The 131,744-nt window shown below is 39.2% G+C and overlaps 3 protein-coding genes across 4 annotated transcripts; 1 reads left to right on the plus strand and 2 right to left on the minus strand.

Moving 5' to 3' along the window:
• The first annotated feature begins 4,803 nt into the window (after positions 1-4,803).
• Positions 4,804-64,644, plus strand: Kpna5 (karyopherin subunit alpha 5). 2 transcript variants are annotated; one of them, XM_040728113.1, is made up of 14 exons: positions 4,804-4,958; positions 10,872-11,005; positions 12,524-12,625; positions 12,747-12,846; positions 16,011-16,105; positions 18,864-18,995; positions 20,585-20,673; positions 26,366-26,465; positions 33,515-33,678; positions 36,601-36,679; positions 38,661-38,786; positions 39,969-40,096; positions 42,978-43,156; positions 63,575-64,644. In XM_040728113.1, the coding sequence occupies exons 1-14, from the start codon at positions 4,955-4,957 to the stop codon at positions 63,589-63,591; spliced, it is 1,449 nt and encodes a 482-aa protein (XP_040584047.1). In that variant the 5' UTR covers positions 4,804-4,954; the 3' UTR covers positions 63,592-64,644. The 2 variants fall into 2 exon arrangements, with proteins under 2 accessions (XP_040584047.1, XP_040584046.1); XM_040728112.1 differs by lacking the exon at positions 63,575-64,644 and adding an exon at positions 46,155-49,521.
• On the minus strand, positions 53,205-57,323 carry Fam162b (family with sequence similarity 162 member B). The gene is made up of 4 exons (XM_005073284.3): positions 57,146-57,323; positions 56,935-57,043; positions 54,785-54,893; positions 53,205-53,373 (listed from the first exon to the last, which is right to left on the minus strand). The coding sequence occupies exons 1-4, from the start codon at positions 57,300-57,302 to the stop codon at positions 53,275-53,277; spliced, it is 474 nt and encodes a 157-aa protein (XP_005073341.1). The 5' UTR covers positions 57,303-57,323; the 3' UTR covers positions 53,205-53,274.
• A 10,966-nt stretch (positions 64,645-75,610) lies between the features above and the next one.
• Positions 75,611-95,105, minus strand: Gprc6a (G protein-coupled receptor class C group 6 member A). Its single transcript, XM_040728221.1, has 6 exons — positions 94,722-95,105; positions 91,948-92,251; positions 90,763-91,599; positions 83,113-83,325; positions 77,725-77,848; positions 75,611-76,817 (listed from the first exon to the last, which is right to left on the minus strand). Exons 1-6 carry the CDS (start codon positions 94,913-94,915, stop codon positions 75,703-75,705), a joined length of 2,787 nt encoding a protein of 928 aa, XP_040584155.1. The 5' UTR covers positions 94,916-95,105; the 3' UTR covers positions 75,611-75,702.
• Between the last annotated feature and the right edge of the window lie 36,639 nt (positions 95,106-131,744).

Below are 131,744 nucleotides of genomic sequence, written 5' to 3' on the forward strand. Positions count from 1 at the left end.
GGTTAAAGAAAAGACAGAGACATAAGATCATATCAGGAGGGCAGTATCAGTTAATACTGAATGTGTTCAGTTTATTCATACATCATCTTAAGTAACCAACCTAAGGTGACAATAATAGTAGAAGACTTCTATTATCACGCATAAAGGGCAGATAGCAATTACTTCCCTTAATCCTAAAGATACTCCATAGCTGCAGGTACTACTCAACCTTCAGGTGCTCCATAGCTGCAAATCACCTAGTCTTCAGGATGAGTGTCAACTCGCCTGGGTCTAGGCCTATTGTTATTTAGATGGGAGCCATTAACCACTGAGGCCAGGACATCCTGTAGCCATCAAGGTAATATCTTAAAGACAATAGAGTCAAGGCTCTCTGAACTTGTGGCAGGATGGAATAGATTTCCAATATACACCCCATGAGGTAATAAAGCCATGTAGCAGAAAGCAAATTAATAAATATGTTCCTTTTAATTTATAAGGGCTAGTTAGAAACAAACACAAGCTATCAGCCAAGCTTTCATAATAAGAAGTTTCTGTGTTGTTTTTTCGTGAGCTGGCAACCCAAAGAAAAATCTGTCTACAGAAGAATGCGAGTTCTGACAACATACTGATCTTCTTGTCAAGCTCCTGACTGAGATTGTCATTATTAAGTTGACTATCTTGTCAGGCAGGTGTTCTTATTCCAATTCTAGCCATGAGTTTCTTAGTTCATCTGAGGCTCTTTGTTTTAGGTCATTAACTATTCAAGAGTCTATAGTCAAGGATCACCTGGTCATTGAGCAGAGCCAAAATCAGGTAGGATGGAATACATACATACTTGAGTCAGGATGTGTTAATCCCAAGGATTTGAGGAGAAAGGCCACTGGCCCAAATCATCAAGCCAAGTTAATTAAAGCAAGTTTTTTAATTCATGAAACAGTTGCCTCCCCCTAAGGTAAGTTTCAAGAGGTCAGCATTGGATGTGGGGAAGATAAGAGCTTTTATAGTTCTGGGGTAGGGGAGCTCTGAATGGGGGTTGGCAGACAAATAAAACAGAAAGTAATAAGGTGGTCATAATAAGCTAGTCATAATAACAGGTAGTTATAATAACCTTTTGAAACAAAGGCAGGGTTTCAAGATGCTCAAACAATTTCTGAAACAAAGACATAGTTGCTGTTTCCTGGAACAGGAAGGCAGTATAGAACCATTTGTAGTGAAGGTTACAGTTGAGGCATAGCCATATCCTTTAGAAAAAGAACTTTAATCATAAATAGGAATGAACCTAGTTTGTCTTGTTAATCCCACTGAATGAGAGTGAAGACAATTACCCAAATTCTTTGGTCAAATTATGCAAGCTTTACTTTTTGGCAGACAGGGAGGGCTATTTCTCTAAAGTGGGGTTTGAGAAAATAGCATTGAATAGAGGAGAAGGTTTATATAGCGCCAAACCTGCAAGAGTAGGGGCTTTTCAAGGATTGTTAGATTTTTCAGAGAAAGTTTGGTTATGTAGAAGCTTGACAGAACAGGTTATCAGGATGAAAGTTAAGGCATAGGATGTGGTTGTGTCAAACTCCAGAAAGTAAGTCAAGGCATGGTCAAACCCAAGTTTTGCAGAAAACAGGAAAGTATCATTTTGACCTTGTAACAAGATGGATTCTAATGTTAAGATGTGGACAGGCTAGTGGTGAGGAATACTCTTATACAATGTAAAGATTTATCACTCAAATTGGTTTAATGAAACACTGATTGGTCAGTAGCCAGGCAGGAAGTATAGGAGGGGCAACCAAACTAAGGATAATGGGAAGAAGAAGGGCAGAGTCTGGAATCACCAGACAGATGCAGAGGGAGCAGGAGATGAACATGCCATGCTAATAAAGGTACCACCATGTGACAGAGTGGTATATGGGTTAAATTAAAATGTACGAGCTAGTTAGTAATAAGCCTGAGTTATATACTGGGCATTTACAATTAATGCAAGTCCTGGTAGGCAGGAGAGAAATGTTCAATTACAGGCTGGTCTATCAGATCAGTCTTTACTATCAGATTAGTTTCAGGCCTAAGATGAAGGCAGGCTGATTCATCAGGCGGTCTCACCTTGTAGTCTTGACTGATTTGCAAGTTGCCATATAGACCCCAATGGCCTCCAACTCACAGACATCTACCTACCTCAGCCTCCCGAGTGCTGAGATTAAAGGAGTGCATCACCTCACCAGGCCTCAAAACAATATTTTAAAAGAAATACAGTATACGTATGTGAGAGACCCCAACTCAACATTTTTAGACCCCTAGCAACTAGCCCAGCACAGAGTAACTTGTTCTTCTGCCCTCTCCTGAGAAACCGGTGACCTCAAAATAAACTTAAAAGATAACACTCCCTGGTCCAGGAACTAGCTTACCACATTCCTGCTCAATGTTTAACTGTACAATGCCCAAAGAATGCTTCCTTGAGATAACCTATAACCTTCCTGTTAAGGCTTCCTTTATGGTGTTTACCTAACTTCCCCATCCTTAATGGTGTTTGCCTAACGCCCCCATTCTTTATGGTTTTTCCATTTTAAAACCCCCCAACTTCAGCTACCGGGGGTCAAACTCCTCTGCCCCTGCGAGGGTTATAAGTTTGGCTCCAGTGCACTGGTTCCCCGAATAAACCTCATGTGCTTGCATCAAGAATGGTCTCTCTTGAATTATTGGGGCGTCAGCTTATCCCAAGACTTGAGTGAGGGTCTTCCTGGATGGGGGTCTTTCATATGAAAGGGGAGGAGTTAAAACCACAATATGGGGGGGATTGGGGGAAGGGCACGGGAGGAGGGGAGGGAATGGGAGAGGGACCTGGAACTGACTTGTGAAGCAACCTCGTTTCTTATCTAAATTTAAACTGGAAAATAAAATATATAAAAAAAATAAAACCACAATATCCTCTAAGAGACAAGAAAAGTATACTTAGTTCCCTAAATTAAAAACACTAGTGTCTCTCAGGGATTAGAAACTACTATAATTAATTTTAAGTGTATCTATCATTGGGAATTTAGAGGAAGTTTTTCGGGAAATAGAAAAGAAGAGATGGGAGATCAGAAAGTACAAAATACTTTGAAAATACAAAATTAGGTAGTAAATTGAGTTCTCCTAACTAACAAGAGCTGCACAAAGGAGTAAAAAGACAAATGGTGGAGATTACTTTAGAAGGAAATAAGGTAGGGGATGATTTTGCTAAAACATCATATCTCTCTCTCTCTCTCTCTCTCTCTCTCTCTCTCTCTTTAAGCAGGAATAAGGAAAGAAGCACAATAAGAAAAGTGGAAAGAATGGAATTCTACAATAATCTCCATCTAAGTAAGGCAGGAAAGAAATCAATGTGAGGAGGAATTGAGATTAGGGTTACCAGACTAAGGTTCAAAGCTTGTGCCCTGACAACTAGATCTGCCCTACTATCCTCAATAAGTTGATTAAATAAAGCCAAATAAATAGTGAAAAGCAGGAAAGGGGGACATTGGAAAGGGAGACAAAGAGATCCAGTGCCCTCTCAAGTCCTTCTCTGGGGTCTTGACTTTCGGCTGTTAAAACACAAGGCATGAGTTACTCATGACTCAGCAGTCCAGCCAAGGTACATTCCTTTGCCCACCATTGTCTCAGTTCCAAGTCTGTCCTGCAAGCGGTTCTGACAAGTTGTGAATCTTTCTCCAAGACACAGGTTCCTCCCTGACTACCTGGTGGTCTTCAGCCATTCCTTTGCCCACCAGTAGATTTGTTGGAGAAATTTTAGTTTCTAATGGTCTGGTAGGCAACGCATATATGATTCTAAAATATTTTCTTTCTTGGCCAGACAGGCTGCTCACAGTATTAATATTTGAAAAGTCTTGTCCAGGTTCCTTTTGTTAAGCTTCCCTTCTCTGTTATACACATGGACAGTCAGAGAATCATTTTGTGTCTCTTCTTATTTATGCTTACCAGACATAACCTACTTAGTTACTCTAATGCATTGAAAACTTCTTTGTGGGAGGAATCATGCTATTTACCTAATATATTCAGAGCTTGGCATTACAAATGGGCCTCATTCTTCTACCTTCATTACTGCTTCTAGCTCTTCAGGGTGGATTATTGGGCTTGTGTGAGTTAGCTATAATTTAGAATACTTCATCTGGAGTTAATTCTTGCATCGATAGGAGATGACATGTGTTGATAACCTTCAGGTTTACATAAAATTATAAAAAAAAGGTAAATTCAAAACTTGAAACAAGCATTTGAGAGACCAAAGCAGAGATTTGTTGTAGGAAGCTATTCTTTCTGAACTACGTGATGGTCCCCCAGGGCTACACACAGCAAGACTTTGTGTCATGATTACATTTTAAGATTATTTCTTAAGCCCCCACCACAGAGACAGAGAGAGACAGAGAGACAGAGACAGAAACACACAGAGACAGAGAGAGCATGCACGAGAGAGAACATCCTAAGAAGTTTGTAAAGGTGTGTGTGACTTTCAAGAGCCTTGAGTTTTTGTTTTGCTTCTTAAAAACCGGTGTGGGCATAGATCCCCGATAGTAAATGGGATTTTGGGTATACACAATACTCTCAATATAATATTCTAGAACGCAGGGGTAGATGAATGAACGATAAAAAAAAAAAAAGCTCGCCCTTGCAGGCACAGGGAGGACTGGTGACAGTCTTGACAGCCAGGTAAAGCTTAAGGGTCAGCGTATCTGTCCCCTTGGGGGGCAAGCCAGCCCAACGCCTTCTTTCAGTGCCACCCGCCGAGCAGCCACGCCCCCTCTGCCACCAAGCTCTCCGCCACGCCCCCTCCGCAAGGGCTTCTGGGAGCCGGCCTAGGGTCTGGGGAAGGGGCGCTGGAGGCGGCCATCTTGGCTTGCTCAAACAGATCGCTGCGCGCCGCGGTCGAGGCGGAGCGTCCGTCCGCCCTGTGGCGTCGGCAGCCGCGGTCACCGCGGGAGGCTGCAAGTCGGGGCTCGGGAGGGGGACCGCGCGAATGGGTAAGTGGGAGTGACGCACGCCGGCCGCGCGAGCGCGGGGCTGGGACCTCGGGGTGCTGCCGGGGTGGGTGCGCGTCCCTGTCTCCGAGGACGGCTCCGGGGACCGCGCCCCGCGCCTCAAACGCCCGCTCCGGGAGGGCCGCGGCTGGGGGGCGTGGCCGCCGTCCGTCCGGTCTCCGTCCTGCGGGCCGTGGCTCCCCGGTAATTTCCGTAAGCGATCGTGAGTTCATCCCGGTGTGCAGCGGCTGCCACCCTAGGGGACCCCTCCGTGCTGCACCCGAGCAGGCGTCTCCAGCCTCCTGTCCCCGACGCCAGCAACCCTGGGCTCCAGGCTTCCTTCTGTCAGCCGGCCCTTCCCCGCGTCATGATGAAAACGTAACGCATCGTAGATGGAGGGATTCGGAAGCCCTGAGAGGGCGTAGCGAGATGTCAGCTCCGACATCCAAACCCGGACGTTTTCTACCCCTGGGAAAACAAGGGGAAAAGACAAGAGGAGTTTGGCTTGTCTCTCAATTTCAGTATTCAATAATGGCTAGTGTTTTGTGTGTGTGTGTTTTGTGTGTGTGTGCGTGTGTTGCTGAACGGAGGCAGGAAACTTTGCCTCACTGTGTGTATGGTCGTAGGAGCTCAGCGTTGGCACGCCTCTCTCTGAACAGGCTTGTCGTTTTTTAAAGCAGGTGGCCACGTGCAGAAAAGTGAAGGCCTCACTGACTTGAGAAATTGCATTAACAAATGTCAGGAACACAAAGACCCTTGGAAGTTCAGTTCCAGTTATGTGCCTAGCTTCAGCCAACGTGGAGTGTATATGAACTGGATAAAAATTAAGTTTATAAATGAAAAAAAAAGAAACCTTCAGTTTGGCAAATTTAAGATGTCTGCATAGCATTTCTTGTATTTCAAATAATTTTTGTGAAATTCCAGCCCTTGAGTGTCAGTCCTTAAAAACTTTGTTTTCCAGCTAAGTAAATTTCTTTTAGGTGAGATAGCACAATGAAGAGGGCAAAGATGCAGACAGTATCATTGAAGAAAAAGAAAGTAATATGTGTTCTTAGAGCTACATTTTATTTGGAGTACAAATTTGCTAATAATCTGAGAAGCATCTGGAATGCAAAAGTTTAGTGGAGAAGGGCCCAAAGTGATCCAAACAAATGTGAGAAGTAAAGATTAGAACTTCAGTTAGTTTACATTTTAAATTGATTCCTTGAAGAAAATGACTAGTTTTGTGATTTTTCACAATGGAGTAATGATTGCGATAGTAATACATGTGTAGAGATAAATACTTGCGTGGAATAGAATATTTGTTTTACTGTGTAAAGATGGGCTGCCTTTGTGTTGTAGAATAATTGTTTAGGTATATAAAGGTGCCTTGTATTTGTTTATGTTGGATTTGTTTATGCTGCACTATGTAAAGATAGACGTGTTACTGTTTCACTACCTTGTCTGCTTAAGGCACCTGATTGGTCTAATAAAGAGCTGACTGACCACAGCTAGGCAGGGGAGGGATAGGCGGGGCAGCAGAGAAAAAAGGGAGCTGGAGGGCAGCCAGGAAGCAGGAAAGCAGGATGGACAGTATGTAGACTAGTAAACGAGCCTCAGGGCAGCTCATAGATTGCTAGAAGAAATGGGCTAATATACGTTTGTTTAAATATAGCTAGAAAGAAGCCTAGTCTCTGTGTCATGATTTGGGGGCTGTCGGTGCAAGAAAGCCTGCTACAAGTGTTGGAAAGGCTGGGGAGCTAGCTGGCTAAGTATGAGGACCTTTAATCCTCAGCACCCATGTAAAAGGCCAGACGTGATGGTGTGTGTCTTTAATCCCAGCACTTGAGAAGCAGAGCTAGGCTTATCTATGGGTTCAAGGACAACTGGGTCTGTAGAGCAAGTTGTAGGCCAGCCAGAGCTACAAGTGAGATCCTGTCTTTAAAAATAAAGCAACCATGTGTCACTTTTGTGATCCCCATTGCTAGGAAGTTGAGACAGGCAGGATGACTCCTGAGAAATGAAGCCTAAGGTTGACCTCTGGTGTTGACATAGAGGAGCATAGACATACACAAATTAATAAATAGATATTGAAGATGGGTATATGTATTCCACATATATAAAAACGTGTGCTCGAAAATGTTTAAATGCCAGTAGTCTAGAAAATGCCACACGTGTAACTGAGAAAAGTTCAAAAGATTTATTTCTACAAATAGAGTATTTCAGTAACTAATGTTGAGTTATTTCAGAAGTAAGTTTTTTCTTGGTTTTCTACTTAAGCCAAAGCTGTTAGTGAAATTAGAGAGAATTTTAAAAATGGGTTTTCCTAAATTTGTTTTTACCGTTTACAATTATTTCTTCATGGGTATGTAAGTGCGGGTGCTAGAGGCACTGAGTCCTGTGGAGCTGAAGTTATGGAGATTTGTGAGCTGCAAGCAGACTGGGGTCCTCTGTAAGAGCAGTACACCCTTAGCCACTGAGCCATCTCTCCAGCTTAGTGCTCGGAATACACGAAACAGAGAACAGTACATACGTTGTTATTAATTAGCCTTCATTTAACAATTTCTAATTTTTGTTTGCAGGTTGACTTAGTTATTTTTCTGCTGCTATGATAAGACACCATGACCAAGGCAATTTTAGAAGGAAGAGTTTACTTGAGTCTTACATTTTCAGGGGGATAGAGTCCATGACCATCACGATAGGGAGCTTGGCAGCAGGCCAACAGCATGGCACTGGAGCAGTAACTGAGAATTCACAAAAATCTAGAAATAACCACAAGGCAGGAAGACAGACACTGGAAATAGTCAAAGGCTTTTGAAACCTCACAGCCTGCCTCTCCTAATCCTTCCCAATTAGTTCCATCAACTGGGGACCAAGTTTTCAAACATAGGAACCTATGATGCCCAGTCCCACTCAGACCACCACATAGGTATATATGAATTGCTGAAACACATTAGATATGTTAAAACTGGATTTTGACTAGCTATAAATGTGTCATATATTCTGAGATCATAGTTTACCACTAAGCTACGCCTCCAATCCACAAACAAACCTTTCCCTTCATTCTTGAGGCCTTAGCCCGTTATGTTCTAATTTGAACTCCATTAGTAGTGAACTCTGTTTTACTGTCTTTACCAGTGACCTCTAATTACCAAATCTGCTGTCTGGTTTGGTACTTGGCTTGTTTGCTTGATTAATCAATGAAAGAATAAAATATATTTACATGTGTATTATTAATACCAGTACAGTTCAAATACTTCTCTGGCTCCTGTTTCTTGCATTCACCCTACTCCCTTATTTTCTCTTACACTCTTCTCTGTCCTGTTTCCTTTCCTCTTGCCATTTTTTCACTGAAATGTGAATACCATGAAGAGTTTTCTTGGTCACCTTTCTTCTTGTGACTCTCCATGACATTGGATAATTGAGTCAGGACCCTTGTTCTGTGTTTTCACTAGCATTTTTAGCCATCTATAGCTTCAAACAGTCTCCTAAAGTCAGTATTCATCTATTATAGTGACTACAATTAATATCAGCAGCACGATCAAAGAGATTTCACTTGGTTTCTTTAGTTCTGCTCCATAGGATCCAGTGAGACTGTGTCAGCTGGATCTCAGGAACCATATTTGTTTCATGTTTATAACTTCATAGCCTGTCTCTTTCCCTTGAGTCCTTGGTTGAGGCACACTTTTTCTTACTGCTCCATGTTTATGCCAGGTTTCTTTCACATTTTTTTTTGTCATTTTATCTTCATATATTCTTTCTGTTTGAAATGCTTGTTCTTTTTTTCCTTTTCTATCCTTCTACAGAGAGTTAACAGTGAAGTCTTTTTGAGCTTCCTAAGGGACAGTTAATTGCTTTGTTTTACTGTGCTCTCACAGTATTTAATGCATATATTTTAGTCTACTTTATTGTTTGTACATCTAAAAACTAATTAGCATCTCATATCAGAGATGACAGATGAAAGCCTTTTCTGTTTTTTTTTTTTTTGGTTTTATGAGACAGGGTTTCTCTGTTTTGGAGGTTGTCGGTCCAGCCTGGCCTCGAACTCACAGAGATCCGCCTGCCTCTGCCTCCCGAGTGCTGGGATTAAAGGCGTGCGCCACCAACGCCCGGCTTTTTCTGTTTATTTTTGTTTGCTTTGTTTTGTTTGATTTTCAAGGCAGGGTCTCTGACTGTCATGGAACTCTCTCTGTAGAACAGACTGTCCTCAAACTCAGAGATCCATTTGCCTCTGCTCCCAAGTGCTGGGACTAAAGATGTGTACCACCATCACCTGGCAATTGATTTCATTAGTTTCTGGCCAAGCCTGGTATGTTCTTCAAACTTAACACATTGTGTATTAAGTAATCATGAAGTATCTGCCACATTAAACTTACAATTGAAATACTGCTGTAGACTACTGTTTAGTCTTCATGTGTAAACCTGGTGGAATAGGTTATAACATAAGCATCAAATATATCATGTATCAGTATAATATTGCTTTATTAAAAGGTTTTAAGTTTCTGAATGTGAAACTAATATGTATATTTCAAACATAATACTTCATATTTATACTTTAAAAATGTTTGTGTTTATGTTTTTTTGAGACAGGATTGATGGGGAAGTCCTGTGTATATGTCAATAAAGCACTGTTGGCCAATAGGGAAGCAAGATAGGTGGGAGTAGGAGTCCAGGAGGACTCTGGGTCGGAGAAACACAGGGAGTCAAGATGTAGCTGCCATAGGGGTAAGAAGTTCGGAACTATTCTCCAGTAAGAGAAATAATTAGATTAACAATTACGGGGTAAATACTTAAGTCAGAGCTAGCCAGTATAAAACAAGCAAGGCCAACAGCTTCATAATTAATACAGCGTCTTATGTGTTATTTGGGGACTACAACACAACAGAGCCCAGGCAACTGGTGGGGAAAAACCAAAACGACTGACAAGGAAAAGGCTTCACTCAACACAGGATCTCACTGTTTACCTCTCTGTGGTTTAGAACTCTCAATGTAGATCAGGGTGGCCTTGAACTGACAGAGATCCAACTGTCTCTGTCTCCCAAGTGTTGGAATTAAAGGTATGTGCCACCACACTTGACTTTGTGTTGCTATTTTAAAATTCATTTGTAATAGAACTTTAGAAATAAAATGTACCAATACTTCATTGCTACAAAAGAACTAATTATAATAGAGAACTGAAATTGATAATAGTTATAACACAATGACCATGAAGCCAGACTCCAATAAATACTTAAAGTGTGCTTATTGGTGCTAATACCATATGTTATTGAAACTGGGGTTGTATAATACTGGCTGTTTCCTGACTTTGCCAGCAGTTTTTTTTTTTTTTTTTTACCCAGACAATTCATTTCCTGACAGTGATTGAAACATGTATATCTGTCAGAAATGTTAACAAGCCACAAAGGGTGAAGCTGTTCAATCTTGGACTCTGTGAAATAAGGGTGATGAGTGGTTTTAGACCCAAATTTGTTATTCATTTAATATTGCTAATGCTTAGATATGATTTGTTCTTGACAAAATTTGTGTTCAAATTTCATTGCCAGTATAGACGCTCCTTGGGCCAGCAACTTTGTCCCCTTATCTCTTTTACAAATGCCTACTGGCTTTGCCTTTCTGCTTTGCTGCTGTGTATGAATTAGCCTGAGGCTCCATCACAAAGTGGGGCATCTACTGGCATCTTCCTGGCCTCCAGACCTGTCAGCTAAATAAACCTCTTTTTAAAGTAAGTTGCTAGGGTCTCAAGTGGTCTTTAAGGCATCAAGAAATGTGCTAAGACTAAGAAATAAATACTGAAGTATTTGGTCATTTTTTCTCTAATATCATAGAGGAATGAGAGACTGTATTTTTGGTCTGGTGTAATCTATTGAGCTTAAATTTAGTTGCCTACACTAAGCCTCATATGTTGAGAGTTATCCCTGTCTGTTTTCTTCTCCTAAGATTCAATGGCTAGTACAGGGAAGGATAACTACAGAATGAAAAGTTATAAGAACAAAGCCTTAAATCCTCAAGAGATGCGAAGGCGGAGAGAAGAAGAAGGAATACAACTTCGAAAGCAAAAAAGGGCAGAACAGGTGAGTTCTTAGATACTTAGTTTTGCTTAGTAGCAATCTGTACCTCATGTGCAGGTTTGCAGCTTAATTATCGTTGCTGCATTTTAGCAAATTTTAAATGTTAAATGTTTGAGAAAATTGATTTGCTAGCTCTATCCTTTAATTCTCTGTAAATTCATTAATTAGGATCTTGTACTGTTTTAGTTACTGACTAGAGGAGTTTTCTCTTGTGCTAATGAGCATTTTGTTACCATATTTCTTCCCACTGCTAAAAATGTTTACCCTTGAGTAGTTTAGGTCCCGTCCAGTTTGGTCCCCAGAAAACACATTGCATACATTTGTGTATTTCATAAATCAGAAGGTAGAGTCATCTTTCTATGTTTTCATTTTATGCTTTCTATATTTCCTAATATATTTCTATATTTTATAACCCCTATTTATACTTTGCGTATGCAACATAAAGAATATAAAGTCATTTAAGAGAATACTTCTCAGCACTTTTTATTCCTATGTAGATTTGGAAATATAAGTAAGCAGTCCTATAATAACAAATAATAATAAATAAATAAGTAGTCCTTAAAATAGCAAACTAAAAATGATGTATGAAAGGGATTATTCAAAAAAGTCCAAGAAGGCCTGCTTACAAATATAATAATTATGGTTTTTCCGCTCCTGTTTGCAGTAGCTTGCAGGACTTACATCAAAAGACAAACAGACAAACAAAAAAAACCTGTGGACTAAAAAACAAAAGTGTGTACAGACTGAGGAAGAGTTGTATTAATTTAGTCATCAAAGCACAAAAAGATTTTTTTGGTTGTTTTATCTTTCTGTTTTTATTAACAATGGAAATAACAAGTATAGGGCTATTTTTCCTGAGAATTTTCTCCTATTGCTTGCTTTATTTTATTTTGCTTAGACAATGTCTCATGTAGCCCAGGCTGACCTCAGATTTTCTTGTAGCTGAGGATGGTCTTTGTTCTAGATCCTCCTGCCTCTACCTAGACATGCACCACCACACCCAGTTTCCAGGGCTTGTCAATTGGCTATATCAGCTCTGTAACATGCTATTTATACGATGTGATTCACTTTTTAGATCAATATTCCCTTTTAGGATGTTTTTATTTATTTTGTGTATGTGTGTGTGTCTGTGTGAGGATATGTGCACATGAGTGCAGTTGCCCATAGAAACCAGAGGTATCAGTTGCCCTGGAGCTGAAGGTACACATACTTATAAGTTGTCAAATTGGGCACTGAGAATCCAACCATGGTACTGGGATCTAACTCTGGCCTTCTGCAAGAGCTGTATGCACTTTTAACCACTGCACCATCTCTCCACCCCGTAGTAACGATTTTCTTAGAAAAATTCTCCAGCAGTTAGTAATTGAATAAAGAAATACATGCTTTTTCAGGTCCTATAAAATGTAAATGTCTGTTTAATAGTTTGAATTATAAAAACCATTTTGTTTACTCATATGAATCCCATGACAGTTGAGTATCTTGGAAAACTGGGTATTATAAAATAATTTCTCTTTGTTGCAGTTGTTCAAACGCAGAAACGTGTCTTTGCCCAGAAACGATGACTGTATGCTAGAGAGCCCCATCCAGGACCCAGATATCAGTTCCACTGTTCCCATTCCAGAGGTACACTGTGCAAAATGTGTTTTGGATTATATTTGCCTCATGATATTTCAGAGACACATCATGTAATATGAATAATATGCATGTGAAATGTTTGCATGTTAATTTTATTTCTGTGTTTTAGGAAGACGTGATCACTGCAGATATGATTCAGATGGTTTTCTCTAGCAATGCTGAGCAGCAGCTGACGGCAACACAGAAATTCAGAAAGCTGCTGTCTAAAGGCAAGAATGACGTTCTGTGTCTGTTTGATATTACAATGTTATGGGAGAGATTATTCTTTTTTTAAAATTTTGAGACACTTATTTCCCCCCACACACTTTTTTTTTTTAACAGAGACAGGTCTTAATTTCTCTTTAAAATGTAGTTTAGCCTAGTATGGTTGTGTGCTCCTTTGTTTCCTTTTGCTGTTTTTCTTTGAGAGAGAGTCTTTGTCTAACCTTGGGTAGCCTGGAACTCACTAGGTGAGTCAAGCTCCAACTCATATAGGTAGGCTCACCTGCCTCAGCATCTGGCTTGGCTGTGTCTACCTTTAATTCCAGCATTTGAGAGGAGGAGGCAGGCAGATCTCTGAGTTGGAAGCCAACCTGGTCTACATCAGAAGTTCTAAGCCATCCAGGGCTGCATAGAGATCCTGTCCAAAAAACAAGTATTTTTAGTGTCATCTTTTAAAAAAAATATGTTGTAAAAATAAACACACTGCAGAAGAATCTAAAGAAGCATATCTAAAAATAATTTTGATACCAATAAAAAAGGCTATAATTCTTTATAGAAATATTTTTTTTAGAAACTTTTCATTTGTTCATTTTTAGAGGAGACTAGGTTTTACCATGTAGCTAAGGTTGACCCCAAACTCTCCATCTTCCTGCCTTACTTTCCCAAGTGCTGGGAGTTCAGATATACCCAATTCTTTCATTATGCACTGATCATTTGTAGTGAATATGGCCATTTATTTATCCAGTTAATATTAGTATTGTTTCATATGTATGGTGTATAGAATTGGTAATTTGAATTGGTAATTTTAAAAAGGAATTTTAAGGCTGTTAAGAATTAGCAGATGACCCCGGATCACTGGCCTCAGTTTCCTAAGAAAGGTAACGTTTTCTAGGTGAGGAGGAAATGAAAGCTTGTTGTTTGGTCAGCATAGATTCTAAGACTTTTTGTCTTTGCTCTCTTATTTACCAATAAGCAGTTATAAAGGAGGGGCCCACAGGAGCGCTCAGAGGGTAAAGATGTTGGCCACCAAACTGTGACCTGCGCTTGATGCCTGGAGCTGTGTGCTTGAAGGAGAGAACCGACTCTCCTGGAAGTTGCCCTCTGTTCTCCACACTTGCACAGTGGCATGCAGTCATTTGTGAACATGTATACACACACCACTAAAATAAGTGTAAAAACATTTAATACAAGAAAAATTACCAAAGAGATTTACTTTTTATAAATACATTTAACTTTTATATATCATTCTTCATCTTCCAGCAATTTCAGAAATACTTACATAGTCAAGAATGACCTCTTTTTTATCTCTGCACTTTAGAGTATCTTTGCAGGTGATGTTTATTTTGCCTGATTCAAGTTTTTTCATTATATTCCTTTTCAAGATTTGTTTTTGACACATGCATAGTATCATATCTAATTGATAGGATTTCTGTACATTATATTTGAGAATTTTGAAGTTCCTCTCAATTATTTTTCGACATCTTAATCATTATTGAATTTATTTTGATTCTTTGAAGTAAGAACATAGTTAGAAGGTGTTTAATCTTTCCATTTTCTGTGACATCATTATCTGAATTGAGACTGTTGTAATAAGAAGACTATTTCCTGTAATTATTCAAACTGTTGTGTTTCTATTAAACTCTATTGTGTCAAACAATCATTTTTCATTTTTCTTCATAGCTGGATTTTTTTAGCCTAGGTTAGACATAAAACAGGGGTTATAATGTTTTTTTGGTTTTTTTTTTTCAACTGATTGACATGGATTCCTTCCAGATGTATCTGGGATAGAAGACTTACTTTAATTTTACTTAACTTGTCAGTGTAGAAAACATGGGAAAGCAGCTATAAATAGAACTGTAAGCAAAAACAGCAGGAAACTTGTATTTCTTCATCACTAAATAGTATTCTGATTGTGACCACTAGACAGACTTATGTTTGTCATTGGCTGCTGCATAGCCTAGCATTAAATCCAGCATGGATTCAAGTCAGATAATAACCTTTTGCTAAAATCCCTTTGTCTGCTTCCCCATCATGGCCTCTCTTGTAAGTAAATCACAGTTACACTTCTTCAATTCCAGTTTTACAGAAATTTCCCCAAAGTTTTTCTGTTCTGTATTACATTTCATTTTCACTACTGAAGCATATATTTTACATTTTTGATTATGTTTAAATTATATAGACTTGTTTTGTTCTGTGATATTAATAACAGTTCATGGTATGTGTTAAATTAGCTGATAATTCTAGTGCACTTATTTAACTTCTTTTAGAAGGAATGGTAAAAAAAATGTTGCTTTGAACTTTGCCAGAGGAGACTGCATTTGTATTCTTATGTAACTGACAGGTCTGTGTCTGTGTTTACTTGTAGATACTGATGTAGCTACTGGTTCAGTGTCCATTTCTCACTGCCTTCTAACCACACCTCCTATGTTTTCATCTCCCATCCCATCACTTCTGTCCTCAAAAAAACCCCACAGAATTTCTGTCCTTTAAAAACAGAAAAGTTCAGAGTTTTCTGTCAGGAAAAGAAAAAAAAAGTTGAAGCTGGTAACCCTATTCCTAAAATTCTGACAGTTTGAAAGGTAGAGGGTAAAGGGGTAGAAATGTGTTTTGTAAGAAGGGGAAGGATGAACATTTTGAAAAGTTTGGACTATCATGTACAGTACTTGGAAAAAATGTACTGGATGTAATTTTGTCAGCTGTGCAAAAGTCAGAGGGAAAATGAGAATTCTGCCTCATGTGACTTGATAAACAACTTTTATTTAGTACCAGTCTGGTTGAGTATGATAGTCTATGTAGCTTGGCTATGCTTCATTAAAAAAAAAAAGTTGTAAAAACAAGTGCATCTAATAGACACACGAAAGTATGGCATGGAACATAGGTGAAAAGATTTCAGCTAAGGAAGTTTGATAAGCGGTAGTAGTGAATTTAAGTGAAATAGGTAATAGGTAAATTTCTAGGAAGAGAACAGACGACCTACAGGAACACCAACCCAGAAGCTACCGCTCTGACTTCCCTGATATGATGGACTGTAACTGACTTCTCTAAGGTTCTTTTGTCGGGATATTTTATCACAGCACAAGGAAAAGGAGCCATGATATCTTATGGCATGAAACGGGGATCAGTTTATTGTCTTTCTGTGTTTATGTAACAACCTTTCTTTTTTATATCTTAGAACCCAATCCACCAATAGATCAAGTTATACAGAAACCAGGAGTTGTACAGAGATTCGTGAAATTTCTTGAACGAAATGAAAATTGTACTTTACAAGTGAGTCTGAACTTTTCCTTCTTTATCTCCTTCTAGAAATGACGGAGTTTCTAACAGAAATGGCTCCCATGCTAACTAAGAATTCATTAAGCACTTGACAATTAAAGAAAAAACAGGTATCACTCTTGGCTGAGGCATGGCTACAGCGCTAGTTTCTGTTAGGAATTATTTTACTGAATAGTTTCCGGAAGCATAAAATCACAGCTAATATTAATGATATTCTACAGGTGTCAGCCTTTGTTAAATATTTTCTTTAGAAAACTCACACTGAAGTGTTAATCTCATTATTAAACTTCTTTCTTTCTCTCTGAGACAGGGTTTGTCAATGTAGCCCTGGCCTTAAATTCATGGAGGTCTGTCTGCCCCTGGTAATGTGACAGTTAAAGGCCTGAACCACCACATCCAACTCTGTTGGTTTTTAAATAACTGCTTAAAATGTTTTTAGCTGATTAACCAATGTTACTTTTTTTTTTTCCTAGAGAGCATTATCTCTGAGCTCTGATAATGGCTAACATCTCCCAAATCATTTGCTGCTGGTGATAATTTAGTGGAGTTTGCAAACATTTTTTTATTTTTTATTTTTGGTTTTTCAAGACAGGGTTTCTCTGTGCCTTTGGAGTCTGTCCTGGAACTAGCTCTTGTAGACCAGGCTGGTCTCAAACTCACAGAGATCTGCCTGCCTCTGCCTCCTGGCTAGTTTGCAAACATTTTGATGCTATGAAAAGAGATACTTTCTCGCTTTGATGTCTGTGTGTACACTAGAGTCAGACTTACCTTTTAGGAATTGGAAAAGACTTGCATCTAAAATGAGTGCTGCTGTCAGTAGTGAAGAACTGTTGAGACACAGTTGCTGAAATGGCAATTGGGAGTAGTGGTCCACTTGTCTGAGTAGTTTGGGAAAGGTTCCATTTTAGGCATAAGCAAAAGAATGTGTAATACATATGAAAATGAAAAAAAATGTTTAGAATTTCCAATCAGAGTCTCTGAGGAAAAGGCTACTTTATTCAGGTCAGTTATTTTGAATTTGAAGTAATACTGGTTCTAGTCTCTCCTTTATTTAAGCTGTGAGTATAAACTATTCCTCAGGTCTCTGGTATCTGTTATTATTTGGCTCTTTACTTCCAGTGAATGAAAGAAGAAATGAATGGATATAAATAAATAAATAATTGAGTGCTAACTTGAGAGCCAGGCATTATATAAGATATTGTAAGTCCACACTTAAGACACTGTTCCTGCTTGCAGAAGTTCAGCTACCTTGCAGAAGGTAAATATACCGAGATAAGAAGTAACACAGTGTGCTTAGTACTGTCGCAGAGCTAGGAAAAAAATGCTCTGGAAACCCAGAGGATGGAGCAATTGATTAGGGACGAATTAAGGTATACTTCATGAGAACATAGCAGGTGTAAACAGTGTGGTGTGTATGCAAGAGCAGGAACTCAAATCTTTATTTGGTCCCGATGAAATTCATCAGTGTAATTTGAGATAGCTCCATATTGTTAACAAAGTGGATATTAATCTGCTAGTCCAGACCATTAGTTCAAACTAGTTCCCTGTGGGACACATTGTTCTGTAGACAATTTTTGTTAGGCATGCACACATTTTAAAGCATGTGAAGTAGATATGAGGCTTTTAAAAACTGGGAAACTTCAAATGAATATACAGATGTTTTACATTTGTAACACATCAAAAGAATTGCCATTACTATCACACAATATAGTTGTGTTTATGCGCATGGTTATGTTGCACATGAGTGCCAATACCCTGAGAGGTCAGAGGCATTACATCTGGAGTTAAAGGCAACTTAAGCCGCCATATTTTGGTGCTGGGAATCAAACATGGGTCCCTGTAAGAGCATACATGCTTTTCACCACTGAGCCATCATTCCAGCTTCTGCCTTTGAAATCTTAGCTGTGCATCCATTGTTTTCCCCCAGTTCTTCAGTAGGTTTGTGACTTCACTAATGTATTCCAATCTTCACTAAGGCATTCTCTTCGGGGACATCGAGGAGAAATTTGTAAACTTGTAGTTGCTTTCTATTTCTACTTATTTCCTTATTTACAACTGATGAGGGCTATCATCTCCATTGATGTTAAATATAAATTATATCCCTGGGCTTTTTTAGTCTTTCAGCAGTTCTGTTGTATGAAAGAGTAGCAAACTTCTAGGCCCACCTCTGTTAATAATAAAACCTTCATGTTGAACAAATACCTAAGTGTCTGGCATTCTAATTTTCATGTTCTTAAATGAGGTTGGGGCAACATGACCCCTCTGGAAGCAGATAGCATTTATGATTCTTTTACTCTGTAAGTATATCTCATTTTTTGGTATTAGTTTGTATAATCTGAAGAGTCTTTTGCTTTTTTTTTTTTTTTTTTTAGGAAAACAGCCGCCATTTTGTACTTTATTTACTTCTTTTTTTTTTTTTTTTTATGTACATTGGTCTTTTGCCTGCATGAATATCTGTGTGAGGGTGAGATCTTGGAGTTACAGACAGTCATAAACTGCCATGTGGGTGCTGGGAATTGAACCTGGGTCCCCAGGAAGAGCAGTCAGTGCTCTTAACTACTGAGCCATCTCTCCAGCCCGAGTCTTTTGCTTTTTTAAATAAGGTTTTCCATCTATAAACCTATTTTCTCAATGTTTTTTTCATAATCATAAGTCAGTCTCTTTAGGTTTTGTTTTTTTGCTCTATTTCTTCCTCCTTCCCTTTTGTGACATTTCCTTTATGCTTTCATTCATTTTACTTTTCTTTCCTTAGTTTGAAGCTGCCTGGGCATTGACTAATATAGCATCTGGAACTTTTCTGCATACCAAGGTAGTGATTGAAACCGGAGCTGTTCCAATTTTCATCAAACTCCTCACTTCAGAACATGAAGATGTGCAGGAGCAGGTAAGTTTCTAACTTGTGCAGCATGTTGTATATAGAGATTTTAATTTTCTCTAGAAAATACTACTTGTAATTTTGACCTCTCTTCGTTTTTATTTAAAATACATTAATTTTTTTTCAGTCTCAGATATGAAGTGGGTAAGAATGAACTGCTCTAGCCGTAATTCCGAGGTTTTGGTGAGAATGGTCTCAGCATCTTTCTGTACATGAAAGAGCTCAGAGAGACATAAAAGGAGTGCAACCGGGGCATCGTGGGCGGCTGCCAGGCTTATGTCTGGGATGCACTGACCTTTTCTCTTCATGTATAAGGCACGTTTTATTTGAAAAATACTGCATTACATTGAATGGAATCATTTTAATAGATTTCAGTAGTCAATTTTCAAAGTTTTCTTCTAAGAAGGAAATTTTGATAATATGATGAAGTAGATCATCCAAAGAAAATCAAAGTTGGGTACTTTTGTTTTTGCTCTACATGTTCATCTGTTGATCTCCTATTCCGTTCATCATTTAGTTTCATGAAATTTTGTATCTACTTATCACTAATATTGGAAAGTTTTCTTAGTGAGGTTACTTCTCCAAAAATATGTTACCAATTATCCAGTACGAACTCATATTTTTCAGTAATTCATTATCTAGTCCTTAATTTTACATTTGCTATTTCTAGCTTACTAGTGTTAATAATATAATTGTGAACATCATTGTGTATTGTTTTTTATGCGCTTCTGGGTTATCTGGCTATTTTATTAAGGAAAAGGGACTACCCTGTCAAAGAATATAAAAATGATAATGTGTATATTAGCTTCACCAACACAGACAGAGAATACTTTTTTAAGACAGGGTGGCAGGTCTTACTATATGTATAGCCTTGGCTGACCTCAAGCACACAGAGAGCACTTGCCTCTGCCCCCTAGGTGCTGCTGGGATAGAAGGCACACATCACCACATCTGCCCTCCTCTTGATGATATTATTTCATATAGTAAGAATTGTATTTAAAGTATTTTTTCCTTGCCTTATTTTAAACTTTTTTAAAAATTTTAATCTTAGGTTTCAAGTAGAGGTTAAAAACAACAATTCATATTTTAAATTCTAAAATAAAACTTTCCCAGTTGAAAACATAATACTTTTGTTTTTCCATGAAAACTTTGCAGTGAGACTATGATAAAATGATAATTTTCATTTGTGTAAGTACTTATATAATTAAAATTTACTACCATTTACTTTTAAAATTATACTAAACATTAATTTTAAATTTTTAGTGATAATCTAATTTTCACCTCAGTTATTATTTGTACTTTGTTCATGTATTTTTCTCTCTTATTCAACAATCAGTACCATTGTAGCTAGAAGATTTCTTGGCAAAGGAGCAAATTTCTAAGAAATTTTGCTAGATATATTTTGTCTCTCTTGGTAGATCCAAAATAGACTCCTTCCACTCTTTATGATTAGTATTGGGAGTTCACTAGAGTGTAAGGGAAACTTTTTAAGTGCCCTTACCTTATGATTTAAATATTATAGCATTTCATGTAAAATTTTCCTTTCCTATGGTTTTTCACATGTTCTTGAGAACCATTGTCTCTTTTATTTTTCTCAGGCTGTTTGGGCACTTGGTAACATTGCTGGTGACAATGCAGAATGCAGGGATTTTGTTTTGAATTGTGAGATACTTCCACCTCTTTTGGAGTAAGTATTGTGTTTCAGTTTATCATAATTAAGTTAACTTTACATTTGGACAGAGTGGTATATACTCCTCCATTTCTATATAACAGTTAAATTCTCAAACAGTATTTTATTTTGTAGTTTTTACTATGATTTGCCAGGCCTAAAGTTACTAGAAAATAGGTAAAATCAGAAAAAAAATCAATTTGTACCCTTTATAAAATGCCTTTTATGAAGTCAGTAGGTGGTGGCACATGCTTTTAATCCCTGTACTTGGGAGGCAGAGACAGGATCCCTGTGAGTTCAAGGCCAGCCTGGTCTACAGACAAGTTCCAGGACAACCAGTGCTACACAGAGGAAACCTTTCTTGAAACACACACACATACACACACACACATACACACACACATACACACGGAGTCTTCTATGTTCTCTTAATCTGTACTTATTAGTAGTCATCACTTAAACTTGGTGCCTTCAGTGCTAAAATAATTCTAACAAGGACATGTACTACTTGATAATAGCATTTAGGTGGTTCCATAGCATGGCCATTTTTTAAGATTAGAAATATTACGTATATATTGTGTGTGTATTTGGGGATAGGGCATATATACATGACAGCAGTTGTCCATGAAGACCAAAGGAGGGTGTGAGATCCCTGAAACTAGAGTTATATATAGGAAGCTGTGAGCTAGGATCTACTCAGATCCTCTGCAGGAACAGCAAATGCTCTTAGCCACTGCACTGTCTTTCCAGGGCCTCATAAAATGAAATCTTTAATACTTAAACAAATTGTGTATTTATGATGTCTGCAGAATTTTTTATTTGATTTTGAAATGTCTGAAGAACAATGACCATAAGAGATTTTTCTTTGCATTCTTGAAAGTTACTTTTTACTTACAGTAACTGAGCACATGGTTTCTTCTCTGGCTGCTTTACTTAAAAGATTTATCTGTATTTATGTGTCTGTTGGGCATATGTTCATGTGAGTACAGGTGCCTGAGGACAGAAGAGGGTGTCAGAGTTTGTAGAACTGGAGTTACAGTGCTTGTGAGCTACCTGAGATGGGGCTGAGAAGTGAACTCTGGAAGAGCAGTGAGTGCTCTTAACTGCTGAGGGTATTCACCACTTGACATTTAAAAATACATTATACTAGGGGGCTGGAGAGATGGCTCAGAGGTTAAGAGCACTGACTGCTCTTCCAGAGGTCCTGAGTTCAATTCCCAGCAACCACATGGTGGCTCACAACCATCTACAATTCAATCTGGTGTCCTCTTCTGGAAAAAAACACTGTATGTATAATAAATAAATAAAAATCTTTAAAAAAAAATAAAAATACATTATACTATAATGTAAGAAAATTGTTGGAAAGAGAGATTATTTATACAAGGTAATTAACATTCACTGAAAGGATCTTTAGGTTAAATATCCATGACGAGTGTGTGTGTGTGTATGTGTATGTATATATATATATATATTAAACAAAGTATTAAAAAAACTAAACAAAGAGATGATTAGAAGAAAGAAATAACTATCACCTTTTCAGGGGAGGTATTAAATAGGCTAAATTGAAACATCTAGACTAGTTTGCAGCCCTTTGTTCTAATAAACAACAACACAGAAATGATTTCTTGGCTTGCAGGCCACTGAATTGTTAACTACAGCTTTACTACTGTGGTCTGTAGGTTTGTTGTGATGTCCTTGCCTTTGCTTTGAGGGTGACATTGTCCAGATAGACTTCAAAGTGCTTGAGAAATACTGAATTCTTCCTTAATTTTCCATAGTATTCAGTAGTGAAGCCAGAGGAAGTCACTTTTTATAAGCCCATTCTGAGTGAGTCTTTTTCCTCTTGATTGGCTTCAAGTTGTGTAAAGTTATTTTTCTTTTTGATTATTTGAAGTAAAATAATTATCGTCTTAAACGTAACAACAATTTTGTCTGGAACTTTCATTGATTTAGTTTAAAAATTATTCAAAACTCAGCTCTGTGCTTGCCTTTTAAGTTGTTATTGCCACAAGTTATATCATTATATATTGTGTTCTATTGCTACCCTTTAAGTCACAGGGAAAAGCTTCTTCCTCATTTATGTATGTCATGATCTTTAGTAATGTTCCTTATTTGTGTGGTTTTTAGCTATTCTTGATTGGCCCTTTATTTCAGCCTGGAAGATTTCCTTTAGACAATCTTGTGAAGCAAACCAACCATTGATGTCCTTCCTTGACATATCAAATTGACAAGGAGTCCCTGCTTTCTCATGAAGCTTTGACAAAGGAATGTTGATTATAGATGTGTTGGGTGACTCTTTTAACTTCATCTCTGTAAATATGTCACCACGTTACCTCTGTCCTCCTTTATAGTTAATGAGAAAACAACTGTTAACATCACCAGTGAGCCTTTGTATACATGATGAACTACTTGTCTCTTCACATCTGGTATTTTCCTCATTAGGCCTTTGAGACTTTATGTGTCCTAATGTGAATTTCTTTCAGTTTATTTTTCTTAGAGTTCTCACTTTCTTGGTTTGCTGATACAAATATTCTTTCTACTCTGTTTCTTCTTTTCATTTTATATTTCCATTATGTATATATCGGTAGGATTGATTATGTCCCATGGATATTCTCTATATTTTTGTCTTCCATTTATTTCTCAGACCACCTGTCATTTTAATTGGACTGCCTTGAGATAATGCATGGATTCTTTCTGCCCATTCAGATCTATTGAAACCCCCTAGTGAATTTTTAATTTCAAACCTATAATTTCTGTTAGTGTCCTATAATTTTCATATTGACAGTTGTCTATTTTTTATTGTTTCCTTTCATTCTTAAGATCTTTTAGTTTTTAGTATTTTTGAGCATATTTAAGATAATAAAATTAGCCGGGCGTTGGTGGCGCACGCCTTTAATCCCAGCACTCGGGAGGCAGAGGCAGGCGGATCTCTGTGAGTTCGAGGCCAACCTGGTCTACAAGAGCTAGTTCCAAGACAGCCTCCAAAGCCACAGAGAAACCCTGTCTTGAAAAACCAAATAAAAAAAAAAAAGATAATAAAATTACGGCATGTTAATTATAGTAACACTCAATGTCTGATTTTTTTTTTTTACTCTGTATGCCTCTTAATTCCTTGTTGAAAACAATATTTTGATTATAATAGAACTTGGATTATTCTCTCTGGGTTCTAATGTTCCTTATTATAGTTGGTTGTTTAAAATTTTTTTTAAGTTAACTTTGGAAAGCTTGTGTTGTTGGTTGTCGTCTCTAGTGTTTCTGTGCCTTTAACTTAATGGGGAGTATAGTTTAACATCATCTTAAATGTTAGGAGGCATAAAAAGAAGGGGGCAATTATGAAAATTAGTTTTATTCATTTTATTTTATGCATTTTTGCCTGCATGTATGCCTATGTACCATGTGTGTACTTGATGTCTGCAGAGATAAAAAAAAAAAAAAAGTAGTTGGCTCCCCTGGAACTGGAGTTAACAGCTGGTTGTGACTTACCATATAGATGCTGGGACCCAGACCTGTATCTTTGCAAGAGCAAAAAGTGCTTAGTGGCTGAGCTAATTCTCCAGTCTTCGAAGATGTTCTAAAAATTGTATGCTATCAGCCATGTGGTGCTTAACTGCACCAGATACCACAGTGACTCAGCTCTTACTTTACGCTAAGCCTGGAAGTCAGGCAGATGGCTAGGACCTTCCCAGGTGTTTTCCTGAGTGTGGGCTCTGACCAGAAGATGTGTTGCTATCTAGATGTCTTTTCCAATGGCTTGCTGCTCCAGAGCGTTTCACTCCTTACTTTTTCCTTCCATGTTTTCAATATCTCCCATTTGCCCTATATTCTTCGCTCTAGGTTTTTTATTTTTACTAAGCGTTGTTTCGCTGCTTTTTCACCTTAGAGAGTTTTCAGATAGGCAAAGTAAAGACAAACACACGTTGTATCCATTTTTTAGAGTTCACACTAAGCTGGCAACATATGTATAAGCACTTGGAAACAAGGTATATGCTCTTGTTCTGCTTCCTCTGGAACATGGATCCTCTAGGGAAAAAAGATATTTTAAAGTCAGTGCCAAGCTAGAGAGATGGGTTTGGGCAAGTTTGAATTAAAACACTAGAAATGTTTAGTGATACATTCTGGTCCTTTCATGGATGTAAATTTTTGACTGTTTTCCAGAATTCTGACAAAGCTGATAAGAACAGAGTTTGCAGTGTGTTGTTGTATTGTTTGCTGTTTGTTTGTGGTGCTTCTGGGGAGGGAGAATCTTCTTAGGGTTCCCTTCTTCACCATTTTTGCTGATGTCACTATAAAATAGGATTTTTTTTTTAACCTAGGTTCTCAGTATTTTTAACAGACTTGTGAAGGTCTGTAGCAGCTCAATAAACTCCGGAAATTACCTAGCTAATTTGGTGCATGTGCTCTTTTTCTAAGATATAAAGAACTTGTTTGATGTCACCAGGGTCCATACCTCCCTAAAAATTAAAAACAAACAAACAAAAAAACTACATTAGGGAATCTGCTATTAATCATTTTGTGTGTGCCTGTAGGATTCAGAGGACAGCTTATTGGTGTCAGTTCTCTGCTCCATCATGTGGCTCCTGCAGAGGGAAGTCCAGTTGTCAGGCTTGGTGGCAAGTGCCTCCCTGCTAAGTCACCTATCTCACTACTTTGTATGTCTCCTGTTTAGACATAATTAGCAAAAAGCATAACTAATTGTATCAGTTACATCTGTATTGATGTGCTAAAACACCGTGGCCAAAGTATCTTACAAAAGAGTTTAATTGGGCTGGGCTTGCAGTTCCAGAAGGTTAGAGTTTGTCCTGGCAGAGAGAAGGCATGGTAGCTGGAGCAGCACCTAGGAGCTCACATCCCAGGCCACAAGCAGGAATCAAGTCCACCCCCAGTGGTATGCCTCCTCCACCAGGACCATGCTTACTAATCCTTCCCAAACAGCCACAGTTGGGGATAGCCTAAATATTCAAATGCATATGAGCCTGTCGGTGGCAGTCTCATTGAAACCACAGAATAACAGAAGCATTATGTTGTGTGCATGGGGAACTGTCAGTAACTTCTTAGGAGCTGAGAGAAGAGACACTCTTGTTTCAGACACTCAGTTTCTTAGCATCTATCAGGATTCGTTACAAACCAGTTTTAAAAACACATTGTAAGACCTCTTAAAATAAAAACAATGAGGGCTGGAGAGGTAGCTCAGCAGTTAAGAGCACTGACTGCTCTTCCAGAGGTCCTGAGTTCAATTCCCAGCAACCACATGGAGTCTTGCAAACACCTGTGATGAAATCTGGCCCCATCTTCTGGCCTGCAAGGACAACAGAACGCAGAACACTGTACACACAATAAATAAAGTAAATCTTTAAAAATAAATAAAAGCTAAGAACTTCCTTTGCCTATAACTGACCTTCACTTGACATTACATTCCCTGTTTCCTGATTTTGTATGATGTAGTATTTTCATTATTTTAACAAAAACAATCTTGTACATTTCTTCTGACATCCATTATCATCATGATTTAAGTGTTTAGATCTTCGATTCAGACTTGAAAAAATAGAACGATAATATTTTTAATGAAACTATAAAGAATTTTAAGTTCTCCTTTTCTTTTTTATCAGTTTAAATATTTTATAAAGTCTATCAAAGAGAATTTACTTTTTACAAGAGAATAGTTGAGATGGAAAAGTGAATATAAATAACAGTTCTTTTGTTTTCTTGGCAGGTTATTAACAAATTCAAACAGACTTACCACCACCAGAAATGCTGTATGGGCCCTCTCAAATTTATGTAGAGGCAAAAACCCTCCTCCAAATTTTAGTAAGGTATGAGTGAAATATGCAAGTTAAGAAATCTGTTTCCATAAATAAGTTCATGATAAGATTTCTTTACTTTTGTGATTTTCTCTATTAACTAGACACTATTTATACATTCAACAAATTAAATACATTTTACAGATTTCTACTTTTTCTTTGCCTCTAGTTCCTTTGGTCAGAAACTCAACTATATCCAGATATCTGTATGTCTTACAGATGAATTATAAATGTTTGTAGTCTAGTTCTTTTCATTTATAGGAAATTGAAGTTGTTCCTTTAACCCCCATACAACTAAGGTGATTGTCCAGATCCACTGTTAGGTAATTGAAAATGGAAAATGACACAGAGATTTTGTGATAAATCATCTAACATTCTCACTAGCTGTACTTTATAAAAGAAATTCAATAGTATAACTATAAAAAGGCCTGCATGCAAATATTTAGGGCAGCCTTGCTCATAACTGCAAAAAAAAATACAACCAGAAATTGTACATGTTCCTTAGTTGATATATGGATAAATTAATTGTGGCTTGTTCATTTGGTGAACTACAACTCAGCAGTAAGAAGGAACAAACTACCTAGGCATGCTTCAATCTCAAAAGCATTAAGCTAAATTAAAGCAGTATTTAAGTGTTTCATCTCACATGTTTTAGCAAAGAGGTCTAAAAGAATAAAATTCATATTGGAGAATGTCTGAAGTGCGAAAATTGTCCACCAAAGGGCAGAAGGAAAATTTTCAGAATGTTTGAAGGATTTTATAATTTGGTTAGATGTTGGCTATCCAACTGTATGCATTTTTACAGTACAAACTGACATACCAAAAAGAAATAGACATATTGAATTATATAATTTTCTTGTTGTATTAACCATAATAAACTTGTATTTTTTAAGGCATCTTTAAAAAAATAAATGTCTAATTTTTGAATTGATCATGGATCAGAATACTTTTTTACCTAGAAAAATGTAACTGGTGAATCTGGAAGCAGCACATTGGTGTTGATTGTGCTATTTGTGCAAAGCTTCTATAGGCTTGAAGTCTTCCAGAGTAATATATTAAGGAAGTAAATATATCAGCCTCTCTCATCTTATAGAATGCAGCACATTTTATCACCTGGATTATTGTTATAGCCTTCTAACAAATCATCTTTTTATTATTTATTTCATTTGTTTTGACCAGTTATCAAAGTTGCAAGAATAATCTACAATTTTGAAACCACCCCTCTGTTCCCAGGGACTCCCTATGTTTTATTCAAAGAGCAAGATGATTTTGTTAAATACCCTGTAATAATTGTAACACACCAGCCCAGTGTGATCTCCCTAATTCATGTCCTATTCAGTCTCTCTTTTACTCTCTGGCCTCACTAGGTTGCTATAACTCAGATTCACAAGGCATGCTTTGTTTTAGCTGTTCTCTCTTTAAAAGGACTAATAAATGATTTTTAACAGTTTTGGCCTTAGGACTTCCTTCCATTCTTAAACATTATTAAGATCTGTGTTAGTGACTTTACTGTTGCTGTAGCCATGATCAAGACATGACAACCTGTAAAAGAAAGTGTTTCCTTGGGCTTACGGTTTTGTAGGGGTAGAGCCCATGATATTGGAGCAAAGACACAAGCTGCAAACACATTGACTAGAGCAGAAGCTGAGAGCTCACATCCTTATCCACAAGCAGGAAGCAGAGAGCGCACTGGGAATGGCAAGAGTATTGAAACTTCAAAGCCTGCCCTCAATAACACACCTCCTCCAACAAACCACACCCCTAATCCTTTCCAAAACAGTTCCATCAGCTGGGACCAAGTCTTCAAGCATATGAGCCTGTGGGGGTCATTGTCATTCAAGCTACCACAGCATTCAAATTATTTTTTATATGGCTTACATGTAGTAATACTAGATTAAAAATTTAAACTACATAAAGTTTGAATATTAATGAATTTATAAAATAATAATGAACCAATTACATGTTCAGTAATACTTTTTACAAAAAGCATGTTTCAAAAGAAAAGGAATTTTATAAGAAGAGTACTTCTGAGAGTGTGTGTTCAATGTGGGTCGGGTGGTTGAACATAGAGCCTTTTGTGCTAGACCAGGGAGCTACATCCTCAGTCTTGTTGTTTGTTGTTTTAAGACAGGGTCTAATATGTAGCTCAGACTGGCCTGACACTCACTATGTGAACCAGGGATCTCAAAGACAGAGATTCATCTGTCTCTGCCTCCCCTGTGCTGGGGATAAAGATGTGAGCCACGTGCCCAGACTGTGCTTTTTTTTTTAAATAGGATCTTACGATGTTGTACAAGCTAGACTTGAACTTGTTTGTAATTTTCTTGCTTATGCCTCTAAAGTGCTAAGGTTGTAGGTGTGTACTACTGTGCCTTGGTCAGTTTTACAAGTCTTGTTTCTTTCTCTGTGCTAATTTGCTGTGCTGTTTTGTTTTTGCTGAAGACTGTGATAGTTTTATGGGTAGTTGAATGTAAGTTTTTTGATAATATACCAAAACTTGAAGTGGTCTGCTTAATTGAGACAAGGTTTCACTGTAAAATCTTTGCTGGGTTGGAAATGTTAAACCAGGCTACCCTGGGACTCAAGGAGCTGCACCTGGTTCTTCCCAGATGTTTGTGGTAAAGGCATGTGTCACCTAACCCCATCTGAGTGGTGCTTTCTTAAAGAGTTCCTTTTGTTGAGGAGTTTATACTCCAACATTGAATTTTTTCTTCTCTATTACATGAAAATCCATCAGTTTTACATTGAATTTGAGGAGCCTTTTTCTCACAAGTGATCTTATAACATTGTGCTTTGGCCACTTCGAAAATATGGTCCCTTAAATTACTATTGGAGTGTGTGTGTGTGTGTGTGTGTGTGTGTGTGTGTGTGTGTGTGTGTGTGTCTGTCTGTCTGTCTGTCTGTCTGTGTCTGTGTGCGTGCGCACATCTGTATGTGTGTATGTTACCTTCAATACTAGCAAGCTGTCAGACACGAAAGGGGAAGATGCAGATTTTTGAAATTCTAATTTTTGAAATGTGTAAATTATCACTGGCAAGAAATACAGTCAGCTGTGGTTTTTGAAATGATAGGTTCACTTTGTTTATAGTTTCTAAAATACCCTCCAGCTACCTACAAATGAATAAGGATTAAATCATTCAGTTAGAAATGGAGTTGGGTAGAAAAGTGTTTGTCTAATCTAGTATGCAATTCAGTCATTAGAGTGCTTGTTCAGACCACTCACCCAGTACTTCTGTGAGTAGAAGTGCTAGGTAGATATTTCCCATTTCATCTGATAAGTTATTCATGTAAGACATGAGCACAAGGGGTGAGCTTATTGAGATTTGTATGTTTTACAGATAGTTCAAGGTAATTCTTAAATGGACTCTTCCAAATCTTCCTTTTTGCTGGGGGTGACAATGTGTGATGTATTTTGCTACTTCTGTTCTGAATTTGTGCCAGGTTCCAACAATTTTACCCACCACTTACTTTTTTCCATTAGATTAAATGTTGACAAGGTAAAAAATATTTTACTATTATTAAAAAATAGTTTTGAGATCACACACCCACTGAAAATGTTTTAGGAATCTCCTCTCCCGGTGCTCCGTTGACCTATTGTGCACTGTTCTACCTCATGAACTTCTTGCCTCTTACATTGGCACTTGGCTGATTTTCTCCCTTAAGACACTTTTTGTGTGTGTGTGTGTGTGTGTGTGTCTGTAGTGGAGGCGAAGAGAGCCTCAGATGGGTACTGGGTAACTGCATCCTCTGCAGGAGGGAGTGTGGCTAATGATGCATCTCTGTAGCATCTGGGCTATTGTCACGCAGCTTTGCTTAGGAAGTGCTGACTGTGAGCTCGCTGCTGACTGATGTATTGATACTGGAATCTGTCATAACCACCCTGAGGTTTGCTCATCCCATTATCTTACGCTGTTTTCTTTTGACACAATATGTTGTTTATATTAATTCAAAGTAAATCTTCCCTCATTACAATGTAAACTCCACATTGTTTACATTTACAGCCAAACCTTAGTATCTTTAAGGAACTTCACTTAGAGTGTTTTCTGAGTGTGTTGTGTTTTCCAGAGGCCAATCTTGCCATCTTTTGCTGGTGTAGGTACTACAGCTAGCTCCTGGAGTACTGAGAACTGGATAGTGGAAAGGAGGTTGTCATTCTCTGGGTATACTTAAATACACTCCCTGGTTTCTGATTCCTTCATTGCTTTGTTCCAATCTTCACTCTGCCTGACACCCATTCTCTTTGCATGTCTCACGTTCTGTTGTCCCTTTGTCCTAAAATAAAAGCCCAACATTTGCCTTCGAATGCTAGTCACCTCTCTGTTGTAGTCTGAGCTCTGTTCACCTATCTGTCTTTCCTTTCATTGTAGCTCTGGGTCTCCTGTCTTCTGTGGCACTGGGGGTCATTTTTTAAGACATGTTTTTAAAGGCACTGGGGAGTAAACTGGATTTTTCTGGTTCTTCTCTCTTTAAGTGTTGGATGTTGGTTTTCTGTTTGTGTTTTGTCTTTGTCAGTTGTTTTTTTTTATTAATTTAGTCATTGTGAGCAAGGTTTTAATATCTACTGATTCCCTCAAAGATAAATTAAAGTTAGTGTTCTTTGTTTCTGACAAGACTATGGAGCAGAATTGGTTTTGGCTTACTTGTATAAACTCTACAGTTTTGTGGGTTTGCCTGTTTGGTTGGTTGTTTTTGAGATAGTCTTGGGCTGCAGAGATGGCTCAGAGGTTAAGAGTACTGACTGTTCTTCCAGAGATACTCTCACTGTGTAACCTTGGCTGACATGAAATTCATAGAGATCCACCTGCCTCTGCCTCCCAAATACTATGATTAAAGGCATGTGTCACAACACCTGACCCTAGTTCTTTGTTTTTTAATTCCACAAAAATGTATGTATCATATATTAGCTATATTAGTTTTTTTAAACTTAGAAATCTCTATAGTTAAAACAATGACAATAAGAACAAAAAGCTGTTGAGGGGGGATTAAAGCTCACAATCATCTGTTAGCTCATTTCCAAGTGATCTGATGCCCTTTTCCAGTCTCTGAGGGCAACAAGCACACAAGCGAAATACAGATATACATGCATGCAAACAACCATACACATAAAACATAGAATACATGTAAAACAAACTATCTGATGCATTTCCCCTTTTAAAGAAGGATGTTGTTGGCACGGGTAGAGGCATAGTTATTGAGGAAGGATCCAATTGTGCTAACTTATGGATATACACTTGTATTTTATCTTAGAGGAAGGATGCAGCAAAAGTAAAACCAGTATTGGAAGATATAGTTTATGTACTGGTTTAGTCTTTAGTGGTAGAAGGAAAACTAACACTAAAACATTCTAATTGTTTTTTACTCACGACATTTTTAACGTATGTACTGCTACTTACTGTTATCTGTAGTTTTGATTTCTGAGGTTTCAATTACTCTTGGTGCAAACATGTCAAATGGGGAACCCAGATATAAGTAATTCATGAGCTTTAAATTGCATTCCTTTCTACATACCATTACAAAACCTCTGCTCTCCTACCCTGTTACAAATAATTTTTGTCATGATGTGAAGTGCTTCTCTTTTAAATGAAAAAATGGAAGTTTTTGGACTAATAGAATATATATATATGTATATCTGAAATCTATGGTAAGAGAAAAATTATTTGTCCATAAAATTATAAAGGACTAAAATTATTCTTGCTAATTTTGCTGTTAAAACTTCAACTTCAGTGCCTGACAAGTACTTGGTCAAACAGAAAGACATTACATCTGTGTCTATGTGTAGGAAAACAATACAGACCTATGCATGATTCCAGGTGCCCACTGTGGCTTAGGATGCATCTTCAACAGAAAAGGAGTCAGAATGGAAGCCACTACTGTTATCTCCTGTCTGAGGATAAGATTAAGGGAGATGTGAGGTTGCCAGTTAAAAAAATTCAAAGTAAGTTGGGAAGAAACTCAGTACTGGTAATTGGGGAAATGAGCTGATATTTGAGTAATTTTTGAATGCCAGGCATTTTGTTCTTAACATGCTTTCTTACATATCCAAAATACCTTTATTATGGATATACAGATAATAGGTCATTTTTTCATGCCACAGAGGTTATCAAATAGTATTTGAACTTCCTGTGTGGCAGGAAGATAGCAAAGATCACAGAACTGATCTCATTTAATCTTGTTTCACCACCTTGAAAACAGTCGCTGAGAGCTGTGTAGTGCCTTCCTTATTTCCACTGATTAATCACAGTCATATGAGGGATTAAAATAATCTTTAGCTAGAAGGGCTAAGGTTCCTTTTGTCATGTTTGTAGCTAGTGTTTTCATTGGGTTTTGTTTCTTTGTTTCAGATGGTATTTCATTATGTAGTAGGGATTGACCCCAAAGTCTCCATCCTCCTGCCCCAGTCTTCTGAGAACTGCGATTATAGGTGTGCATTTAAACACACCTGTTGAATTTTGTTCTGTTTTACTTGAAGATATACAACATTATTCATTACAGTAAGAAGAAATAGTGCTGGGTATGGTGGCACATACCTGTAATCCTACATTGAGGGAAGAGATTGAAGTTTGAGACCAGAATAGGTACTCTATCTTATGGTTAGCTATGTGCCCTGAGTTCAAGCCCCAGCATCTTAAAATAAAACAAGAAGAAGAAAAGAAACATATTCTACCAGTAGTGGCTTCTTTTGGAAAACCTTTCAGAATATTTGTGCTTACATTTCCTCTATCTTTGCTGCTCATTCATTCAGTTTATTTGTGTTGAGCACATATAATGAATAAAAAAACTAATTACATTTATTTATAAAAATGAAACACTTAGGCTAGATATGTAATAGCTTAAATATAAAAAACATTTTGTTGCTTTAAGGTATTTTATTCAATAACCAGTTAATACCAATCATGATCAGTTTGATACTCATATATTGATACTCATATACATCAAAATAATAAAATTCTCTGGTATTTTTATTGTATTAGATTTTGATTTTAAGCTAAATTTTTACAGTTTACTAAGGAAGCTTGATATTAAAGAAAATAATTAAATATTGACTCATTTTTTTCTTACAGGTTTCACCTTGCTTAAATGTCTTATCACGATTATTGTTTAGCAGTGATCCAGATGTGTTAGCAGATGTATGCTGGGCCCTTTCTTATCTCTCTGATGGACCTAATGATAAAATTCAAGTAGTCATTGATTCTGGAGTCTGTCGAAGATTGGTGGAACTTTTGATGTAACTATAATTTTTACTTAGTAGTTATGTTATTATATACTAAGTTTAACAGTTAAGATCATGGCCTTAAATATTTAAAAATGTCAACATCTTTAGGAAGAATTAAAGTTACTAACTCTGTCCTTTACAGAGTAGCTATAACCCTTAAATACTGGTCAATCAACAAATATTCTGAAATACAAGGAAATTATTTTGTAAATTAATCTCTTTATGAATGAAACTTTTCTTTATAAAGAAGCCTTAATTCAACAAGCATATGTCTGTTAGCACCAAAGGTGACATGTGACTGTTATTAGGGAGAGAACACAGTTACTGTTTTTACAGAACCAATAATCTAGTTTATTATTCTTTACAATAATTAACTTGTATACAAAACTAGGAAATTCATTTAGTGTTTCCATGATCTTTCTCTTACTGGTTAATCTTTACTACCTTTATTGGAAATTCACAGTTTTTCCATGCAAAAAATTAAAAGAAAATTTTGTTTAAAAAGGTGAAGTGGTAAACAATGCTGCTGTAAAAGAAGCTCTAATATACTTTATTAAATGTAGAAATCACTTACTGGGAAGAGCCCTATGCTCTCTTAATCGACCAGGATCCAAGAGAGACATTTACTTTTTCTTTTTCCTTTTATCTCTCGCCTGTCCCACGTACCCCTGTCCACATTGTCTTGGGTATGTGAGCTCTCCCCTACAATTCCCCTTTTAGTCTAAATAAAGGATTTAGACTTGATACAAAGCTCAAACATATACAGAATATACACATAGAAGATGATAAGCAAGTTATAATCTATTTATATCCTATCCTAATTATATCTATCCTATCTAACCTTTATCTTATCTGAAAGAGATGCCCAAGTCTGAACACCTCCACCCAATTCCGACCCTAAATAATTGAAAACTAGCCCTATCGGATGTGAACTATCCTGCAATATCAGCAGTAGGAAAGGGGGCATAGTATTCTCAAGATTACTTCCTGCTGAAATGGGACGACGACAACCTCATGGGATCCTGTAGGAAAAAAAAATGGTAGTATAATGAAAGTTTCATTTGCATTCAGTCTCTGTTGGTGGGAGATGCTTGAAGTTCTTGACTGAAATTCTAATGGGCGCCATATGTAATGTGTATTCTTCCCGCCAGCCGTTTGGGCCCCGAGCTGTCTCAGCCCCCAAATAACATATAAGACACTATTATATTTATATTATATTATCTATTATGAATCTGTTGGCCGTTTGCTATGGTTTATAATCGGCTAGCTCTGACTTAATTATTAACCCATAATTACTAATATATATTTTTATAAGGATTTATCTTTCCAAGGATGCAGCCTCATGCGTCCTCTCCCCATGATCACATGGTGACAACTCTCCTCACTACATTTCCCAGAATCCTTCTAGACTCCTAGTCCCACCTATCTTGCTTCTCTATGGCCAACAGTGCTTTATTTACATAGGTGCTATAGCTTCTTTATCCTCCAACCTTCTTTAAAATTGTTTCTGTTTTGTCTAAAAGCCATTGGTAGTAAGCCAGGCATGGTAGCTTATGCCCTTAGTCCCAGTACTTGAGGCAGGGGCAGGTGGATCTCTGAGTTTCAGGCACAACAAGTTCCAGACCAGCCAGAGCTACATAATAAGACCCTGACTTTGAGAACACAACAAAAACAAAAAGCCTTTAGTTAGAGATGGCACAAAGAATAGAGTTGTGTTAAAGAGCTAATGTCCTAGTGTGAGGACAGTATCAGTGAAAGCCAGACAGGTGCAGTGGGATGGTCAAGGCCTTAGCCTGAGAATAACTTCTACCAAGTGGGCAGCCAAGCAGGCCAGAACAAGGATCAGAGCCAAAATTCATGACCTGGTAGCCTCTCTTGTCAAATTGTCTATATGTAGGAGGATGGGAACTAAAGCAACTGACTTCTAGTCAGAAAATGTGAAGGGGAAAGCCTTTGCTATTAGATTAGAATTAAATCTCTCTGTAAACTCGTGGCTTCCAAAATAAGGATCTATTTACATATGTGTGTGCACATGTGCGTTAAGGCTTTTGGACAGGGACACCTCTCTAGAAATAAAGTGAGCACTCTGAGAGCACACTTCTTGGTTTCTAAATATCACTTCATTTAAGGGGGGTAGCTTTCTTAGAGAAATTATTGGATTAGAATGAGGAAAAATGAGATGAACACAAAATAATTAGCATGGGAATAAATTATAGTAATATATTATTATAAATTAGTGAATAGCAACAATCCAAGAGTACACATTAAAATATATGGATGGATCAATAGATAAGGGTCAAGATGATAGTATTGCAAAATGACTATTTAAAAATGCAAATAATTGCTAATTCAGATAATGAGCATATAGATACTAACACTAGTGGCAGGGAGGGGGTCATCCCTGAAAATATACATGTAAGTAACATTATGTGAACTGAAAAAGTTTTATTTAGGAATATGTATGAGTATACATATACATACATTCATGCTGTAACAATTTGTGAAAAAAGAGACCATGAATTTGAACAATAGAGGGGAGGGGTACATGGGAAGACTTGGAGGGAAAAAAGGTAAGGGATAAATGTTACAATTATAGTTTCTAAAATAAAGTGAATAGGCTAGAAAATGGGATTTTATATGGTCTGAAATACTCATCAGATACGGAGTATAACGGAGAAATTGGGAATAGTGAAGGATAACATGATACCAAAATTAATTAGTGCAGAGCTCAGTACCACAATAATGAGACAGAATATACACAATATGTCACCCAATAAGATATAATGAGGTTATACAGCATTTGATATTGCTTTAGAATGTTTTGTTTTTAAAATATTAGTAAATTAAAATTGAGTAGGAGCTCTGAGTGTACTTTTTTCAACTTTATATAGATTTTTACCTTATTGGTGTATAAGCTCATATTTTTATTTTTAGGCACAATGACTATAAAGTTGTATCACCTGCATTAAGAGCAGTTGGTAATATTGTGACTGGTGATGATATTCAAACACAGGTGAGTTCAGAATTTACAACACATTGTTAGATCATTGTTTCCTATTACTTGGTTATATGTTCATCAAGGCCTTATTACTGTAATTATACAGACATCTATGGCAATAAGCATAGTTTTCAACTTCAGTTACCTTATTGGGAAGGTACTATCATAGAACCCTGTCAGTACAAAATGTACAAAGTGTTCTGCTCAGAGGACTCAGAGTCTTTTCAATTTCTTCTTCTCTCATACAATACATACTGACTGCAGCTTCCCCTCCCTCCACTCCTCCCAGGGACATCAACTGGCCATGGCCCGACAAGTACAATAAGACCAGGCACAAACCCTCACATCACGGGTAGGTGAGGCAACCCAGAAAGAGGAAAAGGGTGATCAGGCATTCCCCCCAAACACCAAGCCAGCAACCATAACATATATGCACAGGACCTAGCACAGACCCTTACAGGCTCTGTGATTGCCACTTCAGTCTCTGTGAGTCACCATGAACCCTGCTTAGTTGACTCCCTTGGCCTTTTGGACTCTGTTCTCGTGGTGTGCTCAATCTCTCGGGCTCCCACTGTTCCTCCTCTCCTTTGGTAAGGCAAGCTCTGTAGGGAGGGACCTGATGGAGACCTCCAACCTGGGCTCTCTGTCTGCCTAATGTTTGGAGTCAGAATCTTAGTTAGAAGTCATTGAAATAAAGCAAAGTGCCCAGTTAACTCAATCAGTAGAGCTTGAGACCCAAACAAGGCAAACTAACAAGGAAATGCGTGTGCTAGGAGCTGATCATCCAGTAAGTGCTGTAAAGTTTATAAAAAAGATGACTAAGATGAGAAATCGGTAGTTTCTGTAGATAGGTGGAACTAAGTAAGTAGAGTAGTACTGAATTCAGTAGATGAAACAAGATTTACCGTCATAAGGAGAAAGGGAGATACACTAAGGTATGCTTAAGAACCATTAAACTTAGCTAGAATAGAAGCTGTGATTTAGATTTATTATACATAGGTTATAGGACATAAGAATCAGATTATGAGACCAAAGGAAAGATAGCAAGGAAATGGTTCCAGAATTGGTGATAAACTGTGTACACCAGCCTGTTTTGGGAAAATGGGAAAATGTTAAGATTGACTCCAGGTGTGGGTTAGTGTTCTATTTCGATACTCATCAAAGTTGTTAAATGAGTAAGCATTAGCAGCTCATAATACCTGCTTTAAGGGTAGCTCTCTATATTGGAATACACTGCACTTACCAGCTAAGTTTTCAGGGCACTAATGCTGCATCCCTTCCACCCTCACTAAATCGAAATCGTGGATGATTGTGATAAAAGACAAAGTGGACAATACTTACACCAGTTTGTTTTGTCTGAGACAGGATCTCAGTAGGAGCTCTGACTGGCTTTGAACTCATAGAGACCTACTTGTCTCTGTTTTTTAAATACTAGGATTAAAGGCATGTACCACACACCTAACCATATAATACTTCATTATAAAAGCCACATTCTACAAACAGATTTATTCTGTACTTGAAAATTTTTATAATACTGTAGAAATGTGTTTGAGAAAGAATATCATTCAGTAATTTGTTTTGAAAATAAGGTTAAACCCTATCTTCCATCACAAAGTCATTCTTCAAGTAATTTTCTAAGTTGAATTTTGCAAATATTTCTATGGGTATGACCAGAAATCATAACTGTCTCAAGTCTTGAGTTTCAAGACTCCCCTACTTGATAATAATCTTCAAAACATAATCTGTGGTGATAATGTTATAACTGTATTACTTTAATTTGTATATTTGAAGAACATATGTCTGGCTCACACTCTAGTGGAAAACTGCATTAGCATTATGTAAACTTTGCTAGCAGCAGGGTATAAAAGTTAGCAGTTGCCTAAATTTTACCTTGAAAGGAATTTATTTGTTTTTCATATTTTCTGTATATCAGTAATTCATAAGAATTTTGCATTTATACTAAAACCCCTTTTGTTTTCTGTCTTACCCATTTTAGGTAATTTTGAATTGTTCTGCATTGCCCTGCCTCTTGCACTTGTTGGGTAGTCCAAAGGAGTCAATTAGAAAGGAAGCCTGCTGGACCATTTCTAACATCACTGCAGGAAACAGAGCTCAGATCCAGGTAAGCGCCTTTCAGAGTTGAGATTACAGTAGGAAGGTCGAAGCCAGATGCCCAGCGTTCAACATGGCCTTTTCTTCTCTAAATAACACCATTTGTGCTTTGTATTCTACTGAGGAATAATAATTACATATATAAAAGTATCTGATACAGGAAATTGAGAAATGGATGGTTTCTGCTGAGCACAGTGGCTCACACCTGTAATCCTGGTACTGAAAAGGCTGAAGCAGGAGATTATGATTTTGAGGCCACCTTGTCTGAGAGGAAAAAGTTTTGTTTTGTTTTGCTTTTTTTTTTTTTTGGTTTTTCGAGACAGGGTTTCTCTGTATTGTTTTGGAGGCTGTCCTGGAACTCGCTTTGTAGACCAGGCTGGCCTCGAACTCACAGGCATCCTGTGAGTTCGAGGCCAGCAGTTCGAGGCCAGCCTGGTCTACAAAGCGAGTTCCAGGACAACCTCCAGAGCCACAGAGAAACCCTGTCTCAAAAAACCAAAAAAAAAAAAAAAAAAAAAAAAAAAAAAAAGGCATGCGCCACCAACGCCCGGCGCAGGAAAAAAGATTTTTAAAAAAGGTGTAGTGTCAGATTTAAACTGAGACTGAGGATGATGAGTTTTGCGGCCTGAATGAACTGTATGGAGAGACCCTGTCTGGGAGGGTTCCATAAGTTTTTGATGTTAGGAATCGTCTTTCTGTTGTCTTTCAGTGTTTATTAGGTTCTGTCAAATTTCTTGAGACAAAGAATGCTTACCCATTTGGTTAGTCATGTGCCTACAGTTTATCACCTTTGATGCTTATTTTTATTGACAGTCTCCATTCTTTAAAAAAAAGCTCATTTCTTTTTACAAAAGAAATCAGTTAAAGTTTTGACAGATGACAAACAGAATCTTCCTAAAACCTCTCACATTTTAAGATTTTTAAAATTGTATATGTGCATGTGTGCCGTTTTGAGTTTATGGAAAGCACCAAGTATACAGGTCCTGTGGCAGCCAGGGTGTCAGATTCCCTGGAACTGGAGGTACAGGTCATTGTGCCAACCCAGTCCAGGTCCTCTGCAGAGAGCAAGTGCTCGAAACTGCTGAGCCATCCTCTGCCACACTCACTTTGGAAAGCCTCATTCTTGAAGTGCCCTACGTGTCAGTTCTGAAACTGTATTTGACTAATTGTGTTGGATCATTTTTCTTCTTAGGCTGTCATAGATGCAAGTATTTTCCCTGTTTTGATTGAGGTTCTCCAGAAAGCAGAATTTCGTACCAGAAAAGAAGCAGCATGGGCTATAACTAATGCCACATCAGGAGGCACTCCAGAGCAAATAAGGTGGATTCTGATTCTTTAACATTGTCTTTTAAATATGAGCCAGACACTTTGAAATAAAACATTTTTATTTATTGGCAAAACTAACATTTTATGTCTGTTTGATATATATTAGCATGAAATGACAGCATTTATTGTATCTTTCATTTGATTGCTTTCATTATTTTTATTTAAGTTTTTCCTTGACAGAGATTAGAATTTCAAATGGGAAGAATTTATTGATTTGCAGAATATACTGTCATGAGCATTAGATTTGTTTTAAGCATTAAAATTAATTAACCATTATATAGAAGTAACAAATATGAATATTAACTTGTTTAAAGTAAAGTAAAAATTGCATTTGTTCAGTGATGTTCTCTCCTTATTGGTTGTTGCCTTGCCAGCAGATGGTGTAATACTTCTGTGCACTACTTGTCTTTTTCCTTCAGTACTAGGTTTTATAATCTATGCCTTTTATTATGTATATTGATGACAGCATTCATAGTTGATACGTGACTTTAAGTAAGCGTGACCAAGTCCTGGTCAAGTCCTGGTCCTTCAGTAAAACTTGTGACAGGACCAATTTTGACAGGATCATTTAACCTTTCTAGTCCAGTTTCTTCCTGCTAATGAATTGAGTAACCGTATCAAAAGTGAAATGTATGCACTTAACATGCACAGCACAGTGCATGATGAACATTAGGTTCTCAGCTGGAATAAAGTACTGGTGTCTTTTGTAATTGTCATTTTCTAGTATTGATTCCAGTCTCTGTATCATGTATCTTCAATCTTTTTTACTTCTATAGCAAAGACACACTTTGTACCTCAAATAAGCTTGACTCCTCTACATAATCTTCTTATTCTTATGAATCCCTCCACAAAACTTGAAGTCACTATTTAAGAAATAGCTTCTAATTAATATGTAACTGTTAAAAATGTATAAAATAAGTCAAATTATGATACTATTTTTATGATCCAAAGGATTTTAAATGCACCAAATGTTAGATCATTATCTTGTTTGTTTCTTATATTTTTAGAGACAAATTCACACTGTTGTATGCCTTTTTCAGTGCCATACATTTTTCTTATAAAAGTAGTGCAATACTTGAAAATATATGTTTACATACATATATATGTGTGTAAGTATGTGTGTGTGTGTGTGTGTGTGCATGTGCGTGTATGTATACATTGAGACAGGTCTGGAATTTACTGAATGAGCAGGCTGGCCTTGAACTCAGAGAGATCTATTGGCTTTTGCCTCCTGATTGTTGGGAGTAAAGGTGTATACTTTTATGTCCTTTGGGGGAAATTTTTTTAAATAAGTCATTTGTAACTGTTATGCTAACAGGTATTTTCATTATTCACCTTTCTTTTTGTAAGTTATTTTCATTATTTCCTTGGCCAGGCTTCCAAGTGCTGCACCTCAGTGCACCATTGTCTTTCATTACCATCACAGATATTGTCACCTTCGCATCTGTGTATAGAGATATCATCTGTGTCTGCGGCTTTTCTGTTCTCCCTTATGATTTTAGTTAGTATTTCCTTTATATTGTGTCATAAACATAAGCAGTAATAAAACTTTGTTGTGTCTTTTTTTGTTACTACTGTTATTTTTATCTGTGTTAATCTGGAAGTAATCACATGTACAGGAAGAAAGTGTCTTAATCTCAGATTAGATTCAACATGCATACCTCAACAGTTGTGCTTACCATTGTCAGTTATTGTTCTGGTAGCTAAGTCATTTGGCTATACCAGATATTTTTATAATTTTATACCTATGAGATAATTATTCATTCAAAAATATTTTTGATCAGTTACTTGGAAATTGAGTGCATATCTTCTTTTTTTTAATATGTGGGTATGTGCCACAGTGCAGATGTGGAAGCCAGAGAATGACACTTTAGAATCAGTTTTCTCGTTGTGAGTTCCAAGGGTGAACTCAGGTAACCCTTGCATAGCAAGTGCTAAGTGCCCCTGCCCCTACACACTCCTTTTTCAAAGGAGCTGAAACTTTTGTAAAATACTTCCTGTTGGGAAACTGAGGTAGAGAGCAGTTGCTCCAAGTTACATAACTAATTAAAAATGGAATTAGGATTTAAAAGCATGCAATCTGGTTTCGAAGCCTGTTTTTACCCTTTGTGGTTTGTATGAATTCTTTGTCAAACAAAAGAAAAATCACTTCATTTATATAAGAAGAGCTGAAAGTAGGTAGTAATAGTGCATTAGGAAATTATGGGATATTTCTGTGAGCAGGACTTGTTAATATTTGCCAGGGTAGCTAGCCTGTTTTCTTCTTTATGCATTTCTGAAATATAATGGATGTTTTTAGAGCATTGGCTATGATTGTTGTTGTAAGAAATCTTCTGAAATTTAATTTGTGTGTTCCCTTTCCTTCTCCATTTGTATCTTCCCAATGAATAAACCAGGAGGGAGGGAGGGAAGGAAGGAGAGAACACACTGTCTAGCCTTTAAAAAAGGCAGAACCTGCTATTCCTAACCCTCCTCTACAAAATCATCTAAATGCTGGTCTGTGTGCGCATTTTGTAGTATTTGCAACTCCATTATTGCTAATTGTGTGAAACTGGACACAGGAGAAAAAGGTTTACAGATTGCAATGTAAATAAAAAACTTTCTGAGTTTAAGCCAGGTATGATAACATACTCATATAATCCCAGTATTCAGGAGGCAGAAGCAGTCAAATCTGTGAGTTCAAGGCCAGCCTGGTTAGTTCTAGGCCAGAAAGGGCTATATGGTGAGTCCTTGTCTCAACAAAGGACAACAACAAAAAGAGTGTATAGAAACACTTTTATTATTGGTTATGTAACATTTCATTCTGGTTTTGTGTGTTACAAAATACCGTGTTTAAATCCTCCCTCCCCCATTTCTCTTTAAAATCTCTCTGAAGGTATTTGGTAACCTTAGGCTGCATTAAGCCACTTTGTGACCTTTTGACTGTCATGGACTCCAAAATAGTTCAAGTGGCTTTGAATGGACTCGAAAATATTTTACGTCTTGGAGAACAAGAATCTAAGCAGAATGGAGTGGGAGTCAATCCGTACTGTGCTCTCATTGAAGAAGCATATGGTAAGCAAGCAGTTGAAAGTTTGCAGTTATGGTATTCTTAGTGCTCTGCCCTAAGTGGCATCCTGCCTTCTGCGCCTCCACCCTTCCCCATGCTGTGAGTTTTGTTTTCATTATAAAAACAGTATATTTGTAAAACATTTTTAAATAATCACCCATATCTCATATTGTAGCAATTCGTCTTCATCGCTACTTTTCTTTTTACTATTTAACTTTCCTTATCTACCTTCCTTTTTGTATTTTCCTTTTGTACAAATACTTTGTATTGATTTAAGTAGTGTATGTTGTATATTTCTCCATGATTGAACAGATGTATACTATATTGAATAGATGAGTGGGTATAGTTAAGCATTGTTTTAGCAGTTAAAGCCACATACTTGTAATTGACCATTAGTTTCCAGATTACTTAGTGTTTCATATAAGCCACAGCAGTCATCTTTCTGCTTGTAAATTTGTTTCTTCTATTTATTGGTAACGGTTTTGGGCTTGATTTGGGATTTTTATTTTATTGATACTGACTCTCAACGGTGTAACTGAGACAGGCCTCCACGTCAGTTTCCTGGAAGTTGTGAATAGAAATGTAGACCATCATATCTAGCTAATCCATATGTCCTGATATATTTTCAGGATGCAAATGCTGAGTCATAGGCACAAATTGTTTATCTTTACATTCCTAAGGGCTTTTAATTGACAGCATCATTGACTAGGTATGAAAGTAACTCTATAACTTAGTATTTCCTCTTATTGGCTTGTGTAAAGTGATGTCACTAAGTTGCTTTCATGTTAAATTCTTGATTTATTTTGTATAGAAGGTGCTATTTCTGGGCTAAAGAGATAGCTCAGTGGTTAAGAGCATTGGCTACTCTTTCAGAGGACTGGAGTTCCATTCCTAGCATGCACAGAGCAGCTCCCAACTCTGTGACTCAAGTTCCAGTAGATCTAACTCTCTCACATACATGCAGGCCAAATTCCAGTGCATTTAGAGAAGAATAAGTTATTAAAAAAGAAAGTGCTATTTCCCTTGTGTTAGTGTATTTCCTAATCACAATTGACTATTGAACTTTACTTAGTTCTGTATATAACTTTTTTCATAGTGACTATTCTAACTTGTTATTTTGTGTATGGCCTGGGTACATGGGCTCATGTGCCGTGGCATGTTTGTGGCTGTCAGAGGACAGCTTTATGGATTGAACTCAGATCATCAGGCTCACATACCAGTGTCTTTAATCATTGAGACATCTTAGTAGCCTTGTTTTTATGGTTTATTATAAGGTTTTTCTTGAGGACTTTTAAAAAAGATGTAACACGTGACTCAGTCTCATCTCCTATTTCTTTTTTTTTTTTCATCTCCTGTTTCTTTGAATTTTGCAAAATCATTGTCCTAATTGTGTTTGGGGTGTTCTGTGGTTGTGTACAGAGATGGTGACTGATTTTCTTATTCTTTACCTATAATATCCAAATGACATGTCTTTTTTAAAAATGTTTTTATTATTAGGGTATGTTTGTGAACATGAGTTCCATAGTGCATATGTGAGTGTCAGAAGATAGTTTTGTGGAATCAGTTCTCACCTTCCACTTCCCGGGGCCTGTGGGGTTTTATCATGCTGCCAGGTGTGTATGGCAAGCACCCTTACTTGCTGAGTCATCTGCTTGGCCCAAAGTAATTTGTCTTTGAATGAAAATATTCTAGCATTACTCAGGTCTGTGTAGAATTTTTTTTCCTTGAAAGCAATGAAATGGTATGCTATACATTTCTTTTATCCTTTCAGAATGAAGTCTTTTTCTCAAACTTCATTTATGGGTTGTACTTTTGGGACATTCTGTAGTAGCCAGATAGGGTATTTTGTTGTGAAATGTCATGGATTCAAATATTGTTTGCATGTATTTCATACCAAAACCCTCTGGTTCAATATATTTTAGTTTGTTCGTTTTATTTCTCTTTCTGTTTTTCATTATGTAGCTTAGTTGTTCTGGAAGGGGTCTGTGGAATTAGTTTAAAAACTAGACTTTTATAACTGAAGCACAGATAATTGAACTTCTTGACTTAGTCAGGAACACACAGCTGCCTGCTTGGTGCTTGTAGTCTTCTTCCCTGACTCGTGTTTTTCTTCAGATTGTACTTCCCCTCCCCATTGTTTGTTTGTTATTTAGAAAGACTGGATTTCATTAGCCTGAGCTATCCTGGAACTGTTTGTGTAGTCAAGGATGATCTTGAACTTTTGATCCTATTGCCTATACCTCCCCAGTGTTAGGGTTACAGACAAGTACCACCTGCCTGGTTTTATGCAGTAAGGATGTTTGAATCTAGGGTTTCCCATGCGGTAGTCAAACATTCTTTCCAACTGAGCTACATCCCTAGTGCCCCATATTCGTCATTCTTAAATGAATTAAAAAAAAAATCTCCCAATCTTAGAAGTGATGAGCAAAGTGGTCAAGACCAGGCTGATGAAACCCACAGAAACTACTGACCTGAACAAGGGGGAGCTCATGGACCCCAAACTGATAGCTGGGAAACCAACATAGGACTGAACTAGAACCCCTGAACATGGGTGTCAGTTAGGAGGCCTGGGCAGTCTATGGGGCCTCTGGTAATGGATCAGTATTTATCCCTGGTATACGAATGGACTTTGGGAGCCTATTCCCCATAGAGGAATACTCTCTCAGCCTAGACACACAGGGGATTACCTAGGTCCTGCCCCAAATGATGTGACAGATTTTGATGATTCCCCATGGAAGACCTCACCCCCCCCCCGGGAGCAGAAAGGGGTGGGAAGGGGGCCTGTGGGGGTCTTGGGAGGATGGGAGAGAGAAGGAACTGGGATTGATACGTAAAATAATATTGTTTCTAATTTAAATTTAAAAAATATAAAAAATTGAAATAGAAAAAAAAAACTCCCAATCTTAGTGGAGTGAATGGATGCTATTGATTTGTTATTTCCATATAATATATATTGAAGCTCTAATAGTAATTTGTTTCTTGATTGTGTTATTTCTGTGATAGGCTTGGATAAAATTGAGTTTCTGCAAAGTCATGAGAATCAGGAAATTTATCAAAAGGCTTTTGATCTGATTGAGCACTATTTTGGTGTGGAAGATGATGATCCTAGCATTGTACCTCAGGTGGATGAAAACCAGCAACAGTTTGTATTTCAGCAGCAGGAGGCACCAATGGAAGGATTTCAACTGTAACAGGTGGTGGAGAAAATGATGGACTGAAATGGCTAGCTTTGATATCTCATCCACATTACCAGTATTGGTAGACATGTTTTTATATAATACAGAAAAGAAAAAACTCTGATGCACTTTTAAAAAGCAAAAATGAAACAGAAGTTTCCATGCAGATGCACCCTTACCTTATAGGTTTCTGTTTGTTGTTTTGGTTGTTTATTTTGATGTGGCTATATTTGTCTTTGTTGTTTGTTTTTTTGTATCTATTTGTGAATATACATATGCAATTATTTCATTCAAGCTTGAAAAGGAGGGCTTGGTGTTATATAATGGTTCTGAACTTTTCAAGTATTCTTGAAAACTGCATAATAGCAGTGTTGTGAATATTGATAATTGCATTTTGGCAGGAAGTCTGGCAATGCCCAGCCTTTATTAAATCTACCTCTGTCTTGAAGCAAACATAAAAACAAAAAAGCTTCAGAAGCATGAAATCATATAAGAGCTGAATTAGAATATGATAATCTTTATTACTTTAGATTATAAATCACTGTGCTCTAGGTTATACTTCAAACAATTGCAACAGAAAACTTATAAAGTGTATTTGTAAAACAGAAGAAATAGTATTGATGGTTAAAATGTGGCAGTTATGAAGAGAGAAGCTATTCACGTTGATCACATTATACACCTATAAAACACTTACATATTTGTGCTGTTCATATAAAATACTATTATTATAGTATATTTTATATTTTATCCAGATATGCTGTCCTTTTTGGAATAGTGTTAGATTTCACTCTTCATCTTAAAGAGGATCATGACAGAGGGGTGATCATGAATCTAAAGCAGCCATATACCTGAAACTGTATTTATTCTGAGTTTTCAGAAGGTTTTGAAATGTTTTATTTTCTGTGTAGTTGTGAACTTGAGTACTTGGATGACAAAAGTATCCTGAAGAAATCACCACCTTTTATGTACTAAATTGTGCTAAATGTATTTACTGTTTTGACTAAATGAGCGATATTAATGAAAATTGCTAAGGATTATTTAATATGTCTAAGTCCATATTAGGAATAGTCCCTTTTGGAAATGCACAGCAGGTCATGCTGCAGCTTATTATGAGCTATGTGGTAGATGACTTTGTATCAGATTTCTCAGCCTAATTTGCATTTTAGGAGTTAGCAGCAAAAAGTCTCTTGAAATATGAAAGTCTAAAAGGTTTTGATAGGAAATTTATATTTATTTACATGTGTGTGTGTGTGTGTGTGTGTTATCCCCCATAGAACTGCTTGGTAGAATTTTCTAAGCAGACGTGGTATTGTCCAAGTGTCTTTTGTTTTATAGTTATATGCAGGTTTTGAATATATCCAATTATATACTTAAGAATATTTATGTAAAACCTAATTTACAACTCTTTTAAGATGGGAACTAAAACAATTTTGATATGATTCATAGTCTATTCTGTAAAGGAAGATTTCATTTATGACAGCATTTGTAATGTTTCTGCTGGAAATCAGGCGTGTGACATAAGGAATGTGTATAAAGTAGTACTTTTAAAAAGTAGGACACTTTGTAAACTGTATATCATGAATCTAAGCTTTTGGCAAGACACGTAAACCCTACAACCATGAAATCTCAGTTTAAATGGTTTCCAGAGTGCTGACTGCATCTGCCTGTCCTTTTATACCATTAAGTAGAGGATTGTATCTGTGCCCTTTTTATTATAATGGAAGTTACAGAGTAAGTATAAAAAGTTTTCCTTTTTACATTATGTACATTCAAAGAAACAGGGTAGTGATATAAAGATTACTAAGTTGATAGGTGAATTTATCAGATAAACACTGTTTTATGGTGCCGATGTTTCTAAGATGACAGGGTATTTGATTCTTTGTAATCAGTTAGTTGAACTTGTAGATGCAGCATACTTCAAACCTAGCCAGCTGTGCCTGCTTTGAGGAGCCAGTAGTCACTATAACAAATCCTAAGCCAAGTCTTCCAAAAAGTAGTTCTTATAGAAGAAATTGTGTGTGTGTGTGTGTGTGTGTGTGTGTGTGTGTACGTACATGCATACACATATATGGGAATGAACATACATATATACATACATACAGTTTGCAGACATATAGAATAAATGACCTGTCAAAGGAGGTTTTAGAATATGTCAGTGGAACAAATGTATTTCTAAGCTCAGAACTTGGTCATACTTAATACACATTTAATTTCTTGGATCTCTATCGTGTGTAATTTGATTGGTCCCCTTCAAGTCTAGTTCTTTTTTGTTGAACCAAGAGGAAGAGCTAGCTTTGTGAGTGTGCCATTTTAAAATTCCCCCTAATTTGTTTTCATCATCATAATATTGTCCCTTGTGATGCAACGTAATAAGTTGCTTTTCTAAGATTTACAACACTTATATATGATGGGTACTGTGCCAAATAAAATAAATATGTGATTAATTCAGATACCAAGAAAGATACTTGAAAGAGTCCGTTTAGTTAAATTGGTCCATTTAATTAAATTTACTTGAGCTTGAATTTCTACTGGTTGAACTATGCAATCATGCTTACTTGTTTTATAAATACTTGATGCATTGGCCTAGGTTCTTATTATTTGTTTAGTTGTTTTTGTTGTATGCTTTAATTTAAAAGGTTACTCTAACCTAATTTTTAGTGTACTTAATTTTTAGTGTTATTTATCACTTACTGGTAGCACTGAAAGAGGCTATTTTTTGTTTTACTTTTTGTTTTAAAGTAAATCCGCTGGCACAGAAATAGCTTCTCATTTGGTTCCTGAAACCTGGTGTAGTTAAAGATGGACCCACTGGGTGAAGAACTGCAGAAGAGTTTATTACCTCTGCTTTTGTAGTTTTTCTTCTTATGAAGGAGTATTATGAAAGAGTAAACACAAAAATGTCTGTGGATTTTTGTTAGTGTTCTAAATTCAGCAATCTCCTGGTTGCTTAATTGTGATACTGTGAAATAAAAACTCTTATTCACTTCAGTACATAGCACTACTATTTTCTGAAATGTGACATGCTGTTAGGATCCAATATAGTAGGGCTCTAGAAGGCCATTGTCTCGTGATTGGAAAATGAGATGAGATGAGGGGATTCTCACCTAACTAAACAAACAAACGTTTGAGCATTATGCAATATTATGAAATGTTACACTTTACTAAACACAATAAAATACCGTTTTGCAGTTGCATTTGTATGTGTGCTTATTTTCATTATTATTGCTAAGATTGTGTATTCCCAATGGAATAAAAACAGATGTAATGTTCAGTTAACAGTCTGTCCGTTTTATAGAACAAGAATCTTAAAGAATAGTTAATTCATAACTAGGTAGAAAAAGAGAGGAGAGGGAACCCTCCCAAAAAATAGAACAAGTAGCAGGATGCTAGTTGTAAATGTGTTATCAGTAGTCACAGTCATTTTTAATGAGGTGCAGGTGTGTGAGTGGTGCCGCATAAGCATAGTATCTAGCTATGCTAAATGCTTTTCTGCTGCCAGGAGAAAGCACTGCAATCCAGTCAACTTACAGAAGGAAGACTCACATGTCCAGGGGGATCGGAGCCCTCAACACCAGTCTTTTGAAGCCTCAACGTTCACCCCTAGTGACACACTTCCTCCAGCAAGGCCATAACTCCTATGCTTCCCAAAAAACCACCAACTTGTCACCAAGTATTTAAATGCCAGAATTAGGGTAGATATCTCATTTTAACCACCACAGTAGTGTACATCTCACAAAGACTATTAAAATGGAAACCCTGTCAGGCAAAATGAGCAAATCCCATATTGTAGTTGTTTTGGTTTTAGAAAGTTGCACACTTTTCTCCAGACTGGCTTTATAAATTTTTCTCCCATTGGTAGTATACACAGGCTCTCCTATGCATAGCCTAACCAGCATTTGTTATTTATTAATAGCCATTCTACTAAAGGAAATAGTATTTCATTTCGTTTTGATCTGCATCTCTGAAGTGAAGCCCTTCTAGTATATAGCCCAAAGCAATGAAATCACTAAAGCAAAGAGATAACCACACTCTGAGTTATTGCAGCACTGATTCCTCATAGCAGGGGTGTGAAATGGCCTACACTTAAGTTACACGGACTAAAAAAATGTTAAATTTCGTTTTTGCCAGCTTGTTTAACTTTTGCAAAGCAGTTGTTAGGACAGTCTTTGCTGCTGAGGCATTGCGGGTCTGAGCATCTCCATAGCCTGTGACTTGAGTGCCTGACCCAGGGGAGTTCTAAGGATTGTTTTCGCTTTCTTGTTCATTGAGGTGGTTATTTTGATGGCCTTGAGTAGTAATTACACCGGTTCAACTTAGCAGAAGACAGAAGAAGAACTGCTGCCTTTGTGAAACCATCTATCACCCTTACCTGCCTACCATGCTCTGTTGTGAGCTTTTAACTCAGTATTTCAGGGGTTCCCCGTTGTGCTGGCCAACTTTAAGCTACCCAGGAAGGGAAATGAAGCAGTCATGGGTCCCTTTGATTTTACAAATGACTGCCCACAATATTTACCGTCTGTTCACGTTTTTCTCCGTCGTTTTTTGCACATATGAGTTCTTGCTCCTCCATTCTGGCAGGAAGTGGGAAGTGCACCAGTCTACCATGCTCTCAACAAACCGGAAGGCAGGCTTCTGCCTCACTTGCCATGCTAATGCTTTTTTCTTGCATCTTGTTTTTCTTTCCTCTCATTTATTCTGAGGTAATTTGGTTCCATTGCTGTGTCTGGCTTCATTTATTTGAATTTCTGCCTTTAACTTTTTGGTTTCTGGATTGAGGGGGTTGTTTGGTGGTGTTTTGTTTTTGTTTTTGTTTTTTGTATTTTTTCCTATGCTGCTCTCCCAGGCAATTTTATTAAGACATTCTTTTTTTTTTTTTAATAAGAAAAGCAGTTTGTAAAGCTAAAACAAACCTGTATGATTAAAAAGTAAATGCTAAATGAAGAGCATGTGAGGGCAAGATAAGTATTTTTTAAAAAGTTTGAAGACTATCGACAATCTTTTTCCTTTTCTATTTTTTTATATTTATTTATTTGTGGCAGGGTTTTTCTGTGTAACTAACCCTGGCTGTCCTAGAACTCAATCTGAAGACCATGTTAGCATTGAACTCATAGAGATCCACCTGCCTCTGCTTCCCAAGTGCTGACATTAGAGAATGTACCCCCACCGCCTGACTCCTTTTCTGTTTTTAAAATAGCTTTATAATTACTGTTTTAATACTTCGTCAATGAAATAAATTCTGGAGTAATTCTTAGCTTCAAATCTTTTGCTTAATTGCCAACCAGAAAAAAGTATAACTAAAGGGACTATTCAGGTACCAAATACTAGAGACCTTAGGTTGAAAATTAGTATTTGGGGTTTTTGTTTCTTGTTTAGAGACAAGGCTCACACTGTAGTCAAAGCTTGCTTTGACATCATGGAAATATTACCTTAGTTACCATAGTGCTTAGATTACTTGCATAAGGTACCGTTGATCGGTAAAAGCGGTAAAAGACAGATTGTAGCTATACACTTTGTGCATGAACGTCATAATGTAATGGTAAGAGACCATATATCAACTTCATGTTGTATGATTCCATCAAAAACAAGTAAAATGAATCAACAATGAAACTTAGAACAAGGGTTACCTTTGGGGTGTTCCAAGTTGAGAGAGAGCAGAGTTCTGAGGTTCTGTTGATTATTTTATTTTGGGCAGTGAGCATACCAGTGCTGTAATCCGTGGAGTCTGGATCTGGAAACCCAACTATGGTAGCAAGGTAATGGAGAAAGGACAGGCACACTGCAGAAATGCTAGAGTTTGGGCGCAGTGTGCACACTGATGGAATGTGCTACCACCACCACCACATGCTGTTTATTACATAAGCGCAGAGGGCTCGATTAGCTAGTCTTCATAGGAGGTATCTGTTGGCAGGCTGTCTCAAACTAAACATCCGGGAGGAGGAAGCTGCAATTGCTAGTGTTTGGACACACTGATCAGTCCTCTGTAAACTCTGGCACTTGGATCAGAGGAAGAAGGTTTTCCCAATATCAAGCCCAGCCCATATGAGGAACAGCTTTGCTAATTTCTCATGGGTCCAAGGGCTTTGTCATGGCTGTGTCCATGACAACAATACATTCACTCAGGACTTCAGTACCTTAGGGCTTCCTTCTAAAGGAGACCACCCCAACAGTAGGGGCTTCCTCATGGACCCTGAAGTAGGCAAAAACCACACCCACACGCCTGTTTTCACAGACATCCTCTATTAAGTGGGAAAGAAAAGATAAAGTGGCTGCTTTCTGACTCAGGCAGGAAATAGCAAATGACCTTGCAGCTGAATTTTTAAGAGGGGGATTCTGTGTTAGAATGGACTAAGATGTGCTGATCAAGGAGCTAAGAGACTAGAGAGAAGGGGAGGGGGACAGGGGAAAGGGAAAAAGAGCATTTGTCCCAGAGGGAAAAAGGACTGCCAATGGATAGATAGGAGATAGACGTGGCCCATGGACAAATGTCGGGTTATAGAGGTAAGGGGGAAACCCGTGTGAAGATGAGGTGTTTCATTTTAATAGGGCATGTTGGTTAGGTGAGCCAGAGGGGGCTTCTTATTGCTAGACCTTGATAGTCAGCCTCAGGAGAAGGAAGTAGTCAAGTAAGGGAACAGACCTTGATGACTAGCTTTCGGAATATAATCTAATGGCTTTTAGTATGGCAGAGAACATGGCAGGGAAGGTCAAGGCCTGCCAGAGCCACATTCTGGAGTGGGCTAGTGTCCTTTTACCTTCTGTTTGCTGTGTAAAAACTCTACTAACTTACCTATACTTTTGTGCATTTTTAAAAATGGGTGTTAGTAAATGTTTATTAAAACGATCTTAATGTTTTTGTTACCAAAGTAGAACCATTGCAAACGTTTTATCAATCTTTTATTATTGCTAATAGTAATGGCGTCTGAGAGAATGCTTTGACACTTAGAGCATCATTTAGCCTTAGCCTGTGCAGCCAACGCAGCCTCTTCACGCCACTTGGCTTTCTTTGCCAGATTCCAACTTGTTAAGGATTCATGTCGTTCTACAGCCTAGAAACAAAACACAGCACAATACGACTATTTAGAAAAATTCACATCACTGTTAGATATATGGAAGAGCCTTTGTTTCAGGACAGTCAGGACTACACATAGACACCTGGTCTCAAAAAACAACAACAATTATACACACACACACACACACACACACACACACATACACACACACACACACACATATCCCATATCCATTGGCAGTCGTTTGCCCCTTATCCCATTAAAAGATTTCTAGAAAGCAGAGAATTGCTAGTCTGGCAAGCAATTTTCTGGAATAAGGTAACAATGGTATGGTTTAGATTTCTTTGTTCACGTTGGACTATTCAGCCCAGTGAGCACGGCTCTAAAGTCTCCCCTCTGAGGAGAACATTTTAGGGGTAGGTTAATCCCAATCTTTCAGCATGACATTACTAAGTTAATGACACCTGGTCCTTGCCCAGAGTTAGGGGACTCGGACATCTGAAAACCTGAGAAGTAAAGACCTGAGGGTGTCCTGTCATCTCTAATGGTGTAGCCGCTGGCTAGGTGGGAATGAGAAGGGGTTCAGAGTGAAAAGAAAGATCCCAGAGGGTAGAGGGGGTGAATATGATCACATTGTATACATAAATGAAACTTTAAAAAAATTCCGAGCAGTGAAGTCATATGAGTACTTGCCACCCCAAAAGACAGAGGAGCCTAATATATCCAGAAGGGAGAACACTGAGATCCAGCTATGCAGCCAGCCCTAACCAGTCCAGTCACAGGTGACAACAGAAGCAGAGTGTGTCTAGAGACAGCTGCCAGGTGCAGGCTCTCAGAGCATCTGTCCGGATTGCTGGAGCGGCTGGGGGCGGTGGGGGATGATCCAGAGGGTGAAAGGTAGAGTACAGACGTGAACTAAACTGTTCATCTCTCACTTCTCTTTATAGATATTGGACAGAAAGTGTGCATGGAGGATGCCATACTCAACCCCAACAGTCACTTCTGCACGCTTGTGTCCTAAGTGCGCAGCCGCTACTTAAATGATGATTCAGAGAACAGAGAATGAGCTAGTCTGGCTTACTTTCACACAACAGAGTTCACCTGCAGACTTTAAACTATTCTTTGTTATTTTACAAATAGGGGGGGAAACTTATCTCTTTCTTGATCAATTAGTTTTGGACCCAAATTTTCTTGACCAGATTTGTGTCTATTATGATACACGTATGTGGGTGGAACCCAGATCCAAAGATGAATTTGTTCTTAAAGCATAGTCCATCCCTGAATTCAGAACAAGGTCTGTAACATTTCTTATAACTAGTCTTGTTTCTCTCCCCAACCCTGTAGGGGTAAACTGAACCCTGGGCCTCCAGAAGGCAGGTGATCATTCTGCCTCTGCGCCCCATCCCTGCCCACCACTGCCGGGTATTTATTTCAGGGAGGCACTTACCCTCTTGGCGGATACAATCACAGCAAAGCAGGCGATGATTGTGAGCCCAATCATTATGTAACAAGTTTTCACTCGAGCTTTGTTTCTGGCAACATCTATCATTTCAGGCCTAAATGGAGATGTGCATTTTGTTATATATTTTCAGTATTTGTTGATACTTTACTATTTGTTAATAGTAAGGTAATCCAGCTTTCTCACAAGCATGATAACTAGTGATTTATTACTTGAATAGCCCAAATACTTTCCCAAATGCAAACCACAGTCTTAAAAGACCACCAAATGCTAGGCCATTTCGTCTTTGCAATTTCAAATTAGCACACATTTATTCAGATTCCAGTCTTAAACTAAAGGTAGCCACTATGAAACCAGTGTAATATATTTGGTTTCTAATTGATCAAGATAAAGCTACTAGCAATGTGTTGGACTATGGTTATTTCTTAGCTAGGATAAAAGAACTGAAACTGTTTGGAACAGCTTATATTTAAACCCATTTTCCACACTTCCTTTCAAGAGCCTCTCAGTTTCTTCTTGTCACTTCCTATCTCATTCTCCAACGAGACTAGTTACATGCAAGTGTAGTACAGTTATCTTAGATTTTAGTAATGCTGCTTACATGGCTGCTACAATGGGAAATAAGCCTTCCGTGCTTTTATATTGAAACAAAACTACCAATTTGCAATGGTAATTAAGTGGCAATTTATCAATATGTATAAGTTTTTTGTGTCTTGAAAATATTGAGTGGCTTTCTTATCTAGTATAAAGTTTACATATCTGATTATCTATAATACAGTTACATTTTTTAAAATTCATAATGACATGTTAAATTTATTTTGAAAAGGAAAGTTTTAACTCACGATTTGAAAAACATCACAAAAAACCCACAATAGTCTGTTTTCATTACACTTCAGGCAGAATTAAGCTTAAAATGTCAGCTGCAAACAGGTCAATTAGTGTCCAGGGAGACGTTATTAGATTGTATTTGCTGCTAGCCTTTTTTCCAGATGAAACCTAAAAGATATGATCATTTTAACCTCGTCTAACTGTGATCTGGCATACAAAATTAGTTTAGCAATTAAAAACAAAAGGAACTCATGTTTTCAGCAGTTTGGAGTCTTAAATGTCAAGGAGAGCAAAATTTGTTTATAATATTAGAAAATATCTTTTAAGTTGATTTCAATTTTTTTTAATTTTTTAACTATTGTTCCAAGAGCACGCTTCATTGCTTCACAATGAATTACTTGGTGTGCATTTTTCCAGCACACGTTTTTCCTCTTCCACTCACTTGAAACCATTTATGATGAGACCAGCCATGCTGAAGTAACCTCACTTCCCAGGGCCAGGAAAGCTGGTACCAGATGGCTACTGTCCAGTAGTCAAAAAGCCCTATCCAGCACTCTTTTCTTGCATGGTGCAGAAGGGAAATAACTCCTGACATTGGCCCCTCTCGGTCACGCCCGCCATCACCAACCAGGTTCTAGTTTAGCATAAGTATTTGAATTACTTTTGCCTTAGCAAGGGCAAATTTGGGATGCATTTGCTTTGTTTGGTTCCCAGTCTGTCATTGTGGTATGGTGTGAATAGATTGGGGATGTAGTGTATTATGGGGGTAAGGCGTGTCGTTTGTAGCTGAGATGCCCATTTATGTCCACGGGAAGTCAAGAGTAATAAATGTTTGCGCTGTACTTTTTCTTCCTTCCAGGAAACTCCCCCCACCCCACCTCCACTACCGCCAGTGAGTCTCCTTTTCATCCCGGTTAACCTGATCTAGTAATTCCTCACAGACTTGCTCAGAAATATCTTTCCCACAATCCCCTCACGTTCTTGTTAGCCATCCCAGTACTCCATGCTAAGCCTGCCCAAAGCTCTCCAGGAACCCGTGTCTACAGAGGTTATCAGGAACTCCCTGATACTTCCTGGATTCTCATTCAGCTTCAGCACTCTATAATCCCAGCTTCGCACTGTCTCGTCAAGCACCTTGACATTTACCCACTGTAGGGAGTGTTGTAAACTGCCTATGACTGTGTTAGTGCGTACAACTGTGCAGCACTACCGCTGCCTTACCCCCGTCCAACAAGCGCACTGGTTGGAAGCTGTGTCCCTTTGAGTCTCCCGGCGGGCGAAACCCAGACCAGGGCCCCTTTCACACTTACGGTACTAGGGGCGGAATCTCGTCTATGGATTTGAAACGCCCGGTCCACAGCAGGATTTTCTTGTCGAATTGCGAAGGCTTGTACTGGGCGGGAATCCTGTGAACTTTCTCTGCAACGAAAGCGACAGTGCATCCGTAAGCCTGGCCCCTCCAGCCCGAGGCCCTGGCTCCCCCTCGCAACTCCCTCCCTCCCAGCCTTACCCTACCCTAACCTGGGGGCTCAGAGCCGCTGGGGTTCTGGCTGCTGGAGCTACAGGGGTGGCCCCTGGCCCGGGGACCCCATCCCAGCCAACTGGAGACAGACTGAGGGGCGCGGCGGATGGTGAACTCCAAGCCCCAGCGCAGGACTCTGCCGCGGACCCGGAGCATCCCGCACAACACACTCTCTGGACCCGACAGCTACCGGCTCCAGAAATCTCGGCCCCGCCCCGCCCCGCCCCCGCCCCCGCCCCCGCCCCCGCCCCCGCCCCCGCCCCCGCCCCCGCCCCCGCCCTGGAGGCTGTACTGAAGCTTACTGCACTGTCCCAGCCTCAGCCCTGACACAGGACAGTTCTGGGGGCTCCCTGGGTCCGAGTGAAAATTTCGGGGCGCAGGACCACGAACCCTTGAGACAGCTCACGCGACTCATTTAAAGGGCATTTCTTAGTATTGAGTAGATAGGGGTTTTCATCAGGATTTCAGCCTTGGATCCACTAGAAATAAATCCAAACTTTTTACAGATCTTCAAATGCAGGAAATGTCAAATCTCACCAAGCAAGGGCAGGAACTCTAAACAAATTAAACATCCCTTCCACACCCCGAAGCAGCTGTGTACATGTGGCTGGATTTCCAGATCGTTTTCCTTCTAGCTAAAGTGAAAGCAGGCCTTCTTGGGAATGCCCAGCTCTTCTTAGACTAAGGAACCCACAAGGTCACTTTGTAATCATCCCACTGACTGTAGCAAGAGCATGGCTTAAGCCCCCACAACTGTCTTTGAAGCTGAGACATGTAACGTTAGAGTTGCACAATCGTTTATGCGTTTTGATCTCGTTTGTAAAAACAGAATGTTGGCCTTGACTACTCTAGCCCTGCCATGTACCAGGTATTTCTCAAAACTGGTATAGGGCAGTGATGGTAGGTAGGAGTAGTGAATTTTTAAAATAAATATACAGCAGAAACATACAGTAAGCAAGAGTAGGGTTTGGATCTGAGGCTGGGGGTGCTTGGTATGTTGAGTTCTTATTCTCTAAATAAAGCTTTAGAAGACAGATTTCTTTCCCTTAGCAGTCTCAACCTAGTCCCTGAACCCAGGGCACTTTAGTTTATGAAATTCCTTGTAGAAAAATGTGAGTTCTCTGACATGAAGGATTGGTTATTATGTTCCCAGCATATATGTATATGGGGAAATAAGGACTTAGTAGATACTAACTAGGAATTGAATAATGAGTGGATGAATTCAAGTCTTCAAATAGAAGAGACTTTGTGCTGGTTAGTTTCCATCAATTGACACGAACTAGAGTCCCTTGGGAAGAGGGAACCCCTACTGAAGAATTGCCTTCGTAAGACTTTGCTGTAGGTAAAACTGACTGATTGATGACTGATGCAGGAGGGTCCAGCCCATTGTGAGTAGCACCACCCCTGGGCAGATCTTGGGTGGTGTGAGGCTTCCTGAGCAAGCCATGAAGAGCAAGCTGGTAAGCAGCATTCCTCTGTAGTCTTTGTTTTAGTTTCTGTCTTCAGGCTCCTGCCATGAGTTGCCGTCTTGGATACTGCTGGTGGTAGGCTGGAACCTGTAAGCCAGAAGACCCTTTCTTCTCCAAGCTGCTTTCAGTCATGGTGGTTACTGCAGCAACAGCAAAGCAAACTAGAATAGACTTCGTCCAGGCTAGTTGTAGAAAAAAGACTTCACAATCGAGGTCCCTTCCTATCTTGTATCTGCAGTGCTCGTTGTGTTGTCCAGCACACAGCAGCCGACAGGTAAATATTGATGGAAGCCAACTGGATGAGTCCCTACTTGAGAAAGTGCATTGCCACAGATATCTGATGGTTCCTCCATTACATTACTTGACAATTCTCCCACCATTCAAATGTTTTTCTTTTTACTTTTAATATTTTATTTTCACATCACTGGGGAAGCACCCATAGAGCTAGAGTGAACTATCTCTGAGAAATCGTTCATCATTAATAGTCCACCGGATTAAGCTAGCTAAAAATTCATTTTCCTGGAGTGAACAGACATACAGGGCACAGGGCAAGGGAATAAGAGTTCAAGTCACAAGAGAAGGAATAGCTTGCACTATATTCTCTACCCCTGGCAGGATTAAGCTATAACCTTGGGGCAGAACTTTACATAAATTGCTTACAGCTGCCTAGGAAATGTTTTCCTTAGCTCTATAATTAGAACAATTTTTAAAAAGTAGTTGAATCATTTTAATAGAAGAAAAATGATTATATTCCTTTATTTCTTTTTAGCCAGGACATCATATTTATTCATTAAATAAGTATTTAGTGAGTGTTTTCTATGTGCTGTAGGTTCTGATATCATATTTATTCATTAAACAAGTATCTAGTGAGTGTTTTCTATGTGCTGTAGGTTCTGATATGCCAGCACACAGTAGTTTCAGCTGACCCATTCTGGTTTGGTGTTACTTTTCAACCCAAAGATTCATGTCACTTATTTGAAAAGAGTGTTTTCAGGATTGTGCCTTCAAGATTTGTTTTCCATTAATATAGCTTACATTCCTGTTTTGTACATGTACCGTGATTGCTTCTTAAAACACAGTGTTGTGCCCAGGAATAGATAATAGATTTGGTGTAGGTTAACCTTCCTTCCTTCCTTCCTTCCTTCCTTCCTTCCTTCCTTCCTTCCTCTCTCTCTCTCTCTTTTTTTCTTTCTTTCCTTCCTTCCTTCTTTCTTTTTTTCTTTGTTTCTTCCTTCCTTCCTCCCTCCCTCCCCCCTCTTTCCCTTCCCCCAACTTCCCTCTCTCCTCCTTTCTCTCTTTCTTAATTAAAAACTTCATGGCCTGTCTTAGTCTAAGGCAAAAGATGTTTGCATTTGAGTTAGGCATTGCCCTGGGGAACTGCCAATCTGTTTGGGATAATGTTCCCTTGCCAGGAAATTCTCTGCTCCCAGGGGAAGTGTTAGGAGGACCTTAACTAACTTGTTTTCTGACCTTCTACTAATCTTTCAGTGGGAAAATTTCAAAACGATAATTTCCCTACATAAACATCTCACATGGTCCCCAGTGCTGGGGAAAACTTACCAACTGTACATAGTTCTTGTGAGACCTGCTTACCTATCATTCAACAACAAAATGCGGGGACTTTTTATTTTTATCAGGGAGCATTTTGAAATGATTCTGACATTTAGGACTTTAAGAAGGAGGAAGAGGAGGAGGAGGAAGAGGAGGAGGAGGAGTAAGAAGAGGAGGAGAGGAGGAGGAGGAGAGATCTCAAGGGGACAGCAGAAACTCAGTGATGGTCCTGCAATAACTTCCTAAGTATATGCTTATATAGGAGTTGCTCGAGACCAGAGCACTTCCAGTGCTTGAAGATGTGAAAAGTGTTAATATAATCTGAGTTCTTATAGCCACAACTGAAGACATTGAAACCTTGACCAAAAGCAGCTCTTTTTTTTAATAAAGATTTTATTATTTATTATGTATACAGTGTTCTACCTGCACACCAGAAGAGGGCACCAGACCTATTACAGATGGTTGTGAGCCACCATGTGGTTGCTGGGAATTGAACTCAGGACCTGTGGAAGAGCAGCCAGTGCTCTTAACCACTGAGCCATCTCTCCAGCCCCAAAAGCAGCTCTTAAAACATGCTGCAAACACCTTCCGTGTCGTTCTCTATCCAAACCCTTATCCATAGCCTCCAAAATCAGCCCCCGCCCTACCAGTGTAGCTCACACTGGGCCTTAGCTCCTGATCCTTTTGTTACATTCTCTCACATGCTGATATTACAGCCGTGTAATATAATATAATATAATATCGCCATTTAATTCCCCTTTTCTTGTGTGCACACAGTACAGGAAGGGAGGTGTGGCCAGGTTAAGGGCGTGTCATCCATTCTTAGTGTGCAGGAAGATTAATGCATTCAAAGAGACTCTTCATTTTCCAGGTGAAACAGAGAAATGGCTTCCACCTATTTAAGGTAGTGCCTGAATGGAAAGCCACTTGTGATGTCAGATGTGCTAATATATTTAATTCATTCAGTAAGATAACAAGAAGGAAAATCACCCCTAGTGAAGCTTGGCGTAAGGCTCTGAAGTAGGAAGAACATTACTTTATCCAGTGTTGGCTACTGCTAAGAAGTCAGGCACTGTGAGACTCCTAACTTTAGAAAACCTTTTCTTCTTTTCTAGACATTTGTTTTGAATTTTTCCTTTGATTCTGCCTGATCTAAAATTTCACAATGAGTCATTTTGGTGCACATCACTTATCCAAAGTTCTTAACATTTTCTGGGCTCCATGCTATGGATATTCATTATTTAGAATTGAAAGTAGTAGATAATTTCTTGAAAAGTTTTTCTGATAAGTGCCACCCCAATACTTCTGTGTTTATTCTGAAAGCTGCATTTGGATGTGGTAGTGTCTTCAAACTTTCTTCCCAGTCTTTCCCATTTTTTATTTTATTTACTTTTTTGGAGATTTTTCTCAACTTTATTTTCATCTTTACTTACTACGAATTATCAACTGAGTGTGTACTATGTGACAAAAGTTCCAGACTCTGGATATAGCACCAGTGGGTCGAGTAAAAGAAAACTGTCTGTTCTCTTGAGTGTGTGATCTATTTTATTGAGGCAGATGATATTAAAAAGCGTATGACAAACAGAAAAACCAGTGCAAGAATGAGTCTCGCAGAAATGAGGTCTGTGATAAAATTAGGTCATCTATATGAACACCGTCCTGTAAGGTGATACTGCTTAGTGACATCATGCCATCTCAGTTTGTAGATACATTTTATGATGTTCCTGGTGTGATGAACTTGACCATATGGATGTGCATCAAAACTATGCTTGTCACTAAGTAACAAGTGATGATGCTTAAAAAATTACATGACAAAATTAATAGAAGTAAGGCTGAGGGAGGGTCTAAATACCATCCGGGAGGTAGACTATATTTTGCACGGAGTGATCAAGAGAGGACTCACTGAGCAGATGGCATTTTCAGGGAGATTTAAAGTGAAGGAGTGAGGGAAAGAGAGTGTAGCCACGCAAGGAAGAGTTGTTACAAAGGAGGGAATGCACAGGGGAGTTCCACTGATGGCAAGAAAGCAAGCTATGGCTGCGCTAAGGTGATGATGATGCAAACATATTAAAAATATAACAAAAATAAAGTTAGAAGAGAGACGGGCCATGCATGGCTAGATAATTCTGCACATAGACTCTACAGGTTATTAAACAAAAATCCTAGTGCCAGGTGTAGGACACTTCCTTATGAACTGTTTCCCCGTGAGGCTCCAGAAGCATCTTTGTTGGCCACCTGAACAAACCACTACATACCCTGGATGTAAGATACAGAGAAATGAGGCTGGAGAAGGGCTGGAATCTTCCTTTTTGCTGACTAGGTTTCATAGTATTGGAAGATACTATACAAGGCATCCACACACTCACTCAGCTGTGAACCTTACAAACCATAAACACTAACCTTGTAGGCAAGATTTCCCCTCTGGTGCAGTAGTGGCAGGACTGTTGTGGGGATAACCAACCACTTTCTCATTGAACCAGAGGTCCCTTCCACAGGAGCGGTATGATTGGTATTGCAAACTGCGTCCAAAACACACGGTTAGGGAGATGATAGAACCTAGTGGGGAGGGACTTGCTACAGGTGTTTGGTTAAACTGACATGACACCAAACTGCCTCCAAATTATTTATGTTTTATGCCCACAGAAAAATACTACTTCTCAGTCAGAGAAGCCTCTCCTTCCAAGGGAGCCTTTCATCTTGTGCACAGCTCCTCACCATACAGATAATATATGACAAATGAGTGCACAGCTCTGTAGAAGGTATTTATTCTATTGCCTCTACGGTTCAGAGAACACTGTGGAAGAGGGGTCAGTAAGAGTGTAAGAGCTGGAAGATAAGGAGAAGAGTTCTGAAACGTTGAGGCTATGACACAACCATTGCAATCATGATGTCACAGCTGCTAAGGTGACCTTCATAAGACAGGGCCTGTCAACAGTCAAGTTAGACCCGAGGGGAGCACATGCCCCTAGTCCTCCTTGCTGAACTACTGGACACTGATAGATCCCAGGTCAGGGGAGGTCATTATCTTCAGCTATGCATCCCTGGTGAGCCCACCAATGGATAGTTTCAAATCCGTGGCCTTGGTTAAAGTGTAGGACACAAAATAAACTGTCATGACTATGGGAAAGGGACTTGTAGGGAGGAGAGAGATTCACAGGGTTGAGGGGGAGATACGGAAGATTGGAGGCAAGAGTCATCAGAATACATGTGAGAAACTGTCTCACATTAGGTACATGTGAGAAACTGTCAAAGAACAAATTTAATAATGTAAAAAAAGTAAACTTGAAATATAGGTGACTATAAAATTATAAATACTAAGTAAACCATCAACTCATTGTTATCTTAAGGTTGACTGACTGGTTATTGACAGTGGTGTTCTATCGTGTGTTATTTTCTTTTCTCCTTCAGCCCAATGCAAATTCTAAGGCACGCTTATTTTGCTAATCAAGAAGCCAGCAGAGCGGGTGTTGGTGGTGCATACATTTAATCCCAGCACTCTGGAGGCAGAGACAGAGGCAGGTGGATCTCTGTGAGTTCAAGACCCGCCTGGTCTACAAGAGCTAGTTCCAGGACAGCCTCCAAAGCCACAGAGAAACCCTGTCTCAAAAAACAAAAACAAAAACAAGAATTCAGCAAAAACAACAATCACATTCCTCAGTCCTTCGGCTTGCTTGTGTTTCTTCTTCCTGTCCTCACCACTGAATAATCCAGGAAGAGTGGAATTTGTATCAGGGCGATGGCAAATCCTTTCTGTGCTCAGCCCCCTCCAGTCACCTGTGAAGCCCCTTCAGCATGGTCTGGCCTTAAACAAGCCTGCTTCCCATTAATTGCTTCCTAGGCAAAGACAGGGGTTGACTTTTCCTAGAATGTTATTCGAGTTTCTAAAAGACATGGAAGCCACGGTCATGGGCAGCACAGAGTAACAGAGACTTTGCCTTAGGAAGCCACATTTACATGATGCACACATTTCCAACAGAGATTGGATGAGACTTTACATTTAGATTGAAATTCCTCTTGTTTTTTATAGTGCAAAGATTCTCATGACAACGAACATTGGAACTCGGTTCTGAGTTAGCATGTGGAGTTAAGCAGGGAGTTAAGTTATGATAGGGATAAATACTGTTCATCAAAATTGCCAGTAAGATCTGACACAGTTATAAAAATTCCAAACATTATTGTTGTTTGCACAAGGAGTGAATATTAAAATGTTTGAAATGAATTGACAAGTGGTATTGAATATGTAATGAAGATTCTGCCCATGTGCATTACACTTACATTTGGAAAAAAAGACAGCTTATGAAATTATTTTACCCTGAGGATGCAAAGTAAAATATGGCACACTGTTATCTTGCTGCATGTTAAAATTGTATTTCTTTCTCTAAAACTCTGAAAACAAATTCTTTGCTTCTAATTACATGTTAACACTTCCAATTGTTCATGTAAGTAAATGAATAAAATATTTTATGTCTATGTTTTTACTCACCAGCACTAAATTATGTCTAAGAATAAATATTAGTACTTGTCATGAAATTACAAGTATTCCTTGAGGATCTGCTTGCTAAAAAATAAAAAGTAAAAATATAATTGTCCACTAGGTGGCAGCAATATCCTCAAATTGTTTTACAAACTGACTAGACCATAAGGGAATTCCGGGTATTGAAGAGGAAGACTTCTTCCTGTCCTCAGGTAACTCGCAATCTATATTGTCATGAAATTATTTTACAAATATTCCTTGAGGGTCTGTTTGCTATAATAAAAAGTAAAAATATAATTGCCCACTAGGTGGCAGCAATATCCTCAAATTGTTTTACAAACTGACTGACTCTTAAGGGAATTCGGGTATTGAAGAGGAAGACTTCTTCCTGTCCTCAGGTAACTCACAGTCTATATTCTGAAGTTTATGTACGTACATTTTCCTCTCTTCTTTTGTCAGTTAAAGATTATAAACATAGACTTCTTTCATGTAAGAGGAAAAAGTGAGGCCAAGTTTGAAGTTTGCCTGCTTTTTTCCCCTTTATTATTTTTTTCATTTATTTTACATCCTAACTGCAGTTTCCCCTCCCTGCTCTCCTTCCACCCTCGCTCCGTCTGCCCCCCTCCTCCATCCACTCCTCCTTTTTTTCTGTGCAGAAGAGGCAGGTCTCCCATGGGCGTCAACAAAGCATGGTATGTTAAATTGAGGTAGGACTAAGATCCTCCCTTTGTATTAAGGCTGGGCCAGGCAACCTCGTATGGAGAATAGATTCCCCAACCCAGCTCAAGCGTTAGGGACAGGCCCTGGTCCCGCCGCTAGGAGGCCCACAAACAGATCAAGCGACACAACTGTAATGCATTTGCAGAGGACGGAGATCGGTCCCATGCAGGTTCCCTCGGTGTTGGTGCAGAGTCTGTGAGCTTGTTTGAGTTCACGTTGGTTGCTTCTGTGGGTGACCTTGACGCCACCTCCTCCATCTTCCACTCCAACGCCACCCCTTGCCTGTACAATCAATCCTTCCTCCCTCTCTTCAACAGGAATCCTGGAGCTCTGCCCAGTGCTCGGCTATGGATCCCTGCGTCTATCAGTCACTGGATGAAGGCTCTCTGATGACAATTGGGGTAGTCACCAGTCTGATTACAGGAGATGGCCTGTAGATTCAGGCTAGGCATCCATGATTGCTAGGATTCAAAGCGCACGGAATTAGATCTTAAATCTAAGGTCACTACCCCATCCCCACCACAGGACAAGCTTGCTAACATTCTGCCGACAGCCACTACAATCATGTACTTTTCCTGACATGGGCTTTTGTTGTTTTGTTTTGTCTTTCCCGTGATTTTTCTCAGCTCTAGAAATTGAAATGGGCTTTTACAGCATAGCCTTTCTGATGGGGGATGTCCTCATGTGTAAATGCTTCTCTTATCGGTTGATGGATAAGACACTATTTGGTCAGTTAGGTAGGGATTAGGAGACAGGAGAATTCTGGGAAAGGTAGGCAGAGAGGTGCTGGAAGGAGACACCACGTATTGGAAAAAGGAGTAACAGGTTCAGACACTTCTCTGGGAAGGTCAGAGCTTCCCTCCCCCACACCTCTCAGAGGAAGGGACAAGGAAGATTGGAAGAGCCAGAGGAACTGGAAACCTGTTGCAAGATGTGTCTCTTAGAAACGGCGTGGAAGCTTAACCCACGACGCCTCAATAACATAGGGGCTAAAGAAGGCCTGAGCAGCGACGAGGGACAGGATAGCACAGGAAGGCGAAATCTCATCCCCACTCTAGACAAACCGTAGGCACCAACGACTGCTGAGACGAGAACTGGTTCTCCCTGGGGAGCCGCCTCCTAATTGGTTCCTCAATACCAAGTGGTCAGTCCCAGAATCATAGAAATGAACTCAGCTGCTTGGCTTTCTGTATTTATGCACAGTATACATATCTTACCATAATAAAGAAAAAAGAGCTCTTGAGCTTGAGGGTTTCTCTGTGGCTTTGGAGCCTGTCCTGGAACTAGCTCTTGTAGACCAGGTTGGTCTCGAACTCACAGAGATCCTCCTGCCTCTGCCTCCCGAGTGCTGGCATTAAAGGTGTGTACCACCAACACCCGACTTTATATTTTAATTTTTAAAAACTGCAAAAATTCTAGAATATTCCATAGTGATGTTTTATTGTTATCACTATTATTTAAGCATTTTTTTGATTTTCATTATAATTTCACCAAGTCAGTGCACGGGCAGGCTAAAAGTAGGATTCATTTACATTTTAATTCTTGAACAAAATGTACTCCTTGTAATAAAAATGGAAAGAATAATAAAACATAGCAAATAAAAGTCTACCTGGCACTGCACTGTTTAGAGGAAAGTGTTATTATTGGATGTGTCTTTTTCTATCTATCTACTATCTATCTATTATGGAAGAAATTCTGTTCAGCAGCTTATTCTTTCTTCATTTGATGCTTGACAGGGCCTTTAAATACTTATTCATGTAAACTTTACCTCCTCCTTAAAAAGCTTTTTGAATAGTCTTTCATTGAGAAACTGCAACATAATTTATTGAATTGTAGATACTTACATTCTTCATTTTTCAAAGCTTTCTATTATCGTGAGGACTAATATAAAGAATACCTTGTGAATAGTGAAGAACTTGTTTCGGGGGTCCAAATTTGCAACTGTGGGTTTCTAAGTCAGAAGCTGCCTCAAATGGGCTTAGTAATAGGAGTTGTTCCCACTTGTCCTTCCATGTGTTCCGATGTCGGTGCTCACACACTGACCTCTGAGCACACCTGTCTTGTTGCTCACGTGTGAATGCAATGCAAGACACTCTTTCCTCCTTGTCACGTCTTACTTTGTCCTCCTGGAGAAACAGGTTTGTGACGGGAGCTGAACATGTCACTTGGCTGTCTATAAGATGACTTATTATCTCTCTCTCTTCTTTTTCAGGTTTAAGCAGTGTAGGGCAAGCACGTGGGGGAAAAGTTCTTGTAAAATTCCAGAAATCTTTTGCTCCATTTCACTGTGTGTGAGCTGGCATTCTAGCAGTAGGTCAGTGTGTGTGAATTCATTTCATCCTGTGTGAGCCTAAGCAGGACACTCAACACTGCTGTTCCTTAACTTCCTCCTTAGAGTTACACCCCAAGATTGTTGTGAAAACAAACGCTATAGTGGTGGTGACAGTAATAATATTTTGAAGAGTGATATACAGCTTTCAAAGTTCTTTAATGTGCAGTGTCTTTTAAATTGTTAGACTTATTTTTATTTTTTATAAATGAGCCAAAATTTTTATTTATTCATTCATTTCTTGCACTTGAAGTACTCTTCGATGACATCTTTGGCCTGAATTCCTTGTTATAGTCCTTAACCACTACACAACTCCAAGCAACCGAATCTTGAACACACCCGAGCCTCCGCCTCCGTGCAACTCGGCAGCAGGGGAAAAGCCTCATTTTTAATTTTATGTACATGAATGTACATATCTGGCGTTCATGGAGGCCAGAAGAGGACATCAGACTTTCTAGAACTGGAGTTAGGGGTAACTGTGAGCCACTATGCTGGGGGTGCTGGGGATGCTGGAATGGACCCTGGGCCCTCTACAAGGGCTCTTAACCACTGAGCCCCATAATCTTTATAATAACCTCATATAATAGGCCAGGTACATATTTTTAGTTTTGAAAGTTGCATTTATTTATCTCTCTGTGTTTGTACACTCCATGGTTTGCGTGCTTGTGGGTACCAGAGAACAACTTAAAGGAGTTACTTTTCTCTTTCCATCACATGGGTCTCAGGGAATCAAACTCAGGTCGTCAGGGTTGGCTGCAAGCTCCTTTAGTAGCAGAGCCATCTCATCTGCCCCTAGACAAGCAGCTTCAATGTCAGTGTTTCTCCCTCTCTTTCTTTCTTACTTTATTCCTTTCTTTCTTTCCTCCCTTCCTTTTCATTTTAAATCTGACAGGGCTGTTGAAATTTGGTAGAAAATCAAGGAGAATTTCTTTCAGATGCTAAAGGAGTTATTTAAAAATAATGCCAAAGAAAAGAAATACAAATGTTTTCCTGGCAAGGAACTGTGGAGGACACATTTTTTCCTTCTGACCTATGCAGGATATTTACTTGGAGGAAAAAAGCCGACCTGTGACCAACTCTTCTCCATCATGTTTCTCACCTAGATTCTTTATAACCAGTTTTAGCCATGAGGAAATGGAAGAGTAGTGTGACTTCTAAGTTTATATCTTACATAAATTGTTAGTCTATAGCGATTCAGCCTATCCAGACCTGCTGACAACAGGATAGACTCCCCTCCCCAGCTCTCTATTGTAAACACAGAATGGGGACCTCACACAGACCCACTCTGGGTGACTCAGACACTGGCTTACTCACATCACCTCCAAGCACAGCACATTGTATGTTATAGAAAAACATGAAAAGATTGTTCCAGTGTCTCAGAGCAGTCTTCCTACTTTCTCGACATCCTTGAGTGGTAAATGACAAATGGGATGTGTATGTGTGAGTGAGTGTGTGTGTATTTGTGTGTGTGTATTTGTGTGTTCAAGTGTATGTGTGTATGTGTGCTTGCTTGTGTGTGTGAGTGTGCATGCTTGTGTTTAAGTGTGTGTTTTTGAGTATGTGTGTTTAAGTGTGTGTGAGAGTGTGTGCATTTGTGTGTGTATGTTTGATTTTGGAAGGCTGCTTGAAAGAAAAGGTAGTCCTAACTTTCCCAGAAGCATGAGCTGAGTTCCAAAACTTAGGCTTCTTTCAGCCAGTGACTTACAGGAGAAAAAAAGAAAAAGGTTTTGCATCATCTCTGTTCTCTACAAGCAGAAAGCAAAGATGGTCAAGTCTTTAAGTTCACTGTGGATGGAAAGATTGTTCTCGAGGACTATAGTATTCTCTGTGATGTCAGATGCACACTATTATATGTATTTTTCTTCTAAGGATCAGACACATTTGCTAATTTAACCAATATAGTTCAACATCTTCCCATAAAAGGTGAAATTGTGATCATGTGCAGGACACTGCGTTTCACTGGGGTTACAGAATACCAGAAATGTGAGCAACAATAATACCTGCTTTATAACATGTCAGGTTATGTTTTACTCCAAAATCAGAAACAGGACGCTAAACCTGGTGCAGTTGTACCCCTGCTCTGAAGTCCCTTACGATGGATCTGGAGTTGTAGACTTTAGGTTCAGGGGGACAGTTACATAATTTCATCCATGTTTTTCATGTTCTAAATAGGAAAATGTAATGATTCATATGAAACTCAAGTGAGTTAGAACTCATTGTTTAGCCTCAGACCTTGCAAATCCCAGTTGGGGCAATACTTACCTGTTGCTGGTGGGAGTGCAAACTTGTACAGTGACTATGGACATCGGTGTGGTGGCTCTCCAGGAAGCTGGGAACAGATTTAACTCAAGATCCAGGTGTTTCATGTGGGCATGTGCCCAAAGGAAAAGGATTCTACACAGTACTACAGAGATCCTTGCTCATACATGTTTATTGCTGCTCTGTTCTAATCACCAGAAGCTGGAAACATTCCCAATGTTCATCAGTAGATGAATGAATAATGAAAATGTGGTATGTGTATGCAAAGAAACACCACTCAGCTGTTAAACATCAAAACCATGAAATATACATGTAAATGAAGGAGCTAGAAAAAAATTATCTCTAAAAGGCAAATATGACATTTATTTTCTCATATGTGGTTGTTAGCTTTTAAGCCTTCAAGTGACATGCTACAATCTGTGTAACCACAGAGGTTTGGTATAGAGTAAAGGATTAGGGGACATGGGAGGGTCTCCCAAGGACAGAGAAATAGAATGGGAAGTTATGGAGAGACAGGGACAGGCAGGAATAGGATTAGAGAGAAGGGGAGGGAAGATGAGAGAAAGGGAAAAGAAATGGTGAGGGGCAGCTAACACTGAGGGTTATTTGAGGGGTCATATTGAAACTACTGTAGAAACATCTTAAAAATATACATATATGAATAAAATCTAAACAGAGTCACCAGAGTGGGGGAGAACACACCAACTAGACATTTTTAACCAACAAGCAAAATATCCAGTGGCAGAAATGGGTTACATCTAATTAAGATGTTGGCCAAAGTGACCCCATAGAACCCCCAAAACAACTTGGGCTATTGGTTGCTTTCCACAAAGCAACCACAAAATAAAGCTCCATTGCCGAAGATGAACTTACATATCTCATTGAACACAGAGAAGTCTAACTAGAGTCTTCACTCCCTACTGACTAATGTTTGAGTCCTGGAAGGTACTGTGTATACTACCACAAGAAAAAGGTAACCACCAACCCAGCTACACACCTGTGAACAGAATTTCCTGTACATCCATTTGCCATGCCTGAATACCACCACTGAAGTATAGTTAACTGGGACCTTCCCATGCTGTTAGTTTTTATTGTCAGCTTGTCACAACCTAGAGTCACCTGGGAGCAGAGAATCTCAACTGCAGGATTGCCCTGAACAGATGTGTGTGGGGGCATGTCTATAAGAGACTGTCTTGATTGATGATTGATGGGTGTGTGTGAAGGGAGATCCACCCATTGTGGGTGGTACCATAACGGAAGGTGAACCTGAGCTATAATAATAATAATAAAAATAAAAATAATAGAAATAATAAAAGCCAGCTGAGCCCAGCCAGCGAGCAGTCCAGTAAGCGACTGGGTTTTAAAACTTTGCATCTCTAGTCTCTATTTTACTTTTCTGGGTAGTTTGAGCACTATGCAAGCAGATGCTTTATGCTCTAGCGTTTGGATTTCTTGTAAGGATACTGCAGTGTGAGAGGATAAGTTCAGGAAGCTGTCATCGAATTACTGGGCAGATCAAGATCGTAAGACTACATATGAGAATCTTGATGGCTCATTCTGCATTTACTGAGTTCTGATGTGGGGATGGCTTGTATGAAGCACAAGACACACAGGTGATAATTACACTGGACTTTGCCCTTGAGGGACTTAGAAACCTGAGTTGACTGACTTCTGATTTCCTAACAATAAAAACTGTGTGTGTAATGTGGATTATGCCCCACCCTGAGTTAGTAATAACATATTTTACTGTGTATGTCTCTGTGAACAGGAAAAAGGCATAATTTTATGAGTTATCCTTACTCTGGATCCTAAGTGCACTGAATTCTAGGTCAATTGGCTTTGACTAACCGCAAAGCATCCATTTGATGGATAATGTTGGCTTTACAGGATGATCAGTCAAGAGCTGGAGATGGGGGCACTTTCTTGTGTGTTTTTCTTGCTTTATTTTGTATTAAAAATATTTCGGCATTACCTTTATAACAAAAAGGGAACAAATCCTTTATTTCAAAAAGAGTTTTAAGAACTTATTTATCTTGCACCCACTTGAATCTAAGAACTTCAGCAGTGAAAAGAAAATAATAAAGCAAGGTGGCCATTTTCTTCCTAGCTTGCTTCACATGGTGAAAAGGATATATTTTCAACCTCAAATAATTTCCAACTTCGCTTCTTACTCCACTGGAATAACTTTCCAGAGTTCTGTTACTGGAGTAAAGCTCACACCCTCTATGGAACAATGTTTCTTTTGTAGCTCTGCTGGTGTCTGTTTACTGGGGCTTTTGTTTTGTGTGCTTCCACCCCCTATTTTCATGTCAACAGAGTTCTGAGCCAGTGAAACCACAAACAGCTTCAGCTCACTTCTTAGCACTTTCATGTGCATCAGGATGTCCCTTTAACAATTTTATAAGATCGCATCACCACATTGGTTGTTAAAAATATCTTATTTTATATGTCTACAGGTATTTTCCCTGCGTGTATGCTTGTGCACTATTTGCACACCTGGTACCTGAGGAGACCGGAAGTGGTGTCAGATCCCCTAAAACTAGAGTTAAAGACCATTGAGAACCATCATGTCGGTGCCAGGAATGGCACCCCGGTCCTTTGGAAGAGCAGCCAGTGCTCTTAACCACTGAGCCATCTCTCCAGCCTAGTATTGTCATATTGTTGCTGTGTATGAATATACTCAGACTGAGTTATAAACCACCATCCCCCTATGCACCACATAGTCTTCCTAATTGTAATCAGAACCTATTACATTTTCCTGACTAGGAGGATGCTACTATTGGAACTATTTGAGAAGGATTCATCTGGAATGATGGATTTTATGTTAAGAGGGAAGTCTGGGCAGGGTCTCCCAGCAGCAGAGACATGACATTATAAGAGGTGACTCTGGGGTCTTGAAGTTGGTGATGCTGGTCATGGATGGCATTGAAGGGGTAAGCACAAAGGCTAGAATTCTTCCTCACTGAAAAATGATACAGCTACAGGAATGCAAGCTTCCTGAGAACATAGAAGTTGCTGGCCATTTAGTGTTTTCTATATTTCTCATGTTTAGATTATGATTGGTTATTGTGTAGGCACCCATAAGCTATTAGCTGAATAAATTAAGACAAGCCAAGGGAATGCAATGATGTGTAATAAATGCTATGACAAAGGCAGAATTCATGTTTTATTAAAAGAGGAAATAGTTTCATTATGTCTGGTGGGTTTCGCTGTACCTCAGATAGTCACAGGAAAAGAAAACACAGTGCAGACAGGAGCCTAGGCTTTGCGGCATGAAGCAATATGATGTGGGGCCATCTTTTAACATTTTGCTGCACCTGGAAGAACAGAGTCAAGTTGGTGCTGAACTTGGAGAACCTAGAAATCTGGACAAGTCCTTTGACTTATTACAAGCTTTGGAATATGTACAAAAAGCTCTTTGCACCCCACCCCTTCCTGTGGAAATGGAGCTAGTGTAAATAAACACCAAGTTTATGAAGAGACCTGCTTTGTTGACAGTAAAATATTTGAGATCAAGAGTCAAATCAGTAGCTTTTGCAACAATTTATGAAAGAGGTGATGAAGGACTTGATCAGGGAAATGATGACAGCAGGGACAGATTGTACTGCAGGGTGGTGTGCGTATGGTGTGTGTGTGTGTGTTTATTTTATTTTATTTATGTATAGGTGTGTTTAATTGTTCCTGTGGAGGCCTGGAGCAGGAATTGTAAGCCGCCTAGTGTGGTTTCTGGACACTGAACTCTGGTCCATTATAAGAGCAACAAATTCTTAACTACTGCCCCATCTTTCCAGTCCTAGTTTTGTTTTGTTTGACACAAGGGTTCACATCTGTTTATCTGGCTAAACATTTTTTTGATTTATTTATTTTATGGTATTTTTTAAATGTGTATGGGTGTTTTGCCTGCATGTAGGTATGTGTGCTATGCCTATTGGTCTCAGAGGTCAGAAGCATTAAATTTGGTTGTGAGCCACCATGTGGGTGCTGGATATCAAACCCAGGTACTTTGAAAGAGAAACAAGCTCTTAACCTCTGAGCCAACAATCCAAACCTGTTTAGTCAGCTTTTTAAAGGATAGACAAAATATGACTCTGGCATCTGAGTCCCTGCTATTAGCCTTGACTGAGGTCCACAAAACTCAAAAGTCTCTGTGTGAATGCTTGATGGTTTCCATCATTTCGGGTTCAACATTTTCCCTCCCCCACTTCCTCTTGGATCCCATACCACCTTCCAATAAACTGAACTAGAAACCTTATAACTCAGCCTTCACCAGTGGTTTGAAATAAATGGCTACTTCCTTCCAGTTTGAAGACACATACATAAGCCTCCTTTCCAATTCCTGTTACAGATACTGGTTGCTCTTAACAAGATTATCCCCCATCTTGCATCAGAGTGATCTTTCTGTTGTGCCCAGACTCTGAATCCCCCAAGTCACCAAGAGACCTGATCTGATGCAAAAACAAAGAGTCTTTAGAGTTAACTCGGGTCCTCTGTCCATGTGACACAGCAGGTGGGGCAGGAGGGACCCGGAGCAGCAGTGGGGCAGGGCATATATTGGAGTAGAGCAAGGGGAGTGTCTGGGGTCCACTAGTTCATAGCAACAGTTTCAGGATTGGTTAACCTCCAGGCTTGGGCAACTTGTCCTGAGGTGATTGGTCAGCTGCAGCTGCAGAAAGGTTGCTATGCCTAGAGGCCATCCCAGGGCAGTTGCTACACTCTGCATTCTACTATTATTAGTAGAGCACATCCAGAGCCTGCCAGCTACCTGGAGGGTATCTGGCTTCCTAGAGATTAGGACAAGGTCAGGCAAGGTTGAGGGCTCAGCACATGTTGCTGGGTCAGAGGCCTACATCTTGCTGGGTCCTTTTTGCAACCCATCATGGCTGCCATAGCAGGGGGCTGGGTGAGGGTCTGAGCCCTTCATTTCTAATGAAGAATTTTGAGCCAACTATCACCCAGCCAGACGCTGGGAGAGACACCAAGCAAGATAAAGACAACTCCTTAGCAAGGGGCTCCAGGCCATGGCATTCATTCCTAACCTGACTCCACAAGCTGGAGAGGATTCCCCACAGTGACGGAATGGGTGTAGTGGAGGTAGTCACTGTCCGTGATTGTTACCTTTTTTCCCCAGTTCCTCCTCTCCCCCCTTTTGTGCATTCTTTGATTGCCTAACTAACTCCCCTTCATATTTTTGGGCATTGTATAACATCTTGTCATTTACTTAATCTTCTAAAACCTGCCTTCATCTCCCTAGGTGTGTGACCATGATTACTCTATACTGCCACGGTTCTCTGAAAACATTACAAATGAAGAGTCTTTATAGTGGTTGAAGATATGTGTCTTCCAGTGGAATTTGAGCTCTTGGAGACTAGAAATGATCCATTGTAACTTTTTGTGCCTTTGGATTCAATGTATTATTGAATACATAGTAACTGCCCAAATCTTGTTCAACTTCAGTACACTAGAAGAATCACAGGGTTTGAAAAAGAAATAGGAACCATAGGAGAGAAATGAGTAGCGGGGGTGGAAAAATGCTGATGTGTTATGCTTTGACTTCAAATTGCCTAAGAGGAAGACTGGTCTAGATAAAGGCTGAAGGACATAATAGAAAACAATATTAATACTGAAAGCTTTATTTTATTTATTTTTTATTATAGGTGGCCAAACAGAGTGAGTATTCAAGCAAATGATGGCAAATACACACAGCAAGGACAAGAAACATTTCCTTGGGGATCGTGACATCCCTTAAGAACTCATTCATATACTTGAACTTCTTTTCTGATGCAAAGTTGTAGACACATTTGTAGCATTTTCCCTAACTATGTGAGCAAACACCTGTGCCAGACGATGGTTGCTGTTGCGACAGGCTATAACCTTGTCATTATGGCTTGGATTGGTTATTGCAGTATCATGGTTAGTGGTGTCCAGGGAAACATGACTCAAGGCAAGGTTGTTGGCACTGTGAGATGAATAATTGTAAACCACCTGGAGGAAGGCTGATTTGGTGTTAGTCTTTTGCTTGCAAAGAATAATGTAGCACTTGGGGAAGAATGTACAGCAGAGAATCCCATAATTGGATATCAGAATGACTATAATCTCTACAGCAGGCAGATACTTGCCAAACGTGGTAGCATAGACAGGGATGAATGTGATCCAAGCTATGAAGTAAATCAGCATGCCGAATGTCAGGAACTTAGCTTCATTGTAATTCTCAGGAAGTTTCCTGCCTTTGAATGCAAATATGAAACAAACAAAGGCCAGGACTGCGATGTAGCCCAGCATGGTGCCAAATGCAAGGACAGATCCCTCCTCGCATTCCAGGATAATGACTCTAGGCAAGGAGATGTTCTCCTCCACAGCAGGTGCTGCCAAGACCAGCCAGAGAGTGCAAATGACTACTTGAATGCCAGTGCAGGTGAGGACAATGGGGACTGGCCTATAGAGGCACTTCAGAAAGGTCTTCAGCTTGGGATCGAAGCTGAATGCTAGTAAAATTTTCAGGGACTTCATCAAAATGCAGGAGACACAGAGAGTAAAGCTCACACCAAACAGCGTCTGCCTGGTCTTACATGCGAAGTCTTGTGGTTCTCCAATGAAAAAGCCTGTGCTGGCAAAGTTAAGGGCATGGCAGATGAGCATCACATAGCAGACCATTAATCCCCCAGATGATTTCACAACGGGTGTGTTCAGGTTTCTTGTAAATATTATGCCAATGGCCAGAACAAAGGCGATTCCTAGCAGGGAGAGGGCAATGAGGAGGAGAGCCAAGGAGTCATTCCAGTCCAGATACTCCACTTCCTTCTCGAAGCACATAGTGCTCCTCACCGGGGCCCAGTGGGTTTCATTGTTGCATAAAAGGCAATGGTCCATATCTGGCAGGGAAAGGAGAACAGTTACATCGCAAACATCTAAACTACGTGGTTGTCTGCCATACTGTATTAGAAGAAGCACAGGGAAGAAAGAACGAAGGAGAGGAAAGTGAACGGAAGCAAAGGGGGAGATGGGAACATACAATAAATAGACAAAGTCAAAAGGTCAGCTGGGCCATGCTTATTCAGGAAATCTACATACGTCAGAGAGAAACGAGTCTCTTATGAATTTGCTGTTATTGGTGGCAGTTTAGGGACCTTGTTAAGAATGTGGTTTTGGAATTAGACACAGCTCAAGTCATTTCCTCCCTCTACACCTGTGATTCTTGTAACTCTGTACAAGCTAACTGAATCTCTCAAGGACAAGAACAAATGAAAATAGGGGCTTGGAGTGCAGCTCGGTGGTAGAGCATGGGCCTAGAGAGGAGCTGGGGGTGCAGCTCAGTGGTAGAGCATGGGCCTAGAGAGGGCCTGGGGATGTAGCTCAGTGGTAGAGCATGGGCCTAGAGAGGAGCTGGGAGTGCAGCTGGTGGAGCATGGGCCTAGAGAGGGCTGGGGGTGCAGCTCAGTGGTAGAGCATGGGCCTAGAGAGGAGCTGGGGGTGCAGTTCAGTGGTAGAGCACGGGCCTAGAGAGGGCCTGAGGGTGCAGCTCAGTGGTAGAGCATGGGCCTAGAGAGGGCCTGAGGGTGCAGCTCAGTGGTAGAGCATGGGCCTAGAAAGGGCTGCGGGTACAGCTCAGTGGTAGAGCATGGGCCTAGTAAACCCAAAGCCCAAGGTTTGATACCTATAATGGAAAAGAAAGAAACATATGAAACAAAAGATAAAACTAGGATTAATATTCCGATAAGTCAGCCTCAGAGAAATGATTCAGAGGTGTGGTCATAGTCGGTGGGTGGTGACTGTGGTTACCTGTCTCGTTGCTATAGTGATTCTCTGGGCAGTTCACACATTCATAGCAGCATATGTGTTGGCTTCCTGTGGCTTTCTTCATTTGACCAGGACTGCATTCCTTGGAGCATTTAGACAGAATTTGCTATAGTAAAGGAAAGAAACAAATCCAAATAATTAAAAGAGAGAATTAGCTATTCCTCACTAAAGTATTTGCTAAGTAGCATTTTTGGTCTTTTTCATAGAATTCTCATCTTAAGGAACAGAAACAAGCTTAAGATATATACTTTGGATGAAACAACCACTTGATGGATCTTTTATAATTTTTTTTTGATAGGGTCTCTGGCTGGCACAGAACTCACTAAGTAGACCAGGCTGGCCTTGAACTCACAGGGATTGACCTGCCTCTGTCTCCTGCGTCCTGGGATTAAAGGCATTTACCACCATACCTAGTGACATTTATGGCTTCTATAAGAAAATCATGGAAAATACTTCTTTCAGAGAACTCCCAGCAGAGAGAAAATCACATTTTTTTTTTTTTTTTTACGAGACAGGGTTTCTCTGTATTGTTTTGGAGGCTGTTGGTCTAGCCCGGCCTCGAACTCACAGAGATCCTCCTGCCTCTGCCTTCCATGTGCTGGGATTAAAGGCATATGCCACCACCACCCGGCAAAATCACATATTTGTAAAGCAAAAAAAAAAAAATGAAATGATGATGTGGGAATATCTGATTTTATCCTGAAGGAAGAATTTTGTGAGAGGAATAGAACTTTTGTATTATTTAACACGATTCTTAAGAATTTATGTACATGAATATCTCCTCCATGCCCCCCCCGTGTGTGTGTGTGTGTGTGTGTGTGCACACGTGAATGGTTGTGTTGTGCATGTGTTCATGTGTGTGCACATGTGTGAGTGCGTGCGTCTGTGTGTGTGTGTGTGTGTATGTGTGTTTGCCAGAAGAGAGTGTGGCATCCCTTGGAGCTGAAGTCACAGGCAGTTGTGAGTCACTGCCATGGGTTCTGGGAGCTAAACTCTGGCCCTCTGGAAAAGCAGTCGTAACCACTGAGCCATCTCTCCAACCCCTGGACTTTTATTGTGGCACACAAGGAGGACATCCTGCACACCTTTGAAAAACAAAGCAAGGAAATATTCCAAATTTAAAACTATGAAAGTTCTAGTTTAAAAATCTAAAATAGATAATAATGTTTTATTTTTGTTAACATTCAGTATGGTATTTCAATACATCATGCTTGCAATGTGTGGCAATCAAACCCATACCCCCTTTGCTCACCTGTTCCTTACCTTTGTGACCTTTCAGCAATTAGTACTCTACATTTAGCGTGGACATTTAAGCTTTCAAATAAGAGACAGAATACGGGGTGCTTGTCTTTCTCTGTCTGACTTAATTTCTCTTAATGTAATGTTTAAAGTTCTCATTTTGTTAGAATTGGCAAGATTTCATTCTTCTCTGTGGCTGACATACACCACATTTTCTTTTTGAATTATTGTTTTATTTAGGTTAGAAACAAGCTTGTTTCACATGTCAATCCCAGCTCCCTCTCCCTTCCCTCCTGCCCTGCCTTCCCCACCAGGTCCCCCAGTCCCCCACCCAATCTCCACTCTGATCCCCAAGGAGGGTGAGGCACTCCATGGTGGATCTCTAATAACTGTCATTTCATCCAGGGCAGGGCCTAGGCCCTCCCCCAAGAGTCCCGGCTGAGAGAGCCTCCCATATTATGGCATGGGCACTCAAGACTATTTGTACGCCAGGGATAAATACTACCCAAGTCCCCATAGATTGCCTAGGCCTCCTCACTGACACCCACATTCAGTCCCATGCTTTCTACACAACCACATTTTCTTGTAGATAACATTTAAATCATCATAAAAATTTAGGATATAATTATGCATCATTAGGGGGGAAAAGCACAGTCTTCCCTCTTAGGAATACAGTACTTTTCCTCACTCCACCTAAAGAGAGTTAATGCATTCTAGAGTCTGATAAGGATAACTTTGGAATAAAAATAGATTTGATGTTTTGGAAAGTGAGAAGTGATACTCCTTGAAATCTGACCAAATGACCTCAGATATTGTTGGTTTTTACAACAATCTAGATGTATATGAACATCTCCACAGGGAAAGAAGGCTAGTCCTCTGTTGGTGGTCAGCCCTACCCCCTAGTTATTAAACCCTCACTGTTGAACTTAAAGTATCCTTCCTCCCCTCAGCGCGTTTGCCTCACAGCCTGAGCCTGGATGATTCTTCCGTATGAAAAATGGAGACACATCTTGTAACAGTTGAAAAAGGAATAGGGAATCTCCTTTTTACTCAGTGAGAAAGTGAGGCACCACGTGGTCTAAAGCGCCGGGTGTGAGCGGCAGTGCTCAGGGTGAGGTGGGGCTCATCAGGGGGTGGTGATGCCTGTAGAAACACAGAAGATGGGGGAAACTGCAGGACACAAAGGACAACTGCAGAGTCTTCCAAGGAAGAGAGACATCTTCACAAAGACATCTGTCGGGAGAAATGGGCTTGAAGAAAATGGTTTCTAACATTATTGTGTTCATTCTTCTGTGCACTAAATATTTGCTGAGTGACCGTTAGTGTGCCAATTGTGATTCTAATTGGAGTCATAGTAAAGAATGAAACAGAAGCCTTCCTCTCAAAGGTCTTCCGTTCAAACTGACAAAGATGACAACAAACAGGATAACAATAAGCAAAGTGGACAACATGAGAGATGGTAGCAAGTGGAGAGAAAAAAAAAACAAAGGGAGAAGTGAATAGAAGTAGAGAGATTGACAATATAAATTTTCCTCTCTCCTGCCCACAAAAGTGGCCTCCCCCTCTCTTTAAAAATCTCCTCCCTTGGAGTAATGAGCAAAGGTCATGATCGGGCCGGTGAAATCCATAAAAACAGCTGACCTGAGAAAGGAGGAGCTCATGGGCCCCAGGCTGATGGCTGAGAGGCCAGCATAGGTCTGATCCAGACCCCCTGAAAATGAGTGTCAGTGAGGCCTCAGCAGTCTTTGGGGCTTTGGTACTAGATCAGTATTCATCCCTGGCATCAGAATAGACTTGGGGAGCCCATTACACATGGAGGGATGCTCTCTCAGCCTGGACACATGGGGGAGGGCCTAGGCCCTGCCCTGGATGATATGACAACTTTGGAGACCCCCCATGGAGGGCCTCCTCCTCCTTGGAGAGTGGAGGGGGGATGGGAAGTGGGATTTGAGGGGGGCTAGGGGAGGAGGGGAGGGAGAGGCAGCTGGGATTGACATGTGAAGCAAGCTTATTTCTAATTTAAATAAATAAAAAAGAAAAATATCTCCTTCCCTCTCTTTTCTTCTTCATTTTCTCTCTTCCTTCCTTCTGGGGATCCATCCAGCACAGTGCTAAACAGGTGCTGACTACATTGTAAGCTTAGATATGATTTTTTTAAAAAAGGCAGGATCTCACTGTTAACCCAGGATCATGATTCCCCTGCCTCAGCTTCTCAAGTCCTGGGATTACAGGTGCTCACCAGCATGCCTGATTCAGGGGTGACAATTTAAAATAGAATGCAGCAGGTGCATCAAGAGAAAGGAAGACATATAAGAAAGAGAATGAGAACTGTAGCATTGCAGGTGAATGGAAACCAAGCGAAAGACAGAAGGAGAAGAGGTATTGGGGACAGGAAAAATGCTAGATAGAGGCAGGAGAGGGAGTACTTAAACAAAGCAAAACAGAACGAAAAACAAACAAACAAACAAAAAAACAAACCACTAGCTTTCACCTGGAGAGAAATGTGATGTTGTGAAAGAGATCTGAGCACACCTCTGGACTTTATTTCTAAGATGATGTCTTAAGAGCAGACTGAAGGGCTGTGAGTGTAGGTGGGGCAGTTGCAAAGCTAGCACCCCCGCCTGGGGGAGCAGTGGCTATACCTTGTAGTGGAGTGTCAGTGGTACAACCAGGGGATAAACAGTAGTCAGACTTCAGACTCATTTTGGAAATTAAACTTCCAGTGGGTGTGCAGTGTGACAAGTGTGTTGTGTGACAGACCAGGGACAAGCATGCCATCAGGTGTCTCATGAGCAACTGACAAAGGACAGTTGCCGTTCTCTGAGCTTTAGGAAAGAGTATCAAGAGCTTTGTTTTGCAGACAGTCGGTGAAGACAACCATCAGATAGATATCCACGTAGAGATGCCAGTGAGGCTGTCAGCACTTATTTGAGTTAAAAGATAAACATCAAGAAGTCACTAGCCTCCTACACAATGACATTATTTAAAGACAGGAGCCTGATAAGGTCACTAAACAGACAACAAAGAGCAGGGCTGAGCCTGGTTACCCCAGTGTTTAGAGGTATTGGAAAGATAAGGACCAACACAGGAGACAGAATGGTGGCTGGAGACAGAGGGGAAAGCAAGGGTGTGTGGAGTCTAGGAAACAAATAAGGCTCACGGTATGAAGGGAAGAACATATGGCTTTTAAATGACTTATGGTGACATTTGGATTTAACGTAAGGGAGCTAGACGAACACTTTTGATAGATTATAGGCAGCATAAAAGGGAATGGAAGGAGAGGAATCAGGGCCACTAGGATATTTAATGTTTTCAAGGAGTTTTGCTGTAAAGAAAAATAGAGGCTTGGGTAGCAAATGGAGGATGTGGTTAATCTATACAGCTGCTGTCTTTTGAATATGGGAGAAATAAAACATATTTATTTCACCATGAACACAGTGCAGAAGAAAGAATCTTCAAGGATGCAAGAGAACGGGAAGTTGGCAGAGCAAGTTCTTAAGCAAATGGAGGAGTTGGGACCCACAGGCCAAGCAGAGGTGGTGTCTTTGGGTACAAGAACAGCAGCCCATCCATGGGGCCAGATGGAATTCAGGAACACAGGTAGATATACACTATGGAAGACACTGCAGTTCTTTTTTGTATTGCTTCAGTGTTTGTAGGACAGAAACCAGGATCAACTGGAGGTGATGGAATGAAGTCAGAGAAGAGTTTAAAATGGCCTACCAGCAAGAAAAGAGACTTAATGCTTCCAGGAAATAGTCAGGTTGACTGCCCAGCAACAGAAAGTTCCCAGGACACTGTGGCTCATAAGTTTAATGTGAAACTGATGAACAAGGTTTGTATTCCCACCTCTCCTGACCCAAGTTTGACATTTAGGGGCTGCTCATAGAGTTGACCACATAGGGAGTTAAATTTTGCCAATATTGAGAAATGAGAACCCCGAAGAGAGAGGAGTGAGGAACCGAGGGAGGACATGCATAAGAAGGCTATGCTAGTTGGCCATGGAATTAAGGGAGGCAATGAGACCAGTGAAAGGCAGGATGATCATTGGAGGCTCTGCTGGAGACTAGGACTTTGCAGGAGAGACACTAGTTTACTTGAATTCAGCAAAGTGCCCTACGATAAAATCACCTTAAGTTTCCTGAATTCGCGTTTTGTTTCTTGGCTTGTGGTGATGAAGACGTCGTGCTGGAGGTCATATTCTGCCATCTTTGTGACGGTCATGAGGCCATTGATCTCCTTCCAGAGCACCACGTCATAGCCAGTATTTAAATCCCCATGGGCATCGAAATGAAATGAATTCCTTCCGTCAGTGAATGTCACGTTTTTCAGCACGTCAAGCAGCTGTGGAAGGTAAAACTATGAGTGAACAGGAGAATTTTTGGTACATTCTTTATCCCCTTGATGGTCCTGCATCCCCAGGAATATTATTTAAACTGAGAAGAAGAAAAATAAAAAGAAGATTACCAGCCACTGTTTGGGGATACCTAACTTTATAGAATAGTTTAAGAAAGACCCACTGGCACTCCGAGATCTAGATTTGGTCTCTGCAGAAATTTTCCTATGTGAAATTGTAAAAGCAGCCTACTTTTTTAGAGATGGCAGCTTTTACAGCCTATGGAAATAAAATCTGAGCACCTGCATGTGTCCATGTGGCAGACTTTCAGGCTGGGCTCTGTGGGACACGTGGGAGCAGGTGGAGGCTTTGGGCTCCTTCTAGCATTGCGAGTGCAATATTGATGGCAAAATACACCTTGTCATCTTTCCTAATCGTAAATCTGTCTCAGTGGTGAGCACACAGTCGAGTGACCTCTAACTTCTATGTCTAACTTAAGTTACAAAGTGATTTCTTTTAATTCTGGAAGAAAGAAATGTAACTAAAACGTTACCTGCCTTGCTATCCAGTTTGTGTGGTGAGAACCGGTCTGTAAGAGAGCTAGAACCAGAAGTGTTTTGCTGGCAGTGGCTTGCGCTGTGCAGGAAGAACACTGGAGTTGAAACTAGGAGAGTGTAGTCTACTGTTTCCTTGGTGAGTAAGCACAGTGTGTGCCCTCCCAATGCATTCATCATGGCCCACCGGTTGCCTAATCCATGGTAATATGTGACTTCGATGGGTTACAAATGTATGGAATGAGGCAGAAATTATTCTGTCTGAATGGAATTATTCTTCTCTGTTTACTTTTGGCTAATTTTTATGTTTTATTTTTTGTCAATAGACTAAAAAATCAACTTATGCTTTTAGGTAAATATATTACCTATTAGAGTCATGTAATGACCATAAGGTATATCACCTTAGCAAAATCTCAAAATGTGTGCTGATTTTATTACTTCCCAGCACAGGTTTATTATTTCTTTTAAGGAATGTAAATTAAACGCTTTAAAGAAGCAGACTACATCAGAGCTATCATGATGAAATTAACAACAAAAATGCCATCTTATTTTCGGGGCTATGGGTGTGATTGAGAGGGTAGAGTGTTTCATAGCATGCCTAATGTCCTGGCTCAGTCCTCCACATATACTGAGTATGGCGGCACACAGCTGTCATCCCAGCACTAAGAGTGTGTGTGTATGGGGAGGTGGGGTGGAGAGTTCAAGGCCAACCCAGACTGTATGAGACCTGGCTTCAAAAAGCCCCCCCTTTTTATTCTAATATTGACCAGAATTTAAAAAAATGGAGGGAATGAAGCTATGAATAACTAAGAGCTACAATGATAAAGAGCTTCACTTCAATAAACAACATAGCTTCAGTGTTCTCACTTCTGTCTGTGTACTGCTTTAAATGACACCCCTTTCTTAAGCAGGGCTTCTGTGTCAGCCTCAGTCACTGGTGAGTTCTTCTCCTTCCCTGACATACCTCCTCTTCCACACCCCTAAGGTAGAGCATAAACTCAAGTTCTGTGGACCTCTCTAGATACTGTAGAGATGAAAAGTGATCCATCTCCAGCTTCAAATCTCAGAAGCACAGACTTAAGATCAGTTGGTACTATTACCCTCACAACTGAAGGTCACTCTGAAGTCTCTTCAGACAGAGACGAAGCCACCATTTCATACTTTCACGTCTCCTAAGTTCTTGAAATCCAGCATCACCAAAATATAAGGTTGATTTTTTAAAAACATTCTTCAACCATTTTCTCTAATATTCATATCAGTCAAAATGCTATTTCTACAGTGGAAAACAGATCATCACTCTACCACCTAAAAAGTATTTAATTGGCCTTCCTTTTGCTCTCTACAGCCCAAACTCTAGGCATCCTTTGCAGGTTCCCTATATCAGCAACTGGCATGTCTCTTGGTATGTTTTTAAAAAGATAGCATTTCAGGTTCCAAGGCTATTAATTCAATTACTCCTCAAATTCCGAGATGTCCTTTCTTGCAAAGTCTTTTGATAAGTACCCCCACATTTGTTCTCAGCTTCCTTTCAAGACCCCAGTCCTGTGACATTGTTTTTCTGCTCCCTGAAGATGTTGGGCTTCTAGAGAATGCTTGTTAAGTTGCTAACGCTGAACTTGGGGCATCAGTTATGTCCTGTGCTGTCATGTTTGCACAAAATGCTGCAGTGTGATTCAGTATGATTACTGAGTTGACAGCTATGCAGGAGGACACACTCATCTGCAGATGAGTAGCACATCTGAGGTGAGAAAATTTCTAACAGTCACATCTCACATGTTTACTTAGTAAAGTATTTTTCAGAGGCATCAGTGTGTTGAGTGAGTGCTCAGGATACCCTGAGGAGGAACACAGAATCCCCTGCTGGAGCAGTCAATGCAGTATATAATTTTCTCACATCAGATGTGCTACTCATTACTTTACATAGGATCAAGTGGAAGAAAAAGCCAAAACGAAACCATTAGCTACAACATGAGAAAGGTTTGCTCACATAGACCTGAAGACCATTAAAAATCTTCAGAAGCTGGGCCTGGAGAGATGGCTCAGTGGTAAAGAGCACTGGCTCTTCCAGAGGCCCTGAGTTCAAGTCCCAGCAACCACAAGGTGGCTCACGACCATCTACAATGAGATCTGGTGCCCTCTCCCATCATGCAGACATATGTGCAGACAGAACACTGTATATGAAATACATAAATCTTTAAAATAAATAAAAAAATCTGTGGAAGTTAAATAAGGGTAACTGTCCCTTAACACTGCGCTCACCAAATACAGAGTCAAAATAGTGTCCTAAGTCCATTGTAATCTAAATTCAGTTGGATCTAAAACCACCCATGAAGTTTACTAATATTAGGGCATGTAGCTAAGGGGTGAAACAATTAGGAATACATTCTTGATTAAGAATCCTATATGCCCCTCACCTGAAGAATGGACAGAGAAAATGGATCTTTTTTGAGAGAGGGTTTCTTTGTATTGTTTTGGAGGCTGTCCTGGAACTCGCTCTGTAGACCAGTCTGGCCTCGAATTCACAGAGATCCGCCTGCCTCTGCCTCCTTAGTGCTGGGATTAAAGGTGTGCACCACTAGTACTACTCAGGGGAGTAAACAATGGAATCTTGAAATTTATAGGCAAATGGGTGGAACTAGAAGAAACCACCCTGAGTGAGAAAACCCAGTCACAAAAAGACAAACATGGTATTCATTCACTCATATATGGATTTTAGACATAGAGCAAAGGATTATCAGCCTACAATTCACACCTCCAGACAAGCTAGGAAACAAGGAGGATCCTAAGAGAGACATACATGGTCCCCTGGAGAAAGGGAAAGGGACAAGATCTCCTGAGCTAATTGGGAGCATGGGGGGAGGGGAGAGGGAGTTAGGAGAAAGAGAAGGGGAGAAGAGGAGGGGAGAGGAGACATGAGGGAGCAGAATATTGAGTCAGAGGAAGAATAGAGGAGAGCAAGAAAAGAGACACCATAATAAAGGGAGCCATTATAGGTTTAAAGAGAAATCTGGCACTAGGGAAATGTCCAGAGATCCACAAGGATGACCCCAACTAACAATCTAAGCAATAGTGGAGAGCCTACCTTAAATGCCCTTCCCTGATAATGAGATTGATGACTACCTTATGTGCCACCCTAGAGCCTTCATTCAGTAGCTGATGGAAGCAGAAACAGACATCCACAGCTAAATACTGAGCTGAACTCCTGGAATCCAGTTGCAGAGAGGGAGAAGTGATGAGCAAATGGTTCAAGACCAGGCTGGAGAGACCCACAGAAACAGCTGACCTGAATAAGTGGGAGCTCATGGACCCCAGACTGATGGCTGAGAAACCAGCATAGGACTGTTTCAGATGCCCTGAACGTGGATGCCAGTTTGGAGGTGTGGGCAATGTATGAGGCCTCTGGTAGTGGATCAGTATTTATCCCTAGTGTACAAATGGACACTTGGGGGAGGGTCTAGGCCCTGCTCTAAGTGATATGACAGACTTTGAAGATCCCCCATGGAAGGCCTCACCCTCCCTGGGGAACAGAAAGGGGATAGGACAGAGGGTTGGTGGGAGACAGGGGAGGAGGGGAGGGAGAGGGAACTGGGATTGACATGTAAAACAAGCTTGTTTTTTAATTTAAATTTTAAAAAAGGGTAAAGGGATACTATATGTTAATGTTTTGTTTTAAAATTTTATGTCTTATAAAGACTTTCTACATAAAAAGGAGGACTTGTCACCCAAACCTGGCACTGATGACTCACTTGCATTATAGTCAAAGGGGCACCTCACCCTGTCTCCTCTTTTTCAATCTGTTTCTAAATTAACAGTTTCTCAGGGGCATAAAAAGTGAGCTCAGACTCCTAGTGTTTAAATAAAACGCTAAGATTCTATTCTCTCAAGTCTTCTTTTCAAAATGTTTGAGATATATTTCTAATTAGAAAAACTTTCCCAGACCTTTGGGAGATAAATAAATAGCTCTGTCTGTTCCTGTTTCCTTTCTCTTACGAGAATCCTCTTAGTTTTTCTTTTGTATCCTGTACAGTCAAGGAATAGTCTCCATTTCTCTCTTCTGGTCTCTCATTTCTAAAATTCAGTTCAGTCATTTCAGTATAATATTCTACTTTTTAAGAACAAAAGTGCCTGTCCTTAGTACACCAGATGAAGAGTAGTGAGATGTATACTAAATGCCGTATGGAATGAAGTGTAGGGAGGGAGAGCGATCTAAGCAAAGAAAATTTAGAGGTTTTTTTCTCAACCCCTCATTGAGTTTTATAGTATTAAGGAGTGCATTAAAAATGATTAGAAATATGTGTATTTTATTTAAGAGAATTTTAATTTTAATGAAGGCCCCAATCACTAAGCCTTTGCGTCTTTATTAGAGTTTTGCCTTTCTATTTATAAAGCAAAAAGTCCCTGAAAATGATCAATATGTGCCCCACAACATGTATAATGATTGTGCGTCTATTCAAATAAAAAATATTCCTGGCATCCGAATGGACTTTGGGAGCCCATTCCACATGGAGGGATGCTCTCTCAGCCTGGAAACATGGCAGAGGGCCTAGTCCCTGCCTGGGATGATGTGACAGACTTTGGAGATCCCCTATGAAGGGCCTCACCATCCCTGGAGAGTCAAGTGGAGATTGGATGACGAGTTGGGGGACTTGGCGAGAGGGAGGAGGGGAAGAGAGCTGGGATTGACATGTGAAGTAAGCTTGCTCCTAATTTAAATAAAAAGTAAAACAAAATAAGTACAGTGAAAAGTGAACAATTTCAAATACATAGCTAAAGGGCTGAAGATGCAGCTCAGAGGGAAGATGGACGCCCTCTGAGCCCCAGAGCAAAACCAAACAAAGGGGACGACAACAACACAGTACAAACAAGCAAGCCAACAAAACCATGGAAATTATTCATCTAAATGCCTGTGCAGGTTATTTCAGTCATCGAGGCTTATACTGTAGGTGATTAAAACATTAACCATAGGACTAGGGTGAAGTTCCTAGTAGCACATGCTTAGCTTGCACAAGGCTGTTGTTTCAATTCTAAGCAATAACAATAAAAGTGATGATGACAAAATACAAATTACATTCTAGAAGCTCTTGTACCATCTAAATTGTCTTATTCTACTCTACCCTCTGTTCACTTATAACACTAAGGGACATATATGCAGTAATATCATACTGTCTGAAAACCTGTAAGTCTAACTTTGGATTCATATGACTGAGAAGTTTGATTCTCACAAGTAAAACATTATTATTAAAAGAAGCACTGTCCCTTACATGCTTTGCTCAAGCTCATTAAAAGCAATGTGATTTTCCACTAACTAGAGCCATATTAAACTTTAAATCTTCCCAAAGTAATCCAAGAAAAGAAAGGCAAACATTGCTTTATGCATACTTGGTGTCCCATTTAAACCTAGATTATCATACTATCATAAACCTACCAGCATTCATTAAAGAAGACTCAAGGGGGCTGAAGAGATGGCTCAGTGGTTAAGAGCACTGACTTTTCAATGACTCAGGTTCTATTCTCAGCAGCCACATGGTGGCTCAAAACTATCTATACCTCTAATTCCAGTGATTCAACACTCTCTTCTGGCTTCAGCAGGCATTGCTTGCACACAGTGCACATATATCTGTGCAGGCGAAACACTCATGCAAGTAAAACAAAAATGCAAAACTTAAACACACACACACACACACACACACACACATGCAAGTCCTACAGATGGCATTCTACTTATGGGAATAAGAGCATTTACTAGAACAGTGGTTCTCAACCATTGTAATGCTGCGATGGTTTTATACAGTTCCTCATGTTGTGATCCACAACCATAAAATTATTTTTGTTACTACTTCATAACTATAATCTGGCTACTGTTATGAATCATAATGTAAATATCTGTGTTTTCTGATGGTCTTAGGCAACTCCTGTGAAAGGGTCATTAGGCTCCCAAGCAGCTCACAGCCCACAGGTTGAGAACTGCTGAACTGAAGGATAGGATTATAAAGCACCTGCTGCACAATTAAGGGGATGTGAGAAGACCAGGACTGGAGTCATGTTTATTTATAGCATGTCAATAGTTGTCTATAGCTTTCTCCTATACATGATGAGCATCCCTAATCTAAAATACTAAATCTGAGTTTTTGAGTACCAACTTGATGGTACAAGTGAAACATTCTACACTTAACTTCACTGGTACAACATAGCCACACTAAAAATATTGTATAAGACAACCTTCAAGCTATATGAACAAGGCAAATAAAAGTAAAGATCAATTTTATGTACAGACTTTGCCCTACATGTAAGATATGGAATCTAAAACATTTATAGTACTGAGCATCTCAGATGAGGGAAACACTATGTATTTAACAATAACCAAAACAATCTTTCAACTTATATAGTCTAATTCTTATGGGTAAAAATGATCTAACAACATAATGCATATGAAGTATTGAAAATAATCCATATATCTGAGGAGGAAGATAGTACTACTAACGGAATCCCCTTAGAAAATAAAACAGAGGCCGGGAGGTGGTGGTGCACACCTTTAATCCCAGCACTCGTGAGGCAGAGGCAGGTGGATCTCTGTGAGTTCAAGGTTAGCCTGTTCTACAAGAGCTAGTTCCAGGACAGCCTCCAAAGCCACAGAGAAATCCTGTCACGAAAAACCAATAAATAAATAAATAAATAGAACTTTGGGGCTTAGGGAAAGAAATGAGGATAAAGTATAACTAAATAAAAAGTTACATTAGCAATACGGTTATAAAATGACAGTTGCCACTTGCAGAGGGAATAAAGTTAAGAGTAAGTACTGTGGATCTTTGTAAAGTAAAGCCAGAGGGAAAATAGGGAATGGGGAATAGGGAATGATAGTAGGTGAACAGACTTGGATATGTGAATTAGTACCTCCCACGGTTGGAAGGCGTTGGGTCTCTGGCAGTCTCGAGCTTGGCACAGATCCCGAACTGCATGGCCAAGGGCAAACACTGCAAGCTGAATGCTGTGAATGAGCCCTGGCTCAGTATAATGCCAGAGGAAGTCATTTCTCATGAAGAGGTGGTTTTCAATGGTCTTGGCTGTGTCAGCGGTCAAAGTTGCTTGAGAATAGTTGGAGATGCATTGACTCAAATCACCATCTTCGATGTGTTTACAGGCAGAAAAAAGCATGGCAAATTCATGTAGGGGTTTGTTATTGTCTTTGGGATTCATATACAGAGTTTGAAGAAAAGAATGGAAAGACGATATATTGCCTCTTCTGAAGGTAAACCCCACCACTTTGCCAAGCTTCTTGACATTAGGAATGGTGATAATTTTGGTAGCAGTTGACCAATTATCACTAGCAATCCAGATCTTATTTATTTTCCTTTCAATGGCTTTAGTGAAGAGATTGAAAACATGGAATTTCCTCAGAAACACCACAAGAACATTAACCTGGGATTCTGCAATGATTTTCTCCAGTGTCTGATTGATTCTGACTTCGATGGTATTATCTGAGAGGAAGGCTGGCAGAACCTCCTTGAAGGCAATGCATACATTGTTTGCAGCAGCCTGAATTGCAAAAGTGTTCAGGGCTAGTCTTCCATAGTCATCATCTGTTGTTATGACACCAATCCAGTTCCATCCAGATTGTTGAATCAGGTGGGCCATTGCTTTGGTTTGGTAGAAGTCACTGGGCACAGTACGTAAAAATGAAGGAAAGCGGATTTTGTCACTCAGGATTTCTGCAGTGGATTCGTAACTCACCTGGAAGAGGACAGAGTCTTTGAGTTATGGTGGTGGAGCACAGGAGTTGGTTGTAGTAAACTTTCTGCCCTTTCATTTCTATTGCCACTTCCTAAATTCTCTAGATATAAGAAAATCAACTCGTGTTAGTGCCCAAGGAGGTTTAGTTACATTGCCTTCTTTGAACCTGGCTGAGGTTACTGTGGAAACAGAGAAGCTGAGGCCCTCAGAGATATGTGCCTTTTCTAAATCAAGTTAAAAACTGCCAGAAATTAGCTAATGACTCCTTAGCTAATTCCTAGGTTTCCCCAATCCTTTCATAAGACCAAATGTCATCAGAACCAGCACATGGAAGGAACAAAACTGTACCTGTGGCATGAGCTGTAAGTTGAGCATCCTTGAGACAGCCATGGATATTTCAGAGTAGCCAGCACCTATGACCGCTTTTACCCTTGGCATGTAGCTGGAGTAGTCACACTGAAAGGTCACAGTTTCTCGAGAGCAGTTGGACTTAGAGAGGAACCTCAGAGTTGCTGCCACAGCTGCTGTGACTTCAGTACAAGTGTCATAGATTTCATACCCCAGTTTGACCCCAGATAATAGTGTCGAGTTGTTGATCAGCTCAATGCTGTGTATCATAGCCAGAGCTTGAAGAAATGCTGAGACTTCAAAACTGTGGAGACATAAGCATTTTCTGAAACAGATTATGACTGTTCTATTGATATGGGGGTATCTCACCTCATCTACACCTCTGCCCTTTGATGGATAATTTTTGGATAAATCCAGTTGATTTCATGACAAAAATGTGAACTTTATTTGAAAACAACTTTTACCTTCTTCTTCCGTCTGATAATAATTTTAATAGAATACCTTGTATTTATTTATTGACAGTTTTGTAAATGTAACCAACGTATCTTTCAAAGATATGCTTTAAATTAAATATAATTGTATAATTTCCCTCCTCCAGTGCCTCCTAGCTGCCTTCCCTCAACCCGTGTCCTCCCAACTGTAGCTGGTAGCCTCTCTTTTTGATTATTATTATTATTATATATTGCTGTAAATGCATATGCTTTGTAGACTTAAATCCTATCTTAGTTTTCTGGTTTTAATCTGTGGTGGCTAAAAATCAGATCAATGAGACTTTTATAAATTTAAGTTTTCTTTTTTAAAAATTATCTCTTTTGTTGAGATTATAATGTAATTATATAATTTCTTCCTTCTCTTTACTTTATCCATATGTGGTGCCTCTTTGCTCTTTTTCAAATACATGAACTTTTTTTTATTAGTTTTTGTTACATAAATACATTTTTCTAAGCACACTAGTCAGACTAGGAATTACTGGGTAAAGCCCAGAGGTTGTCTCGAGAATGTTGACTGAGTAGATCAGAGTCACAACTGCTTCAGAGAACATTTCTTGTGTGCATCTTGCTTTGGGAATATTTCAGAGACCTTAATAATTTAATCCTGATTTACTGTTATTGCATTCACTACTACACCCAAACATTACAAGTATATCCTCATATAAAATAAAAGATCAAGGATACTTTTAAAGTAGACAAGGCAAAACTTCAGGGTTTTGATTCTTAGAGTTCATTAAGTTATGATTACTTGAAAGTTCCTATTGTCACTTTGGGATATCTGAAGAAAAAAATGTGGAGAATCAGAGTTATAACCTGTATTTAAAAATGAAAGAAATGATTAGCAGATTGCCATGTAATTAAATCATATCATATTTTCACAGTCCCTTACATGTAAATTCAATGACCTTGGTGTCTCTAGTGCCCAGAACACAGGCCAGGCAATGCTAACCTCTGGCTCAGTATTGAGTAAAACATATTTCTCTTGAGGAATGTCAGTAAAGTCAAACATTTAATTTATTTGTGATTCTTTCTTCCCGGAAGAAGTTTCTTAGGTCAAGTGTTACGTTTATCTTTATCACTGGTTATTCACTTAGAATTATGGGCTTCAACTTTTTGGGTACCAATTTTGTGCACTGACAATCTTCACTTACTATTTTGGGCCATCTCAGCTGATCACGGGTTACAGTAACCGTAGTTCAAATGGGGATGAAAGCTAGGAAGGGGTCTTGGTATGACACAGGAAGCACTCATGATCCAAAAAGCATCTGATGAGGCTTAGAAAGCACTATTTGATAAGGAAACAAATGAACGGGAGATTGGATGTGATGACACACTTTTCAAATCACAGCACTCTGGAGGTCAAGACAAAAGGGATCAAGAGTTGAGGCTAGCTTGAGATATATAGGAGAACTTGTCTCAAAACAAGACAAGCAAAATAAAACAGAAAAGTAAAATAAAAGAGGAATTTAAGGTTGATTATATCAAGTTGTAATCAGAATATTAAGGGTCACAGAGAAGACTGAGGGTCACAGTGTTGTGGCAACTGAAGCGGACACTGCCCGTGTCCTTAAAGGTCACCTGGTCTCAGCTTTTCACAGACAGGAGCTTTAGAGCTCAGTTTTGAGAAACTGGCCCCTACAACTGAAATGTAACTAAAACTCCTGTTTTCCTTTGAAAAAATCCATCTGTAAGACCTTTCCCCCAGTTTTAGTGTTTCACATGACACTGTGCCAAGAATGACACTGCATGCTGCAATTTGTTCAGCATTCTGGCACGAGGATAGTCATAACTTATCAGCCAAGGATAAGATTATGCTAGAGTGAAATCAATACAGCACTGATGAGATGCGAGTATGAAAAATTCAATGTCTAAGTAAGGCATAAAACAATAGACTTACAATAATGAAGGTGGGTGACGGAATATATAAGCATGTGTAAGAATATATAATAATAGTGGTGTGGGTGACAAATAAAAACACGGTGTGTGTGCTTGCTGCAGTGAAAAACAGTTTACAGTGTCCTTACAAGTGGCTCCAGAGATTTTTTTAAAGGTTCTAAAAAAAAAAGTACATTACTGTAAGGAATTCTCTACTCCTGTGTGTGGAAGTTGGCGACTGACGAACCTATTTTAAGGAGCATAAAGCTAGCCATATAACAACTTCAAAATAAGCACACATTTTATTCTATTAAAATGTTACCATCAAAAAACCATCTGCATGCTTTAGTCTTACAGCACAACCTTGAATTCTAAGCGTATTTTCTCTTTTCTTTTAGTTTTACTTACCCAACACATTTCTGGATCTGTGGTCGCCTGGGATGGTCGTCTGAGGACAACATTTTTTCATGAATGGCAAACAAACCTCCAATCATGATATGTCCAGGAGAAGTGATAGCCACAAAGTCTTCTGGGGTGTGGCAAGACTGGGAGGTACCAAGAATAATCAAGAAGCAGGTAATTACTATAATTAAAAGTGCCATGCTCCTGTCTCATTTGCTCGGCTTATGAGACTCATTAGGAGCATTCAGTTAACAGATGCCAATGACAAGAGTCTCATTTCCCCTGAGTGCCTTGTAAGCAAAGGAACAATGTCAAGCACCAGAAAGGCTCAGCATTCAGATTCTTGATGATAGTGAAAACAGTTTCCTCACCAACAAGAACATGTCAGATTCTAACAGTTCTGGTGCTGAGCCATGTGACAGTGGACATGTGAGAGCTAAGGATACTCTGATAGAATTATAAACACAGGATTGTGCTAATAGAATTGTAAAAAAAGATCCAAGGGAAGTTGTATTTTATACTCCAGAGGGATGTCAGAGGCTTTGCATCCTATTGGCTTTTCTTTTGAAACAGGTTGTAGAAGCTTCTGGAAGAAGCAGGAAAGGGAAAATCCTTCTGTTTATAAAATGGGCAGTTCTATATTTTCCAAACATGTTGTTTTCAATGCAAAAATAAATAAATAAATGTACTTTATCAGCTGTTTAGAAAAAGACGATCTTGCTTTTTCTTTCTCCTAGAAATCTTGACTTAAAAAAAAGATACTCAGTTGATTAAGGCTTTTATTACTTCCTCCTTACATGTAGTAGACATTAATGGCTTTTGTTCTGCTGAGTAAAACTAAAAACAAGATGGGACTTGCCAGAGAGGAAAGAAAGGTTTGTAACAAATAACTATCCTTTTTATCATTGTGTTGTAATTTATTTATGATTTATATGAACTTTGAACATGTTGGTAAATACTTACGCATCAAGAATAACAATTTTACAGGTATCCTTTATTATTTGCTTATTTTGAGCCAGGGTCTCTCTATGTAGGTCTGGATGGCCTAGAACTCACTATGTAGACTAGGCTGGATCGAAACTCAAAGAGGTCCACTTGCCTCTGTCCTCTGAGTTCTGGCATTAAAAGCATGCACCACTCCTGGCAACATGTATCCTTTTAAAAAGCAGAGAGAAATTTACTCCTATGCAAGTGTTTTGTCTATGTGTATGTATGTGCACTAGATGCATACCTGGTGCCTGCAGAGGCCTGAAGAGAGGAGGCCAGAGAAGGCTGTTGAGTCCCCTAGAACTGTAGCTAAAAATGATTGAAGCTGCTATTGTGGGCACTGGGAACAGAATCTACATCCTCTGCAAAACAAACAACCAAACAAACAAACAAACAAAAACAAAAAATGGCTGAGCCATATTTCCATCCCTGATAGTTAGCTCTCAGAAGTTGAGGGGGTCCAGAAACTTTAATAACTTAGCCACCATTGAGGATGAGTTTAAGGTTTATTTTTCAAAACCTGTCTGAAAAATACTTGGCCATTTTTGTTTTGTTTTGGTATTTTTGTCTTTCTTTTGCATTGATTTTCATTGTTTTGTTTTTATTTGAAAGAGAGAGAATAAAATTGATGTTGGGTGAGTAGGGATGGGGGGATGACCTGGGGGGAGTTAGATGAGGGGAAAGAATATGATCCAATATATTGCATAAAAATATTTTTTAATTAAAAAATGATTGCAATAGGGCTGCCAAGACAGACAAGTAGATAAAAGCTTGCTGCACAAAACTGATGACCTGAGTTTGGTTTCTGAATCCCATGGTAAAAGGAGAGAACCTCCACCCATGTGGTGGCATGCACACACATGCACTCATACACATCACATACACCAACACGATGGAGAAAATAACACTTGCTGTAAATGATGTGTCATGGGAAAGTTGCCCCCAGTCTAACATCTCTCTGCCATTTGAAGGGTAGTAGATAATAGAGACTTTATCATTTTAAATGATCCAGATTAGTCATAGATTCATAGAGGTATGAATTTAGGCTGACTGAGTAGTGGAGTAACATGGTGTCAAGTGTTTTCTTTATAAGTTAGTGTATATAAATTATATAAGTACCAATCTCATTATGACATTTTTACACTTGATCATAATCACTTCCATTATCCAAATGTTTTGACAATGTTTTCTAGATTTTTCTACTTTCTGGTGACAGTGTTATCTAATAGAATGCAAGAGAGTGACTTCAGTTGTCTGAAAACCTTAGTAAATACACACAAGGGTGGGCTCTTCAACTATTTAATAATTACATTTACTCAACTCTCTTTCTATTTGCATGTGTGTGTGTGTGTCGAATTGAATGGCTTTATGGTTTTATGAATGCAGTTATTTTGCTCAGGTAATCTCAATGTTCTCTTAAAATTGTCAGTTCATAAATGATTTTGGATAAAATTATACATAAAATAGAAAACTCATAATTTATGGGCAAAGCAATTTTGCTGGTTAGATATGGTCAACTTGACACAAACTAGAGTCATCTGGACCGAAGGAATCTCAGTCTATGAGCATGCTCTATGGGCATTTTCTTAATTGCTAATGTATGTAGCATGTCTTAGCCCATTGTGGATAGTACCATCACTAGGCAGATAGACCTGGGATGTATAACAGGTAACGGAGTAAGGCAGAGAAAGCAAGTTAACAAAAAGCATCCTTCCAGGTTCTCAGCTTCTCAGCATCAAGCTCCTGCCTTGGGTCTCCTCAGTGATGGACTGTGCATGGAAACCTAATAAACCCTTCCCTACCCAAGCTGCTTTTAGCCAGCATGCTTATCACCATAATAGAGAAGCAAAGGAAGTCAGCTACTAACAGGCATAAAACATCTTTGACTGATTCTGAGAATGAGTTGTTCAGATCACACATTTCAAAACTTTTCACGATAAAGTTTATAGCAATAACTTCTCTTGACATGCAATTTCACCACTATTTAGCATTCTTAAAGTCTGGCACAACATAAATGTTTTCGTTTTGATGCGTATTATATAGATTTGCCTCCAAAGCTAGGAAAATGGAAGAGTTAGAAAGAACTGTGCCCTGCTATATGCAGGTGGTGGAAAGGGCTCGAACCATGAAAATTGAGAGACAGAAGTAGGCTTTCCTACCACCCAGTTATGCAACAGGGAGTGAGTTATGTCAACTTTCTGAGCAAAAATTTTCTCATCTGTAATAATCAAGATGCTAATACATCTAAGGGATATGCTATGAGATAAGCTAATAGAGTTGTAATGTTTCTTTATTAGTATAGTAGACAATAATTATTTTCTTACTTTCCCTTGAAAGCCAAAGTGAAAATGAATCCACAGTTAGCTAAGTAATTCTTCAGAAAAATTTCTCAAATGTGTTAAATTCATTCATAACATATTTTTTTGGTAATAAGACACTATTCAGCTATTGTCTTCCCAGAATGAAAATCCATTATTGTGCTAAGCTTGAAGGAAGATTGAGATTCTATTAATTTCTTCAGAAATTCATTGAGCATATTATCCTTATTTTTCTTTTTTGGCACTGGAAATTGAATCCAGTACTTTGCACATGCTAAGCATTCACTCTACCACTGAGCTACAGCCCAGTCCTGTACACAGTATCCCGACTTCAACAGTTTCTATTATTATCATCATTCACTTTTGGATTAAAGTCAAAGCGGCTAGTCATCACTTAGATTCTACTATTACTACATACAGGTTTTTTTCTACTCAAGAACACACATAATAAAAATAACTATTCCTTTCCCCAAAGATGAGTTTTACCATAAGCAACTGTTTCTGCAGGACAAAATCTCTTGAAGGAAAGTATGAAATGGGAGTTAATGGTGACAGTAGTTTGATAATTCCTTTAATCTGAAGATTCTGTATTTTTTGTGATAGTTTTTGTGTAAAGAGATAACCCATTAATATCACTTAAAGAGAACAGTCTAGAAGTGACATAATTGCCCAAGTTACCTTCATAAAGGCACCATTGCCTGTCCCACAATTATAAGGAATACAAATCAATGATTAAAGATGCTTTATTCTAACTTTAATCTGTAGCACGGACAGGAGGGTGCTTTCCTGATGAAGAAGCACTGGTGAACACTGAGTCAGACTCACAGTGGGACTCTGGGTACAGAGTCAACAGAATAGAGCATCAACACTTGCAGCAACTTCTGAAAATGTGACCTTGGGCATCCATGTTCCTTTAGCACTTGCTCTCCTTTCCACTGTGCCAACTTTCCTCCCATCCTTCTTAGCCAAATACTCCCCTTTGCTCCTTCTTTACTTTAATACCAACAATGACATCACAATTATAATTTCAAAAATAGTTTCAATAGATATTTAGTAACTTCAATACGTCTTTAAGCTATACATTTTAAGTGGCAGTATTTCAGTTATCTGCAAGAGTGGTTGGGAGAGGTAAGCATAGCAGGGCTCAGGAAGAGCACTGGATTTGTTGACAGAGAGCCATCTGGTCTACCACACACAGAGCCAGCCTGACAGGACAGGTTAGAGTGCCTCCTTAGAATGATAGAACTTAGCATCAATGTTGCTAAGGTAGATGCCAGGATCTACAGCCTAAGGGAACAATGAGCAGAACTAAGGAATGAGTTCTGACTCATTGTTTTGCATTATCAGTCTACTTCACTCTTTTTTAAAGGGCTGCCCATACACAAAATATTTAGCCTAACAGAGCAGGTATTCAAAGCATAATACTACAACTACGTTTTTATTTGACCAACAATAAACATGAATGCATTTTTTCCCTGCCTAAGATAGGCTATTCTTCCATAGTAATCCCCATCATGAAGTCACAACTGATGCTATTTCCCCCTAAGAACATAACCTTCAATGGTAAGCAATGAATGTCATGATTAGGCTCTTTCAAAGTGGATTCCTTGTACAAATGTCTTAAAATCTCATTTCGTTCTCATATTATTTCTTAAAATTTTTATGTGCTCATTACCTCTTTAGGTAGATTGAAGCTTCTTAAAGGCAGAGGTTGTTTGGTACTTTGTATATTTTATACATTGTTAATAAATATAAAATTATAAGTTTGGTGGTGTATTTAAATATGTTAAAATTATATGACTGAGTTTATCATCTTATCAAATTATGATTAAACTTATACTAAATAGAATAACCCTTGTAAGCTAATACAAAGTAAGGATTTTTACTAGACATTGTCACCTACTGTTACTATTGCTGCTGTGATCACTCATAAACATAAAACTATCAATTCATATTACATAGTATTAGGCTCTGGAATGAAATCATTGCATCATAAATTGCAAAGTTCTGTGAGGTCTCTACTGGGGATAAAGTAACGAGGCAAAGAATTCAATACCTAGTAGATCCAGTTATACATATATTTAAATTTATTTCATCGTGTTAGGTATCAAATATGCAAAATATCAATAATAGTCCTCAACAAGTTTATAAAATAATCCAGTCATATTTTGCTCTTCTTGAATTATTTCTCGATCAGGTTCATGTTCCTCTGGCTTGGAGATCACTTAGTTCAGTATCTCTTCATTATTCTGCACTACCCTGTATCAAGAAATTTCTTCTTACTTATGCCACTGTAGTGGGGCTTTGAATGGAACTCACGAACATAAGTGAATTCCTTGAAATTGTGAAAGAAAATCATTTTGAGAAAATGAGGAAATGTGGAGAGCACTCAGTGGTTTTTTTAGGGTTATCCAAAAGGTTCTGTTAATCCACACATAAACAAACACTATCAGTTAGAAAAGGTTTGAGTCCTGTTTCCCATGAGACCAGAAAAATTTTTGAGATAACAATACCACCTTTGTTTGTAAAGCAAAACATCCTCGTTCATTTTCCACCCACAGCTTAATCATGTGCATGATATACATAACCAATTAGCATTAGACAAAAGATCATTAGTGAAATGTTATAACCCACACTTATCCCACACAGAGTAAATCACAGCTTAGGTCACTGCCTATGAAGTCAAAACTACTTACTTGACCACCAAAAAAAGTACAAAATGGTATTTTTTTGCTAAGGTTAACCAGCCACAACATAGGTTTACATATGTTTATTTTTCCAAGAAATTTCTATCCTCATTATTAATTTCTACCAGTAATACAAAATGTTAACTGTTATTGGCTGTAACTTGCATGCATATTGTATAACACACACATGCATATTTACATACCACACATGCATATACAGTGCACACACATGCATGCATGCACAAACACCATAAAGGGATAGTTTAATACTTTGGGTAGCCACCAGGTGGTGTTGGTTGTGGTGCACACATTTAATCCCAGCACTCAGGAGGTAGAGGCAGATGGATCCCTGTGACTTCAAGGGCAGCTTGGTCTACAGAGTGAGTTCCAGGACAGCTAGGGCTCCATGCAGAGAAATCTTGTCTTAAAAAAAAAGGAAGGAAGAGAAAGGAAGGAAGAAAGGAAGGAAGGAAGGAAGAGAAAAAGAAAAAATATTTTGGGTAGTTATTTAGCCCTATTCTTGACCTCAGGAATGATGTAGCTGTTCCCTATCTTTTTCCTCTACATGGTTACAGCTCCAATCATAAAAATTATTTCACCAACTTAGCACTACTATAAAACAGACGATGGAAAAAAGTCACAAGGCATAAAACCCTTATCCATCTTAGCAGTCAGTCATTACCTCACACTCTCTTTGGTCTTCTTATATTGTAAACTGCATTTTCAGTGGATTTATTAGCAAAGTAAAGAGCTTTAGTCTAAGTGTAACCAATTGGGTAAGTGTAAAAGCTTTTTAGAAAAATACCGAATCATTATTGTTTAATGTGTATGTGCCTCCTGCATGCCTGGTCCTTGTGGAGTCCAGAAGAGAGTATTGGATCCCCTGGGACTGGAGTTACAGACAGCTGAGAGCTGGTGTGTGGGTGCTGAACTTTCTGGAATAATTGCAAAGGTTCATAATTGCTGAACCGTCTCTCCAGTCCCTGGAGATTTCTTTTGATTAAGCTAATTTATACAGTGAATGAAAAACAAGTCTTTGAATCATTACTTTAATGTTGGTACAAAAATGCATGGATTTACTGAATTTCCACACTTACGTGTTCCTTTTTGTCCTTCTCCTTGCTTTGTGGTAAAGCTCCAAGAGGACAAAGGTCATGTCCATACATTCACTACAAGATGCTCAGTACAATGAAAGTTTGTGAGTGGGCTTGGTAAAGGCGCTTGCTCTGTAAGCCTGGTGACCAAGTTCAATCCCTGGAGCGCGTGTAAAGAGAGAACCAAATGAGACTAGAAAGAAGTCCTTGCCCTTGCAGGATCTTACTAGTCCAATGAAGATACAAAAAAAAAAAAAAAAAAAAGATGCTCGGTATCTCATGAAGAGCATGCATACGTGTAGTGGATGCTTACCAGCTAGTATTGGGTAAGTAATATATATGTAAGAAAATTACATAAACTGGTGAATGTAGCTTAGTTTACCCTTCCTGTCTGGGTGGAGAGATAGTATTAGTAAACCACAAGACCTGGAAAAACTGTGAAGGATGAGTAACAATGAAGACAGCTCACAAGCTAAAAGCAGAAAACTCCAGGTTTACATCGGCTTCTTCTTGTTTGTGATGTCAGAACCGGGATTTGTTTGGGGAACATCAGTAACACCTGCCTTCCTTTCTATTCATTCTCTATTTTCTTCCCCTAAGAGGAAAGAAATAAAGTCCACACCTGGCTGGTTTAAGCCCAACATTCTGCCCACCACCAAGTTGTTATTTATTTCCCCCAGATATGTTCCAAAAGTTCACAGTGTATGTTCTGAGTGTGCTGTGTCTGTGTTTTAAGTATAAATAAATATGTGCTGCATAAGCAGCTCTTTGTTCAGATCAGTAGCAAAGAATGGCCACATCTAATAACAAGTAAGAAGATAGCAAACACAGTCTCTGTCTTAGGAGAAGGCTGGAAGAATTTGTTCAGGGGCTGGGGATGGAGCTCAGTTGTTAGAGTGCCTACCTATGAAGCATGAAGCCCTAGGATTGGTCCTCTCAACAAAAACACAGGGGAAGGTGGTGCCTGCCTGCAACCCCAGCATTTGGGGGCAAGGGAAGGAGCTTCATTAGTTTAAGGCCCTCCTTGTCTACTCAGCCTTTTCAAGGCTAGCCCGTCTCTCAAGAAAAAAAAATTGCCTGCTTCTCTGAGGAAGCTAGACCACGTGTGGGGTCCCGCGGTCTGCCCAAGGTCGACTTCTCAGGCTGCTGGAGACAGCACCAGCGGGCACACCCTAAGTTCAGGTGGCAGTGTGGAAGCCAAAAGCTTCCAGAAGTGGGTTTTGAAAAATAAGAATTGAGTGCACGTGAGTAAGCAAACAAAGGAATCTGAAAAACCACAGGCAGTCCGTGGCAGCTCAAGCCTAGTACATTTTCAGCACTTCAGGAGAGTTCTTGCCCAGACTGTCATCTCAAAGCCATCATGAAGATTGAGAAACTGAGTCCTGAAAGATTTCACCATCCTTGAAGTTACCCAGCCTGAGAAAAGGTCAAGATGATAGTTGTTACTTGATCGACACTTTCTCAAAGATCCAGTGCTGCTCAGCTTTCTTAGAAGGACCATGGGGATAATGCTTCTGTAAATCCAGTCCAGCAGATTGACTCTGCTGAATGAACAGGAATGAAACACAGATAAGTCATTAGAAAACGTATCTGGCTCATACTGAATATCACCTGAGACATCCAGCCTCGTGAAGTGAACAATTACTGGACTCTTGGACCTTACACTCACAGGCAGCCATTGTTGGATTAGCTGAACCACAGCCTGTAAGTCATTTCAGTAAATCACATACACACATATAGAGAGGGGGGGTGATTCATTCTATTGAATTTTGTTATTCTAGAGAACCTTGACTAATACAGAAGGTGAGGGAAAGAATCACATCAACATGGGAGGGACAAGTGATCCACGTTAGGCTTGAATGAGTGAACACAGAAGAACAACACGAGGCTAGTACCTTGGAATAAAGGGGTCAGGAATAAGGAGGAGTAAAGCATGTGTGTGGTACACAGACATGCATGCAGGGGAAACTCATACAGATAAAAAATTTCAAATTAGCCTGGTGGTGGTGGCACACACCTTAATCCCAGCACTTGGGAGGCAGAGGCAGGCAGATCTCAGTGAGTTTGAGGCCAGCCTGGTCTAAAAAGTGAATTACAGCACAACCAGAACTGTTACAGGAAGAAACCTTGTCTCGAAAAAAAAAATAAGGATGAGTAAGAAGTGACAGAAGTCTGCTAAGAAGCCTTTTCAAACCACTGTATGGACCCATGAAGTGGACACAATTGGAAACTTTGAATAGTAGAAGAATATATTCCGATATACATTCTGAGGGATAATTTTGTCTGTATGCAGAGAACAGGTCAAAAAGCAGTTTGATAACTCTCACAGCCATCCACGCAAGACAATCCTTTGAGACTGGTAGTAGTGAAGGAAATGAAAGGCAGTAATTCTGAATTTATGGATAATATAGAGCAGGTAGATCTTGATGACAAAGTGAATTTGAGGTATAAGAAAAATAGATGATTCAAGGATGACTACAAATTTTTATTATGGGCAATTGGAAGTTTCAGCTTGTCATTACTTGAGATGAACAAAAAGGTAGGAGAAAGAGGATTGGAATGAGAAATACCAGGATTTCAACTTCTTATCTTTCAGATTGAAATATTTGTAACTCCATAGTTAAGTGAAGATGTTAAGTGAGCAGCAGTGTATTTAAATGTGAGATTCAGAAGTGATGCTCAACCTAGATATATACATACTAAAATCATACAGACAAGTGTGAAAGTTGTGGAATTAGAAGAAATATCTTCATTAAATATTAAAAACAGGTGTTAAAGAGATGAGGTCTGAGGGCTGACATGAGAGGAATCTAGTATCAGAGGATGAAGAATTTAGCAGAGTAAGAAAGAGTAACTAATAAGGTAGAGGAGACTCTGAAAATGAAGAAATGCTTGTGGGGCTGATCAACCTGGCCAAATTCTGCTCAGGCAAAATAACAGGAGGACTGAGAATTGACCACTGTCTTTAGCAAGGTTGAGAACATCAATGACCTTGACAAGAGGCATGTTATTGGAGAGGTGAGGAGTCAACTAGATGTTTGTTAGTCATATAAATGGTCACCTTTGGAATTATGTTTGGACCACTCTATATTTACCAGATTAATATAATTTTTAGAACATCCCAAAGGCTAACATATTGATCCAGGTTTCTAGACATGGGGATGGGTGTGGCCACATCTGGTGGTCTGCTGCAGAGCTGGGGATGGGAATAGGTATTGGATTTTTAATGAAGAATCCAGAAATACACACTCAGCAAAAGACAACGTTTTCAACAAATGGTGCTGTTCAAACTGAATGACAGCATGTAGAAGAATTAAAACGGAAACATATTTATTATCCTGTGCAAAACTCAAATCCAAATGAAAGGAAGACCTCAACATAAAACCAGACATACTAACTCTAATATAAGAGAAAGTAAGACATAGCCTTGAACTCATTGGCACAAGAAAAGACTTTCTGAGCAGGGCACCAGTAGCACAGGCACTAAGATCAACAATTAATAAATGGACTTCATGAAACAGAGAACTTCTGTATGGCAAAGAACACTATCATTTGGACAAAGTGGCAGCCTACAGAATGGGAAAACATTTCTATCAACTACACATTCAATAAGAAACTAATAACAGCCAGGCGTTGGTGGCACACGCCTTTAATTCCAGCACTCGGGAGGCAGAGGCAGGAGGATCTCTATGAGTTTGAGACCAGCCTGGTCTACCAAGAGAGTTCCAGGACAGCTTCCAAAACAATACAGAGAAACTCTGTCTCAAAAAACAAAAACAAAAACAAAAAAGAAACTAATAACAAAATATATACAGAATTCTATGCAGTCTAGATATCAAGAAAACAAATAGCCCAGTTAAAAATAGGGTGAAAATCACAGAATTCTCATTTGACTAAGAAACACTGAAAGAAATGTTCAGCATCCTTAGCCACCAGGGAAATGCAAATCAAAACTACTCTGAGATTTCATCTTGTACCTGTCAGAATGGCTAAGGTCAATAACACAAGTGACACAAGTGACAGCTCATGTTGAAGAGGATGTGGGCAAAGGGGAACTTCAAGCATCTATTGCTGGTGAGAGGGGAAATGTGTACAGCAATTTTGAAAGCCAATGTGGTAGTTTCTTAGAAAACTGGCAATCAATCTACCATAAGACCCAGCTACACTGCTCTTGGGCATTTCCAAAGGAAGCTTAACCCTGCTACAGAGTTACTTGCTAAATCATGTTTATTGCTACTCTATTCATAATAGCCAGAAATTGGAAGCAATCTAGATATCCATCAAGAAGAATGGATGAAGAAAATGCAATATATTTACATAATGGAGTATTACACAGTCATTAAAATTACATTATGAAATTTGTAGGCAAATTGATAGAACTAGAAAAAAATTCATCCCCAGTTAGGTATCCCAGAGCCAGACAAACAAATATGTCATGGGTTAGGTATAGAGCAAGGGACTAGAGAGTAGAGAGGGTAGAGATAGATCTTGTTAATAAAGGGAAATAGGATAGATATTTGTGGATGGATGATGGGGGGCTGGAAAAGGAGGATCAGGTGAAGAGAAGAGAAAGGGTTAAAGGAGGGAAGATTAGGAGAGATAGTTAAAATTAAGGGTTATTTTAGGGGTATCATGAAAACCTAATATAGGAAAAGCTATATATATATATATATATATATATATATATATATATATATATATGAAGGTGATATAAATGAAATTGCCAAATACTGGAGTAGACAGAATCCCAACTGGCTGCCTCTTCTCATCAAATAAAACTTCCAGTACTGGGATTGGGTTACATCTAACTGAGTTGTTGGCCTAAGGGGTACTATATGAATCACTAAACAACTCATGTTATTGCCAAAACTAGAGGTTGCTCTCCACAAACCGATAGCAAGGCCTCATTACTGAAGACAACCCCTACAAGACTCATAAAACGTGGGGAAGTTGAAATGGGGTCTAGTTACAACCTTCATCCCTATGTTATAGCATCTTTGGTACAGGAAGGTACTCTGTAAACTACCAACCCAGCCATAAACATTTGGTGTCCTGACTACAAGATATGCTAGAGCATATGGTCGCATAGAGCTTGTAGAAGTAACCAACCAATCAATATCTGATTTGACTTAAAGTCCACTCAATGAGATGAAACCCACTCTCAACACTGCTTGGCTGACAAAGAACCAGACTACATGGCCCAGGCAGAGACTTAGAGTAAAGCCAAATACTACTGTCCTAAAAAAAGTGGCAATAAAATCATTCCCAATCACATTCTGCTATAATAATAGATCAATGCCTTGTTTAGTCATCATCAGAGAGGCTTCCTCCTGCAGCAGATGGGAACAGATACAGAGATCCACAGCTAAACATTATGCAGAGAGAGAGACCTTGGAACACTCAGCCCAAAGTGGGATGCCTCCAACAAATCCCTCCCCTTGTGGCTCAGGGAACCCCAAAGAAGAGGAAGTGGAAAGAGAATAAGGGCCAGGGTATGGAGGACATCAAGAAAACATGGATCTCTAAACCAACATGATCACAACTCATATGCATTCACAGAGACTGAAGCAGCAGACACAGGGTCTGCATAGATCTGTTCTAGGTCCTCTGTGAGTATGTTATGGCTTCCAGTTTAGTGTTTTTATGGGATTCCTGAGTGTGGGAATGAGTGGATCTCTGATTCTTGTGCTGTCTCTTGGTCTCTTTTCCTTCTGTTTGCTTGTTTTGTCGAGCTCTGTTGTAATAGTTTTTGTTTTATCTTACTACATTTTATTTGATTATGTTTTGTTATTATCTCTTAAAAGCCTGTTTGCTTTTTAATAAGAAGCAGAAATGTAGTGGATCCAGTTGGGAGGGGAGGGAAGGAGGGACTGAGAAGAGTTGAGTGAGGGGACACTGTAACTGGGATATACTATGTGAGAAAAAAATCTATCCTCAACAAAAGGAAAAAGAATGTCCTATAATTCCCCATTTTTTTTCTGCTGGAGATAAATTCCCCAGATTTTCATTCAACGTCCACATCTTGATTTTCTTTTCCTACCTTCTAGGTATTTTCACTGGTAATTGGATTTTGTTTTACAGTTGATTTCTTTCAGCCCTTGAAAAATACTTCGTTACTTCCCATCATCTGTATTTTTTACACATCTTCATTTGTATTCGAGAACAGCTCCCATGCGTCGGGCTTCCTGGCCATCACTTGGTGTGCTATACACACTTGTAGAGCACATTCCTCCTGAACACATAATGTTCTGATGCTTAAAGCCCTTTCTCAAAGAGTTTCAATCATATCCATAGAAATAACCACTTTTATCTATAAATAACTTTTCCTACTAAGAGAAAAATTTCTGTGAGATAAATAGAATTTTCAATTTACAAAGGGATAGGAGGGACACACTTTTGTTTCTGGTTTATATAGATCAAGTGTCTATCTGGCCAAAATTGCTAGAGAAAATGCCAACTCTAAAATTCATTCATTTCTTCCTTCTAAAATTTTTCCATAGATCCACTGAAGATTCTAAGACGGATTGAGGATCTCAGCCTACTTGGCTGTGTGTTCTGTAATTCGCAATAGATAAACTGTCAAGAAAACCACATAATGAAATACATCTCAGTATTTTGTTCTATTCTGTTTGTCTTAAGATATTCAGAAATGTGGGATAAAAGATGAAATGAAAACCACTTGTCTTCTACTAAGTATGTAACTATTTTAATGAGGTGTAGTTGAGGCCCTTGGATTTGAACTCTGTGATTCTGTCTTGTGTTTACTGAAATCTAACAGTGCACACAGAGCTTGGAAACACACAGTTGATCAAAGGTTCCTCACAGTTTTCTTCAAAGCCAGTGAAGAGAAAAACAGGAAAATCATAATAATGAATGTTTTCCAATATTAACCCATTACTGTCTCCCACTTAGTGTCTTTTATATCTTATTTTTGTGGTTAGATTAAAAGCCACCATAATTTTAAGTAAGAGATGATGAAAGCGTTTTCTTGGGACCACAAAATAAATGAAAACACTTACCTCCACCAAAAAAAAAAACCTCTTCCAGGAGATAGAAGATAAACAAAACATGAATGATACAACACTAGCAATAGAGGTGTCTGATGACTTCTAAGGTTGGAGCCCAGGAAAGTCTGAGGGAACATTCCATAAGAGTTATTCAGACTTAGGAAAATTATTCAAATTTTAGATTAGTATTTCCTGGACTATTTCTTAAGGTGATAGTAGTTTGCCTTTAATAAAAGATTTTTTTGTGTGTGCAAATAAAACAGAAAGCATCTGGTTGAACTAAGTAATTATTGAACTAGTCAGGGTATTATTCCTGTGTGCCAAGTCTCTCACCTCTCGGACTTTATGGAGGTTAGATGGTTTAGTGACTTGGGTGAGAATTCTGCCCCTGCTGCATCCCCTGTAATAAGCTCATATACTTGAATACCCAGTCCCCAGTTGACGGAACTGTGTCGGAAAGATTCAGAGGTGTGGCCTTGTTGGAACAGGAATGTCACTGGGAGCAGACATTGAGGTTTCAAAATTCAATATATATATATATATATATACATTTAGAGCAAGAAAGAGAATATTGATAACAGCCTAGAAAACAGCCTTTATTCCTCTCATGAGCTGTTATATTCCTGCAAAGTTGCTGGTCTTCCATATGGCTTTGTCTGGTTTCTAATTTTCATACAAATGTATTGCAGAGTGTCTGATTTTCTTGTTTTGAATTGTAACTGTGAGACTGATCCATTTTTTGCAGAAGCTGTAGCTAAACTTTCAGTATTGTATGGAATTACACTGTAAAATTACAATTTAGTTTCCAATGGGATGTTTATTGATATTCAAGTGTTTTCTAATTGGAACCATCAAAATAATAATTCTGTGAGTGTTCTTTCAATGTGTTTAGTGAACATTTGTGTATATTATTTTGGGTCTATTCTTGAGTCAGAAACAGATGCATTTTAATCATTAGTAGAATGTGCTACATGAAATGCTGAGTGATAAATGAGTTTTAGTGCAACTGTGTAAGCCTACATGGCCTCCAGCAATGCACGAGGATTCTAATAGTTTTTCTCACTTGCCAGTGTTGTGAACAGTTGTATCATAATATAGGTTTATTTTCCAGTGAATAAATTATGCAGCAACTTTTAGTAATATCCATTTTGGGTATTTTCTTATTTAAAAACAGAGGTTCAGCCAGAAACAGTGATGCATGCCTTTAATCCCAGTAATTAGGAGACAGAGGTGGGTAGATCTGTGAGTTCAAGTCCAGCCTGGTCTATATAGTGAGTTCTAGTCCAGCAAGACTACAATAGTGAGACTCTGACAAGCAAAACATAGACATTCAACAATACAGACTTTGGACTGGAGAGATGGCTTAGCAGTTAAAAGCACTTGCCCTTCTTGTCAAGGACCTTGGAGTTCAGTTCCTAACACCCACCTGGCATTTCACAACTGTTTGCAACCCGAGTTCCAAGAGATCCCACACATTCTTCTGATCATACCCTCTTCTTGCAGGCACCAGGCATGCACATAGCATACATATATGTACATGCAGGAAAACCTTTACACATATAAAAATAAATTAATTTAAAAACACAGAGTTCTTCTATTTTTGTTGGTTTGAATTGACTTTCCAGAGACCATCACATTCTTCCAACCCCACTCCCTCTGCTTCGGACTCCTCAGATCCCAGACTACTCTTTAACTTCCCCACATGACCTGTAAACTCAGCCCCCTGTCAGCTACCACCCAGTTACCCTATCTGGCCTTAAGACCCAGGACCACACTGCCAGGGGAGACTTGATTTAGGCTTCTTGACTAAGTCCCTGAAGGCATCATGCTTTAGCAGACAAGCAAAAGACCAGGGGTAATGATACCAGATGAACACAGGAAATTGAAATTCTAACTCTGCTATGAATTAGCCCCCTCCTCAACATTGTAAACACCTCTGCTAAAAGAAGAAAGGTGGCATGAACAAAAAAGAAAGAAAGAAAGCTCCATCAACAGTTTAACTCCACATGAGCAAACTAAAACAAGATGAAAAGCCAAAATAATATTTATTCTCCCCAAAATACAAATCCCTGTAGTAATGTCCCCCCCAATGAAAAATAACAGGAATGAACTTACAAGGAATTCAATAGAATGAGTGTAATTTTGGCCAAAGAAGATAAGGAGATAAGTGGGAGTGGGAGACTTCAGTACCCTACTCTCACTAATACACAGGCCATATGGAAAAAATTACTAAACAGAGAAACTCAAAAGTTAAAGGACATAATAGATCAAATTGATCTAACATGTATCTACAGATCATTCCATCCAAACACTAAGAAACATATATTTTTCTCAACAGCCCATGCAACATTCTCCAAAAGTCAACCACGTTTTAGGACACAAAACATGTATTAGGACACAAAACAAGTCTCAACATATGTAGAAGAATTGAAATAGTACCCGGGATTCTATCTGAACACCATGGAATAAAGTTGGGTATCAGCCATAAAAATAACAGAAAGAATACAAACTCATGGAAGCTAAGTGATACAATTTAAGCATAACTGGGTCAAGGAAGAAATCAAAAAGGAAGTTTTAAAAATTCTTAGAAATGAAAACACAACACACAAAGCTCTATGGAGCAGTCCTAAGAGGAGAGTTTATGTACTAAGTGCCTACACAAAATGTCTTAGAAATTTGAAGGACTTTCTTTTTAAATATAAAATTTAGATCTAAGTATTTTGTTAGACATAGGCACAAAAAATATTTCCTGATAAGTTTCATCTAATCATCTCAGATTCTCATCTCTATTCTCTTCCAAAGCACTGGGAAAATTGCTTTCTCTTCAAGGTAAAAATGGCTGTTTGAAAAGAGCACTTCTTCTGCAAGTCAGCAAAGTATTGTTCTTGTGCCCTTTTACAGACAACTTCCGTATGTCTTGAGAAAACTCCCCAGTGAGACTGATGCTGCATGAGAAGATGGCTAAGTGCCGTACTTGTGTTACTGAAGGAGAAATTATTTTCTAATTTTGATTAACTTCTGTATGTTCTGCAGTAGCTCTAACTGCAAAATACACACTGACTATCGTTAATTTTAAATTAAGTTAGGACTAATGACCATCTTATTAGCTTGTTTTAATTGCACATGAATGGAGCTCCATGCGCTTTTTAATACACACACACACACACACACACACACACACACACACACACACACACACACACATCATGCAACCTGTGCACTGATAAACCTAGCCTCCCATTATCTACTAATTGTCCTTCCACATTCGGGTCACCTTTGTTAGCTTCCATGTGTGTGACAAGATATATAGCCTCTGTCTTTCTGTGTCTGTCGTATTTAATTTCTCACAATATCCTCTAGTTCTACTCATTTTTTTTGAAAAATGATAAAATTTCATTCTTCTGTGTGGCTGATGACATTAGCTAATAATAGTCAGTGGTTTTCTGTATATTGATATGCATGTGTTTATAAGGCACTAAGGCTGATTCCTTGGCTTAGCTATTGTGTTTGGCACTTTGTAGTAAAAATGGATGAATATATGTTTAATTTAGGTTCTCTTTGAAATTCAGCAATCATATTGGGGATACTTATTAGGCAAATAAAAAATAAAGCATGAGATCACTGGGTTAAAATTCTGACTCCATCATTTAGTAGTTGGGTGAACTGAGCTAAGCAATAAAACTTCTTAGCTCCCTTAACTGTAGATTCCACCTAATAATGTCTATGTCCTGGGAAGTTTATGTAGATAACAAGCATGGAAATCACCTAAGTGACCTTGTGGCCTAAGCAGCATTTGCTCCGTAACTCTTATCAAGAAGAATGAGAATAACTACTAAGGCTTTCATTATTACATTTTTGGCACATGGGAACTTAAATGTCACTCATACCAATGCACTTGGTCATAAGTGTGGAGGAGACACTCCTTTAGAGTGTACCATGCAGCCTGGAGGCAAAGGCTAAAGTGGTAACCCTGTACACTGAGAGCTTTGGTCTCCTGAGCATCAGAGGTCATATTCTAGGCTGTACACATCATTATGAGTATTTTTAAAAACACTAGAAAGTTGTTTTTTTTAAATTCCCTTAAAATAATAGGACACATATTTTTTCACAAGCCTGCCTTCCAGAAAGATTTGTGATAACCTAGAAAAATGTTGGCCAACATCCCCACCTACTGGTTATTCCACACTAGCAGTTTTCAATTAGTCAAAGAGCAGCAGAGGCCTATTACTGTTAGTACTTAGTACATGTTCTTTATTTTCATAAATTACTAGCAATATTGATAATAAGTTATGTTTGTTAAACTCTTATTTTGGGTTGGAAACGTTTTCAATGGATGTATGCTATGGAAAGATATCCCAAGATGTTAGAATCACCAAGTAATAGACTCACAAAATCATATTTTGACTGGGTCAATATGATCTAGTGAAAACTAGTTTCCACTGTTGTCTTCATGAGGAATTCAATCATGGACAAACATCAGGGTCTTAAATGCACAATATCTTCTCTTTTAACAGTTTTCTCATAGTGATGAAAACAAAGAAATGGAGTAAGTTCTGGAGTAAAATTTAAATTTAAAAATTTATTCATGGATGACAGCAATAGATGTTTATAGGATACAGTATAATAGTTCACATGTAAAGCTTACACTGATTAAATCATAGAATTTGTCATCTCCATCTCCAGAAACATTTTTTATTTTAAAACAATCTTTTCTCATTTTACATACCAATCCCAGTGCCCACTTCCTCCCCTCCTCCTGCTTCCACAATCTTCCCCTAACCCACCCCCTTCTACTCCTCAGAGAGGGTAAGGCTTCACATGTGGAGTAAACAAAGTCTGTCACATCACTTTGAGGCTGGACCAAGTCCTCCCCCCATATCAAGGCTGAGAAAGGTATCCCTTCAAAGGGAATGGGCTCCCAAAAGCCAGTTCAAGCACTAGGTATAAATCCTGGCCCCACTGCCACTGACCCCACAGACTGCCCAAGCCACACAACTGTCACCCACACCCAGAGGGCCTAATTTGGTCCTATGCAGGTTCCCCGATTGTCAGTCCAGAGTCAGTGAGCACCCACTAGCTCAGTTCAACTGTTTCTGTTGGTATCCCCCAAATGGTCATGGCCCCTTTGCTCATATTGTCTCTCCTCCGTCCCTTCGACTGGACTGTGGGAACTCTGCCCAGTGCTTAGCTGTGGATCTCTGCATCTGCTTCCATCACTTACTGTATGAAGGTTCTATGATAATAATACAGGTAGTCATCAATCTGATTACAGGGAAGGCCAGTTCTGGCACCCTCTCCGCTAATGCTTAGTTTCTTACCTGGGGTCCTCCTTGTGAATTCCTGGGAATTTTCCTAGTGCCAGGTTTCTTGTTAGCCTCTCTCTGTCCTTCCCCCATATCCACCATCTGGTTCCCTCATATTCTCTTCCCTCATCCTCTTCTCTCTTACTCCTCCATTGCTGCCTTCCCTTCTCCCCCACCCCACTCCTAATTTTCTGAGGAGATCTTGTCTATTTCCCCTTCCCAGGGAGATATTTGTATGTCTCTCTTAGGGTTCTATATATTACCTAGTTTCTTTGGGGTTATGAACAATAGGCTGGTTATCCTTTGCTTTACATCTAATATACACTACATATCATATTTGTCTTTCTGGGTGTGGATTACCTCACTCAGTATGTTTTTTTCTAGTTCCATCCATTTGCCTGTAAATTTCAAGATGTCATTTTTTTAACCATTGAGTAGTACTCCACATTACATGGAGTAGTGTAAATGTACCACATTTTCTTTATCTATTTTTTGGTTGAGGGGCACCTAGGTTGATTCCAGATTCTGGCTATTATGAATAATTCTGCTATGAGCACAGTTGAACAAATATCCTCCTGGTATGAGTTTGTATCCTTTGCATGTATGCCCAAGAGCGGTATTGCAGTGGTTTGAGATGGATTGATTCCCAATTTTCTGAGAAACTGCCATATTGATTTCCAAAGTGGCTGTACAAGTTTGCATCCCACCAGCAATAGAGGAGTGTTCCCCTGACTCCACATCCTCTCCAGTATAAGCTGTCATTTCCAGAAACATTCACTATTTCTTTATGTTGTAAGTTTTTGACTCTCTTCTCATACTTTAAAAATTAAAAAGAGATAATACACAGCTATAAACAAAATTCACCAAAAAAAAGCCCAGGGCCAGATGGCCTCAGTGCAGAATTCTACCAGAAATTCAAAGAGCAGCTTATACCAATTCTTCTCAAAGTATTCCTCACAATAGAAGCAGAAAGGTCTTTGCCAAATTCTTTCTACAAGGCTTCAAATAACCTTGATCCCCAAGCCACACAAAGACACAACTAAGAAAGAGAACTTCAGACCAATATCCCTCATGAACATTGATGCAAAAATACTCAATAAAATACTGGCAAATCGGATCCAAGAACACATCAGAAAACTCATCCACAATGATCAAGTAGACTTCATCCCAAGCATGCAGGGTTGGTTCAACATACGGCAATCCATCAATGTAATCCACCATATAAACAACAAAAATCACATGATCATCTCACTGGATGCTGAAAAAGTCTTTGACAAAATCCAACACCCCTCCATGATAAAGGTCTTGGAGAGATCTGGGATAACAGGAACTTACCTCAACATAATAAAAGCTATATACAGCAAACCAAGAGCCAACATCAAACTAAATGGACAGAAACTCAATGCAATTCCTCTAAAATCAGGAACAAGACAAGGCTGTCTACTCTCTCCATATATCTTCAATATTGTACTTGAAGTCTAGTTAGAGCAATAAGACAACAAAAGGAGATAAAGGGGATACAAATTGGAAAGGAAGAGGTCAAACTTTCACTATTTGCAGATGATATGCTAGTTTACATAAGTGACCCAAAAAAACTCTACCAGGGAACTCCTTTAGCTGATAAATACTTTCATCAAAGTGGCAGGATACAAGATCAACTCAAGAAAATCAGTAGCCCTACGATATACAGACGATAAAAGGGCTGAGAAAGAAATTAGAGAAACATCGTTCTTTACAATAGCCACAAATAACATAAAATATCTTGGGGTAACATTAATCAAACAAGTGAAAGACCTGTATAGTAAGAACTTTGAGTCTTTAAAGAAAGAAATTAAAGAAGACACCAGAAGGTGGAAATATCTCCCATGCTCTTGGATAGGCAGGATCAACAGAGTAAAAATGGCAATCTTACTGAAAGCAATATACAGATTTAACACAATCCCCATTAAAGTCCCAGCACAATTCTTCACAGACCTTGAAAGAACAATAATCAACCTTTATGGAAAAACAAAAGACCCAGGATAGCCAAAACAACCTTACTCAACAAAGCAACATCTGGAGGCATCACCATCCCTGACTTCAAGCTCTATTATAGAGCTGCAGTCCTGAAAACAGCTTGATATTGGCACAACAATAGACAGGTAGACCAATGGAATTGAATTGAACACACTGATATTAACCCATACATGTATGAACACCTGATTTTCAACAAAGAAGCTAAAAATATACAATGGAAAAAAGAAAGCATCTTCAACAAATGGTGCTGGCATAACTGGATGCTGGCATGTAGAAGAATGCGGATAGATCCATGTCTATCGCCATGCACAAAACCTAAGTCCAAATGGATCAAAGGCCTTAACATAAATCCAGCCACACGGAACCTCTTAGAAGAGAAAGTGGGAGGCACTCTTGAATGAATTGATACAGGAGACTGCTTCCTGAACATAACTCCAGTAGCACAGACACTAAGATCGAAGCTTCTGTAAGGCAAAGGACACAGTCAGCAAGACAAAAAGGCAACCCACCGACTGGGAAAAGATATTCACTAACCCCACATCTGACAGAGGGCTGATCTCCAAAATTTACAAAAAACTCAAGAAGCAAGTCTCCAAAACACCAAAGGATCCAATCAAAATATGGGGTACAGAACTAAATAGAGAATTCTCAATAGAGGAGACTAAAATGGCTGAGAGGCACTTGAGAAAGTGCTCAACATCCTTAGCCATCAGGGAAATGCAAATCAAAACAACTCTGAGATACCATCTCACTCCTATCAGAATGGCTAAAATAAAAAAAAACTCCAATGACAGTTTATGCTTGGGAGGATGTGGAGAAAGGGGAACACTCATCCATTGCTGGTGGGAGTGCGAACTTGTGCAGCCACTTTGGAAATCAGTATGGAGATTCCTCAGGAAAATGTGAATCAATCTACCACAAGACCCAGCAATTCCACTCTTAGGCATATACCCAAATGATGCACATTCATACAACAAGGATGCCTGTTCCACTATGTTCATAGCAGCATTATTTGTAATAGCCAGAACCTGGAAGCAACCTAGATGCCCCTCAACTGAAGAGTGGGTAGAGAAAATGTGGTACATTTACACAATGGAGTACTATTCAGCAGGAAAAAAATATCTTGAAATTTGCAGGCAAATGGATGGCACTAGAAGAAACCATACTGAGTGAGGTAACCCAGTCACAAAAAGAGAAACACGGCATGTACTCACTCATATATGAATTTTAGACATGAACCAGGGGAGTGCCAGCAAACAATCCCACTGCCAGAGAGTCTAGGAAACAGATCCTTCATCCAGAGACTGATGAAAGCAGAGGCAGATACCCACAGACAAACACTGAACTGAACTCCTGGGATCCAGTGTCAGAAAGAGAGAACTGATAGGCAAAGGAGTTAAGAGTGGGCTGGTCTAACCCACAGAAACAATTGACCTGAACAAGGGGGGGGGAGCCTTGAACTCCAGATTGATGGCTGTGTGGAAAGCATAGGATTGACTCAGACCTCCTGAATGTGGGTGTCAATGAGGAGGCCTAGGTAATCTATGGGGCCTTGGGTAGTATTTATCCCTGGCGTACAAATAGACTTTGAGTGCTCATGCCACAATACGGGAGGCTCTCTCAGCCAGGATTCTTGGGGGGAGGGCCTAGGTCCTGCCCTGGCTGAAATGACAGTTACTGGAGATCCACCATGGAGGGCCTCACCCTCCTTGGGGATCAGAGTGCAAATTGGGTGGGGGACTGGGGGATCTGGTGGGGAGGGTGGGGGAGGAGGGGATGGAGAGGGAGCTGGGACTGACATGTGAAACAAGATTGTTTCTAACCTAAATTAAAAAAATAATACATAAATAAATAAAAAAGAAAAAAGATTTTAAAGAATATTTTATTTAAATATATGTGTATGTGTATGGGGGTATGTGCACATGTGTGCAGGTTCCCTTAGAGACCAGAGGCATTTAATTCACTGTGTGCTGTAGCTACAGGTGGTTGTGAGTTGCCTGATATGGGTGTTTTCCGGGAACCAAAATCAAGCTTTCTATAAGATTGGTATGTGCATCAAAATATAGAATTTATCCCTCCCATTTAACATGATTTTGACTGTATCACATTAAGAAACACAGAGAAGATAATAACTGAGCCAAGCCACATGTAAGATTGGGGAAAACACTTTCAAATGTTTTATCAACAAAAGTATTGATCTCTTTAATATATGAAAAATATAATATAAAAAACAGTAATAAAGCAATAATTTAACTCAACTCTGGGAAGACAATCTGAACAAATACTTCTCAAAAATGTATAAAACAGTCCAGAAGTATGTAGAAAATGTCCAATGTTACTTATTATCAGGGAAATGTATCTGAAACCATTGTGATCTATCATCTCACCCCAGTTAGAATTGCCAAAGTCAAACCACAGAAAGGAAAAGGTTGACAAAATGTAGAGAAAAAGGAACATTTCTGCCATGTTGATGGGAATATGTTAGTATAGCCACAATAGAAAACAGTATGGATATTGTTCAGTAAATGAAAAACAAAACTACTACATAGTCAAGCTGTAGTACTATTTGATACTTATCCAAAGTAAACATTCAGGACATGAAAGACACCTGCACTTTCATGTTTAGAGAAACACCATTTGCTATAGCAAAAACACTGGATCAAGTAGATAGATTTCTTTTTCTTTTTAAAAAATGCTTTCCTAAGGATATCATACATGAGCTCAATGCATTTGATGACATCTACTCCTCCCTCCACTCCCTTCAATTCCTCCCATGTTTTCCCACACACCCCTCTCTCAGATTAACTACTACTACTACTACTACTACTACTTCTTCTTCTTCTTCTTCTTCTTCTTCTTCTTCTTCTTCTTCTTCTTCTTCTTCTTCTTCTTCTTCTTCTATTACATATACACTTATTGAGTTCAGTTAGTGTTGCTCATATGCACATGGGTGTTGTAGGTCTGACTACTTGGACATGGGCAATGTATAAGGGGTTTATCCCTGAAGAAAACTGAATCTCTTTTCTTCTTACCTTCAGTATCTGTCATCTGCCTATAGCTCATCAACAAGGGGTAGGACCTTGTGGGTTCTTCTCCCACTCCATGCTGGGATATTGACTGGTGTGGTTCTGCATAGGTCTTATGTGAGCAAGACTTCATACGTACAGCATCCCTATCATGTCCAGAAGACACAAATTTGCAGCAGTCCTTCAGAACCTCTGGCTCTGTCTTTCCATCCTTTCTTCTTTGATGTTGCCTGAGCCTTGTGTGCAAGGTTTATGTTACAGATATCTGACTGGGAGATAGGCACTCCAGCATCACATCCTCTGCATTTGGTCAAGTTGTGGTTCTGTGTAGAAGCTTCCATCTGCTGAGAAACAAGTTTCTTTGTTGAGGATTTGACCCTTACCTAATCTATGTGTATAAGACTTTAAGTACTTAGAAGGAAGTTGGATACTAAGAAAATATACTTTCAAAATATTCTAAATAAGCACATATATGGTGGTATGTTCCTATAATCCCAAGGCTCACTTATTAGTTTGAGACAGGAGGGTTGTAATTCTGAAGCTAACCTGGGCTACATTGTGAGATCTTTTCTCAAAAAGAGATAATAACACATCTTATGCCAGGCAGTGGTGGCGCACGCCTTTAATCCCAGTACTAGGGAGGCAGAGGCAGTAGGCCAACCTAGTCTACAAAGCTTCAGAGAAGCCCTGTCTCAAAATATAAAAAAATATTATAACTAAGACAATAGTCTTGAAAGCCAACTATTTCTGTTGCCAAGGAGGATTTGTGAGAAAAAAGAGACCAAAGTTGTTCTTTGAGAAGATGTTTTGAAAGTACTCTTAATGTTATCAAAGCAAAATTTCTACCTTTATTAGATATAAATATCACAGGTTAAAGACAGAGAAAGAATACAGTCTAGATACCCTGGTTCCATAAGGGGAAGTCATGTATAAGGATTTAAGGAGAGCCTTGGTTACTTTTCTATTGTTGTAGTAAAGCAACATGATCAATACAACTTATAAAAGAAAGCATTTAATTTGGGGCTCGCCTTCACAGAGAGTTAGAGTCCAAGACCATTATGATGGGGAGCATAGCAGCAGGCACACAGTTAGGTACAAGGCTGGAGCAGTAAAACTTGCATCTTGAATCACAAGCAGGAGACAGGGAACTAACTGAGGATAGCAAGATGAGACCTCAAAGACCATCCCAGGGGACACACCTTCTTCAACAAGGCCATACCTCCTAATCCTTCCCAAACAGTTCCACCAACTGAAAACCAAGTATTTAAATACACAGAGCTATTCGTGTTGAAGCCACCACAGGGAGTGAATGGGTATACTTAAGTGGGAGCAATGTTAACAAATCATGGTCCAAGTGTGGACTGTAGTGCTATCATAATCTATTTGCTACTCACATTCTTGTACATCTACAGCCTTTCCCCTCTAATTCTATGGATCTATGTATTGATTTGCCCCTGCAATAGCATCGAAGTGACACTATGACAATTTCCAGGCTTAGGTATTCAAAGGGAGTAGCTTCTATTTCTGGTTCTTGGATCACTTTCTCTGGGACACAATCCAGCTCACTACAGTGTTGCATAGGTCATTCTTGGTGTGTCAGTTGTCCCAAGTGAACCTTAGAGAACAATACAGAAGTGAACAAAGCCGGCTCAGCTTCTTCAGAGCAGACTCCCACCAGAAAATGCCTCAAAGTTTCTTAGTTAATACCACGTGGGGCAAAGAGAATGCCCAACTAACCATTGATTATATTTTTGACTCATGAGTTCAAGAGGTACCTAAAAAGTTTTTTATAAAATATAAGATTGCATTTTGATATAAATTATTGAACAGTAACAGCCAACAAGTACATCCTTTCTCAGCCCATTCTCAACACAGTGGTTAAACTAAAGATTACAATGTAATTTGCATCTTGCCTTTTTGTGACCCTCATCGATACTTGGTAAAATTCTGAAGTTCTTTCAGTGGCCATCAATACCTGATCAACCAGGTTTCTACTATTTCTCTAGTGTTACTCTTGCTCATTTCAGTTTTGCTTACCAGTTCCCAACACAATGGCCATCTGCAGTTTTAGGATAAGATTTGACATGTTGCTCTCTCAGTCTCCCATGCCAAGAATACAACTATAACAACTTTGCTGACTTCCTTACTGTTATTAAGTATTCACTTGAGTCTTGTCCTTTGATGATGCCTACCTTGGTTTCTTTATTTAAAGCTAATGTTTGTCTTTATTCCCAAACATGCCAACTCTGAACATTCTTGATCCCACTTAGGCTATTTCTTTAATCTATCTATCTATCTATCTATCTATCTATCTATCTATCTATCTATCTACTATCTTCTATAACCTATCATCTATTTATAATCTGTCTATATCTATCTATCAAGTATCTCTCTTTGAAGAATTTGATATGGCTTAGATATAAAATGTTCTCAGGCTCCTGTGTTAAAGCCTAGTGGTCTGGGAAATTTCTAGGAGGTAGGGACTAACTGTAATAAGTGGGTCCCTGAGGTAGGTCTGGTGTCTTCTTGTTCCCAGCCCCCTTTTATCTACCTCTATCTGCTTCTTGGCTACAAGGAGAGGAGAAGTTTTCTCTTCTGAATGGTCCCACCACTATGAAGTTTGCCTCATTATTGACCCAGGATGAATAGAGCCACAGGAAAAGGAGAGCAAAAGACCTCTGCAACCACCTGCTTCCTGGGCACCTTTAGGGACACATAAAATCAGTCTGCCACAGTGGTGTGTAACCTGTCTTTTGCTAATTGCAGCCTCCAGTGAAATGGTAGGGGTGATAACACTATTTGATGTAGACAGGAGGCACTTCCTGTGTTATCTCACGAAAGCCTCTTTTGATATAAGCAGTAAAACTCCTCTTGTATTAATGACAGCATCCTGCTCTACAACCTGTTCCTGTAGGAACAGACCAATCAAAAAGGAAGGAAGTAAAATGATACACCTGAGGATGTAACAATAAAGAAGTGGGTAGAATAATTGTCTCTTGGATGAGCTATGGGCTGCTGAGATGGCTTCAAGGATGAAGGTACTTGCTTTCTGATGACCCAAGTCATATGGTATAAGAGAACTTCAAAGTTGTCTTCTGACCTGCATACATGTCATCTACTGCACATGAACATCTACTTCTCCCACTGCTCCATACATGCAGCATAATAAAATACATGTAGCAAGTTAGAGTTATATTCCTATACATCTCAAATTTCCTGACAAAAAGATGCTTTGACATTCATAGTAAATCAGATATGATCTCTTTGTAAAAGAAAGGGTGTAGATCCAGATGGGAGGAGGGGGAGTGGGGAGGAACTGGGAGAAGAAGGAGAGAAAACAATAATCAGGATATATTATATGAAAAAGATCTATTTTCAACAGTGTAAACAAACCTCACAATCCTTCAGTTGAATTGATACCTTTACATGTCAATTCTGGAAACCCCCTTCCTTCCTTCCTTCCTTCCTTGCTTCCTTCCTTCCTTCCTTCCTTCCTTCCTTCCTTCCTTCCTTCCTTTATTTCTGATTTGTTGTTACTCTATTTCTATATATTGGGAGCTGATACTTTGGAATGGGAGTGATCTCCGGGAGGGTGCTGAGGAGGCCCACAGGAGGGAGGAAAGAAGGGTGTGCTACAGGATTTACTTAGTCTCCTGGAAATGGGCAGAGAGGGAGGAGAGACCACAGTAGCTGGTCTGATACAGAGCTGGGGATTGGATTTTGAGAGGGGTCAGTGAGGAGCTGAATGTAGCCTACTTGCTTCCCTGGCCTGTTTCCCAGGGAATGCCTGCAGAAGTGGGTGGCTGAGACAAAGGGATGGAGTGGCAAGGAAGGCTGTAGGAGACGATCTGTGTGATCACTGGAAATGAGGGAAGAGAGGAAGGGGAGGCCACAACAGGTGGTTTGCTATAGAGCTTGGCATGAGACTGGGGGATTTGATTAGATCTGGAGATGAGAAGGGAGAGTGGATGTCTGAAGATTGCCTAAAACCTGCTATCCCAGCCAGTTAGTGTGGCCTGCAGATTTCCAGGGAATGAAAGTCTCTTGGGGTAGAGTTGGATGGGTAGGGAGGTGGAAAGGATCTGTGAGGAGTTCAGGGAGGGAAAACAATGATCAGAATACATTGTATGGAAATACACGCACGCGCACGCACACGTACACACACACACACACACACACACACACACACACACACACACACACACACACCCACATGGTTCGTTGTTGAGAAGCCTGGCTCTAGAGGTGTCTTGATTACACAGGCCCCATAGAGAAGTGTTTCTCCTCATTCACCTACTCAAGCACTCAATAGCTGCTACAAAGATGGTCCAAGGGTCCCTGCTAGTATTCGAGCAGACAAGACTGGCCTTGTCCATATGCTGCTGGCTTTGCAGATGCTTAGAATATAAGAGTTAATGGATTATGGAGGCTTCCAATCAGATTTCAAAGGAATACCCAGAAGTATAGTCAATGTGTGGCAGGGTGAGGGTCCCTGCAGGGAATACCCGGGAAGCTAATGTGTGAAGCTTTGAGAGGGAAACCTAAGATCCAGTGGGGACTTCCAGAATGTTGGAAAGGCCAGGATGCCTGCTTAGGAAAGCTGAAAGCAATGAGCTGAATCATGACAGACACAGATCATCTGGACTACAAATAGCAATGTCCATAAAGGCAGGGCTACACAAGTCCTCAGAGCTCATATCCCAACACCCTGTGCCCCAGATGCCAGATATGGAGCTCCAGGGTTATTGTTCGCTCTGGTGGATGTGAGACTTTCTTTGACCTTATTTCTCCTTTTTATGCAGAAACTCTTCCCTTTTAGGATGAAGATGTTTACTCTGTGACATTGTATATTGGAAGTTTGCAAATCTCCTCTTTGATGCTTGAATAGCTCAACATAAGCTATAAGCATGGAAGATAATTACTTTGCATGCAATCATAGAGCAGTGTAGTATTCCATCATGTTGACATGGGACAGAGTAATAATAATGGTGGAGATACTGAGGAAGGTTGCAGTTATCTTGTCATTTCTAAGAAATTTTATAGCTCTATTCTAGCTTAATTGTAGAGTTTGGGTGCTCATTCCATAATTTCCCCCATTTACACCCAATTATACTCCTTTAAGTTTGCTTGGGTATTATATCCAAGTCTGGAATTTGCATTCAGACATGAGACACAATTTTTCAGTCTCCTTTTCATTCAATGTCCATAAACCCATCCACATCTATTGTGTTCCTGCTACATCTCACAACTGCGCACAGATGAATGGTAGCTTTGTGAACTTACTGGATGTCAGGAACCCCTGTGTAGAGCTAGTCACTTGCATCCATCCTCTTAGCAAGCCCTGCGAAAACATTAAAGGCCACCTCTGACTTCCTTCAGGTCACAGTGACCACTCAGGGTACATCCCATGTTTGCCGCTCAGTGAATGAAACCATGGAGACATTACAGTCTTCCAGTCCCTGACACACTGAATCCTAGCAAAATAAGAAGATGTCATTAACTTGAAATGGTCATTTTATCATCATAACTTTTAAGTGAAACTTCAGAATTTCATTATTCCTGACATGCATTCGTATTTACACATCTTCATGATTCCAATTGCTAGGGCTTATATAGTCTTAGATTCTGTCACCTCAGAGTAGTTGATTAAATGATTGGAATTCTAAAATGTGTCTATTGTTGGCACTATAAGATTACCTTTTGTTTCCATAGGCTTGTATTTATCGTTATACCGGAACAGGGTCAAAACACAAATCACCTTAACTTGACCTTCACTCTATTAAAATCTTTATTTTACTTCATCACTTCCTGTATCAGTGATTGCAATTTCCTTTATTTTATGGTCTTCCTCAATCCTCTCATTTGTAACACTAAGTGAGTACTGAAGGCAATTGGCAATCCATCAACTCCTTAATGGAAACTCATCGTAGGATAATTTTCCGTTAGTTTAACTTTCCTTATATGATCAACCGGTAAGTCAGATAATGACCTTGATGACTTTATCTACTATCTCTAAAGGGAACAGCTAGCTGTCATATTTCTCATGTGTCCCTTCAGATTTAATTCATAGTTATATAAGATAAGTACATTTCTAATGTGCTTAAGTTGTAAATTAATACTTCTAATGGCTAAGCTTCACACATAAAAATCTTATTTACTCACTTTATAATACTAAAGCTAGTTCACATTGATTTCAAGTTCATGAGAAGGCTTATATTTATTGTGGTTTTCCGTCTGCTTTTATGCTGTCCTGCTTGTCAATGATTTGTTTCTGGAAATCTGCACCAAGAGAAATTGCAAATAAACCAACCAAAAGGTGTAATCATATGTAACTATTTGCTTTCTGTGTTAGTGTAAATGCTATCATAGTTTATTCGGAATGCAATTTAATTTTTAAAAAATGACATGTGATAGTCAGTGTTACACATTTTCTGATTTATCCTGCAACATTTGAAAATGATAATATATCCAAACCAACACTGAAAGATACATTGTTAAAATTCAACATAGCTTAAATTATAAATATAAGCCCACAATTTTAACACTTCATCATTTAGGAAAATGATCAATTGGCCTTTGCCTTTGAAGCATTGATCATGGCATTTTTAGTTATTTTATTTTATAACCTCAATGTCAATGCTATCATTTTCTATCTGTGTTATAAGAGCCAGCTGATGACTCTTATTTATTTTATCTTGGGATGCTTATTTACCTGTTCTATTATTTTAAGATGCAGGTATGCAAGCAGCTGCCATGTGAAATAATTAAAAGTGGATCCGATCACTCACTTTTTATGTATTTATAACTCAATCTTGTCAGTTTATGCCAAATAATCAAAACACTTGAAAGTTCACTTTGTATTGCCACAGATGACTAACTGAAAACAAAACACAAGTAGATTGTATAATGATTATTAAATCACTGATCTCACACAAATACAGGTAAAATAAACTGAAAAGAATTTTCTACATGTCATGTTCTACATGATATGTCCAGTTTAATAGCTCACTAATTATCCTTGGAAATGGAGACAGTAGCTGAAGAATGACTCAATAACTTCCTGAAATCAGGCTACATGTTAGATTAAGAAGGCAAAACTAGCACATAGGCAATCCTAGCGACATGCTTCAATGAGTACATTAGCAGAGAAAGTGCTGAAAGTGTCCTGGAGAATTTTCAACAGGTGTCCCTGATGGGATGCCACTGGTCTTAGCGCCCCTGGAGGAGACCAGGGTCTCTGGTGTGCTGTCCTCTGTGATGCTCATTCTAGTGTGCTGGGTGCAGCATCCTCTTGTGAATGTCTGGCATCAAAGACTAGGAATACAAAGAAGGAATGTGGCCACTTTTCCCACCAGCCCCAAGTCTTTCCTCCACCCTGCCTTTCTAAATAAGCACCATGTCAATTGTAATGTGGTTAAAGGCATCCTGTGCTAGGTCTCTATGTCTCTAGACTGTGGCTCGGGTTGTGACACATTCCCACCCCTCCACACACACATTTTCTTGTAACAAATGTTCCTTGTAATTGAAAACTGTATAACACCTGATACAATCTTGATAAACTCTATTGAATGCATTGGTTCATTGGTTCTCAGGTTACTGTGACTTCAGGTGATTCTAATGTAGATAGTGCAATTTCAAGAAACACCAAATACCTAGTTATATTACACCTAACTGCTTCTTCTCTTGATCTAATGCTTGCTTGCTTGTTACATTATTGTATTGTTACTTATCTACTCCTGGTATCCAAAAGCAATGTTGTGGATAGAGTAGCTTTCACTCAGCTCTTCCGTTTGATAAATTGTTCAATGAAGAAGGTATATTGGGATCATGTGTTTTCAAGCAGAGTAGGAGTTGGGAAATGAATGCACTGTATTTGCAGTCTTGAAGTAGAGCCTGCACTTATCCATTTCACTTGGTGACTGAAACAAAACTAGTAACTTAAGACTACTATTATTATTATTACTATTATCATCGTGATTTTTCAAGTCAGAGTTTCTTTGTGGTGCTCTGGGTGTCCTGGAACTTGCTCTGTAAACCAGGTTGGCCTTGAACTCAGAAATCCCCCTGCTACTGTCTCCAGAGTTCTGGGACTAAGGGCACACATCGCCACTCCTGGATAAAACTCATCTTTTTAATTTGAGGAAATTATGTAATTTCTAAAAGGCATTACTGATCTAAATATTATATTTAAAAAGCAATGAATTTCATCAAAACTAGAAGTGATTAGTAGTAAAATTATGCTACAACATTACAATTAGCCATTCACTCGGCAATTTTATAAAATGCAAAACACTGAACACTTTAACACTCGTTTTAAATATCCTGTAATAAGAATTCTAAGGGTAAAGAATGGTTAAGAAATGGCACAAAGAAGCACAAAGAAGAGAACCAGGTGGTGAGTCTGCTGTGGACAATGAAACATCAAGAATAGACCTAGCATATCACACCTAACAAATTTGTATGCTAGGTGGTGGCGCACACCTTCAATCCCACCTCAGGAGGCAGAGGCAGAGTGAGTTCCGGGACATCCAAGGGCTATACAGAGAAACTCAGTCTCAGAAAACAAAACAAAAACAAAAACCAAACACACACACACACACACACACACACACACACACACACACACACACACCTTAAATTTATGCTATAAAGTGTCTTGCTTTAATGTGTTCCTTTTTAAATAATTCAATTTTGCTATATTTTTCATTACAGTAAATAAATCATGATTAAAATCGTACGTAAAGCATGCAGCATCAATGCCACTTATTGGCCTTGTTCAGATAGAATTATTATGATAGAAACACTGAAAAGCATTCTGGTTTTGCTCATTCCTCACAAATGAACATTTACATGACATTAACTTGTTTGTTGTCTTCATCTTACAAATGCCACAGTATGCTATAAAATTAAGTGCATTATAAAGTAACATCTTATTTCAGAGCTTTGTAATAATATAATACACAGTTTGGAACCAGAGACACTAAGAAAACTGTGGTATAAAGACATCAATCATACACTGTGAAAGTGAACTGGAGTTTTGCTAGTTTTAAAGTTTACCTAATCTATTTAAAGGGTTTCAGGTTTACACTTGAAACAGCTTATTCTATTTACACTCAGAATGTGACTCTGCATGAACAGCTTGCAGAAGAGACTGCTGACTTCTCTGAGTTTGGGAGAGTAGAGAAAGAAATTCGTATGCAAAAAGTTACATATTTTCCCCTCTAGCCAGACCATTAGGAAGTATTTTCTAGTACACTGTTATATCCAAATTATTCTCCCCAATATGAAATGTGCACATATGTCTCTATGTGTATAAACAATGTAAGAGTTTCATTAAAAGTAAAATAGATAGTAAGGTTCATTTCATCCACGTATACACAGATCTACATGCTACTTTTGTGTCTATTATTACATCTGACTTTTTATAGGAACACTTTGAAGTTTTGTGAAAAAATTTCCTCACCTTTGAGATGCAAACAAATATACCCCCTAAAACCAGAAACCAGGGGTCTGAGTACATGGCTCGTCGTATTGTTTGTGAAGTCCTGGGCTAGATCCTGGAGTTCAAGGTCGTCCTTGGCTATGTAGTAAGTTTAAGGCCAGCCTGGGCTACAAGATACCCTATATTAACACAAAACAAATTGAAATCAAGTCAGCACATTTTTGTGAAATGTGAAACTCAGCTGTCCATAGTCATTCATGCTTCTGCCACATAACAAATCATCCCAATTTTAGTACCTTCGATCAATTGTTACACCTAGTGTCAGCTACGTAGGCTGGGCTCAGATTTTCTCATGCTTCTTGGAAGCTCATGCTTGAGACTGTGGTCAACTGACTGGAGGCTGCCGAGTTCAGAGTTGGCTCTCCACAGCTCCCAGATAAGGAAGCTGGCTCTGACTAGTATAATTCTGGGTGTCAGCTGCAATAATAGGCATATCTCCTAAAAACTAGCCTGGTCAAGCCACACGGTGATTAGTGGTCTTCAGGCTTCCAACATCAGCAAGAGCCCCAGTGTATAAACGCTTTTCAACTCTCTGCACGCACATTTGCTGATAGCAAAGTTAAGAGTTAAGATGGCAATGAACTGAGTCGGGTAAGGTTAGAGGACGCATAAACCTTTGAAGCTAGTGCTATGACAATTAACACAAGTATCTGCAAGGGGCTCTTTAGCCTTTTCCTTCTGTCTTCACTTACTGCTGTCTGTTACTCCCCACCTTCTTGGCATCACCCAGTTTTCCTAATTTCCCTTCCTCACACTGACTCATCCTTTTACCCTTCACTTCCAAACTTCACTGCCTGATTTGATACGGATCCTTACGATGAAGTATGCATATCTGAGCTTTAAAAGGTTTTCAGATCTGGTCTGCTGATGATTCCCACATGCTCACCACACTGCTTTTCATTCAACTGTCCCTAGCACTGTTCCTCCACTTGCCCGTGTTTCTTACCTCTGTGCCTCTGCTGATGTCATATCCTTTGTCTGGAGTGCATCTTATATTCAGTTCCACTGTGAATGAATAAAATTCCCTCAAATCTAGAGAAGTTATAATGTTGTTAAAATCATCACTCACAGCTGGGTGGTGGTGACTCGTGTCTTCAATCCCAGCACTCAGGAGACAGAGTTCCTGTCCTGTGAATTCCAGGACAGCCAGGACTATTTCACATTGTCTTCTGTGGACTCCTGCTGTCCTTGTATTTATCATCCTGCATCCTACTGTATCTGCCTCCTCCACCACACGAAGAGTATCACAGGTAGAGTAACTTGACTTACTTACTTTGGAGTCAGTATTATCATAAATTTAGCTTTGGGTTAAATGAAAGAAAGGATGGAAAACTGCTATTACATTCAATTTATATACTCACCATACGACACAAGGCATGTAACACATATATTTAGCACTTCATACAATTTACAACTTGTACGTTTCCTGTTTATTGTATGCACCAATTCCAACAGTCCATGGAAAACAGGTCTTTCACAGGAGGGCCACAGTGACTGAAGGGAATGCTAGATGCTAAGCTTCAACAAAATAACATCCAACTAGAAATAGTAAAAATAGTTTTACTTTGACTCAAGAAGTGAATATTCAAATATTTCAAATGTACTTTTTCCTCCATTTTGACAAGGGCATTATAATAAAAATATATTTCTGTGCAAATATGCATCTCTAGACTTATGCAAGGATCTTCTATTAGCAAACATCCAGAGTTCATATTTACTTATGATTTTGAAAAATAATTTGTCTTAATTTTTTTTTACTTTGAAAGAACTTTAATGCAGAGAAAAGCACAGAGTAACAAACACTTATAGTATCTACTATTCCGGTCTTGTAATTTTTCTAGTTAACATATCAAATAAGAAATGAATGGATTGAATTAGCCTTTCATGAAGGTCAGATAATGAAGAATTACAAGGGAATAAGTTTGCCTCAGGAGAAGTCTAGACAGGTATTGAAACACTGTGGCTCAGGACCTACTTTCAAAGGGGAGGTGCCTGTTCTGGACTTGAGAGACAAAAGTGCAGCTTGTCTTTGAAACAATTTTCATGAAAGAAGTTGTTATGCTCTGAGAAAATACCTGGTAACTGGGCTTTTCCATGGATGTGGTCAGTTTTAGCAACTAGATGAAAAATTTTTCACATGAAAAATACTTCTTACCTTCTTTAAAAAACATCTTCGTTTCCATGTAAGACCTATCCAGTCGTCACCAAGAAATGCTCCTTCTTCTCAAAAACATCTGCCATCTGCTCTGTGCCTCGTGACCAACTCCACCTCTGTTCACCACCCTCTGGAACCTGTCTGTTGCTTCCTTGAAACCCTCTCCTTTTTGTAGCTGTAAAGGATTTTATGTATTATTCATATCTTATGGATGACTTTTAAGTATTTTCCCTTATGGACACAGATTGTCTACCTTTCTGGTAGCCTTCAGATGTATGAATTCTGAAGGAATCTAGTTGGTCTACCTTTCTTTAGCTGCTTGCATCTCGTTGTCATTAAGAAGCCCGGGTCAAGTCCAAAGCCAGGAACATACATGTCAAAGTCTCCAGGAGTTGTACAGTTGCAAATTGTATATTTAGAGCTTTAGTGTAACTTCATTTTTGAGCATTGTATGAAGTAGGGTTCTACATTCACTCTTATATAAAGCTTTAGCAATGTTACCTGAAAAGGTTTCGTTGGATTGCCTTTTTGCCTTTTGTCAAAATTGTGTGTTATTTTCCAGAGGAACAGAACAATGGCATACACACTGTTATGAGAGGGTTCACTAGATGACCATATATGGTTTTAGACAGAACTATATCCACCATGGCCAACTTCAGGTTGGGAACCAGGGAAACAAGTACCAGATTAGTTCCAGAAGCTGGAAGCGTTAGAACAAGCAAAGGAGGCCAACATTTTAGTAGCAGTCTGAGGGTGCAGGCCTGGAATTCTCTTAGAGAGGCATGGGGCAAGTTCAAGTTCAAAGGCTGAAGAATCTGAAGTCTTATACCTGTGGGCAAGAGTCCCTGCAAGAAATGCAATGACTGTAAAATGATTGAGCACGCATCCTTACCTTCTCCCTGCCTGCTCACTTTGGCCTCCTCCCACACTGGAG

This window comes from Mesocricetus auratus, unplaced genomic scaffold, assembly GCF_017639785.1.
Source record: "Mesocricetus auratus isolate SY011 unplaced genomic scaffold, BCM_Maur_2.0 Super-Scaffold_100018, whole genome shotgun sequence".
Lineage (NCBI taxonomy): Eukaryota > Metazoa > Chordata > Mammalia > Rodentia > Cricetidae > Mesocricetus > Mesocricetus auratus.

Bases quoted from the DNA above. Each gene is read 5' to 3' on its own strand.
- Kpna5 (XM_040728112.1), top strand. The intron at 11,006-12,523 runs GTGAGTTCTTAG...TCTTTGTTGCAG, and splicing joins AGCAAAAAAGGGCAGAACAG to TTGTTCAAACGCAGAAACGT. The intron at 36,680-38,660 runs GTGAGTTCAGAA...TACCCATTTTAG, and splicing joins GTGATGATATTCAAACACAG to GTAATTTTGAATTGTTCTGC.
- Fam162b (XM_005073284.3), bottom strand. From the start codon at position 57,302: ATGCTCCGGGTCCGCGGCAGAGTCCTGCGCTGGGGCTTGGAGTTCACC. The intron at 54,894-56,934 runs GTAAGTGTGAAA...ATCTCCATTTAG, and splicing joins GAGATTCCGCCCCTAGTACC to GCCTGAAATGATAGATGTTG. The intron at 53,374-54,784 runs GTAAGTGCCTCC...TTTTGTTTCTAG, and splicing joins TGATTGTATCCGCCAAGAGG to GCTGTAGAACGACATGAATC.
- Gprc6a (XM_040728221.1), bottom strand. From the start codon at position 94,915: ATGGCACTTTTAATTATAGTAATTACCTGCTTCTTGATTATTCTTGGT. The intron at 92,252-94,721 runs GTAAGTAAAACT...ATGTCTCCACAG, and splicing joins CAGATCCAGAAATGTGTTGG to TTTTGAAGTCTCAGCATTTC. The intron at 83,326-90,762 runs GTACTAATTCAC...TACCTTCCACAG, and splicing joins ACGCCTTCCAACCGTGGGAG to CTGCTTGACGTGCTGAAAAA.